General features: G+C 45.9%; 2 protein-coding genes and 1 long non-coding RNA gene across 4 annotated transcripts; 1 reads left to right on the top strand and 2 right to left on the bottom strand.

Annotated features, from left to right (window-relative positions):
• Positions 1-25488: 25488 nt before the first annotated feature.
• Positions 25489-107983, bottom strand: stpg4 (sperm-tail PG-rich repeat containing 4). Its single transcript, XM_085980378.1, has 7 exons — positions 102217-107983; positions 102029-102094; positions 86814-87068; positions 70118-70179; positions 57076-57163; positions 29316-29423; positions 25489-27618 (listed from the first exon to the last, which is right to left on the bottom strand). The coding sequence occupies exons 1-7, from the start codon at positions 102343-102345 to the stop codon at positions 27535-27537; spliced, it is 792 nt and encodes a 263-aa protein (XP_085836504.1). The 5' UTR covers positions 102346-107983; the 3' UTR covers positions 25489-27534.
• A 98-nt stretch (positions 107984-108081) lies between these two features.
• On the bottom strand, positions 108082-115576 carry calm2b (calmodulin 2b, (phosphorylase kinase, delta)). 2 transcript variants are annotated; one of them, XM_085980375.1, is made up of 6 exons: positions 115453-115576; positions 113316-113346; positions 112002-112145; positions 111813-111919; positions 110802-110937; positions 108082-108760 (listed from the first exon to the last, which is right to left on the bottom strand). In XM_085980375.1, exons 1-6 carry the CDS (start codon positions 115453-115455, stop codon positions 108732-108734), a joined length of 450 nt encoding a protein of 149 aa, XP_085836501.1. In that variant the 5' UTR covers positions 115456-115576; the 3' UTR covers positions 108082-108731. The 2 variants fall into 2 exon arrangements, with proteins under 2 accessions (XP_085836501.1, XP_085836502.1); XM_085980376.1 differs by lacking the exon at positions 115453-115576 and adding an exon at positions 114458-114482.
• On the top strand, positions 114658-119716 carry LOC147121048 (uncharacterized). Its single transcript, XR_015076241.1, has 3 exons — positions 114658-114991; positions 116869-117001; positions 119548-119716. It is a non-coding gene; the product is annotated as an uncharacterized LOC147121048 (long non-coding RNA).
• The last annotated feature ends 24463 nt before the right edge of the window (positions 119717-144179 follow it).

Genomic DNA, 144179 nt, shown 5'->3' with positions numbered 1-144179 from the left:
TTGGACACCAATAAGGGAGTATTGGACACCAATAAGGGAGTATTGGACACCAATAAGGGAGTATTGGACATCAATAAGGGAGTATTGGACACCAATAAGGGAGTATTGGACACCAATAAGGGAGTATTGGACACCAATAAGGGAGTATTGGATACCAATAAAGGAGTATTGGACACCAATAAGGGAGTATTGGACACCAATAAGGGAGTATTGGACACCAATAAGGGAGTATTGGACATCAATAAGGGAGCATTGGACACCAATAAGGGAGCATTGGACACCAATAAGGGAGCATTGGACACCAATAAGGGAGTATTGGACACCAATAAGGGAGCATTGGACACCAATAAGGGAGTACTGGACACCAATAAGGGAGTATTGAACACCAATAAGGGAGCATTGGACACCAATAAGGGAGCATTGGACACCAATAATGGAGTATTGGACACCAATAAGGGAGCATTGGATACCAATAAGGGAGTATTGGACACCAATAAGGGAGTATTGGACACCAATAAGGGAGTATTGGACACCAATAAGGGAGCATTGGACACCAATAAGGGAGCATTGGACACCAATAAGGGAGCATTGGACACCAATAAGGGAGCATTGGACACCAATAAGGGAGCATTGGACACCAATAAGGGAGCACGCCCGATTTTCCATCCAGCATGGCTGGGAGTTTGGGTGAACTGCCTTATCAGTGCGCAATCCTCCCAGCCCGATTTTCCTCATCATGCTGTGCCAATGCAATCCAACATTCTCATAGACAGTCAACAGAGGCATACTGTTGCTGCAGTAATCCAAACTGATAGCTTTGGGTGGTGGGGTGGGGGTGAGAATACATTTATCAAAGATCAACTGATTACCCAGTGTCCACATTTGACATCTCATTATTTCAGCTAAGACTCAAACTCAAATGAAGAACTGTAGCTCAGTACACAAGTAAACATGATTAAAAATATCTGAATCTCATAGGCTGATGGTGGGATGCCACTGAGCTAAGGAAAGGAAAAAAATCAGCCAGAATTCCTGCTTATGATCACTATCCAATGGGTCACGCTTGTCACTCTTTGCATACTACACCTTCGGTTTTAAAAAAGGTTAGCACTTTAAAGGTCTGAGGCAACTGACAACCTGCAGTATGACTTTTATTTCTGGATAATCTTGTTTTAAACAATCTCCATAATATGCCTGGCACATGTCTTGCAGCGACTGTCTTCACATTCCATTTCATTAACTACACCTGTTTCAGGCACGAGGTGCCATACTCAGAGAATTGCCCATGGAATAAAAGGGATAGTGGTAGCATGGATACGAAATTGGCTAAGTGACAGGAAACAGAGAGTAGTGGTGAATGGTTGTTTTTCGGACTGGAGGAAGGTATACATTGATGTTCTCCAGGGGTTGGTTCTAGGACCACTGCTTTTCTTGATATATATTGATGACTTGGACTTGGGTGTACAGGGCACAATTTCAAAATTTGCAGATGACACAAAACTTGGAAGTATAGTGAACAGTGAGGAGGATAGTGATAGACTTCAAGAGGACATAGGCTGGTGGAATGGGCGGACACGTGGCTGATGAAATTTAACGCAGAAAAATGCGAAGTGATACATTTTGGTAAGAATAACGAGGACAGGCAATATAAACTGAAGGGTACAATTCTAAAGGGGGGTACATGAACAGGGAGACCTGGGGGTTATGTGCAAAAATCGTTGAAGGTGGCAGGGCAGGTTGGGAAAGCGGTTAAAAAAGCATACAGGATCCTGGGCTTCATAAACAGGTATAGAGTACAAAAGCAAGGAAGTTATGATGAACCTTCATAAAACACTGGTCCGGCCTCAACTGGAGTATTGTGTTCAATTCTGAGCACCGCACTTTAGGAAGGATGTGAAAGCCTTAGAGAGGGTGCAGAAAAGATTTACAAGAATGGCTCCAGGAATGAGGGACTTCAGTTATGTGGATAGACTGGAGAAGCTGGGGTTGTTCTCCTTAGAGCAGAGAAGGTTGAGAGGAGAGTTGATAGAGGTGTTCAAAATTGTGAGGGGTCCAGACAGAGTATATTGAGAGAAACTGTTCCCATTGGCGGAAGGGTCGAGAACCAGAGGACACAGATTTAAGGTGATTGGCAAAAGAACCAAAGGTGACATGAGGGAAAATGTTTTTACGCAGCGAGTGGTTAGGATCTGGAATGCACTGCCTGAGAGGGTGGTGGAGGCAGATTCAATCGTGGCTTTCAAAAGGGAATTGGATAAGTACCTGAAGGAAAAACATTTGCAGGGCTATGGGGAAAGGGCAGGGGAGTGGGACTAGCTGAAGTGCTCTTGCAGAGAGCTGGCACGGGCTCGACGGGTCGAATGGCCTCCTTCTGAGCTGTAACGATTCTATGATTCTACTCTGAATGCAATGTGGTGTGGAGCTACCCAAGGTTGTGCTTCAATGTGATGTGCCAGGGAATTGTTTGATGGGAAGGGGGGATGGCAGGGGGAGTGGGTGGGATGCAGGCCCATGACTCTCTGTACATTGTGTTCTTGGTCCCAAAACCAGTTTTCTAGCCTGTATGGGTGTGCTCCATCCCTAGTGACCAGAAAACATGCCTCTTGCTATCGATGGAGGTGCTGCCTCCACAGGTGCCCACAAAAATACCTCTTTGGGTAGGTTTTCAATGCTCTGGAGGCTGTCTCAAGATCTTTAGTTGGTCTGTTGTCTGCAGAAGTGCTGTGAAGTCTATGAAATGGTACTTTTTTGGGCACTTACAGGTCTATGGAGCAAAGGCAGGAAAATGGAGTTGCGGTCCAGGTCAGCTACGATGTAATTGAATGGCAGAGCAGGCGCAAAGGCCTGAATGACCTGCTCCTGTTTCTAATATCCCTATGTTCCTATGTCTATTGGGATGAATCTACACCCTTTTAATGGTGCTGTACCTAGTTAAAATGAAAGATTGAATGAAAGGAGCACATTGTTCATCACAGGTGTTCCTTTAAAAGGTTTTAATTGTGTTCCAATTTTATTGGTTTCCAGTATGTGCCGTACATTACACCCCACTGGAGAGGCGTTATCAGCAAAGTCAAGCAGTTGGGAAACAAAGTCCAGCACATAATTGTCAGACTGTTCTTCCATAAAGGCTCATATGGATCTCAGGTGCCGTCAGCAGAAAGACAGACATGTATTCAAGATGTATTGAGTTAATTAAGATGCCTTGTCTGCCCATGTGCTACAAAGATATCCTCAAACAGATGAAAACCATGAAGTAGTTAATATATTATTTAGAGATTTTTTTGTTCTACTTCAATTTTAACAGCCAGGGGCCACTTTTGGAAGATAACACATTTCCCTCAGAACCCTAATAAACCTTTTCTGTCTCTGAAGCTAACAACAACAGCAACAACAACTTATATTTATACAGCGCCTTTAATGTAGTAAAACGTCCCAAGGCGCTTCACGGGAGCGTTATCAAATGAAATTTTGACACTGAGGCACATAAGGAGATATTAGAGCAGATGAGAGGTAGATTTTAAGGAGTGTCTTTAAGGAGGAAAGGGAGGTAGCGAGGCGGCGAGATTTAGGGAGGGAATTCTAGAGCTTAGGACTTAGGCAGCCAAAGGCACAGCTGCCAATGGTGGTGCGCAGGGGTGATGCGTCCCCAAGCTCATTTCTAACCATGTCCATTCCCAATCCACCAGAAAAATGGCAGGACGGAGCAGGGAAGCTTAGTCTGTTAGTCTTATCTGCCCTAACTGAAAGCAATTATGCATTATCTTTGTGAATGTGCAGTATTCAAAATCATACAATGATGCATCTTTTATTCAGCTAGGCTGGAAAAAACATTACCCCAGAAATTCGGGTCGGGGGCTTCCCGCGGGTGCAAGCCCCCGACCTGCACTTACTTTGCGCGCCGGCCGTTGAGCTGTGGGCCCCCGTGGAATTCCGATCCGGGGCCTGGTCCAGCTGCCGGCGTGCAGTGCTTGCGTATCCCAGGGGCGCAGTTAGTTCGATGCGTCCCCTGGGATCATGTGGGCCATGGGGAGCCAATTGGAGCAGGGAATGCTCCATTCATAAGATTGACAGGAAGACCTGTCAAAAGTTATAAATACTACGGCCCCAAAACAGCACTAAATCTTCAAATAATTTTTTTTTTAAATCACATTTTTTAAGTAAACTATAAATTACATGAAATAACTATTTTAAACAATAATTTAAATTTTTGAAAAAACTAATTTTATTTTCTAACGGGGCTAAAAATAAACTTACCTTGCTTTAAAGTATTTAAAAATAATAAACCTGTGGAAAAAATGTTTTAATTTTAATTAATTCACCACTTACCTTGTAAAAAGCAGGCCTTACGCCTGCTTTTTAAATGTGTAACTTCTGGAGACTTACCCTCCCGGGAAAACCGGCATAAAAAACCGAAGTTCGATGCGCACACGCAGCCTCTCCTGCGCATGCGTTTGACCTCTGAACCTCTTCGTTCAGGGGAACGGAAGTGCCGGTTTCCTGCGCATGCGCAGTGCATAAAATCATAGAAACATAGAAGATAGGAGCAGGAGTAGGCCATTCGGCCCCTCGAGCCTGCTCCGCCATTCAATGAGATCATGGCTGATCATCCAATTTCAGTACCCTGTTCCTGCTTTCTCTCCATATCCCTTGATCCCTTTAGCCTTAAGAAATATATCCAACTCCTTCTTGAATATATTTAATGAATTGGCCTCTACTGCCTTCTTTGGCAGAGAATTCCACAGGTTCACCACTCTCTGGGTGAAGAATTTCCTCCTCATCTCTGTCCTAAATGGCTTACCCCTTATCCTTAGACTGTGACCCCTGGTTCTGGAATCCCCGACCATCGGGAACATCCTTCCAGCATCTAGTCTGTCTAGTCCTGTTAGAATTTTATACGTTTCGATGAGATCCCCTCTCATTCTTCTAAACTCCAGCGAGTACAAGCCCAATCGACCCAATCTCTCCTCATACGTCATTCCTGCCATCCCAGGTATCAGCCTGGTGAATCTTCGCTGCACTCCTTCCATGGCAAGAACATCCTTCCTCAGATAAGGCAACCAAAACTATACACAATACTCAAGATGTGGCCTCACCAAGGCCCTGTACAACTGCAGCAAGACATCCTTGTTCCTGTACTCAAACCCTCTCGCTACGAAGGCCAGCATACCATTTGCCTTCTTAACTGCCTGCTGCACCTGCATGCTTACTTTCAGCGACTGGTGCACAAGGACGCCCAGGTTTCGTTGCACTTCCCCTTCTCCCAATCTATTGCCATTCAGATAATAATCTGCCTTCCTGTTTATGCCACCAAAGTGGATAACCTTGCATTTATCCACGTTATATTGCATCTGCCATGCTTCTGCCCAATCACCCATGCAGGAAACCGACACTTCCATTGGGCTTACGGGTGAGTACCCCGTGCGTACTCACCCGTGGAGACCCGAATTTCTGGGCCAATATTCACAGATTTGGAGTTTGAATCAATGGCTGTGCACTTTGTTAGGCAGCCATAGATTGGAAAATATCACATTAAACTCCCAGGATCATGCACTCTAATATTCAACCTATTACAATAGGCCTCGATTTTTACTGGTTCGGGATGGGCGGGAGGGAAATCCCCATAGTAGCTTAGCATGAAGGCCTGGGCCATTATAACTCCCGGGCCTCATTTAAATAATGAAGGACTGTCTCTCTCCTGAAACTGGCAGGACTAGCGTCAAGGCTGGCGGGCGGAGGCGGAAATTGGGTCAGGAGCCCGAGGATCTAAGGGAACAGGCCCTGGCATAACGTAAGCACTGAGCCATGGCTTTGGCAGCTGATACCAGCGCACAGAGGGAGAGGGAAGGCCAGGGCAAGGGAGGCCCAATGATTCCTTCCGGGCCCAGGGGAGCATTCCTGCTCCTCCTGGCGCACAGGGATTTCACGGAATTGTAATTTTTACTTACCATGGCTTCTTCTGGCCAGTCGGCGCATACATAGAAACATAGAAGATAGGGGCAGGAGTAGGCCATTTGGACCCTTGAGCTTGCTCCGCCATTCAATGAGATCATGGCTGATCATCCAAATTCAGTACCCTGTCCCTGCCTTCTCCCCATATCCCTTGATCCCTTTAGCCTTAAGAAATATATCCAACTCCTTCTTGAATATATTTAATGAATTGGCCTCCACTGCCTTCTGTGGTAGAGAATTCCACAGGTTCACCACTCTCTGGGTGAAGAAATTCCTCCTCATCTCTGTCCTAAATGGCTTACCCCTTATCCTTAGACTGTGACCCCTGGTTCTGGACTCCCCGGCCATTGGGAACATCCTTCCTGCATCCAGTCTGTCCAGTCCTGTTAGAATTTTATAAGTTTCAATGAGATACTCTCTCATTCTTCTAAACTCCAGCGAGTACAAGCCCAATCGACCCAATCTCTCCTCATACGTCATTCCTGCCATCCCAGGTAACAGCCTGGTGAATCTTCGCTGCACTCCCTCCATGGCAAGAACATCTTTCCTCAGATAAGGCGACCAAAACTGCACACAATACTCAAGGTGTGGTCTCACCAAGGCCCTGTACAACTGCAGCAAGACATCCTTGTTCTTGTACTCGAACCCTCTCGCTACGAAGGCCAACATACCATTTGCCTTCTTAACTGCCTGCTGCACCTGCATGCTTACCTTCAGCGACTGGTGCACAAGGACACCCAGGTCTCGTTGCACTTCCCCTTTTCCCAATCTATTGCCGTTCAGATAATAATCGGTCTTCCTGTTTTTGCCACAAAACCTCGCATTTATCCACATTATACTGCATCTGCCATGCTTCTGCCCAATCACCCAACCTGTCCAAATCATACTGGAGTTTCTCGGCCTCCTCCTCACAGCACACACGCCCACCCAGCTTTGTGTCGTCTGCAAACTTGGAGGTATTACATCCAATTCCCTCGTCTAGATCATTAATATATATTGTGAATAGCTTGGCTCCTAGGACCGATCCCTGCGGTACCCCACTAGTCACTGCCTGCCACTCGGAAAAAGAGCTGTTTATTCCAACTGTTTGCTTCCTGTCTGCCAACCAGTTCTTTATCCAAGTCAGTACCTTGCCCCCAATCCTATGTGCCTTAACTTTACACGCTAATCTCTTATGCGGGACCTTATTGAAAGCCTTCTGAAAGTCCAAATACACCACATCCACTGGTTCTCCCTTATCTATTTTACCAGTTACATCCTCAAAAAATTCCAGTAGATTAGTCAAGCACAATTTACATTTTGTAAATCCATGTTGACTTTGTCCGATCCTGTCACTGTTTTCCAAGTGCTCTGCTATTACATCTTTTATAATGGACTCCAGCATTTTCCCCACTACCGATGTCAGGCTTCCCTGTTTTCTCTCTACCACCTTTTTTGAATAGTGGGGTAACATTAGCTACCCTCCAATCCATGGGAACTGTTCCAGAGTCTGTCGAATTTTGGAAGATGACCAGCAATGCATCTACTATTTCTAGGGCCACTTCCTTAAGTACCCTAGGATGTAGATTATCAGGCCCTGGGGATTTATCAGCCTTCAATCCCGTCAATTTCCCTAACACCATTTCCCTACAAATACTGATTTCTTTCAGTTCCTCCCTCTCATTAGACCCTATGTTCCCCGACATCTCTGGGAGGTTATTTGTGTCCTCCTTTGTGAAGACAGAACCAAAGTATGTATTTAATTGGTCAGCCATTTCTTTGTTCCCCATTATAAATTCCCCTGATTCTGACTGCAAGGGACCTACGCTTGACTTCACCAATCTTTTTCTCTTCACATATCTATAGAAGCTTTAACAGTCAGTTTTTATGTTCCCTGCAAGCTTACTCTCATACTCTATTTTCCCCCTCTTAATTAATCCCTTTGTCCTCCTTTGCTCAATCCTAAACTGCTCCCAATCCTCAGGTTTACTGCTTTTTCTGGCCAATTTATATGTCTTCTCCTTGGATCTTATGCTATCCCTAATTTCCCTTGTTAGCTACGGTTGAGTCACTTTTTTGTTTTATTTTTATGCCAAACAGGGATGAACAAATTCTGTAGTTCATCCATGCGATCTTTGAATGTTTGCCATTGCTTATCCACCGTCAACCCTTTGAGTAACATTCCGCAATCAATCCTACCCAACTCGCGCCTCATACCATCATAGTTTCCTTTATTTAAATTCAGGACCCTAGTCTCTGAGTCAACTACTTCACTCTCCATCTTAATGAAGAATTCTATCATATTATGATCACTCCTCCCCAAGGGGCATCGCGCAACAAGATTGCTAATTAATCCTTTCTCATTTGGTGCCTCCCGCCAAACCTGGTGGTTATGGCACCCTGGGCTGGCCTCCCCATGACTCCTTGTGAAAATCACGTTGTGACACCGGGCTGCAACTTTAACGTTTAATTTAGGCCCTCGTTTGCCTGTAGTAGGAGCCTCAGCCGACTTCAAAATCGGTGAAGGTAAGATGTCAGCAGGCGGCAACGGCGTGGCCTCAGGCCGGTAACTGGACTCGGCCTGATCTTAACCCCTCCCACGCACTATTCTCGCTGGGCGAGGGGGGTAAACATTGAGGGCATGAGTCTGAGAGAAGAGATATGTCACAGTGCTGTAACGGAGGCCGGATTGCAACTGAGTCACACCTCTATATTCAAGATACACAATTTGTACAATGTCCTGGGGCTTTTGCACTTTATGACATGATTATTGTGTCAGAACATTCAACTCATATAATGATGTAGCCAAGTACTCAATGGGCTAATGTTCCCAGTGAAGGATTGATTGAAGTAATCAAGTTCCAGTACTTTACAATGGAAATATACAGTAAAGCAGGGAGGTTAATCATGAACTTGAGTTACAGACACTTCCCAAATGGTTTGGTTGGGAGATGCATTTTCCAATGTAGAACTGAGCCTTACAAACTAGAAACGTTGCAAGCTCAATCCCTGGTCTGTTATCTGACCTCACCTGGGTTGATGCTACATTTGGCCTCAGCACCCATGGGCTAGGGAAGGGGATTATTTTTTTTTATTCGTTCCTGGGATATGGGCATTGCTGGCAAGGCCAGCATTTATTGCCCGTCCGTAGTTGCCATTGCGAAGGTGGCGGTGAGCTGCCTTCTTGAACCGCTGCAGTCCGTGTGGTGAAGGTACTCCCACAGTACTGTTAGGTAGGGAGTTCCAGGATTTTGGCCCAGTGACGATGAAGGAACAGCGATATACTTCTAAGTCAGGATGGTGTGAGACTTGGAGGGGAATGTGGAGGTGGTGGTGTTCCCATGCACCTGCTGCCCTTGTCCTTCTAGGTGGTAGAGGTCGCGGGTTTGGGAGGTGCTGCCGAAGAAGCCTTGGCGAGTTGCTGCAGTGCATCTTGTAGATGGTACACACTGCAGCCACGGTATGCTGGTGGTGGAGGGAGTGAATGTTTAAGATGGAGGATGGGGTACCAATCAAGCAGGCTGCTTTGTCCTGGATGGTGTCGAGCTTCTTGAGTGTTGTTGGAGCTGCACTCATCCAGGCAAGTGGCGAGTATTCCATCACACTCCTTATTTGTGCTTTGTAGATGGTGGAAAGGCTTTGGGGAGTCAGGAGGTGAGACACTTGCTGCAGAATACCCAGCCTCTGACCTGCTCTTGTTGCCACAGTATTTATGTGGCTGGTCCAGTTAAGTTTCTGGTCAATGGTGACCCCCAGGATATTGATGGTGGGGGATTCGGCGATAGTAATGTCGTTGAATGTGAAGGGGCGGTGTTTAGATGCTCGCTTGTTGGAGATAGTCATTGCCTTTCACTTGTGTGGCACGAATGTTACCAGCCACTTATCAGCCCAAGCCTAAATGTCGTCCAGGTCTTGTTGCATGTGGGCATGGACTGCTTCATTATCTGCGGAGTTGCGAATGGCAATGAACAGTGTGCAGTCATCAGCAAGCATCCCCATTTCTGACCTTATGTTGGAGAGAAGGTCATTGATGAAGCAGCTGAAGATGGTTGGGCCTAGGACACTGCCCTGAGGAACTCCTGCAGCGATGTCCTGGGGCTGTGATAATTGACCTTCAACCACCACAACCATCTTCCTTTGTGCTAGGTATGTCTCCAGCCAGTGGAGAGTTTTCCCCCTGATTCCCATTTACTTCAGTTTTACTAGGGCTCCTTGATGCCACACTCGGTCAAATGCTGCCTTGATGTCAAGGGCAGTAACTCTCACCTCACCTCTGGAATTCAGTTCTTTTGTCCATGTTTGGACCAAGGCTGTAATGAGGTCTGGAGCCGAGTGGTCCTGGCGGAACCCAAACTGGGCATCAGTGAGCAGGTTATTGGTGAGTAAGTGCCGCTTGATAGCACTGTCAACGACACCTTCCATCACTCTGCTGATGATTGAGAGTAGACTGATTCAGGGGGGGGTAATTGGCTGGATTGGATTTGGCCTGCTTTTTGTGGACAGGACATACCTGGGCAGTTTTTCACATTGTCGGATAGATGCCAGTGTTGCAGCTGTACTGGAACAGCTTGACTAGAGGCTTGGCTAGTTCTGGAATACAAGTCTTCAGCACGACAGCCGGGATGTTGTCGGGGCCCTATAGCCTTTGCTGTATCCGCTGCGCTCAGCCATTTCTTGATATCACATGGAGTAAATCGAATTGGCTGAAGAGTGGCTTCTGTGATGGTAGGGACCTCAGGAGTAGGCCGATATGGATCATCCACTCAGCATTTCTGGCTGAAGATAGTTGCAAATGCTTCAGCTTTGTCTTTTGCACTCACGTGCTGGGCTCCACCATCATTGAGGATGAAGATATACATGGAGCCTCCTCCTTCAGTTAGTTGTTTAATGTGCCCACCACCATTTATGACTGGATGTGGCTGGGCTGCAGAGCTTTGATCTGATCGGTTGATTGTGGGATCACTTAGCTCTATCTATAGCATGTTGCTTCCACTTTTTAGCATGCATGTAGCCTTGCGTTTCAGCTCCCCCAGGTTGGCACCGCATTTTTAGGTATGCCTGGTGCTGCTCCTGGCATGCTCTTTTACACTCCTTATTGAACCAGGGTTGATCCCCTGGCTTGATGGTAATGGTAAAGTGAGGGATATACTGGGCCATGAGGTTACAGATTGTGGTGGAATACAATTCTGCTGCTGCTGATGGCCCACAGCGCCTCATGGATGCCCAGTTTTGAGCTGCTAGATCTATTCTGAATCTATCCCATTTAGCACGGTGGTAGTGCCACACAACACGATGGAGGGTGTCTTCAGTGTGAAGATGGGACTTCATCTCCATAATGACTGTGCGGTGGTCACTGCTGCCAATGCTGTCATGGAAAGATGCATCTGCGATCGGTAGATTGGTGAGGACGAGGTCAAGTAGGTTTTTCCCTCGTGTTGGTTCTCTCACCACCTGTCGCAGGCCCAGACTGGTAGCTATGTTCTTCAGGACTCGGTCAGTCGTGGTGCTACCGAGTCACTCTTTCTGATGGACATTGAAGTCCTCCACCCAGACTACATTCTGTGCCCTTGCTACTCTCAGTGCTTCTTCCAAGTGGTGTTCAGGATGGAGGAGTACTGATTCATCAGCTGAGGGAGGGCGGTAGGTGGTAATCAGCGGGAGGTTTCCTTGTCTATGCTTGACCTGAAGCCATGAGACTTTCAGCCACAGTTCCAACAGATCATATCATTATCCAATGACTTCTCTGGAAAATGCATGTTTGTGGGTGTCAGGTGAGAATAGGATTGTGCTCAGGTATAGAGAGGGCTGCAATTGACGTCAGCAATCCTGGGCTAGTGAGCACTTCTGCTCTCGATCACTATCCAATGACCACCACCGGAAAGGGCACATGCTTGGGACACCAAGTCAGGACAAGGTAGTGGCAGTTGTTATGCCCCAGATCCCGTCAACTAGATTTTCAATAATCACTTACACACAAACAATGGTGAGATACCAAAAGAAGAACAGATCCTGGTAGAATTGTAGCTAGGAGGAGGGACTTCAGTTATGTGGATAGACTGGAGAAGCTGGGGTTGTTTTCCTTAGAGTAATGTCTTCAAGAGAGTAGACAGGCTATTCAACTGTGGTGTGAATCATCAACATGCTCACATGGTGCCCAAGCACATACACTTTCCAGTATAGATTACTAGATAACAGGAACTAGATTTCCCCCCTGTCCTTAGCCCAGGGGTGCCAAAACCAGTTTAGTGCCTCAACCATTGCCCCACTGAGGACAGCTAACAGACTGGGGATTAAAGTTGGGATCTAAATGGCTTTGTGCTACACTTAGCTCTGTGTTTACCATTAGTTGGAGCTACTGCTAGGAGGTAAACTAATATATATGCATATATAGTTGTAATTATACCTTATTTAGAGAGTAATGATTCCTGAGAGTGATTAACAGGCAATACTTTCATCAAATGGTTTGGGTGATATTAAAAGCAAAGGTGTTTTTTAATAATTACTCTGGAGTTAGCATAGGTCATTTTACTTTGTTTTCATTCCCATTCTTTGCTGGGGGCTGGTGTACCTCTGAACTGTACCAATTTTAGAGGCTTATTTCCAACTTTAAAAAAAAAATGCTGCTGTTTTCTTCAGCTGCTCCATCCCATTCCTGCCTTCTGCGCTCTCTCTCTCTTTTGCCTCCAGTAGTTCTCTCCTGACTCACACTTCCCTCTCCTTCCCAACCCAGCAGTTCCGTTTCTAATATGGTCCTGGATTCCAATCCCGGAGGCATCAAGAACTAAAAACAAACCTACTATTACAAACAGTACAAAAGTGACTATACTTCAAAAGTACTTCATTGGCTGTAAAGCGCTTTGAGACGTCCAGTGGTCGTGAAAGGCGCTATATAAATGCAAGTCTTTCTTTTACTAAGTGTGATGTCCATGGCCTTATTGCCAGCTCTGTTGTCTTGTTTAAATCTAGGCTAAATTCTCACTGTGCTGGTCCATTGATTGTAATGAACCACGAGTGTTCTAGAGGGTCCAATTTAGACTTTTTGTAAACTAAATGTTTTCAAGACTTTTTTTTACTTTTATAAAGTTTTCTTTCACCAGTATCACAGCCAGTTTATAGCTCGTGCTGGTTCAGGAGGCGTATGTTAAATCTGAGGAGTAACCACATTGGTAAAACCTCGGTAAAGATGGCTAGAATGCTTCCTGTGCATTACAGTGTGACAAAACCCAGAGCTGCTGTTTGTTTTTCAACAACACAGAAGCAGTACAACCTCAGTGTATTTTCAGTGTGATCCTTCTCGAAAGCTCACAGCAGAAATGATTTTAATAGCTGTTTGAATGCATGGATGATAAATTTTGTCAAACACCTAGGTTATTTTCTCTCAGCTATATTTTTATCAGTAACTATCATTAGAAGCATCGACTTGTTTTAAATTTGATTATTGATCGATAAGCTACTTACATAAAAGGTTTCAGGGTGCAGTTTACTGTCACTCTTGCGTTGACACAACATAGTTTTGGATACGCAACAATACAAAAGTAGCAATATAGGTTAGAGACTACCCAGTGCACTAAAGTCCCGAGGTATGACCCACCCCCAGGCTGACTATCTGATGCTGCTCTGAGCTTGTAGAGATTGCAGTATAACTCCAGAACTTTAACTATCATTTTTGAGGGGACAGGAGAGGGGCAGGGGGAGGGAGAGTTAGGTTAGGAGGTCTGGTTAGTTGTCAATTACAGGACACAAAACCATTACCTCAGACCCATCAAGTCCCACATAGTCCTAACCTGCACTGCATCCACTCTACCATGAGTTTACACTCACTGAAGAACTGACTGTTGTGATGAATTGAAAGTTTATCTAGTGATAATCTATTGTTTATTACTAGAAATTAACAGTTCATGTACATTATAAATTATTCAGCCACAGGCAGTTAGCAGTAGAATTTTAATAATGATGTTACTGTTAACGCAGCTGACTGAAGAATGAAGGATGTATAACAAAAGACAGAGAAACAAAGTGGGAAGAGAGAAACGGAAAGAAACAGAGGGACAGACACACACAGAGAGGAGGGATAGACAAGGAATGGAGAGAGACTGAGGCAGAGAGAAACAGAGGAATTGAGGGAGAGACACATACAGAAAGGGAAAGGGATTGACAGAGATTCACAGACAGGAGGAAAGAGAGAAACAGAGAGACACACACATACAAAAACAGAGGAGAGAAACAGACAGAAGAAAATAGAGAAAGGCACATTTATATAGCGCATTTCACAACATCACAAATTGCTTTACAGCCAATAAAGTACTTTTGAAGTGTAGCCGTTGTTGGAATGTAAGAAAACGCAGCAGCCAATTTACATTCGGCAAGATCCCATAAACAGCAACAAAATAAATGACCAGATAATCTGTATTTTAGTGATGTTTGTTGAGGGATAAATATTGGCCACAACAGCAGGAGAACTCTGCTGCTTTTTACTTCCACCTGGGAGAGCAGATGGGGCCGAGGTTTACCTTATCTGAAAGACAGCACCTCTGACAGTGCAGCATTCCCTCGGTATTGCACTAAAGTGTCAGTTTAGATTATGTGCTCTAGTCTCTGGAGCAGGGCTTCAACCCACAGCCTTTGGACTCAGTGGCAAAAGTGCTACCACTGAGCCAAGCCTGACACCTAGGAAAAATAAAATAGAGACAAAGAGATACAAGGAGTTGGAAAGGGAGAAAGACAAAGAGAGGACGAGGGCAGAGATTGTAAAGTATTTTAAGTGCCTGATTCCAAAATGCTTTCAAAACACCATGTATTACACGCGTAAAGAAAACACTGCCAAACCCAGGCAGTTATCTGAGATAGTTAAAGCATGTTATGATTTATCGAGTACAAACAAGCTCTTCCTTCTGGAGCAAGATGTTTGTATGATGACAACCTATTTCAGTGCTGCCATGTGACCTTACTTGGAACGTTGGCAGCGATACAAGCACTACAGCTGGTAATCTGGATACAGTTCTGCCACCCTATTAGCACTGCATCGTTCAATTAATATAAGATTTCATCTTCACAGATATAAATGATCTCTTGGTGAGAAATAACCACAGGGATAGACTTACACATGCACCCTGCTTTCCCACAGTTATTTCCTGTTAAGTGCAGGAACTAAGCTGCAATTGAAGCTGCCTGGAGTGCCACAGAAATGACAGGTGACAGCTTGATCCTACAGTCAGCCGTGCTGAACGTGGAGTCTGCACTGAGCTGCCTCCTTGATACTGTAACAAATTGATCACAAACCTGATCCAAATGTCAGAGGCCAGGAATAATTCTCTGGAGCCAAAAGCGGAGTTATGAAGTTTGATTTATTCTGAGTGGTAAGAACAAGGATTTAATTTGTGACTTTGTTCAGGGCGTTTGTGTTGTGGCAGGGTCGGAAACCTGATTGGAAAGTTTCGAGCATGAAATTGTGGGAACGGTATGCACAGATTTGGAAGGCAACAACACATTCAAGGAATTCGGAGAGGAAAGGGAGGTTGGAGATAAAGCAATAGTTTGCAAGGCCAAGGGGTCAAGGGTGAGGTTTTTTTAAGAGGGGTGATGGTAGCAGTTTTGAGAAGGGGGACAGTACCTGAGGAAAGGGAACCATTTACAATGTCAGCTAGTGTGGTCTAGGAAGGGAAGTTGAGCAGCTTAATGGGCATAGGGTCGAGAGAACAGAAGGCTCATGGACAAGGTGAGGTCGGAGAAGGCACAATGGGAGATAGGAGAGACACTAGAGAAGGACGTGGGTTCAGAGCTAGGGCAGGGGGAACCTTGGTGGAAATGTGTCTTAGTGGGCACGGGGAAGGGGGAATGTGACAAAGGCAGCTGAATGGATAGTCTCAATCTTAATGACAAAGAAATCCATGAGCTCCTTGTTGTTTGGATGATCCTGGAACAGTAAGCAGTTTGGTAGAGGTGAGCAGGCCCTGATGATGCTTGATGTGGTCCAGCCAGATTTGGGGATGAATAACTAAACCAGTTATGTGCCAGATACTGTCTGCATGCATTGGACTTGAGGGAGTGCAGATGAGGTATTTACCATGGGGAACGTCCAGGATGGGAGAGAGTAAGGGTTTTGCTGGGACAAGGTTATGAAGGCAAAGGTGAGAACAGAAGAACATAAGAAATAGGAGCAGGAGTAGGCCATTCGGACCCTCGAGCCTGCCCCGCCATTCAATAGGATCATGGCTGATCTGATCTTGGCCTAAACGCCACTTTCCCGCCTGTTCCCCATAACCCGCGACTCCCCTGTAGTTCAAATGTCTGTCTATCTCCGCCTTGAATATATTCAATGACTCTGCCTCCACAGCTCTCTGAGGTAGAGAATTCCAAAGATTCACGACCCTCTGAGAGAAGAAATTCCTCTTCATCTCCGTTTTAAATGGGCGACCCCTTATCCTGAAACTGTGTCCCCTAGTTCTAGATTCCCCCACGAGGGGAAACATCCTCCCTGCATCTACCCTGTCAAGCCCCCTCAGAATCTTACATGTTTCAATAAGATCACTTCTCATTCTTCTAAACTCCAATGAGTATAGGCCCAACCTGCTCAACCTTTCTTCATAAGACAACCCCTCCATCCCAGGAATTAACCAAGTGAACCTTCTCTGAACTGCCTCCAATGCAAGTATATCCCTCCTTAAATAAGATCATCAAAACTGTACGCAGTACTCCAGGTGTGGTCTCGCCTATGCCCTGTACAGTTGTAGCAAGACTTCCTCTACTTTTATACTCAATTCCCTTTGCAATAAGGGCCAACATTCCATTTGCCTTCCTAATTACTTGCTGTACCGGCATGCTAACTTTTTGTGTTTCATGTACGAGGACCCCCAGATCCCTCTGTACGGCAGTATTATGTAGTTTCTCTCCATTTAAATAATAATTTGCTTTTTTATTTTTCCTACCAAAGTGGATAACCTCACATTTTCCCGCATTATACTCCATCTGCCCACTCACTTAACCTATCTATATCCCTTTGCAGACTCTCTGGGCTGGATTTTCTGAATGGAGACGTGTTGGAAGCGGGACTGCTGCTTGCCGGCTTTCAATCCCGCCTCCATCAGCTTCTGGCCAACCAGCGGGATTTTCCCCTGATTGACCTTGTTAAGCCTGCCCAGCGGACTCAGCAGGCCAATTAGAGGGAAGTCAGTGACAGAGCACGTCAATGTATGACGTGTCATCTGTCAAGAACTTTTGAAAGAAGTAATGTCATCGTCAAACACTGACATTCTGTGTAGTTTGATGAGACCTTGTGTTCAGGACTCATCAAACCTTTCTACTTTGCAGAAATCAGCTGGCTGTTGGGTCAGAGGATCCAACAGCCAGTCTGTGATCTCTACGATAGAGATGTCGGGGACTACGGCTCCACAGCAGCTGAAGGCTGTAGGTAGAAACAAAGGTAAGTTAACATTTTCTAACACTTTACACTCACCTCACATATTACCACTCCACACTTGCACCCATCACTCACCTCTACATCGCACTTTCAGACCCCTCCAACCCCCACAAACTCCTCTTCGCCTCCTACACCCTGGCGTGGTTCCCCCAGGTCGGGAAGCCCACACTTCAGCGCCAAAAATGGGGATAATCCTATTTTATGCCTGTTAACAGGCAGTTTATAGGCTTTAATCCCTTCCCACCTCCAAGGAGATGGGACCCGGTCCCGGGCGGCTTCCCGCTTCCTGGCAAGAGGGCATGGAGGCGGGATTGAGCTGAGTTTGCTATCCGCCCCATAATTCTGCAACTTTCCCAGCAGTCCTGCCTCCATACCCACCTCCTCGGGGCTGAGAAAATCCAGCCCTTTGTGTCCTCCTCACAACTTGCTTCCCCACCTATCTTTGTATCATCAGCAAATTTGGCTACAGTACACACGGTTCCCTTCATCCAAGTCATTAATATAGATTGTAAATAGTTGAGGCCCCGGCACTGATCCTTGTGGCACCCCACTAGTTACAGTTTGCCAATCAGAAAATTACCCATTTATTCCGACACTCTGTTTTCTGTTAGTTAGCCAATCCTCTATCCATACTAATATATTACCCCCAACCCTGTGAGCTCTTATCTTGTGCAGTAACCTTTTATGTGGCACCTTATCGAATGCCTTCTGGAAATCCAAATACACTACATCTACTGGTTCCCCTTTATCCACCCTGCTCGTTACATCCTCAAAGAACTCTAGTAAATTTGTCAAACACGATTTCCCTTTCATAAAACCATGTTGACTCTGCTTGATTGTATTATGATTTTCTAAATGTCCTACTATTACTTCCTTAAGAATGGATTCCTGCATTTTCCCAATGACAGATGTTAGGCTAACTGGTCTATAGTTTCCTGCTTTTTGCCTCCCTCCTTTCTTTAATAAGGGCGTTACATTTACGGTTTTCCAATCCGCTTGGACCTCTCCAGAATCCAGGGAATTTTGGTAGATTACAACCAACGCATCCACTATTTCTGCAGCCACTTCTTTTAAGACCCTAGGATGTAGGCCATCAGGTCCAGGGGACTTGTCAGCCTTTAGTCCCATTAATTTGCCTCATACTTTTTCTCTAGTGATAGTCATTGTTTTAAGTTCCCTATAGCCCCTTAATTATCAATTATTATTGGGATGCTTTTAGTGTATTTTACCGTGAAGACCAATACAAAATATTTGTTCAAAGTCTCTGCCATTTCCCTGTTTCCCATTATTAATTCCCCAGTCCCATCCACTAAGGGACCAACGTTTACTTTAGCTACTCTCTTCCCTTGTATATACATGTAGAAGCTCTTACTGCCTGTTTTTATATTTTTTGCTAGTTTACTTTCGTAATCTATCTTATCCCTCTTTATTATTTTTTTAGTCATCCTTTGCTGATTTCTAAAAATTTCCCAATCCTCTGGCCTACCACTAATCTTCGCAACATTGTATGCCTTTTCTTTCAATTTGATACCATCCTTAACTTCCTTAGTTAGCCACGGATGAGGGAGTGATTGAGTGGATCAACAGCTGCAGAAGTATTGCAACAAATGGAGGGTAAAGGATAGACAGATGGGAGTTTGAAGGTGCAGTTGTAAGTGACTTGGGGAGAGTTTTTTTTCTAGGGAACGCAGAAGGAAGTGGGCTTGAAAGGGGGAAGGCGATGTGAGTGGTGAGGAATACAAGGAAGTGATCAGAGTTGGCCTGGCCTGTGGTTGAGACGATGGGAATAGAGAAGCCACGTGAGATGGCAAGGGTAATGGAGTGGCCATGAATATGGGTAGGAGAATTTATATAGAGGGAGAGATTAAGGGAGGACAGGAGGGCAGTGAACTCAGAGTAAAGAGAGCAAGGCGAGTTGAGATGGAGATTGAAATCATTGAGGGTGAGGAGGCACTCAGTACAGAGGCTGAATGAGGAATGGAGTGAGAGTATTTGGTGAAAAACTGAGCATGGAGCAGGAGGGGGGCGTAGTGAAGAAGGATTTTAAAGGACAGAGGCGAAAGGGGTGGAACAAGGTGATGTGCTTGAAGGTACTAGAGGTGTAGGGTGAGAGAAATAACAACAGAAAATTCTGGAAAAACTCAGCAGGTCAGGCAACATCCGTGGAGAGAAATTAGAGTCAACGTTTCGGGTCAAAACCCTTTATCAAGACTAAAGAGGCACAGGGAACGAAATAGATTAAGAGGCCGGGCTGGGAGAGAACAAAAGAGAAGAGACATTAAGAGGTATTCAAAACGAGACGAGATGGTGATAGGACTAGTGGAGACAAAAGACGGCTCTAGATTAGGTGTGAAATGTACTGGCAGAATGGGAGACAGCTGCCATGTGGGAGAGAGAAAAAAAAGGAAAGGGGGAGGGGAAACCAAAACAAAGCAGCGGATAAAAAATATAAGTAAAAATGTAATAGGGGCCGAGGTTATGATCTGAAATTGTTGAACTCGATATTGAGTCCGGAAGGCTGTAAAGTGCCTAATCGGAAGATGAGGTGCTGTTCCTCGAGCTTACGCTGAGCTTCCGTGGAACAATGCAAGAGGCCAAGGACGGTGAGGTCCGAGTGGGAATGGGGCAGTGAATTAAAATGACAGGCAACCGGAAGCTCGGGGTCACTCTTACGGACTGAACGGAGGTGTTCCGCAAAGCAGTCACCCAATCTGCGTTTGGTCTCCCCAATGTAGAGGAGACCGCATCGTGAGCAGCGAATACAGTATACTAGATTGCAAGAAGTACAAGTAAATCGCTGTTTCACCTGGAAGGGGTGTTTGGGGCCCTGGACAGTGGGAAGGGGGGAGGTATAAGGGCAGGTGTTACATCTCCTGCGCTTGCACGGGAAGGTGCTGGGTGAAGGGGAAGGGGTGCTGGGGTGATAGAGGAGTGGACTAGGGTGTCTCGGCGGGAGCGGTCCCTACGGAATGCTGAAAGGGGAGGGGAAGATGCGTTTGGTGGTGGGATCACTTTGGAGGTGGCGGAAATGGCGGAGGATGATCCGTTGAATGTGGAGGCTGGTGGGGTGAAAGGTGAGGACAAGGGGAACCCTATCGTGGTTCCGGGAGGGAGGGGCAGGGGCGAGGGCAGAAGTGCGGGAGATAGAACGGACACGGTCGAGGGCCGTGTCAACCACGGTAGAGGGGAATCCTCGGTTGAGGAAAAAGGAAGACATGTCGGAAGCATTGGTGTGGAAGGTGGCATCGTCAGAGCAGATGCGGCGGAGATGGAGAAACTGGGAGAATGGAATAGAGTCCTTACAGGAGGCGGGGTGGGAGGAAGTGTAGTCCAGGTAGCTGTGGGAGTCAGTGGGCTTGTAGTGAATATTGGTCAATAACCTATCCCCAGAGATGGAGATGGAGAAGTCAAGGAAGGGAAGGGAAGAGTCAGAGATGGACCATGTGAAGGTGAGGGAAGGTTGGAAATTGGAGGCAAAGTGAATGAAATTGTCTAGTTCAGGGCGAGAGCAGGAAACGGCACCGATACAGTCATCAATGTATCGGAAGAAGAGGTGAGGGAGGGGACCCGAGTAGGACTGGAACAAAGAGTGTTCCACATATCCCACGAAAAGGCAGGCATAGCTAGGACCCATGCGGGTACCCATAGCAACACCTTTGATTTGGAGGAAATGAATGGAGTTAAAGGAGAAGTTATTCAATGTGAGAACAAGTTCAGCAAGGCGGAGGACGGTGTTGGTGGATGTGGACTGGTTGGGCCTCTGTTCAAGGAAGAAGTGGAGCGCCCTCAGGCCATCCTGGTGGGGGATGGAGGTGTAGAGGGATTGTACGTCCATGGTGAAAAGGAAGCGGTTGGGGCCAGGAAACTGGAAACTGTTAAAGTGGCGGAGGGTGTCCGAAGAGTCGCGGATGTAGGTGGGAAAAGACTGGACAAGGGGAGAAAAGATAGAGTCCAGATAGGAAGAGATAAGTTCCGTGGGGCAAGAACAGGCTGAAACGATGGGTCTACCTGTTCTTGCCCCACGGAACTTACCTCGACTTCTCCGTCTCCATCTCTGGGGATAGGTTATTGACCAATATTCACTACAAGCCCACTGACTCCCATAGCTACCTGGACTACACTTCCTCCCACCCTGCCTGCTGTAAGGACTCTATTCCATTCTCCCAGTTTCTCCGTCTCCGCCGCATCTGCTCCGACGATGCCACCTTCCACACCAGTGCTTCTGACATGTCTTCCTTTTTCCTCAACCGAGGATTCTCCTCTACCGTGGTTGACACGGCCCTCGACCGTGTCCGTTCTATCTCCCGCACTTCTGCCCTCACCCCTGCCCCTCCCTCCCGGAACCACGATAGGGTTCCCCTTGTCCTCACCTTTCACCCCACCAGCCTCCACATTCAACGGATCATCCTCCGCCATTTCCGCCACCTCCAAAGTGATCCCACCACCAAACGTATCTTCCCCTCCCCTCCCCTTTCAGCATTCCGTAGGGGCCGCTCCCTCCGAGACACCCTAGTCCACTCCTCTATCACCCCAGCACCCCTTCCCCTTCGCCCGGCACCTTCCCGTGCAAGCGCAGGAGATGTAACACCTGCCCTTATACCTCCCCCCTTCCCACTGTCCAGGGCCCCAAACACCCCTTCCAGGTGAAACAGCGATTTACTTGTACTTCTTGCAATCTAGTATACTGTATTCGCTGCTCACGATGCGGTCTCCTCCACATTGGGGAAACCAAATGCAGATTGGGTGACCGCTTTGTGGAACACCTCCGTTCAGTCCGTAAGGGTGACCCCGAGCTTCCGGTCGCCTGTCATTTTAATTCACCGCCCCATTCCCACTCGGACCTCACCATCCTTGGCCTCTTGCATTGTTCCACGGAAGCTCAATGTAAACTCGAGGAACAGCACCTCATCTTCCGATTAGGCACTTTACAGCCTTCTGGACTCAATATCGAGTTGAACAATTTCAGATCATAACCTCGGCCCCTATTACATTTTTACTTACATTTTTTATCCACACCTTTGTTTTGGCCCTTTCCCCCCCCCTTTCCTTTTTTTTCTCTCCCACATGGCAGCTGTCTCCCATTCTGCCAGCGCATTTCACACCTAATCTAGAGCCGTCTTTTGTTTCCACTAGTCCTATCACCATCTCGTCTCATTTTGAATACCTCTTAATGTCTCTTCTCTTTTGTTCTCTCCCAGCCCGGCCTCTTAATCTATTTCGTTCCCTGTGCCTCTTTAGTCTTGATAAAGGGTTTTGACCCGAAACGTTGACTCTAATTTCTCTCCACGGATGTTGCCTGGCCTGCTGAGTTTTTCCAGCATTTTCTGTTGTTATTTCGGATTTCCAGCATCTGCAGTATTTTGCTATCGTACTAGTGTAGGGTGAGAGACCAGGGTGAGATTTGGTGATGTGGACCACACCACCACCATGGCAGTTTGCATGGATCTGGAGGTTGAAAGTATAGCCAGGCGGGGAGGCCTCAATAAGAGAGTCTACAGTTAAAGTAAGAGATCCCGTGGCGGGATGAAGTTGACTTGTAACCAGGGTGGAGTCAGTTTGGAGCATCAATGTCCAGGTTTGGAGCAGGTAGGGGGGGCTATTTCAGGGACGGTGAATCAGTGGGTGCATTGCTGGAGGCTTTCCCATGGAAAAATGGAGAGTCGAGGAGTCGACCCTAAGCCAGCAGAGGTGGATCCAGGGGTCCCTGTGGGGGTGAGTAGTTGCCTCGCTGATTAATAAAGCACACACGCAGATCCACATATACCAGTGGAGGAATGAACGTAGGACCAGCAAAAGAGACCAAGGTCCATCTAATTTGTCTTTTACCATCCTGGAAGTTGCATGATACAAAGATAATGGAGCTGTTGACTAATCATGGTAATCAATCTTTTCCAATTAGTCTACAGCAGATGCAGTTACAAGACAACAGGGCTGGATTTCCCATTTATCTAGCATTCGCACAATAGAGAAATTGTGCAGAACTTTCACAGGAAATTAAATTATGTGATTAGGGTTCGGAAGAGGGAGAATTGTAAACGGTCTGGGTTTCAGGTGGGCGGAATGTGGAGCAATTACAAAAGGCACTTGCTGGCCTGTGTTTGAGTTCCGGGGCATTTTAGCTTCCGGACCTAATCTGCATACTGCTGGTCAGTTGCCTGCCCGAAACGGCAGAAAGTGGCAGCTGGCTGGCGGCTGCGAGAAGTTGTTCAAGCAGCCGGAGTCCGCTGGCTGGCACCAAGGGAAGGCTCGGCTGCAAGCAGGTAAGTTGTGGGGCGGGTTTCAGGAGGGTGTCGTGTCATTTCCGCTCCTCCTGGCCCTGCAAAGGAAATTTTTCCACTTACCTTGGAGGGCCTGTTTGTCCTCTGGATGGCTGCCGACCTGCCTTCACCAGGCGGGAAATTCGCAGTGACTTCCCTGCTCATCCCATGGTTAAAATACAACCGAGGTCCCACTGGCGTAATAGGACTCCAATTCGCATTAATTTATGAGGCCCCCGCCTGCGTCCCGTGATCATCTCAGCCACCGAACTGCAGTGAGAACTTAAAATGATTGCCAGCGGGAATGAGGCAGTAAGGCTGAATGCGAGTGGTTAAAGGTTCTCCCTCCATCCAGTTCCTGCCAGGGCGAAGTGGATTAAAATCGAGCCCCCTTTGATTTTCTGTCCATTTCAATTAATGGATGGAAAATCAGGACTTCGGGCCTGTGATCTCCCGACCAGTGCTCCTTGCAAGTTCAGCTCCTTGCTAGGAGCACCTGGTCAGGTAATCGGCCTTATTGGAAATTGAGGCTGGAGCCCCCACAACTTACCATCTATTAAAATTAAAATCCGGAAACTGCACTGGAAGCGCTAAAGGTGAAAGTTGACCCTGTTGTTTTTATAACTACTAAAGCTCTGTCAACCTGATGAGAAAAGGCTTAATTATTTTCACTGTGCAGTATTAGGTCATTATTCTCCCTGGTGTCCTGACATAACTCAGAGATGTCAACAAAAAATCCAGCCCAGACGTTTCTGTAAATGAATCATGAACTTTTACGCAGTGGTGCAACATGCCGATCTGTAACACCAAATAATATAGCACTCTCAGAGCCTTGACTCCCAGAATTGCAGTGTATCGGTACGGACACTGGCACATAGCAACAAAACTGGAATTCTGCCAAGTAAAGTCTAACAAAAAGCAAGTGCAGTCAAGAATCAAACTGTTGAGAGCCAATTGTGCCATGCCCCTCTCCAAAATGATTCTCGCCATTAAACCCAAGCTGGCAGCAAATCGACCAGACCTTCCCATATATTTCATAGACCATCGCCCCAAGAGGAACAGGTTCAAACAGTCCTGCAGGCAGCTTAACTTTCTTTAGCTGCACTGCAGGATGCAGTACAATCAGCTTGTTCGGGACTATATATTATATACAAAAATACAGACCTGCACATAGATTGTGTTTAACTTATCAGTGAAAAATGATTCCCCTAAGCTTACTGGCTAAGAGTGCCATCTGTTGTAGTTAGATCTCACATCTGATTCTCAGTACATGTTGAGTTAGCAGATCTGAGTCAGGGCAGCAGTTGAGACGTGACAATTTACCTCAGCACCCCAAGGCTAAGTTTGGGGGTGGGGAACTAGCCACTCCTGATTGCTATCAAATGACTCCTCCTGGAAAGTGCATATGTGAGGACAGGATTGGACTCTGTTCTGATGCCCCCCATGGTACAATAACCTACGAACACTCATTGTCCAGGTTCACACATGAAGAATGGTCACTTAGGTGACCAACCAAAAGTTATACTCCAATAAAAATCAGCACTTTCAGGAGAGAAGGGAAGAAAATGAACAATAAAAAATGGCCAATTAGGCGAGGTACCAGAGAGGCCTACTAGTGTCTGTGGAACTATAACCAAGTATGAGGCAATGCAGTCAGAAGAGGTGGGCAGAAAAATAAGAAAAAAAAGTGACAAACGAATTGAACAATGTGACTGCTAGAATTCTAGCTTCCTGACTAAAGCTGCCATTTGTGCACCATTTCCAAACATTTTGTCACCCAGCTTCAGGCTTCCAGCTTCACCCCAACCTGTGCCACTCACCGAGACAGTGCAACACTAACAGCAATGGAGACACAGCTTTTAAAGATTGTTCTATTTATCGGAAAAAACTGTACACTTTCGATGGGGAATTCTTATTTATAATTTAATGGAATTTGCACACGTCAGGTTGGTGATTTGCGATGCAATTGCGAGGGCAGCCCGTCAAGCATATTACAATGAGGCCCAGGAGTTAAACTTGCCCAAGTCTCAATCCAATCATGTCATGGGGTCTGCTGCACACCACCCCCACCTCAATACACACACTGAGTTAAAATTTGGGCTTGAGATAGCACTAGATATGCAATTGTGTTCCAGAAAAAATAAAGCACCTTCCTAATGACAATACCCCATTCGCCCTTAAAGAGCTGGTGCAGACATCAGAAAAATAATAAATGCTGTACTCCATTGTGACAGCAGATAAGAATGATCTCCTCACCCGCATTCACTCCAGCACAAACCCTGCATTCCAAATAGGGCTTTTGATTGATAGCTGGTTACCATGCAGAAGGAAGAGAGTATGCAGACCTTAAACCAAGAGCTGTCTTTGACAATTATTTTTTCTGTGATAATTCAATTCAGCAGAACACATGAATAAACACTGAAACAGTGGAACATACCTATTAACATCCCTATTTTACTTCTGGAGTTAATTCATTAGTATTGGCATAGTTTTTACAAAAAAATAGGCACATAACCTTATTTGTATAGTGGTTACATGCACTGATATTTCAGGGACAGATTTGCATATTCCCACCATCTTTCATTCATTTATAATCTCAGTGGAAACTCATGGAATCATAGAATCTTACAGCACAGAAGGAGGCCATTTGGCCCGTCATGCCTATATCGGCTCATTGAAAGAGCTATCCGATTAATCCCACTTCTCTGCCTTCCCCATAGTCCTGCAATTTTTTTCCTCTTTAAGTATATATTCAATTCCCTTTTAAAATGTGCCACCGAATCTGCCTCCACCACCCTTTCAGGCAGTGCATTCCAGATCATAACAACTCGCTGGGTAAAAAAAATTCTCCTCATCTCCCACCGGTTCTTTTACCAGTTACCTTAAATCTGTGTCGCCTGGTTATCGGCCCTCCTGCCAGTGGAAACAGTTTCTCCTTATTTACTCTATCAAAATCCCTCATAATTTTGAACACCTCTATTAAATCGCCCCTTAACCTTCTTTGCTCTAAGGAGAACAATCCAGCTTCTCTAGTCTCGCCACATAACTGAAATCCCTCGTCCCTGGTATAATTCTGATGAATCTCCTCTGCACCTTCTCCAAAGGCTTTACATCTTTCCTATAATGTGGTGCCCAGAATTGGACACAACACTGGTTAGCTGAGGCCTTAACAAATAATTTACAAAGAAAAAGAAAGACTTTCATTTATATAGTGCCTTTCACAAACTCAGGACATCACAAAGCGCTTTACAGCCAATTAAGTACTTTTGAAGTGTAGTCACCGTTGTAATGTAGGAAATGCAGCAGCCAAATTGTGCAGAGCAAGGTCCCACAAACAGCATGACCAGATAATCTGTTGTAGCAATGATGGTTGTGGGATAAATATTGGCCAGGACACCAAGGAGAACACCCCGGTCCTTCTTTGAAATAGTGCCATGAGATATTTTACATCTACCCGAGAGGACAAATGAGGGCTCGGTTTAACGCCTCATCTAGAACACGGCACCTCTGACATTGCAGCACTCCCTCAGCACTGCACTGGTGTGTCAGCCTAGATTTTGTGCTCAAGTCTCTGGAGTGGGACTTGAACCCACAACCTTCTGACTCAGAGGCAACAGTGTTACCACTGAGCCACAACTGACACCTTTATTTAAAGATTTAGCATAAGTTCCTTGCTTTTGTACTCTAATTTTTTTCTGTAATCTCCATTGTGGTACTTTAGGTAAATGTGCAAAGGAGTTTGATACAGCCACCATTTTGTTCATCCTGGCGTCCATTATGTTCACCAGGTTTTCTTAGTTGAGCGTGCAGCCTTACCTCTGAGTTAGGGACACATTTAGGAAACTATGCAACAAAAATTACATTGTACTGAAAAGTTGTGAAGTTGAGCAAAATCTGAAGGGAGTTGAGACATTACGCAGTTTACATGTTTAATTAATAATTTAACAGACTGGAAGCAGTTCTGGTCCAGCTTGGTAGCCGTCCGATAGGCTCATACGTTCCTGGTCCTGGTGTTTTCTGTTAATGTATAAAGAATAGATTACCCACAGATAGATGAAAGAACAATCTTTTCGATGCCACCATTTCACAGCTTATTTGAAAAATGAGAAAAATCCTTTTAATATAACAAATTCTAGAATTTTGTTCCTCAAATTTTCACCCCCTCCTCTCCTGAAGGTTGTGGTATGATATTATGGGCACCAAAAGTCCTCTGGTACTATCTGCAAGTAAGTGTTGGGCAGCTATTCGCTCATGAAAATATCACAGCCGAGCCTCATCCTTTTCCCATTTAATCTCCCCTCATGCACTTTCCATCAGACATCAGTGGATAGTGATCAAGAAATCTTAGATGATATTCCTCTCCCTATCATAGGGGCACTGAGGCCACCGAGGGGTCAAACCTAGGACCTTCTGGTCTATATGGCTCAACAGCACAGCCGAGGGTCCTATATTGGACCAATTGCATTCTGTTCAGTTTTCCAACATAGTAGGCATAAATCATGTAACATTGCAAAGCAATAATTCATAAAAGAAGCTAATAGTTCTGTGTGGTGGACATACTGTCCGATTACAATAAGCAGGTAAATCGCTACTTTACAGCAGTTTAAGTCAGATCAGATAAACTTACGGCACCAAGGAGTCAGCAGGTCGTGGGTTCGAACCTCACTCCAGAGATTCGTGCACATGATCTAGGCTCACACTTTTTTCTGCCGTTCCGTGATCTAGACGAAAGCAGCTGCCTAGTTCCCAAGCTTTGTGTGTCTAATCTTCAGCGCGCCTTTAGAAGGTGAAAAAGACTGGGTGGTTCAATAGGCCAGAGCACGGACCTGGGACCTTGGACTGGTAGAATGAAAGTCTTCTCTTTCTGTTGGCTGAAAGAGTCCTACATGAGATGTGGCTGAGCACCTGAATTCAGTTCCCAGGGGTGGGGAGATGGGCCACCAGCAGATATGTTGTTGGCCCAGTGTATTGGGAGCATTACTCGGCATTTGACCCATGCTACACCCAGTCTGGGAGTGGCTAATGCTGATATTGGGTGCCTGAAATGAGAAAGTGTTCCATTTCCTAGCAATAACAACCTTCACCTCAAAGAGCCCAAAATCCACTGAAGGAGTAAGGGAATATTATGAGTTGACTCATTTCTGCACGGAGCCTTGCTCAGATGCCTGATTGAGATTGGATCTGTTTACATACACTTTTTTAAAAGGTCAGTCTTCAGATAAAACACCTCTAATTATGAAACTCTGTTTTAGAGCTCTAAAAAAAATGATCATTTAGGACTATATATTAGGACTCTTGTTCCTAGCAACCCTTTAAAAGCTGCTAACATGTAATTTCCCAACCTTTGGCAGGCACCCAGCTCACCTGAATACTTAACTAGGGCTGACCATGGAAAATCCTTTCAGATCAGTTCAGTTCAAGTTTGGCAAATAGTAGTCTCGTTACTCTATTACAACCCTACATTTTTCCCCTCATATTGGAAAATATGCCAAGAGTGTTCATAGTTTGTGAATGGCATTAATACTTCTGGGAATACGCACTGAAAAATGACGAACCCTATATAGCCTCTAGCCAACCAGCTACATGCTCCAGGAATTAGATTACAACTACTTTTGAAGTTGTGCTGCTGCATTTTGTGCTCATCTTTCCAGATATCTACAAAGAGCAATGTTTTATTTATAAAAGCCTAGAGTCTTATATCTCTTCATACTTACACTGGGACTGGGCAAGAACCGAGGCACTTTTGACTGAAAGGAGGAAGTCATGATCTGAGACAGAGTTTGATGCTTCACGTCATATTGGCCTGGCGCTGGTCCTTCTTTCTGCAGGAGGGAAGAAAAACAATCAGCATATACGCCAGCCAAATACTGACAAAGGGACAAAGGAACAATTTTCTCTTCTTCTCTCATGCAGGTGCTAACCCCTGCTGGGGTACAGTTCCACAGTTGTTAACAGCCCCATATTGTCACACTCAAGTGACCATTCTTCATGTGTAAGCCTGAGCCCAATGCTGTGTTAACCAGGTGTCCAGGCAAGCACATTACCAGCAGGACTCAGCTCAGGAATGAGTACACGCTTAGTCATTTGTGCTTTAACAAATCCATAAGTGGGATTGAAGATAACACATTTACAGATTCATTAAAACTATGGGATAGAGGAAATAGGTCATACATTGTTAGTTATTCTGTTTTGTTCGTAGAAGCCTTCCTTTTTAATCTTGGGACTGTGCATCTAAAAGAGTGAGGCGAGGAAACATGAAACAGACCAAAGTAAAAACAAGAAAATAGAAACTCAGACTGATCAAGATATTGAAAGAAGAAGCCATGCAGTCTCAATATTTAGTCAACATACTTGCAGATCTCCAGATTCCTGCCCTCGATAAATAACCATTATAGTTATAAAAATATAGCAAAACAGTTTTCAACATTTTTTAAATTTCAAAATGGAATTTTTGGCAGATCTACACGTGTGCATGGTGACAGATGAAGTCACTCGTGAAAACAGTATAACACAGTATGTGTGTTCAATATGTCACTTTAATTTTGTATTACCAAGTGGAACTAACAGAGCAAAGTAAATGGAGCCATTTAAGGGATGTGCAGCCTTGTTTTTTTCTGTAGATATTTAATCTAATACTGAGTAGAACTAGGACAGGCTCAGTGTGTGGTAGGAACGGAGAGTTAATATGGAGATATCTTGTACAATTAATTTGGTGATCGATTATTTGAAACATGTAATAAAATTTACTCTTCAAAAAAAATGTTTGTGTTTTATTTGTCTTAAAGGTATGCCCCAGTATATCATTTAGGCAAAACTGAGCACAAAAATATAATGCAAGGTTTGAATAAAAATAAATTTAGTCTAGATGCATGAGTACACATATTTTTGTCTTTTTTGTGCAATTTTTCAGGTACTTTCTTCCATTCCATTTCCTTGTTAAGTGCCATCATTTGTTAAGAGGATGGTGAGGTAAGGAGGTTGTTGGAGAGGCTGCTCTTATCCCCTGCCAGTGCTACTCTACAGATGGGATATCAGTAGGTGGAGGGCTGTGGCACAAATGTGTGCCCTGCCATTTTGTGCAGTAATGGAAGGGCTCCAATACACTGTGCCCTTGTGCCTATGCTACTGTGCCAACCAATTTTTTCAATGGTTTTTACCTTGTCCCAGCCTGGTACCCTGAGTGCTCAACCCACTGGGCAATAATGGTTCAATACTCATGTGGGCACAGTATACTAACTGGAGTCTGGGTGCTGGAGTTGCTGTTTAAAAACTGAAGCTGTGATGAGGGACAAAAATTAAACAATTGCCGTGGTCATGACACCACCCCAGTAAAATATAAATTTAAAACCCTCGTCAAATGGCTAGAGGAAGAACAGTAAAAAAAAAATGGAGAAATGGCTTGTTAACCTGTGTATTCTCCTAAATCTTGCATTTTAAAAAAATTTGTGCAAGATTTAGTTCCATGCCGCTCTCTCAGCTGCACATGAACACGCACCTGCTGATGTCTGTCACAGATATGCTCTTCTCTCCAGTACACTATTGAAAAAATCATTACTAATTGTTATGTCTCTTAGTCAGAAGGTTGTGGGTTCAAGTCCAACTTCAAAGATTTGAGCACATAACCTAGGCTGACACTCCAGTGCAGTACTGAGGGAGTGCTGCACTGTCGGAGGTGCCATCTTTTTCGGATGGGAAATTAAATCAAGGCCTCGTTTACTTTCTCAGATGAATGTAAAAGATCCCATGGCATTATTTCAAAGAGCAGGGGAGTTCTCCCCGGTGTCCTGGCCAATATGTACACCTTAACCAACATCACTAAAACAGAGGGGGGAATGTTGCCAGCTCTGGGGAGGCGAGTATGGAGGTGGGACTGCCGGGAAAATGGCAGAAACTGGGAGCAGGTACCGAACCCGACTCGCACAGGGACCCGTCTCGAGGCGAGAAGAGGATTACAGCCACTTAACTGCCTGTTAACAAGTAGTTAACAGGCAGTTAAGAGGCTTATCCCCATTTTACCCACACAAGTGCGGGCTTCCTGACAGCTGCGAACCTCGCCAGGGTCAGCGAGGCGAGCAGTGGATCTGTGGGGGTGAGAGGGGTCGAAAAGTGCACTGTGGAGGTGAGTGATGGGTGCAAGTGTGGAGAGGTAAGTATGAGAGATGAGTGCAAAGTGTTAGAAAAAGTTTACTTACCTTTGCTTCTTTCTGCAGGCTTCAATCCTTGGGGGTTCAGAGGCTCCTCATCTCAATGGCAGAGATGACAGAATGGTTGCTGCATTCTCTGATGCAGCAGCCATCTGATTTCTGTGGCGGAAATAGGTTTTGGTGAGGCTTCAGTAAGGGATCACCATAAAACAGAGATTGTCAGTGTTTGACAGCTTCTCTAGCTTCTCTAAGCTGTTAAACGCTGATAATTCATCTGTCAAAAATTTTTGACAGATGAAACGTCATACGCTGACGTCCTCTGTCACTGGCTTTCCCTTAATTGTCCGGCTAAGCCCGCAGGGCGGGCTTAACAAGGTCAATCAAGGGAAAATAGCGTGGGTTGGCTGGACGTCGTTGGGGCCGGGACTAAAACCCGAAAACCAGCAGTCCCGCCCCTAACGTGCTCCCATTGATAAAATCCAGCCCAGATTATCTGGTCATTATCATATTGCTGTTTGTGGGAGCTTGCAAATTGGCTGCCGCGTTTCCTACGTAACAGTGACTACACTTCAAAAAGTACTAAATTGGCTGTAAAGTGCTTTGTGATGCCCTGAGGTGCACTATAAATGCAAGTTCTTTCTTTTACCTGAGCAAAATAAACAAATAGACCTGAAGAAAGTAGTTAAAATGGTGCATAAAGAGAAGAAACAAGTGAATAATTGTGTTAAGAATTTTACTGAGTTCATTGCAACCCATATATTTTCTTCCTGATTTTCATCCAGTAGTAACATTTATATCCCCCCTCTTATCTCCATTGACTTTCACCTGGATTTAAAGACTGAAAAATTACTAGAATTTTAAAAAAAATAAAAGTTTAAAATGAAGAACTCTAATCATGGGAAGCGACTCTGGGAGCAGTCACCTTTTGGTGACTGAATACATGCCTGAGGGCTTTTAGATCTTATCTAGCTACACTGGTACAATGCAAGTCGATGTCATCTGGGTAATGAATCTTCTGAGCTCTCACATGACAGGAGACTTACATATTACATTAATAAATCTACTCAAATGTCAGGAGTAACTTTCCTTGAAGTAACATTGCTGCAAAATTAACCCTAAACTACAACATGAACAGTTCAAACACGGTGGCATAGTGGTTAGCATTGTTGCCTCACAGCGCCAGTGACCCGGGTTCGAATCCAGCCTCGGGCGACTGTCTGTGTGGAGTTTGCACATTCTCCCCGTGTTTGCGTGGGTTTCCTCCGGGTGCTCCGGTTTCCTCCCACAGTCCAAAGATGTGCGGGTTAGGTTGATTGGCTATGATAAATTGACCCTTAGTGTTAGGGGGATTAAATACGTGGGGTTACGGGGATAGGGTGGGATATGTGTTGGTGTAGGGGTTACGGGGATCGGGTGGGATATGTGTCGGTGCAGGCTCGATGGGCCGAAATGGCCTCTATCTGCACTGTGAGGTTTCTGTGATTCTGTGATTCTGTGAAATTCAAATAATAAAGTTAAAGATTACAGGCCCCGATTTTCCACTGTGCCTGGGGGGGGGGGCGCAGACTGCTGGCGAGGACAGGCGATGAATGCTGGGAATTTCCTAATTAAAGTTCATCCATAGCTTCGCCGGAAGACCGGCGGGATCTCCAGATAAACCGCACAAAGGAGGTTTCTGCTGATCTTCCGCTGAAGTTACGGCGACCAATAGGGAGAACCCACGAGGAAATTTCCAGTAGTGTATTTTTAAATTTGTTCTTGGGATGTAAGCGACACTGGAAAGGCAGTATTTATTGCACAACAGTCCAGTCCAGTAATATCGGGAACGGGAGCATAGTGGTTATGTTACTGGACTAGTAATCCAGCAGGCCTGAACTAATGACCTGGAAATGTGAGTTCAAATCCCACCATGGCAGCTGGGGAATTTAAATTCAGTTAATTAAATAAAATCTGGAATAAAAAGCTATTATCAGTAATGGTGACCATGGCCGAAATTTTCCGTGAGGTCGGGCGGGAAATTTGATTTTTTTGACAGCGGGTCAACCTGCCGCAACGCGCCTTTCCCAATGTCGGGTCTGTCAGCGCTGAGCAGACCCGACAGGCAGCAGCGGGCGACCCAATTAAACTCATTATCATCTAGTTGACAGATCATTAACAGGCTTTTTTTAACTTACATTTGCACTTTAACTTCATGGCCATGGGAACCACGCTGTTCAGGGACCACGGCTGTCAACCTGAGGCAGGAGTTCAGTGGCCATTGCTCCAGCTGATTACTTGACAGCTTCAAATGTACAGTAAAAGCTCCCACCTGACAGATCATCACTTTCCTCAGCCACAAGCTGTTTCTCAGTCCGTTTCCAGCACAGATGCTGCAGGCTTTCCACTTACTCTTACCTCATTGGAAGAACTCTCTCACCATTGACAGAATCTCTACTTCACCTGCCATCTATTCCCGGTTAGACCACACTTGGAGAACTGTGTGCAATTCTGGTTGCCATATTATAAAAAGGATGCGGAGGCACTGGAGAGGGTGCAGAGAAGATTTACAAGGATGATACCAGAAATGCAAGGGTACACCTATCAGGAAAGGATGAACAGGCTGGGTCTCTTTTCTCTTGAAAAGAGAAGGCTGAGACGTGACCTAATAGAGGTCTTTAAAATCATGAAAGATTTTGATAGAGTAGCTACAGAGAGAATGTTTCCACTTGTGGGGAAGGGCAAAGCTAGCGGCCATCAATATAAGATAGTCACCAAGAAATCAAATAGGGAATTCAGAAGAAACTTCTTTACCCAGAGAGTGGTAAGAATGTGGAACGCGCTATCACAGGGAGTGGTTGAAGCAAATAGTATAGATGCAATTAAGGGGCGGTTAGATAAGTGTAATACCCACTGGAAATGTTATGTATGCTAAGTATGGTTATCAATCTTTAACTTAGACACTGTATTATCATTGTTATAAATCCCTGGGTTAAAGTTGCCCATGTGAAGGTACGGCAAGAACTTTTAAGGACACAATGTGACTAAGAGCAGACTTTCCATAATTCTGCACCAGTATCAACTGCTGCAGACAGTGAGGCTGCGCAGTCTCCAGGCAGAAACCCCAGGAGGAAGGGGTGGAGTCGGGTTTTTCGAGCGGGAAAACAGGAGCGACTGGAAGAGAAGAGGGCAGGAGCTCTAAAAAGAGGGCTCAGGAGGCAAATGGCTGCCGCATCCCGTCCCGGGCTTCCAAACTCGGCCGCCACCCTTCGTATTAGTAGCTCTGCATCCAGAACTCAAAGTGGGATTCAGTGATCGTGAAGAGAATTCAACGAAGGGGTTCGGAGTCGTAAGTCTTGCAGACATTATACATACCATGAGCTCCAACTTAAGCGCGCCAACGAAAGAGTGCACTCAAATTTGGACACAGGGACAGATTCTCCTTTGAATCCATATAAATGGAGAATGTATGTTTATTATGCCTAGATTCATTCTAATGTATGCAAATGTCTAATTTAGGTCATTGACCCATAATCTTCTTATACTGTCTGACGTTAAAACTATAAAGTAAGATAATTAGAATTAAGCCATTGTAGTAGTGATCTCCTTACTGGACTATAGAATATTGTCTACAACAGAGACCACATCTCACATATATCTAGAGAACCGTGAAGGGGTTACATAAGCATATGAGGGAGAAGGGAATAGAGGGTTATGCTGGTAGATTTAGATGAGGAAAGACGGGAGGAGGCTCAAGTGGAGCATAAACACCGGCATGGACTGGTTGGGCCGAATGGCCTGTTTCTGTGCCGTATATCCTATGTAATATGTAATCCATCAACATGGATGTCCTTTATACTGTCTCACCTTGGTCCTCAAAGTCCGACCACGATCAGCCCCAACACCAGCAGCACCAACAACACCAACCTTCTCCGCAATCACCTGATGCTGCATAGAACAGAGGGCATCAGCACCCAAGCACATTGCTGCCCGGGACGCCAGGGATGGCCTCACCATGGCCAGATTTACTTCACTTGATGCTGTACACCCTGGCTGCCACATGATGCGCCAGGCTGGCACCACCCCACACCAACACCATAAAGCATCCCTACAATGTCCAAGTAATTCCTTTCACACTCACCACTATTGCGGGGGCTACAGTTATGTCTCATCATTCACTGCAACTCACTAAGCCTCTTCCAAAGGTGCATATAAATATGTCCAAGAATGCAGTGTTGAAAATAGAGTTTTCAATGTTTGACAGCACATTAACAGAAACTTTACATGAACATTGGTTAAAACACCCAAGTGGCTACCCTTGTGTGTTGTTAGTTGGTATGATTGCACTAGGATGAGGGTGAGTGTGAGGGGTGGCTAGTGAGATGTGATAATGTAGATAGAGAGAGATGGGTGGTGGTGCAAGATAAGTTTGTGTAAGGATGTGCAGGAGTAGGGTAGGGAAGGCAAAGTGATGGGGATGTGATGAGGCACAGCAGGATGAAGGTGAGTGTGGCTTTGTACTAACGTTTCGTGATCTAATGAGATCATTAAAAGGTTTGCGCCACTGCACCCAGGTCCTCCTGACGACATTCCTGCTTGTGCCCTCCTGTGCAATGTGCAGTCAGGCTGTGTTGGTCTCCTGGGGAGGTCTCTAACGCCCATCAGAAGGAAAGAGGACCTCACTGCGTGCTGTGACTCCTTCCATAAGCATATGGAGGGAGTCATGGGAGAACCTGGGTGCAGCCCTGCACCTCTGTGCAGTGATTGTCAGTGTTTGCAGCACTTCAATGCTGTAGAACACTGACAGCACAAATGTCAGGAGAAAATTGGTCATGGTCCCTTTAAGGAAACCGGCTGATGATGCATCATCAAATGATGTCACCAGACCCGCTTCCTCTAATTGGCCAGCAAACACGCCGGGCGGGCTTAACAAGCCCCATCAACGTAAATTCATTTTCCAGAGCAGGATGTAGCCAGCAGTGGGGTTGGGACTCGGCACCGATGCTGCCCGTCCCGGACCCACCGAGGTAAGGAAAATCCAGCCCCATGTAATGACTGGATTGTTGTAAAAACCCATCTGGATCACTAATGTCCTTTAGGGAAGAAAACCTGCCGTCCTTACCCAGTCTGGCCTATATGTGACTCCAGAGCCACAGCAATGTGGTTGACTCTTATTTGCCCTCTGAAATGGCCTAGCAAGCCACTCAGTTAAGGGTAATTAGGGATGGGCAATAAATGCTGGTCTTGCCAGTGATGCCCACATCCTGTGAATGAATTTTTAAAAATTGCAGTCGCATTGAACGCATTAAGAGTGTGGAACTGGAATCGCCATAAAAACCCAACTATAAAAACCAGTTGGGTTTTTATGATAATCTGTCAGTTATCGTGGCTATGTTTTTTTTCATTAAAAAGCTATTTCAAAACTTGCCATGGTGGGATTTGAACTCGCAGACCTAGAAATACAGGTGCAACCAATTTTAGGCATGTGGGGGGCGCAGTGTACAATCCCTGCGCCTGAATGGTGAGGCCCGAGGCGCCTGTGCTATTCGGTCTTGGGCCTCATTTCAGTGGAGATGGCGAGCTGAGCAGAGCTACTGGCAAACCGTGACTGATGACCGGGACGCCGCTGGCAAGTAAGTGAGAAAGGATATGGGCAATCGGAACACGGGCCGGAGGGCAATGAGTGGCTGGGGGAAGGCGCAGAACCCTAATTTGAATAAATCATTCTGCACTTAAAATGTTCCCGATGTTGCTGCTGCCAGTGCACCTACCTTATCAAATATGGCCGTTCATCCGGCAAGAAATGGTGCGCAAATCCTACCCGCCATATTGGGTGCCTAGTAGGTGGTTTAGTGCCAGCTGTGCCGCTGAATTTATAGGCCACAATCGCTGGTTGCCAGTCCAGTATCATAACAATTAGGCGACCATTTGCAAGTCTTCACCCTGAAGATAAGGCTGTGGAATTTCCTCTGGGGCTGGATGGTAATCGTGTCCACCTCCTAGCCGCCTGACCTATTAAAAAGAGGTGAGACCGTCAGGATGGAGTCGTCCGCTGACATTCCCGCTTGTCTCGCCACCTGAGCACCCAACGTACTGTACGCTGGCAAGATGCAGTTATGAGTATAATTGTACGGCTAAAGTGAGGCCCATTAGAGTGTTCTAAGCTAGGTTCGTGGTGTGGAACACTCCAAGAAAGACGTTTTGGCTCCTGTGAAGTCGTCCCTCTTGTAAAGGGGGCACCTTTCATCTCAGTGCAGCTGTTTATAGTGGGACCTACGGGATGCACAAACAGCCAGCAAGCACTGCATTTGCTGCCCCCTCCCCCAAATATGTCAATATTAGTGTGGCTAAGCGGGAAATCTGTTGGGGGTCAGACATTTGGGACACCAGGGGTTGTAACTCCCACTCTGCCATAGTTACAGTGGCACAGCGGGATTGTGGATCTTCAAGTCCATTGCCATTTAAATTCTCTCTGCCCTGTCATTCCATTTCCTCTAATCTCTCTTCTCCATTTTCTCTCTGACCTTTTTTAACTTTAATACTGCTTATTACTGAGCCTAATTAATCTACTCTACCACTTCTGTAACTTTGGAAGTAACTTCAAAAACTTTGATTTATTCTCTTTACTTTTACATCCTGGCTCAAGCCAACCATTTTGGTGGTGGGAGCAGCTTCCAACAACTGGATTTTCACTGGTGAAGAGTTTCTTGTTTAAGCCAATTGACAACCTTAGATCTTGGGATTGACGTGTTCACATCATAGACACATTGACCGTGAAAATCTACAGTGTTTCCGGTGGACTCCCACTGTAATCTTGACAGGAGTCTGCTGTAACGACTAGAAAATAGACTAGGACACACTTAGACAGGGTGCTGGCCTAGTGCCAAAGTGCACAGGATGGCCTTGTGGGGGTGGAGCCTCCAGCCACCAGTTACAAGGTGATTGAATTAAGGACGGGACCAAATATTAGAGTTCCTGTGCCCCAAGCCTTCTTTGGGACAAAAGAAGTAAGACTAGATGCATTGGCCAACTCACTGACAGATGTTGGGCCACTTGGGAGTCCAGGCCAGGATCCAGAACTAAAATTTACATTTTTTTAAAAAACATTTTTAAAGTGATCCCCTTTTATAAAAAGGCTGCAAGGGCACCTAAAGGGAGCCAGCACCCTCAGGCTCAACACTCTTCAGGCAGACTTTCTAATCTCTGTGGCGTGTTGCAGGCACCCGGGCTGTGCCCCTATCCTGTCAAAGGTATGCAGGTGACTCAAAAGACTTGGCAGGGTCAGTGGCAGAGATCGTGGCGGATGTAAGATGCTAAGATGTGCTGCCCCCTATGAATATTTGGGGTTGACCAGTTTAATCTATGATCATTAAGAAATCAATCAAACAAGAAGTGGCTCTGCCATACAAGTAAACTGATCAGCAGTCCCTAAAGCCTATTCAAACTAAAGCTCCCTCTGCTCTACCATCAGCGACTGTTCATTCACCTACCTTAGTCTCGGTGTTTGGAAATCCCTCCCTCAGCATCTCTACCTTGATATGTCGTGCATTGCCTTCAAAAACCTCCTTAAAACTCTCCTCATCTGATGGATTTTTATACCCTCCTGGCCCTCTCTCTCTTTTCTCCTCCTTTTTGCTCGCTGTCCACTTGCTATACATTTTTGCAAATGAATGAATTAAATTTGAAAAGTTGTAGAGCTCTTCTTGGGGGCCTGCAGTGTCCAGTGCTGAAGAGGGGTACCCATGTCACCCCCACCCCATCCTCTCCCGCACATTTCAAGTAGGTGCTATTAAATCACAGGGCCGCTGTCATTCACTCCGATCCTTCCAAACATTGGGTGCGATTTTAACTGTCCGCAAGCCCGGGTTTTGCTGTACAGGTAGGATTAAAATTGCCCAAGTTACGTACCTGCCCTGGAGCCGCCGGGACCTGTCAGGTTCCGATTTTCACCTGCTCTCCTAAGCAAGGGGCAGGGACACCTGCCCAAAGCAGAGTGTCCTTTTTAACATATGTATGACATCATTGGGACCCGATTGCAATTTTTACTAGGCGGCCTGAGCGGGAAGTGGAAGTGAGTTTCCCGTTAGGTCAACCCAGCAAGGAAGTGGAGTGGGGCCAAAAAGAGGCCCCAAAAAAAGGCAGGAGTGCTGCTCCGGGCCCCACAAGGACATTGTAGGTCTCCATTGCCGTGAATTTCTCTCTCCCCACCCCCCCGATTACGGAACCCCAGCCGATACCGCCACTTACCCACTGTTGCCAAGCAGCCTCTGGGCTGCATCATTTTCCGACGTCCTATCTGGAATGGGTGGGAAGTCATTTGGCAGGATTTAAATGAGGCCCAGCCGTTAAAATCAGCCGGGTCTCATTCTGCCACGGGCGGCCAGGAAATTAACTTGCTGGCCCAGTTTCCTCCCGGAAACCCACCAGCAGTTAAAACCCGAGCCATTAGAAACTTCTGACATTCACATTTATGAAATCACAAAGCCCGTCTCCTAAGCTGCTGCAGATCTTTAAATTCTGTAGCAGTGTGAGATTTCCCACCCACTAGTGAGCAAGCTCCCAATTACAGGTGTTTCCTAGACCTGGAGCTAGCATTTAAAAATTTAAATCAAGTTGACCGTGAAGATTTATGTCAGGTTGGATGGCCGTGTTTCATGCATCACTCCACATCCAGTTGAGCTTATGCTCGATCGGGAAATCTACAATTTGAAATCACTAAATAAATACTGACATTATTTGCCTTTTTAAATTTTATTCCCCTGCTTTTACCAATCTCTGGATGACGGGGGAGGGAAGGGTAAAAGAGGAGAATGGGACCACTCTCCAATACCTGGGGCGATATCAGGACCTGTACTCTGCACTTTAACAATTCCCAGGTGATTCTGCAAAAGTACAAATGTTAATTGGCTTCTTATCACAATTTGCACTATTTTAGATTTACTTAGTAACAGAACTGTGCCCTTGAACTATTTGTTTCTATGAGCCAGAGGCCTGAACTGTGTGTGATCTTTTAATGATTGGTGGATATTTTTGGCTTCTACCAGTGGTGACATCACTGCCCTAATGTACATGGCTTCTAACAAACCATGTGCAGATGAGGTTGTGTTTGTGCTATCCCTGTCCTTTAATAAAGCAGCACTCTGTGTACAAAACAAATTAATTCCAAGAAGCTGCAGACACCGTGGACTCCTGGGCCCAGCTTCAGCAGAAGACACAATTAGCTTACCAGGTGATTACCTCACCTGTGTTTAGGGCAGTGGGTTATAGGATTCATCTGGAGTAGCTGTCGAGTTATTTTTACTTTAAACGATCCCTTCTGGGGCTCTCCCTCGGTGGCTCAGATGGTAAATACAATACCCAGGGTGGAACTGAGATTTAGACAAGAAGGTCCCAGATGCAACCTGCCTGAAAGGGTGCTGGAAGCAAATCGAATAGTAACTTTCAAAAGGGATTTGGATATATACTTGAAAAGGAAAAATCTGCAGGGCTATGGGGAAAGAGCAGGGGAGTGGGACTAAATGGATAGATCTTTCAAAGAGCTGGAACAGGCATGATGGGCCAAATGGCCTCCTTCTGTGCTGCAAAATTCTATGATAGTCTGTGGTGAGATAGTTAATTTGAACTGTGGCAGTAGTTGGGGTGCTACAATTGACTTCAGTGCATATGAGGTAGGGAGGGAGAAAACCAGTTCCTGCTCATTACCTAGTCACTCTTGCAAGAAAGGGCATGGGTGAGGGTCTCAGGTGAGGACTAGATCAGACTCAACTGTGATACCTCCAATGGTTGAATAAGCTGCCAACATTCACCACCTATGCTCAATCATGAAAAACAGCCACTTGGTTAAGATACTGCAAAGCTGTTGCCACCTGTGGAACTGTACCCCAGCAAGAGCAACTGTTCTCTGGAGAGAAAAGGCGAGGTAACTAGGGAAAACAATTTTTTTAATAGGCTGTACAGCTGCAGGTTGAAGATGTTTTGTGTAGTATGTGTGAATGAAGGCATTTTGGATGGTAGTGTTCATTTCCATGCCCTTCACATTACTTTTTCGGGCGATGTATAGAGAATGCATGATCAACAGCTAAATGATTCTTTGTGTGTGGCTAGACAGTGAGAGTCAGCAGGTTATTCAACCGTGATTCACAACTGAGCCTCATCTTCACTGCACATGACCCCACTTTTCAGCAGGGATCACTGGGTAGCGATCACGAGTGGGGAACCTAGCCCCAGGGCACTGAAGCCAATTACAGCACTTCAAATGCAGGCTTGGCTGAAAGCAGAAAACTCAGCACTTACAAGGAATTGAACCTGGGACCTTCTGATCTATAAGGTTAGTACTGCATTAGTGGGCCGTCGGGGAGGTTAAGGATTAAAATTACAAATATAGGCATGCACAATCTTTAAAATTGTGGAGTTTATCCCTGCAGACATCACTTTTGAAAAAAAATTTCTTACCATGTCATTTGTTCTCAGTGATGACATCATCTTCTTAAAAAAAAAGCTCATGGAGATGTCATCACATGTGTTATAAATGATAAAAACCTAAGAAAAGAAACATAGGAAGAGGAAAAAGGCATATGGCCATTCAAATGTGCCACCTTGCGCATATAGTGTACAACACACTCCAGTATGGATTATACCTCATCTATTTAAACAAATATCTTCCTTGGTCTCAAAAGTAAAAGACCAGACTATTTATCTACTTATCTTGTACATGCGTTTCCGTTCTGCAATCCTAGCCTCCTGCCTTCACAGCCAACAGTTTCCCTTTACCTCCCCCCGGCATTGCTTCAGTAACACGAGTATCGGACTGGATTTTCCTACTGTTGTGGTCTTGACCCAAAATTCAATTTTCCACCTCTCTCCCCAAAAGTCAATTTTCCACCTCTCTCCCCACCCAACCCCCACCAGGATGCCCGTTGCTAGCCCCTTCCCTGCCTGTCGCATGTAACTGCAGACAAGCAGGAAGAACCCGGTAAGCCACCAGGTTTTCCTTCTCATCATCGCTATGCCCACCAACCCCAGGGATCGGCAGAGGAAGGGTGGCAAGAATCCCTGAGTTAGCACCGCTAATTCACTGAATGGAAGGGAGAGCCCCTAGTAGTCTTCTCCTTCCATACAGATCTCAATCATTAACCCATTTCCTGGATGGCCCAACAAGGCCATTGATATAAGGGGGCTGGACTTAGCCTGGAGTTCCTGCTCCTAAGCTCCTAGTTGAGACCTGGCGTAGCATTGGTGCAGGCATACTTGGTCTCACCAGGCATACCTGGTTGATTGAGGAAGAAGTGTGACCCCTATGTTGAGATGAGGTAGGCTGTAAGTCTATCTAGGAAGGTAGAGAGTCTGGGATTCTAGAAGAAATTCAAGTCCTAATAATAATAAAACCATATACAAAAAGAGCAGCAACAACTTGCATTTATATAGCACTTACAAAAAGAAAATTTCCCGAAGTGCTTCACAGAAACGCAATCATAAAAAATTCGAAGCATAGCCAAAGAAGGATATTAGGAAGGGGTGCCTAAAAGCTTGGTCAAAGAGGTGGGTTTTGAGGAGGGTTTTAAAAGGAAAGATGGAGATGTAGAGGCAGAGGGGTTATGGGAAGGAATTCCAGAGTGAAGGGTCTAGATGGCTGAAGGTGTGCCTGCCAATGGTGGGACGAAGGGAGTGAGGGATAAACAAGAGGCCAGATCTAGAGGAGCTAATAGTTCTTGGAGGGTTGTAGGGCTGGAGGAGGCTACAGAGATGGGAACGAGTGAGGCCATGAAAGAAATTTAAATACGAGGATAAGAATTTTAAATTTGAGGTATTGAAGCCAATGTAGGTCAGTGAGCATGTGGGAGATGGGCAAGCAGGACTACAGAGGGGGAAAATTCAGTACCTTAGTGCCTCCCGTTAGCACCAGCAGATGGCGGTAACAGGGCGCTGATGCAGTAGCACCAGGGTGAGGCGAATCCAGCTACGCACGGCAAATCCGCCCTCCCCCCCAACTGTGGCAATGATGAGTTGCGATAAGACTACACCCGATATTGGTCCATCCTTTAAGTGTAACGCTAATGAGCTCGGCCTTTAAGATTTGAATTGGCGCTCCAATCATTTCTTTGAGCAGTGAGAATGAATTTTGCGTGCAGTCTAAAGCATTAGCGCCTGCCGCTAATTCTTACTTTTCTAATGATACCGCCCATTCCTGGGCTATAATGAATTTCCAGCCCAGAGTTTTTATATGTACTATAAAAAGATTGCTAGGGAGTGTCTTTGTTTGGTACATCTATTGTGTAAATGACTAGAGCTTCAATTACAACAACAACAACTTGTATTTATATAGCACCTTTAACGTAGTAAAACGTCCCAAGGCGCTGTACAGGAGTATTTTAAGCCAAACAATTTGACACCGATCCACACAAGGATAAATTAGGGCAGGTGACCAAAAGCTTGGTCAAAGAGGTAGGATTTAAGGAGCGTCTTAAAGGAGGAAAGAGAGGTAGCGAGGCGGACAGTTTTGGCAGGAAATTCCAGAGCTTAGGGCCTAGGCAACAGAAGGCACGGCCACCAAAGGTTACATGGTTTTATAACACTAAACCCCTCAAATGTGTCACACAAATAATTCAGACCCAGCCATTATTTCTTCTTCAGGTAATATATGGTTTATCATTCATGTCTGTCAATTTTAAAATACAGGCAAAAAAGATTCCTCAGTGTATCACTTTATTCCAATCACACCCTGCTTTCGGAATGATTATCAGAGATAATTTTATTCTAAGCATGGTACAAAGGACAGCATATTGTGCATGCTTATTACACTACGTCCTTGAAATAAAGACCATTAGCAGTCTTCAAAACTGATCCTATGACAGGTTTTCACTTTTCAAGAAAAGGCTGAATAAAAATTAAGTGGTCTAAAAAAGCACCAAGTCTCACACACTATGACTTATTCATTTTATTTTAATTCTAGTATTTTTCCTTGTACTTTTAGTTGAGGTATAAGAAAAAGCTTGTTTTCTGATAAGCAATCTTTCTCTCACTTCTGGACTCCAACCTCTCTCTATCACAACTTTTCTTATCTCTATTTTATATTATGGTCATGGCTGCTTTGAACTTTCCTCTCTTGCTCTTCCTAAGCTGCAAATATATCATTATCTGCACACTCTTCCTCCTTCCATCCTCAAGGTGAAATCAAAACTTACAATACTGTCTCCTCAACTAATTCATGCTGTCCTAGGATTTGAAAACTGTGGAATTCCTCATCTTCCTCAGTTTTCCTTCCTCTTACACAATGTACAGATATTTAAGATCAATGCTTTGCAATCCACGTCGCAGCTTCTTGATTTAGCTTGTGTCACAAACTCGAGGTAAATGTTAATTAAGAAAAGGACTTTGAAAAGGACTTGAACTGGGTTGCCATGTTCTATAGTTTAGAGCATGCCGTTGTACCATTGTTGACTGCCTTGAATCTAATTAACACCACTGTCCTTTAAAAGAATGAGGGGGAAAAATTCGGTATCGCCCCATTTGGGGCGCAATTATTGGCGGTGCGCAAAGTTTAGCGCCTGGCGCTAATTATCGCCGCCGACAGCAAACTTGGCTTTTATCGCCCCTGGAGGTGATTGGAGCGCTAAATCAGGCGCTACACACCTTTCTTAAGGCGCTTAAGGCCGAGGAGCGAGGCGCTACCTCAGAGGGCGGGCGAAGCTCATGTGATGTCAGTCAGCAACGGAACACAGACACAATGGCACCGGCCAGTTCTTAAAGGGGTGGGTTGATCTAGCTCTCCATCCACATTCCTGCTCATTGCAGCCTTGAAAGACTTGTACATCAAATCTGCTGGAAAGAACAGTGGAGAGACCCAGGGAAAGAGCTCACAGTGCAGCCCCCACAGTCTCTTCTAAATCGATACAAGGAAGGGCAAATCAAAATGAACCTGCAAAGTGCTGCTCAGTACCCAAAACTCCTTCACACAGCGTTGAATCTCTCCAGAAGTCTCTCTCCCTCAGAATGCGTGGTGCAAAAATGTCACCAACAAAAAAAGGTAGGAAGTGGTCGCCTTTAAATAGCGCTCCCCCAGTCCCTTTCTGACTGCAGAACGCTCCCCTCAACCTGTTGTTGCTAGCGGCAGGCGGTAAGGCAGGGGGCGCCACTCAATATCCGGTCCGGGGCGCTACCCGGGCGTTGCGCACTCGACTGACGTCACGATCTGCCGGCGCAGGAGATCGTGGCGGTAGTGTTTAGCGCCGCCGCAAAATGTCCAGTTAATTTCGCGAGAGGCGCAGATATCGCCGTGCCCGGGCGCTAGTTGCTTTGCGCCCCACTTGACACCCTCTTAAGGCGCTAACGGGAGGCGCAACCAACTGAATTTTTCCCCCAGAATGTTTGAGTAACAATGTGAACATTTATATTGTATGCCACTATTGTTAAGGTGGCATCGGTGAATTTTAAAATGTTCCCAGCATTTAGGATTTTAAAAAAGTATTCTAAAAATGTTTATTTTTTAAGATTTTGTGCTATTAGTACAGTGTAATATGTCAACTATGTTAATTATTGCACGTAAATATTCAAAATGAATTTTATTTCTGATCATTCAACATTATTGTTAACTTTATGCTTTAAAAAATGTTCTTCTGTTAGAAAGACTTGCATTTATATAGCGTCAGGATGTCACAATTAGCGCTTTACAGCCAATTCTGTACTTTTGAAGTGTAATCGCTGTTGTGATGTAGGAAACACGGCATCCAATTTGCACACAGCATGGTCGCACAAACAGCAATGTGATGATGACCAGGTCATCTGTTTTGGTGAAATAACAGAAAACGCTGGAAAAACTCAGCAGGCCAGGCAACATCCGTGGAGAGAGAAACAGAGTTAACGTTTCAGGTCGAAGACCCTTCGTCAGAACTGAGAAAAAAGCAGGAAATGAAACGGATGAAAAAGCAAGTTTGGGGGCTGGGAAATGGGGGAGGGGATGACAAAACAAAAGGGAAGGTCTGTGAGAGGTGAAGAGACATTAAGAGATATTCAAGGCGAGGCGAGATGGTAATAGGACAGGTAAAGAAACAATGGATGGCTCTAAATGAAGTGTGAAATGCGCTGGCAGAATGAAAGACAGCTGCCATGTGGAAGAGAAAAAAAAAGGAAAAGGCACAAACCAAAAGGTGTGGATAAAAAATATATAAAAATATGATAGGGGCCGAGGTTAATCTGAAATTGTTGAACTCGATATTGAGTCTGGAAGGCTGTAAAGTGCCTAATCGGAAGATGACGTGCTGTTCCTCGAGCTTGCTTTTTAATCCGTTTCATTTCCTGCTTTTTTCTCAGTTCTGACGAAGGGTCTTCGACCTGAAACGTTAACTCTGTTTCTCTCTCCACAGATGTTGCCTGGCCTGCTGAGTTTATCCAGCCTTTTCTGTTATTTCGGATTTCCAACATCCACAGTATTTTGCTATCGTATCTGTTTTGGTGATGTTGGCTGAGGAATAAATATTGGCCAGGACACCGGGGATAACTCCCCTGCTCTTCTTCGAAAAAACGTCTTGGGATCTTTTACGTTTACCTGAGAGTGCAGACGGGGCCTCGGTTTAATGTCTCATCGAATGACGGCACCTCTAACAGTGCAGCAATTCCTCAGTACTGCACTGAAGTGTCAGCCTAGATTAGGTGTTTAAAATCACTGGAGTGGGACTTGAGCCCACAACCTTCTGAGTTAGAGGCGAAGGTGCTCCCACTGAGCCATGGCTGACACCTTCAATTAATCTAATTTCACTGCACGTGTGAAAATCAAAGAAGACATATGGGGAGTGAAATTCATCCTGGGTGATAGCGCAAAACAAGCGATAGTGGCTCAGCAGCTTGTTTTACACTTCGCTCAATTTTCTGTTCCATGGGGAAGGGTTTCGACCCGAAACGTCAACTCAAATTTCTCTCCACGGATGTTGCCTGACCGGCTGAGTTTTTCCAGCATTTTCTGTTGTTATTTCGGATTTCCAGCATCTGCAGTATTTTGCTATCGTACTAGTGTTTGGTTCGCTGCCACACCTCTTCTAGGAATGCCTACCTTGAAGAAGTTCTGCTCTTCTCTTCGACGGGATCTCCGTTTGACTCTTCAACCTTGTTATTGTCTCTTTTTCTTCTTTTGTTCGATCGCAGTCTTGCCTTCGATCTATTTTCTTTTCTTTCCAGTTTTGAAGAAGGGTTTCGACCCGAAACGTCAACTCAAATTTCTCTCCACGGATGTTGCCTGACCTGCTGAGTTTTTCCAGCATTTTCTGTTGTTATTTCGGATTTCCAGCATCTGCAGTATTTTGCTATCATACTAATTTCAGCTTCGTGGCTTCTAAACGGGAAGAATCTGTTGTTAGAGAAAAATCACCTGGAAGATCTTGTTGGATCCTGAAAGAGGATAGCTTCCAAATATCCAGAAAGCTAGTGTTTGATGCAATGTTCCTGTTTTAAACCTACAAAGGCAGAGAATCATAGAAATTACAGCACAGAAAGAAGCTGTTGGGCCCTGGCTCAGTGGTAGCTGGGTCTTCGAGTCAGAAGGTCATGGGTTCATACCATACTCCTGGAATTGAGCGCATAATCCGGGGTGACACTTCGGTTTAATACTGAGGGAGTGCTGCACAGTCGGAGGTGCTGTCTTTTGGATGAACCGAGGTCCAGTCTGCCCCCTCAGGTGGATGTAAAAGATCCCAAGGCACTAGTGGAAGAAGAACAGGGGAGTTCTCTCCATGTCCTGGCCAATATTTATCCCTCAACCAACATAACTTAAACAAATTATCTGGACATTTATCTCATTTGCTGTTTGTGGAACCTTGCTGTGGGTAAATTAGCTGCTGTGTTTCGCTAAATTACTACAGTGACTACACTTCAAAAAGTACTTAATTGGCTGTGAAGCACTGTGGTTGTGAAAGGCGCTATATAAATGCAAGTTCTTTCTTTCTTCATCATGCCTGTGCAGGTGCTAATTCTTCAACTGTATTTATCTACTCTAGGACTGGCAAATGATTAAAAAAAATAATTGCAATTAATCTCGATTAAAAATGTTAATCTCAGTTAATCTTGGTTTTAATTGCATATTATTTGATACAATTACTGCTTCCATCTCATTCAAGTTTGTTTCATTACTGATGTTACAGTATTATTACACAGAATTATATAGAAAACCTCGAAAAATGAACTATTTATTGTGAAGAGTACTTCTGTGATACTGGAATTCAGTTTGACAGTAGATACATGTAACCGTTATTCTATCCAATAAACCATCAGAAGGTTTTTTAAAAGTAAATTTACCATTCACAAGTCCTTCATTTTTAGTGCTTTGCTCCATGATGGTTTAGGTTATTTCTTTTGTTTTCTCAATTGCTTTCTGTTGAATATTGGGCCCAAGTTAACCACAATTATGTTTTTATTCACTTGAAAGCTCTATTTTCTACTTTTATTTTTTTGCTCTCTTCCCTTTTTTTAAGGATGGCTCTCTGCCCTGCTCTGCCACGTCCATTGGGCTTGCACTGTTTACAAATCCATGCTTACTGCCCCTAAATAGCCTACGGCTTTCAAACTGGTTCCTAATTTCATCCTGTATTATGGACTCTAAAGTTTGCCCACAGCTTAGGTAAGACTGTCATATAGTTTGCTGGCATATCCTTTTCCCTTTCTTATCTCGGGGTGTAACACTTGCTACCCTCCAGACCTTTAGCATATTTTCCCTTTACAAAGATTTTGGAAAATGATGGTTCGTGCCTCAGCTATCTACTCCCCAATCACTTTCCAAATTCTGGCCTGCATACAAACTGGCTCTGGTGCCTTTTCTGCTTCATTAACTTTTTCAGTACAATTTCCTTCTGAATGTTTATCTCCAGACTTTATCCCAAGTTCCATGAACTAACTCCTTGCAATCTCCGGAAAGGATATTTGTGATTGATCATCGTACTTTGTCGTATCTGACTAATCTGAGTTCTGATTCCTAACCTTTTTGCACACATAAAGTTATATTTAATTACTGTAGTTAATGTTTGGGCTGTAAAGATTTGGATCTATGTGAGGATATTCACTTTACCAGGGAGGCAAAAAATTTAGGATGAGCTTTACGAATGCCTGTACACAATTTATTGCAAAAGAAAAATACTGCGGATGCTGGAAACCTGAAATAAAAACATAAAATGCTGGGAATACTCAGCAGGTCAGGCAGCATCTGTGGAGAAAGAAACAAAGTTAACGTTTTAGGTCAATGACCCTTTGTCAGAATTTAGTGGATTCATGGTTAGATCTGGGGATTTAATGGCACACATAACATATAGCATCCATCCTCATGGTATGAAACTGTTGAAAGTGAAAAACGTGCTGTAAAAAAATACCTGAATTATAACAGCCTGGCTTCTTTCCTGGTCTATTCAATCTTGTTGGTCTCCTGCATCACAAACCTTGGCTCTTTTCCTAAATTTACACACCAGGTAAGTGTGGAATTGTGGTGGTACCACCGGTTGTACCTTACATAAAGACACATAATTCCCTTTAACTTACCTTTTGGGGCCGTTGCCCTTTTAACTTACCTGTTGGGGCCATTGCCCCTTTAAGACGCGCCCTAGCGCGCTGACGTCATGTCACGTACGACGTGATGTGCATGCGCCGGCACAGCCCGGCCCAGCGTCTTCGGCCTCAACGGCCAGCCGACGGGAGCGACGTGATCTTCCACTCCCGCGGCAAGCACCGGCACAGCCCGGCCTCGCGACCTCAGCCAGCGACACAACGACGCGCATCACGTGACGCCCTAAGCGCGGGAAACGCGAACAACGTGATGACGTCACAACACAAACGCGATGACGTCATCACGCTCCCCACAGGACTGCGAACTCAGTCCTCGTGGAGTCCCCGCTGGGACAAGACCTATACCACGGTGCTCCTACAGTCAGCCATCTTACCTGCCATCTTACCTGATGTAATTAGTCTGTTCCTGTAAATAAACAACTTGTTAATAGTTCGTCGAAGTCAAACTCTCTTATTTAGTGGCGATCTACACGAACTGCTACAGAATCCTGTTTTTATTTTGTGTGTGGAAAAAGTCATAAGTTACTCACAAGTGATAATCCTTTGTTGTGACTTGGATAAAAATAGGATTCTAGGGCCTAGAAATTCAGTTGGTTGCGCCAGCCGTTAGCGCCTTAGGAGGAGTAGCTGTCGGGCACTAGGCGGGTAGCGCCCGGGCGCAGCGAGAACTGCGCCTCGCCCCAACTTCACTCGAGATTTAGCGGCGGCGCAAAGTCTTTGCGCGCGCTCAGCTGCGCGCGCAGATCATGACGTCATTTCCTCATGCAACGCCCTTTGTGCGCCCCCAACCGGAACTTCAGTGGCAACGCCCCATTGTGCGCCTGGCGCCCCTAGCGACTGTTAAGTGGAACGGTGCTCAGCCGATGCGGGGCGCGGGGGGTGCAAATTAAAGGGCACTCCTCCTGCAATATAAAAGGCTGCCATTTTGCAGCACTCCCTCTTGCGAAACGGATCTTTGGAGAGAGACCAAGGTAGATAGCTTTCTGCTTTGGCCCAACACTCGGACAGGTACTTCTGGCTTCAGGCCACAGATTTCCACTAGTCTTTGCCTTCATTGACATCTCATTGTTTGCCAGCATATTATGGGGGCTGCAATGGGTGTCAACGCAGGCTTTCTCAATTACATCCAAAGGGCTCACAGACGCCGTGAGAGAGTGGCAGCCCTGGCTAGACGGAGAGGGGGCAACAGGCGTCGGCAAAGGAGGCCTTACCCACCCAGGGTATACCGCCAGCAGTTCTCCTATCTCAACATGTCTGAGGAGCAGTGTGTTCGGAGGCTGCGATTCAGAAGGGACGTGGTCACAGAGATCTGCCAGCTGCTTGGCGGTGATCTGCAGCCACAGCTGAGGAGCAGGACGTCTCTGTCGGTGGCAGTGAAGGTGACGGTGGCTCTCAACTTCTATGCCACCGGCTCCTTCCAAGCCGCTACTGGGGACATTGCCAACATCTCCCAGTTCGCCGTGCATTGCTGCATCCGCCAGGTGACCAATGCCCTTTTCCAAAGGAGACGTCAGTTCATCTCCTTCTCCATGGCCCTTGACAAGCAGCAACAGCGTGCAATGGGCTTTGCAGCATTCGCGGGCTTCCCCATGGTGCAGGGCGCCATTGACTGCACGCATGTGGCTTTGCGGGCACCTCTGGAGAATGCCGAGGATTACCGCAACCGGAAGGGCTACCATTCGCTGAACGTACAGCTGGTGTGTGACCACAGGCAGCTCATCCTAGCTGTCAATGCCCGCTTTCCAGGCAGCAGCCACGATGCCTTCATCCTGCGACAGACTTCTGTGGCAGACATGTTCCAGGCCCAGCCTCACCCACGCGGATGGCTTATCGGGGACAAAGGCTATCCTTTGTGTACCTGGCTGATGATCCCGCTCTGTGCGCCCAGCACCCCTGCTGAAGAGAGATACAACGAGAGCCATCAAGCGACCAGGAACATCATCGAACAAACAATCGGCGTCCTGAAGCAACGGTTCCGCTGTCTGGATCGTTCTGGTAGAGCCCTACAGTATTCGCCGGAGCGAGTCTCCCATTTCGTGATCGTTTGCTGCATGCTGCACAACCTGGCTATCCGCAGGACTCAGCCACTGCCACCACAGATTGGAGGACCACCTGAGGAGGAGGAGGAGGAGGAGGAGGACCAGCACAGGAGGGAGGCACAAAGTGCAAGGGCCGCCCGTCGCCGGCTTATTGAACGTCGGTTCTAGGCCCCCTCTCAGGGACTGGCTTGTGCCAATGTCAGCAGATGAATGTAGCCGCTCCACAAGCCCTCAGCCGAGCAGGGCAACCAGGACTTAACCAAAAAACCATGCACACTGCAATTTAACAACAATAATTTATTGAAAACCTCTGCCCTTCCCACATTACATGCTCATGTGGAGAAGCCCCCTCCAAAAACACAAAACTACCAGTCTCGGCCTTACAACAAGAAATAAAGACACCAGTCTCGGCCTTACATAACGAAATAAAGACACCAGTCTCGGCCTTACAAAAAGAAACAAAGACACCACTCTCGGCCTTACACAAAAACAACTGCACCAGTGTCGGCCTTACAACAAGCACCAGGCATTTGTGCATACCTCTACTTTTTGCCCTGCGAGGGCGATGCCTTGCGCATCCTTGCCTGGCCCCTGCCCGCCCTGCTGCTCCTCCTCAATGGGAGCCCAGTGGCTGCAGCAAGGCTGGGGGAAGGCTGCTGAGGGGCAGATGGCGAGACGGCAGATGCCCTTGGGGGTTGGCCTGCACCAGCTCTGGCCTTGGAGTGGCCGGCTGCTGACTGCTCCAACTCTGGCTGGGCGGCAGCAGTCTGTCCAGCAGCTCGTGGCAGCTGCAATGGCGGAGTGGCAGTGTCGGCTGCAGGAATGGTGGCAACCTGGCAGATCGCAGGTGCTCGCTGGTCGCCTGACACATTGGCACTCGCACGGGCCAGCACTGCAGCATGCGCAGCAAACAGCTGAAGGACAGACTGCTGGGCTGCTGCTGCGCGGCGAGTGCCCTGGTGATGCCTGGCTGATCCAGCGAGGGTGGCAGCAGTTAGTGCCCGTGTGGCCCTGGTCTGTGTCCGCATGACACCAGCCAGTGAATGGACGGCACGACTGAGCACTTGGCTCGAAGCCGACTGTGCTGCCGCAAAGTCCTGCTGACTCCTGGCCTGTGCTGCCGCGATGTCCTGCAGACTCCTGGCCTGTGCTGCATTGAATTGTTCCAGACTCCTGGCCTGTGCTGCACTGAATTGTTGCAGACTCCTGGCCTGTGCTGCCCCGAATTCCTGCACACTCCTTGCCAGTGACTCTATGGAGTCAGGCATCCTTGCCACTGCAGCCATGAGCTCAGTGTGCCTGCGCTCAGCCTGGACGGCCATTTCCTCTAGGAGGCGCATCTCCTCTGCGCTGACCGTCGCAGGACTGGAGGCCGCACTCACCCTCTGGGGAGAAGTCCGCCGAGCTTCCCCACCCCTCCCGCGTTGCTGCAGGCCGCTGGGCCCCGGAGCTTCACTCTCCTCCGACCCTTCCCCCCGGCTCCCCTCCAGGGAAGACGTGTCCCCTACATCGCCATGGGCTGGCGCGACTGAGGGTGGCACTGATGGGCTGGCTTCCTCTTCCTCCCCCTCGTCTTCCAAAGGGCTGACAGTGGCAGCTTGAGGGGCCGCCTCCTCACCTGGCGATTCACCATCTGAAAGCAGGAAGGCACAAGAGTAGCTTTAGAGTGAGGACAGGGCGGCAGCGAGGGAGGCATGAGTGGTGCCATTCACCGCATTGGTCGGACAGTGGCAAAGGATGCTGATCTGATGCGCAAGTGGAACGAGAGAGGTCCAAAAGGTGATGCCCTTACCATTGGTGCCCAGAACAGGGTCGGCATCTCCACTGGCGACGGGGCCAATCAGCCGGCCTCCCATAATGCGCTCCACACGCTGGTCGAGGTCGGAGAGCTCTTTGAGGTCAGGATGGCCTCCGCCGGTGTCAGTTCGGTTGCGCCAGTTGTGCGCAACCTTGGCCTGCAAGAGAAAGGACGGCCTCTAAGTACAGTGTGTAGCCCTGATCTTGTCTGCACTGCCTCCCATGGTCGAATAGCTTGGACAGTGTGTAGCCCTGATCTTGTCTGCAATGCCTCACATGGTCGATTAGCTTGGGCAGTGTGTAGCCCTGATCTTGTCTGCACTGCCTCCCATGGTCGATTAGCTTGGACAGTGTGTAGCCCTGATCTTGTCTGCACTGCCTCCATGGTCGATTAGCTTGGACAGTGTGTAGCCCTGATCTTGTCTGCACTGCCTCCATGGTCGATTAGCTTGGACAGTGTGTAGCCCTGATCTTGTCTGCAATGCCTCCCATGGTTGAATAGCTTGGACAGTGTGTAAAGTGCTGAATGTGCAATTGATTTTCATACCAGTCCCATAGCTGCTGGATGAGGGCTGGCCATTAGGGCTTTCAGGTCCCTTTGCCCATAATGTGAGGTGCACATGCAAGGATGAGGAGGACACTGGAAAGGGTACTCACCCTGACAACCCGAGTGAGGTCGTTGAACTTCTTCCGGCATTGCACAGGAGTCCTGGCAACCACGCTGTTGGAAGACACCCTGTTGGACACCTCCCTCCAGGCTTTCTGGTAGGCGCTGGGCAGCGGCCTCTTGCCACCTTCTGGGAACAAAACATGGCGCCTGCGCTCCACTCCGCCAACCAGCACCCTCAGGTCTCCGTCGCTGAAGCGCTGCGCTCTCTCCCTGGCCTTCTCCATAGTCCTGGGCGTTGTACAGGTGAAGCTGAGGTGGTCAGGCCTAGGTTGAGGGCTGCAGTGTGCAGGGCGTGGCAGGCAAACAAATCCACCCTCCCCCGTTAAGAGATGACCGGCGCCAGAGTGTCTGCCGTCAATCAAGAACTCGCCGCACCTGCGCTGCGCCCGGCCTCGGGGGTATCGCTCAGCACCGCCGGCTTAGCGCCTAAAGATAGTCGTGCATCGCCTGTTTTAGCGCAGCAGCAACCTCTTGGGGCGTTGCGACTGAATATCGGCGAAGGGGGCGCGACTTTGCGCCGGGCGCAAAATTTAGCGGCCGCCCGACTTTACCGCCCCAAAAGTGGCTATACTGAATTTCTAGGCCTAGATGTTTTTATTTATTCAATGTGTACTGATCATGGTCCTGCAGCCGCCAAACAAAGACTGTGGAACTACAGCTAAACGTCGCCATGAGGACGGTGTCAGGGACGCTCAAGTCCACTCCAACTGAGTGGCTCCCAGTGCCGCCCCACATTGCCCCGCCTGCCACTCGGCGCAATGCCACCGTGCTCCGTGAGATGGAAAACGTCATGAGCAACAGCAACCTTCCCATTCAAACGACTTGAAAAACCCACCACGAAAGCGCTTAAAATCGCGCCAGCCTTTCTGGGAAACAGCAGTCAATATTCACGCAGCTGGTTATTGACCCACTATCCAAATGGATGGAATCATGGGATGCATGCAACATAAAGAATCAACACCTCATCACTGACCCAACAGCTGAGGTGCCTGGCTTCACCCTCCCTCGGGGACAGTGGACAACCGAATCCACACAGGACATGGACGATGTGCCCACCTGCTCCACAAGTGGAAGATGAGGGACGACCCGAAGTGCGACTGTGGCCATGACTCCCAGACCATGGAACACATCGCATCAACCTGCCCACTGAGATCTGTAGCAAGGGGCACCTCATTTCTCCACTTGACATCTCAGGAGGCCATCGAATGGATAGCCAAACTAGACATCCCATTATAAGCTTTCCTGTCATATGAAACAACAACAACGTATACTCCTGAGAATGGGTTTGGTTCCCAAACTAACTACTGCTATATTGATAACGTAAGTCAAAATGTATTTATATTTTTGGACAATTGGTTTAAAGTGGTATGGTTTTCACTAATCATGCCAAAGAACCTTCATATTGTTGGATAAAGCATACCTTGGCGTGATGACAAGATAGCAATCTAATCAAGGGGTCCAGATGGCATCATAAACATTTAAAATTTATGACTGTCATCTACACCCTAAAGTCAGTTTAGAGGCTTGAAATAATTTCCTGGTATTTGCTATTGTTCATGATGCTGTTTCAATGTTATTTATATTTGTGTATGTATTGGTGGGTTGTTCTGTTTTTAGCCAGTTTTCAACCAGCACTGACTAGTAGTACCCATCGTCAGGTGCTCTGCATCATTGATGTGTGACAATGTCATACAACAGGATCAACAACTGCAATGTTATTAATACAGGTTTATCTAAAAAAAAATCTATGTATGTATGTACTGTATCTCACAGTTTCATTTTAGTCTCTCGTCATTTTGTTTCTATTCTGAATGAACTGTAAAGGCTGTTTCTGTGCAAGAACTTTGGCGCTTGATACTAGTAGTTTGTTTGTATTTGTAGAGCTCTTCCAGATGTTTCATGTACCTAGCTGTTGGGAGAGGGGACACTCTATTGTAATTAACTTTTGGTGAATATGAAAGCATACTGGAGTATAATACTAAGGTATTGTTCCCTAGCTTTTTGTAATTTAATATGTTTAACCCTTATATTCACTTACTACATCCTTTCTCTCAGCCAGCAGGGTAGTGCAGTCTGCTGCGAACCACAGGAAGCACACTGTACGAGTGATAAATGTGTTTGTGATCATTCTCATGCAACTGGATTTTAACCGTTCCTGTCTAAGATATTAAATCATGGTTACAACTGTACTTATAGACTGATCAAATAGAGGGATATACACACTGCAATCTGTACTCATAATAAAAAACAACTTTAGTCCAACTTTAGACCGATTATTATTATGAGCAACAGTTTGTGACTACTTGGTACTTACAGGAACAAAGTAAATGGTTGGAAACCGCTTCACAGAAGATCGAAAGATTCCCTGGCTAGATAGTGAAAGAAAATTAACTTTACCAAACCTGCAAGAAATGCACAGAATAATGAATGCACTGGAGGATGTCACGTGGATATCATTCAGATAGGGAATCCTGACGACCCAAACCACAATAGTGAAGGCCAAATTGACTTTGAACATCAGCATAATTCCATGACTGAACAAAACAACTTACATCCCAAATACATTTTAAAGTTTTTTAAAAAAGGGTAAGACCTACTTTTATAACAGTTGCAGTGACAGATAGAGACAGTGTTAGTGACAGGTGCAATGACCTCCATAAAGTAACTGATTGTGACATCCCATTATCTGCAGAATAATATCACATGATTCACTGGTGAATTGAATTTATAATTTTTGATTTGGTATATCTTTCAATGGATTATATATTATAAAGAGTTGCTATGACTACAAATATAGCCTATAAAATACTGCTGGTGATGTTAACCCATTCTTTGTTACCTACAGACACATACATAAAATTTCAGGCCATCTGGGGAGGGTCCCAAATTGGCCGGCAGCTCTTGCTCCGCTAGGCCCCCCTCAAAACAACTGAAAGTTTCCTGGGCTGTTTTTTAAGCGGCCTCCAGCAGTCCCTTGAAGGAGCGCTGGTTAGGCCACTTAATGCCTGGTACAAATGGGGACAGCGTGCATGGCACAGGCACCGCCCATTTCTATCTTAAAATTGCAATTGGGGTCCTACAACCGGTGAAGGACCCGGATTTGGATATTTAAACAGCTTCCCATCTGTTTCAGGCCGACAGGCTGCTCACCCATTTACAGGCCGAATGAAAATTGCATCATGCAGGCCTTGGCCGTTAATGGGGTGGCCGAGGTGGCAACCCCTTTTTCAGTTGCTGACCACCCATTTTACAAATGAGAAACAAGCGGCTGGCAGTTGAAAATAACTTGCTTTTAATGTAAAACACACACACTGAGGAAAATGATTGCAGATTTTCATACAGATCTTAATATTGATATGACTAGTCATACTTTTAGTTGGAATCAGATAAGATAAGATAAATAGGACAGTGTTGAGGGGGTGAATGCCAGTGGGTCTTTTTGTCCTTGGACACCACACTACAAAAAGAATACATATGCATTGGAGAAAGTGCAGAGAAGAGGAACAAGAATGATTCCAAGTAATGGGGATGAGCTATGAGGAAAGATTAGAGCTTCCAAAGTATTTAAATAATTACATCTTTCTCCCTCACAAAACAATTCATAAGTCTCAGAAACATATAAAACACTGATTTCCGTGCCTTGATCAGCTCCAAAATATGTAAATGATAAAATCTGTCTCCCTCAAATGTTTAAAACTAAGGAAAATGTTCATAAAATGGCACCTGGCAAATTAAAAGTCTCCTGTGCTTGACTTAGCTCCAGTTGTACTGAAATTAAATCTTTTCCCCTCAAATGTTCAAGGCCAAAGAAATAGAAAACTCCACCTCATATTCCTGGGATGTTTAAATGTGGACACACTACTTGGCAACACTGGGTAAAAAGATACTAATATACAAATGTTTAAAAATAACAGTAATTAATATTACAAAATACAAATTAAATGAAATCTTTACTTCACAAAGTGCTTGGTGTCTCTGCGCTGAGCAGCAGTTACATTTTTGATGAAGCCAAAAAGATACAGATTATTAGTTAATAGTCACTGCCAACCTTCTGCCAGACTAGACACTGGTAAGAAAAACTGTCTTGTATTTGCAAGCAGCCAATAATATTTCCAGAAAGTGATACAATCAGAGCAGCCATGTAATTACTGTTGATCAACAAGATTATAGAAAAATAGAAACACAGAAAAATAGGAGCAGGAGTAGGCCATTCGGCCCTTCGAGCCTGCTCCGCCATTCAATATGATCATGGCTGATCCTCTATCTCAATTATGTAAAACAAGATTATGTCATTAACATTTAAAAGGCACATGGTCACTACTGGTGAACGACACATCTTAAAAATTACACTAAGAAATGGAAAGGTCACATTGGCTAAAAAGATGATCAAATAGGACACGCCGATTTTCTATTCTATGGATCAATGGTAGGACTACAATTGGCCTTATTGTCCCCATACTAAATTGTCTCATAATCTCTTAATCTTAAAATGGGAAATATCTGTACACTTATTTGTCTCTCAGTTGCTCCTTGTTACTGTGTTGAACTGCTGGTTAGAGGCAGTCTGGCACCAGAGCATTCAGTATTGAATTCTTTCCATGTGACATTATAAAGCTTTGCTCCAGTGCCATTGTGAAACTCTGCTCCAATGACATCATGAGAGTCTGTCCCAGTGACATTCTGAAGTTCCACCCCAGTGGTATTGTAAAGTTCTAATCCAGTGACACTAGTAAATTATGCTCTAATGATTTACTGCCTAACCACGATGTCACTGGAATGAAAGGGAATTCATTACAAAGTTAGCACACTTGGTAGCCTAGTAATTATGCTTCTGGACTTTATTTATTTGTGAAACTATGAGATACAGGGGAAACAAATGTATTTATGTATCTGTGATAGATAAGAAAAACATTTTATTTACTTATTTTTCACTGTTACTGCACTGATCTTTTAGAAGATGTCTTACAAACTTACTACAATTGTACAGGGTTTTGGTGAGACCACACCTGGAGTACTGTGTACAGTTTTGGTCTCCTTATCTGAGAAAGGACATACATGCTTTAGAGGCGGTGCAATGAAGGTTCGCTAGATTGATCCCTGGGATGAAAGGGCTGTCCTATGAGGAGCAATTGAGTAGATTTGGCCTATGCTCTCTGGAGTTTAGAAGAATGAGGTGATCTCATTGAAACATATAGGCCTAGAAATTCAGTATCGCCACGTTTGGGGCGTTATAGTCGAGCGTGCGTGAAATTTAGCGACCGGCGCAAATTATTGCCACCTTCAGCGAAATTGACCTGCTTCGCCCCAAGAGGTGCTTGGAGCACTAAAGCAGGCGCTGCACGACTGTCCTAAGGTGCTAAGCCGGAGAAGCGAGGCGCTACCACCGAGGGCGGGCGCAGCGCAGGTGCGGCCAGTTAGCGATTGCAGGCAGACACGCTGGCGCTGGTCAGCTTTTAAAGGGGGAGGGTCGATTTGGATTGCAGCCACGCCCTGCACATTGGAGCCCTGATTCTCGGCCTGGACAGACCTGCTGCCACATTCTAACGCCTAGGACCATGGAGGGGGCCAGGGAGCGAGCGCAGCAGTTCAGTGAGGGGGCCCTGCAGGTTCTGGTGGCGCAGTGGAGCGCAGGCGATCTATCCTGTTTCCGGACAGTGGCAGGAGGCTGCTGCCCACCGACTACCGCAAAGCTTGGAGGGAGGTGGCTCACAGAGTGACCTCCAGCAGCATGGTACCTAGGACCCCTGTGCAATGCAGGAAGAAGTCCAACGACCTCATTCGGGTTGTCAAGGTGAGTACCCTTTTCAGTATCCTCTTCATCCCTGCATGTGCACCTCACTTTATGGCCAAAGGGTCCTGAAAGCCCCAATGGCCAGCCTCATCCAACACCTATGGGGCTTTCATGAAACTCACATGCACATTCACCACTTTACACACTGTAAGGGCTATTCGACCATGGGAGGCAGTGCAGCCAAGATCAGGGCTTCACACTGTAAGGGCTATTCCACCATGGGAGGCAGTGCAACCAAGATCAGGGCTTCACACTGTAAGGGCTATTCCACCATGGGAGGCAGTGCAGCCAAGATCAGGGCTTCACACTGTACTCAGAGCCCATCGTTTCTCTTGCAGGGCAAGCTGGCCCACAATAGGAGGCAGCAGCAACGGACCGGGGGAGGCCGACCTCACCTTAAAGACCTCAGCGATCTGGAGCAGCGAGTCCAGCGCATTATGGCAGGTCGGCTGATTGGCCCCGTCGCCACTGGAGATGCCGACCCCGTTCTGGACAGCAATGGTAAGGTTATCACCTTTTCACCTCTCTCCTTCCACTTGTGCCTCACACCAGCATCCTTTGCCACTATCGAACCAATACAGTGCATTGCAGCACTCATGCCTCCCTTGCTGCCGCCCTGTCCTCACGCTAAAGCAACTCTTGTACCTCCCTGCTTTCAGATGGTGAATCGTCAGGTGAGGAGGCGGGCCCTCAAACTGCCACTGTGAGTGATTCTGAAGGCGAGGAGGAAGAGGAAGCCGGACCATCAGTGCCACCCTCAGCCGAGGCAGCCCATGGCCATAATGGGGATGATGCGCTATCAATAACTCAAAAGACTGAGATTAAGCGAGTAATTAACAGGCTTTTATTAACAAGAGAATGAAGGTGTGCCTCGAGTGGTCGACCGGTCCAGAATACAAAGGGGCTGTGGAGCAGTCACCTTTATACCTGGATTCGTGGGAGGAGTCAGCCGAGGCATGTACAGGCATGTACACAGTGGAATACAAACAGTGGTTTACCACATTCACCCCTTGTTTAAAATTGAGTCCGGCGGGGTGAAGTGTATTAAAAGTTAGTGTATTGGAGTCTCTCCGGAGGTCTTGTCTGCCGCTGTGATCGACGTGGCGACGGCAGGGGTAGTGAAGCTTCCGGCGTCGAGTCCCGCGTAGGCTGGGGCACTGGCGTGTAGTCCTCGTAGATGTCGAGCGGGTCACGGGGCCCAGGCCTGCCGTCTGCTGGGGCTGGATATCGGATCGTGGGGGGGGGGTGGTAGTGGGTAGTGGGTTACTGCGGCCCCCGAGGGTGCGGGGTCTCTTATGGAGACTGTGTCCTCCCGCCCGTCCGGGTACGCAATGTAAGCATACTGGGGGTTGGCGTGGAGGAGGTCGACCCTCTTGACCAGGGGGTCCATTTTATGGGTCCTCACGTGTCTTCTCAGTAGGACCGGCCCTGGGGACGTCAGCCATGGCGGTAGCGATGTCCCCGATGTGGACTTCCTTGGGAAGACAAACATTTTCTCATGAGGGGTGGCGTTAGTGGCAGTGCAGAGCAGTGACCGAATAGAGTGGAGCGCATCGGGGAGCACATCCTGCCAGTGGGAGGTCGGAAGGCCCCTAGACTTCAAGGCTAGCAGGGCGGCCTTCCAAACTGTCGCATTCTCTCTTTCCACCTGTCCGTTCCCCCGGGGGTTGTAACTGGTGGTCCTGCTTGTGGCAATACTCCTAGCTAGCAAGTACTGACGGAGTTCGGCGCTCATAAACGATGAGCCCCGGTCGCTATGGATATAGCTGGGGAAACCGAACAGGGTGAAGAGGTCGTTCAGACATTTAATGACCATGGCACTGGTCATGTCCGGGCAGGGGATGGCGAACGGGAAACGGGAGTATTCATCAATAATATTGAGGAAGTACACATTGCGGTCGGAGGAGGGGAAAGGCCCTTTAAAATCAACGCTCAGGCGCTCGAAGGGGCGAGTGGCTTTTATCAGGTGAGCCCTGTCTGGTCTATAAAAGTGCGGTTTGCACTCAGCGCAGACTTGGCAGTTCCTGGTCATGGTCCTGACCTTCTCAATGGAGTAAGGCAGGTTGCGGGCCTTGATGAAGTGGAAGAACCTGGTGACCCCCGGGTGGCAGAGGTCATTGTGGAGGGCCCGCAGTCTATCGATCTGCGCGCTGGCGCAGGTGCCACGCGATAGAGCATCCGGGGGTTCATTGAGCTTCCCGGGCCGGTACAAGATCTCGTAATTGTAGGTGGAAAGTTCGATTCTCCACCTCAAGATCTTGTCGTTTTTGATTTTGCCCCTCTGCTTGTTGTTAAACATGAAAGCAACTGAACGCTGGTCAGTGAGCAGGGTAAATCGTATTCCGGCCAGGTAGTGCCTCCAATGACGCACAGCCTCCACAATAGCCTGGGCCTCCTTCTCAACAGCGGAGTGTCTGGTCTCCGGGCCCTGGAGGATTCGTGAAAAGAAGGTCACGGGTCTCCCCGCCTGATAGCGGCCAGGGCAAAGTCGGACGCGTCGCTTTCCACCTGGAAGGGGATGGATTCGTCCACTGCGTGCATGGTGGCTTTGGCAATGTCTTCCTTGATACGGTGGAAGGCTAAGCGGGCCTCTGCCGTCACGGGAAAAGAGGTGGACTTGATCAGCGGACGGGCCTTGTCCACATAGTAGGGGACCCACTGGGCGTAATAAGAGAAAAACCCTAGGCACCTCTTCAGGGCCTTGAGGCAGTGGGAGTTCCATCAGGGGACGCATCCGGTCGGGGTCGGGGCCGATGACTCCGTGTTCCACAACACAGCCAAGGATGGCGAGGCGGGTTGTGCGGAATATGCACTTCTCCTTGTTATACGTCAGGTTGAGGAGTTTGGCGGTGCAGAGGAATTTTTCGAGGTTTGCGTCATGGTCCTGCAAGTCATGGCCGCAGATGGTCACATTGTCCAGATATGGGAAAGTGGCCTGCAACGCATTTTGATCGACCATCCGGTCCATCTCCCTTTGGAAGACGGAGACCCCATTGGTGACGCCAAAGGGAACCCTAAGGAAGTGATAGAGGCGGCCGTTTGCCTCAAAGGCAGTATACTGGCGGTCCTCAGGGCGGATAGGGAGCTGGTGTTACGCTGATTTCAGGTCAATGGTCGAGAAGACGCGGTACTGCGCGATCTGGTTGACCATATCAGCTATGCGGGGGAGTGGGTAAGCGTCCAGCAGGGTGTAGCGATTTATTGTCTGGCTGTAGTCGATGACCAGGCGCTGCTTCTCGCCGGTCTTAACGACCTCAACCTGGGCTCGCCAGGGGCTGGTGCTGCCCTCAATAATCCCTTCCTTCAGGAGCCGCTCCACTTCGGTTTTAATGAAAACCCTGTCCCCGGCACTGTATCGCCTGCTCTTTGTGGCGATGGGCTTACAGTCGGGGGTGAGGTTAGCAAACAGTGGGGGGGGGGGGGGTGACTCTGAGTGTGGAGAGGTTGCACCTGGTGCGCGGCGGGCAATTTGGAAGCTGCTGGCTGCGGACTGTGAGTGGGGGGAGGGGTCCACCGTACGCCATCGTAACACTTTTAAGGTGGCACTGAAAATCTAACCCCAGTAGAACGGCAGCGCAGAGGTCGGGCAGGACCAGAAGTTTAAAATTATCGTACACAGTCCCGTCTACTACGAGTGTCACCACGCAGTAGCCGCCAATGTCCGCCGACTGGGACTCGGAGGCCATAGAAATCCGCTGGTGCGCAGGCAGGACTGGGAGAGAGCAACGCCACACCGTGTCGGGGTGGATGAAGCTCTCCGTGCTCCCAGAGTCAAAAAGGCAGATTGTTTCGTGACCATTTACCTTAATGTCCATTGTGGAACTGGCCAGCTGGTGCGGTCTCGCTTGGTCCAGTGTAACGGAGGCCAGCGTAGGGGTCGGTGTGTCGCTGCGGGTATCAGATGAGGTGGTGTTGGGGGCCTGCTGCGTCCCGGCTGTCATCCAAGATGGCGGCGTCCATGATCCCCATGTGGCTGGAGGCGTCCAAAATGGCTGCTGTTCCGGTGGTTCGCACATGGCTGGGGAGGCCCAAGATGGCGGCCCGCACGGCCCACACGCGGCGCTGCTGGGGTTCGGGGTGGCTTTGGCCCTGCAGACGCTGGCTTAGTGTCCCTTTTTCCCGCAGCCCGAGCAGATCGCATTTTTCGCCGGGCAGCGCGCTCTGGGGTGTTTGGCCTGGCCACAGAAGTAGCATTTCTGGCCTTGGGGCACTGCTGTCTGGCCTTGGGACACTGCTGCGGTAGTTGGGCCGTTGCTGGGATGTGTCTGGGGTGGCACGGCGCTATGAGATGGTCCTACCGTGTCCCAGGCTGTCGTTCCCCGCGGCGTCCACGGTGCAGAGGAGTAGGCATCCATGCCCCGGTAGGCTGCGTCCAATGATAGTGCGAGTTCAGAGGCCTTGTTGAGGTCGAGGTCACTCTGCTCCAACAGTCGCTGTCGGGTGTAATTGGACCTGTGGCCCGTTACAAAAGCGTCCCGGATAAGTTCCTCTGTGTACACGGCGGCCTTTACATCCTTACAACCACAGGCCCGGCCAAGCACAGACAGTGCCTGAAGGTATTCCTCGGTCGATTCCCCAGGTTGTTGTTTACGACTCCACAGAAGGTGCCTGGCGTACACTTCGTTCACTGGGCGCGTGTACTGGTCCTTGAGGAGCTTGATAGCATCCGCGTACGAGGTCGCGTCTTGGATGACCGAGTACACTCGGTGGTTCACTTTGGAGGTCAGGACATCCAGTTTGTCCTCGTCCGATTTGATTGCAGCGGAGGCGGTCAGGAATTTTTCGAAACACCTAAGCCAGTGAGTAAACTTGGTGGATGAGTCCGCCTCCCGATGATCTAAGTCCAGGCATGCTGGTGTGAGGATCTTCTCCATTATAAAAATCTTGTTAATAAAATTGATGCGCTATCAATAACTCAAAAGACTGAGGTTAAGCGAGTAATTAACAGGCTTTTATTAACAAGAGAATGAAGGTGTGCCTCGAGTGGTCGACCGGTCCAGAATACAAAGGGGCTGTGGAGCAGTCACTTTTATACCTGGATTCGTGGGAGGAGTCAGCTGAGGCATGTACAGGCATGTACACAGTGGAATACAAACAGTGGTTTACCACAGGGGACACGTCTTCCCTGGAGGGGAGCAGGGGGGAAGGGTCTGAGGAGGGTGAAGCTCCGGGGTCCAGCGGGCTGCAGCAACGCGGGGGGGTTAGGGAAGCTCGGCGGCCTTCTCCCCGGAGAGTCTGGCCTCCAGTCCTGCTACAGTAAGCGCAGAAGAGGTGCGGCTCCTCGCTGAAATGGGCACCCAGGCAGAGCAGAGGCACACTGAGCTCATGGCTGCAGTGGCAAGGATGCCCGACTCCATTGAGTCACTGGCAAGCAGTGTCCAGGACTTCGGTGCAGCTTTGGCAAGGAGTCTGCAGGACTTCGGTGCAGCACAGGCGGCTTCCACGCAAGTGCTTATTCGTGCCATGCAGTCAGTGGCTGGTCTGATGCAGACACAGATTGAGGCCACATGAGCACTGACTGCTGCCACCCTCGCTGCATCGGGCATGAATCGCCGGGGCCCTCGCCGTGCCGCAGAAGGCCAGCAGGCTGTGCTTCAGCAGATTGCTCCGCATGCTGCAGTGCTGCCCCGTGGGAGTGCCAGTGTGTCGTCCGACCAGGGAGTGCCTGTCCTCTGTCAGGATGGCAGCATTCCTGCTGCCCACACTGTCACTCCGCCACTGCAGTTGCCACCACCCGTAGGACAGACTGCTGCCGCCCATGCAGAGTTGGAGCAGTCAGCAGCCGGGCCCTCCAGGCCCAGAGCTGGTCCAGGCCGTCCCACAAGGGCATCTGCTGACTCAGTTTCTGACACTCAGCAGCCTTCCCCCAGCCTTGCTGCAGCCACTGGGGTCCCATTGCGGAGGAGCTGCAGGGTGGGAAGGGGCCAATCTCGCAAGCGAAGCAGATCACCCTCGAAGGGCAAAAAGTAGGAGGTGTGGCAAAATGCTGTAAATTTTTTTAGTGAAGGCCGAGGATCGTGGTCATTTTTTGTTAGCTCTTTTGTTCATTGTCTCCAGGTTGTGAGAGCCAGTTATGTGTCTGACTGCTTTTTTTGGGGTTTCTCTGTACAGGTAGACTACCCTTTATCCGGACTTCCGAAAACCGAAACCCTCTAAAAACCGAAGGTTTTTTCGGTCAGCGTAAGTCCAGCGTAAGTCGTGCGCACGACCCCCCGCGGACCCCCGCCGGCCCGACCCCCGCCGACCCCCCCGCCGGCCCCGACCCCCCCCGCGGACCCCCGCCGACCCCGACCCCCGCCGACTTACGCTGAGCGTCAGCGTAAGTCGTGCGCACGACCCCCCGCCGGCCCCGACCCCCGCCGACCCCCCTGCGGACCCCCGCCGGCCCCGACCCCCCCGCGGACCCCCGCCGACCCCGACCCCCGCCGACTTACGCTGAGCGTCAGCGTAAGTCGTGCGCACGACCCCCCGCCGACCCCCCCGCGGACCCCCGCCGGCCCCGACCCCCGCCGACCCCGACCGTAAGTCGGCGGGGGTCGGGGTCGGCGGGGGTCCGCGGGGGGATCGGCGCCGGCGGGGGTCCGCGGGGGGGTCGGCGGGGGGGGTCGGGGCCGGCGGGGGTCCGCGGGCCGGCGGGGGTCTGGCGGGGGGGTCGGGGCCGGCGGGGGTCCGCGGGGGGGTCGGTGGGGGGTCGTGCACACGACTTACGCTGCGCGTCAGCGTAAGTCGTGCGCACGACCCCCCGCCGACCCCCCCGCGGACCCCTGCCGACCCACCTTCCGAAATCTGAAATTCTCCGAAAACCGAAACACGGCTGGTCCCGAGGTTTTCGGATAAAGGATAGTCTACCTGTATTACTTTGTCATGCGGGAAGGGCACACAGTTTGTTAAATAAATAATTGTCTTTATTCAGATTGTGCATGATTGCTCTTTCAACTATTTGTTGCCTTGACCGGCTCAGGGTTTGCGGAACCGTTCCATTCATGTTCTTTCAATGGCACAAGCCATTCCCTCAGAGGGGGCCTAGAACCGACTTGCAATAAGCCGCTGACGGACGGCTCTTGCACTTTGTGCCTCCCTCCCGTCTTGGTGCTCCTCCTCCTCCTCCTCTTCCTCCTCCTCTGCTGGTGCTCCAATGTCTGCTGGCAGTGGCTGAGTCCTGAGGATAGCCAGGTTATGCAGCACACTACAACGAAATGGAGACTCGCTCAGGCGAGTACTGAAGGGCTCCCCCGGAATTGTCCAGACAGCGGAACCGTTGCTTTAACACGCCGATTGTGTGCTCAATGATGTTCCTGGTCACTTGATGGCTGTCATTGTATCGTTCTTCAGCAGGGGTGCTGGCCGCACAGAGCGGGGTCATCAGCCAGGTGCACAGAGGATAGCCCTTGTCCCCAAGATGCCAGCCTCCTGGGTGAGCCGGGGCTTCGAAAAAGTCTGCCACAGAAGTCTGGCGCAGGATGAAGGCGCCGTAGCTGCTGCCTGGAAAGCGAGCATTGACAGCTAGTATCAGCTGTCTGTGGTCACACACCAACTGCACGTTCAACGAATGGAACCCCTTCCGGTTGCGGTAATCCTCGGCATTCTCTTGAGGCGCCCGCAAAGCCACATGCATGCAGTCAATGGCACCCTGGACCATGGGGAAGCCCGCTATTCTTGCAATCCCTTTGCGTGCTCTTGCTGCTTGTCCAGGGTCATGGGGAAGGAAATGTACTGACGTCTCCTTTTGAAGAGGGCATTCGTGACTTGGCGGATGCAGCAATGCACCGCAAATTGGGAGACATTGGCAATGTCCCCAGTAGCGGATTGGAAGGAGCCGGTGGCATAGACGTTGAGAGCCACTGTCACCTTCACTGCCACCGATAGAGACGTCCTGCTCCTCAGCTGAGGCTGCAGATCTGTCTGAAGCAGGTGGCAGAGCTCAGTGACCACCTCCCTGCTGAATCGAAGCCTCCGAATACACTGCTCCTCAGACATGTTGAGGTAGGAGAACTGCTGGCGGAATACCCTGGGAGGGTAAGGTCTCCTGTGCCGACGCCTGTTGGTCCTCCTCCGTCTGGCCATGATTGGCACTCTCTCTCGGCGTCTCTGAGCCCTCTCAATGCAATGGAGAAACCCAACGTTTCCACCCATTGCAGCCCCCATAATATGTGGCCACTCAAGGCTATGGCACTGAAAAATCAATCCAACTGCAAAGTTCTGGGCTGAAGCCAGAAGTACCTGAGCGAGCGCTGACTCAATGCAGAAAGCTCTCTCCCTTTGTCTGCAAATCTCTCTCTCTCACAGAAGGAATGGTCCAAAATGGCTACCACTAAGAAGCCAGGAAGAGCCCCCTTTAAATAGCGCCCCCCCAGCCCCACAGTGACTGGGAACCGTTCCAGTCAACCAGTCGCTGGGAGCGCCAGGCGGAAAGAAGGGGGGTGCCACTGAAGTTCCGGTTTGGGGCGCCCCAAGGGCGTTGCACCATGAAATGACGTCAGGATCTGCGCGCGCAGCTGAGCGGGCGTTGCAGTTTTGCGCCGCCGCTAAATGTCCGCTCAATTTCGCGAGAGGCACAGGTCTCGCTGCGCCCGGGCGCTAGCCGCTTCGTGCCCCACTTATCGCCCTCTTAAGGCGCTAACTGCTGGCGCTAACAACTGAATTTCTCCCCCATAAGATTCTGAGGGGGACTGACAGGGTAGAGGCTGAGAGGTTGTTTCCCCTGGCTGGAGAGTCTAGAACTAGGGGGCATCGTCTCAGGATAAGGGGTCAGTCATTTAAGACTGAGATGAGGAGGAATTTCTTCACTCAGCAGGTTGTGAATCTTTGGCATTCTCTACCCCAAAGGACTGTGGATGCTGAGTCATTGAGCATTTTCAAGGCGGAGATAGACAGATTTTTGGATTCTAGGGGTATCAAGGAATATGGGGATCGGGCGGGAAAATGGAGTTGAGGTCGAAGATCATCTATGATCTTATTGAATGGCGGAGCAGGCTCGAAGGGCCGTATGGCCTACTCCTGCTCCTAATTCTTATGTTCTTATGTTTAAATCTTTTTTCAAATCCTTTAAATGGCGATGTGAACCCTTCTCCCATTAAGAGACCCCAGCACTCTACCCTTGCAACAATATAACCTCTTAAACCTGGTAGGCAATGCCATGAGAGATCTATCACTTCAAATATATTATATATATATATATAAACAGCTGGACATGACCCAAACATGTATTATAGTTGTTGGATGTACAGGTGTTTTGTTACCAATTGCATTTAGGTAGCAATTATGAAAGTGAGCAGTGGTGTTATGGAAGAGCAGCAGTGGTGTTATGGAGAGGGTCTTGGGAACAGACTCATCAGCACTAGTGAAGGAAACAAAGGTGGCGTTAATGAGGAATGTATCTTGAGAGATGGCAACATCAAGGAAGGATGTAGTGGTCTGCTGAAAGTATCAGCATCTTCTAGGAGAAAAGAGCAGTGGAACTGAGAATGTACTGGAAGCTTGATCTGACTAAAATCAGCTGACAGCTGTATTTTGTTTGTTTGAGTGAGTTATCTCTGTACCTCTCGGAGAGTGCAGTCCCACTTACCTGGCTGGTGACCTTTCAACCACAGGAGTTCTTAAGTTGTAAGATGCTACAGAAAGGGTGCCCTGCAAGAGATCATTGATAAAATAAATCTTTACACAATGGAAGATGCTGATCATTATGATGTATTTAGTATCATAGAATTTCTTATTAATTTCTCTCGTCTATATATTAGCTATTATCTATCTTATTTTTTTAAGTTTTATGTATAACATGTACTATCACACACTTCCTGTGACACTTTTGTGTAACACTTCTTGCAACGTTTCTGTTTTATTCTTAATCGTAGGCAAATTTACTTTAACCTATGCAAATTTACTAGTTAACTTTATTCTACCATTCCCCCCGCATGATTGATTCTGAACACAACCCTGCCTTCCGTTTTCTCAAAAGCGGCAGCAGACCAAAATAAACTAAAAACAATTATATTGCTTCAAGCTAGGTGCAGATGTAGGAAAGTTTAAAGTTGTTAAACAATAGTACTTATAACTGGAATAATTTACCTCCTGCACTCTTACAAATGCAAAGCAATCTTGACATGCTGTGCTTTTCAGTTCCCTCTTAACAGGGACATACAGGGCACAGTGTCTCCACTTGTTAATTGACATGTTAATCAAACAAACGAGGGATTCTCATCTGCAACCTGACTTGTAAGTGAACCTAACATTCATTTCAAGAATGCCGAGCAATTACACTTTCTAGACTTAAAAGGAAACACACCAACATTCTATTTTACATGGTGTAAAGCTCCTGTCTTTATAAAACTCTGAATCTTCTGACTTACTGTGAAAGGCACCACAGGAGATTCACCAGTAATATATTGGGCTAGAAATTGCAGTCAGAGGCGTACCTCCAGAGTATGCCACCGACCCGCGAGGCCTTTACGAACCTACCTCCAGGCGCCCAGGCTGCGAAGAGTTCTGGTCTCGGGCCTCCAGCGTAAAGGCCCACGGATCCCAGAAACGCAGGCGGTTCGGAAGTGTCCCTGGGATCACGTGGGCCCGGTCCTCCAATCACAAAGGAGGATTCCATTGCAATCATTTACAAAGGGAATCTCCTAAAGATATGCAATGGAATCCCCAAATAATTATACAATGTACATAATTCTAATAAATACAAAGGTACAGAATTGCAATTTTATTCATAAGTCCCTTCATTGCACCAACCTCAATAAACATTTAATTTTTTGATAAATAATTTTAAACATCTTAATCTGGGCCAATATTTGCATAAACTCATTTAAAGTGTATGTGCATAATTTTTGATTTTTACATGTTTAATTTAAGGCCTACTTTTACCAGCTGTAAGAGTTTCGTGGGTAATTGCTGGGCAAATAGTCCAACTCTGCACCAGCAATACTGAGGGGGCGATTTTCCCAGCCCTGGGGAGGCGGGTATGGAGGCAGGACTGCCCGGAAAATGGCAGAATCTGGGAATGGGTACCCATCCCGCCCCCAACCTGCCTCCGTGTGATCGTCCCAGGAGGCGGTTACCCGTCTCCTCGAGGCGGGAAGGGGATTAATGCCAATTAACTGCCTGTTAACAGGTAGTTAACAGGCAGTTTTTTGGCTAATCCCTACTTTGAGCCCGAAAGTGTGGGCTTCCCGACGGCTCCGAACCTCGCCAAGGTCAGCGAGGCGAGCCGTGGGTCTGCGGGGCCGAAATGTCCGGTGTGCTGGTGAGTGATGAGTGCAAGTGTGGAGGGGGAAGTGTGTGAGGTGAGTGTAAAGTGTTTTAATAAGATTACTTACCTTTGCTTCTTCCTGCAGGCTTCATCACTTTAGGCTGCGGAGCTGCCTCATCTCCACGGCAGAGATGACAGAATGACTGCTGCATTTTCCGATGCAACAGCCATCTGATTTCTGTTCAGGAAAGAGGTTTGGTGAGTCTTGAGTACAAGGACTCACCAAAGAACAGAGATTGTCAGTGTTTGACAGCTTCACAGAGCTGTCAAACGATGACAATGAAACGTCATACGCTGACGTTCTCTGTCACCGGCTTTCCCTTAATTGGCCTGCTAAGCCCGCTGGGCGGGCTTAACAAGGTCAATCAAGGGAAAATAGCATGGGTTGGCCGGACTAAAACCCAACGAGCAGCAGTCCCGCCTCCATCACGTCCCCATTGAAAAAATCACCCCGAGTTTCCATGCGGTTCAGATAATCTGTCAAGGCCTACCTCGACAGATTGCAAGTTCCGGATTTCGCGCAAGTGCATGCGGAAGCCCAGAAGTTGTGGGACCTTTATAACAGCATACTCGAGAGTACGCCATCAGGGAGACCGCAATTTCAGGCCCATTAAAAATGGTGCATTAAGTCATCACCCTTTCTGTGTTGCTCTTCCCAGTCACACCGTGGCAATTTTTCTTATACGCATTTTTTTAATATCCAAGTTTCTTGCAGCTGATTGGCTTATAAGCAAATTTCATCCAACTCAATGAAAACTTGACTGGCTGATATTCATGCTGTGATTTTAGTTCATTAATTGTGATTTACATTTATTAAACATGATTCACTCATATGCACATTTCTTAGCAAGGGGAAGATGAGCCATTTAGCTTAATCAAAATACTTTTAGAAAATGTTTTGGTCCTCCATTTCCCCCCCTCACTGTCAACTTGGTTTGCAACATAATAAAACATATGTCTAAATAATATGATCAAACTTACCTATAAAATGATCTTTTATGTCTTTGAGGCTTCATTAAGGTTTTTACTTGAAGGCTTCAGCATCTCTCAAAAGCTCTGGCTTACAGTTGATATTTTTTCCTCGAGCTATCCTGCAATTCCCTGGATGCCTCAGTCTAAGCATGTGCAGTATTTCCCAGCATGTGTCAATATGATTCTCTAACTCCAGCTCACTGTGTGTGTGTGTGTGTGCCCTTGAGATAACATCTCTCGACTTTCAAAAGGCATTGGATAAAGTACCACGTAATAAACTTCTTAGCAAAATTGAAGCCCATGATATTAAAGGGCAGTGGCTGCACAGATACGAAACTGGCTAAGGGTCAGAAAGCAGAGAGTAGTGGTGAATGGTTGTTTTTCAGACTGCGGGAAATGTACCCCAGGGGTTTGGTGTTAAGACCACTGCTATTGTTGATATATATTAATAACCTGGACTTGGGTACACAGGGCATCATTTCAAAATTTGCAATAACACAGAACTCAAATGTAGTAAACAGTGAGGAGGATAGTAACAGACGTCAGGAGGACACAGACAGACTGGTGAAATGGGCAGACACAATTTTAAAAGAGGTGCAGGAACAGAGAGACCTGAGGGTGTATGTACAAAAGTCTTTGAAGGTGGAATGGCAAGTTGAGAAGGCTGTTAAAAGGGCATGAGGGATCCTTGGCTTTATAAATAGAGGCATAGAGTACAATAGCAAGGAAATTATGCTAAACCTTTATAAAACACTGGTCTGGCCTCAGCTGGAGTATTGTGTTCAATTCTGGGCACCACACTTTAAGAAAGATGTCAAGGCCTTAGAGAGAGTGCAGAAAAGATTTACTAAATGGTACCAGGGATGAAAGGCTTTAGTTGCATGGAGAGACTAGAGCAGAGAAGGTTAAGGGGAGATTTGTTAGAAGTGTCCAAAATCTTGAAGGGTTTTGATAGAGTAAGTAAGGAGAAACTGTTTCCAGTGGCAGATTTAAGGTAATTGGCAAAAGAACCAGAGGCGACATGAGGGAAAAAAAATATGCACTGCCTGAAAGGGTGGTGAAAGCAGATTCAATAATACATTTTAAAAAGGGAATTGAATAAATACTTGAAAAAATTTGTTTTTAGGGCTATGGGGGAAGAGCAGGGAAGTGGGACAAATAAAACATAAGAAATAGGAGCAGGAGTAGGCCAATCAGCCCCTCGAGCCTGCTCTGCCATTCAATAAGATCATGGCTGATCTGATCCTAACCTCCAATCTACTTTCACTCTCCATCCCACCCGAACCCATGTGATCTCCCGGGAGAGGCGAAAAACCAGATAAAAAACCCAATGTGCCAATTTGGGAGAAAAAGTCTGGGAAATTCCTCTCCGAGATATGGATAGCTCTTTCAAAGAGCTGGCACAGGCACGATGGGCCGAATGCGCAGTATCATTCTATGATTCTATGAAATGATTTCCGAGTTAATATGTTTTTCCAAATAATTTGAAAGCCAGCTATAGAATGCATTTTAGAAAGTTTCAGATGTAAGCTATTAGGTGTTTCATTTTTACTTCAGAGTGAAAGAGCCTAGCTGACAGACACACACACATGGGCAGACAAAGATAGACAGTTCATCACCTGAGTTTCTTTTGTTTACATATCTTGGGCCCCATCCAAATGCAATCAAACTCCAGAATCATGCACTCAGTGCTATCAAACCCTAGCACCCCCAACCCAGAGGATCCCCACTGCAGTGCTGCCAAACTCCAAGGTCACCCCCTTCGGTACTAGCAAAAATCTCAGAATACCACGTAACAAGAACACAATTTGACTTATTCAGTCCCCTAAATCAGAGGCCCCGATGATTGTACTTCACATGGTATAGCAGACCTGTTGTTATAAAACAGCAATTCCTGGGGAGGCCTTTTGGGAGTAGACCCCCCTCCCCCCTACTTCCTGTGGTGTTAACAAATGCTACAAAGTCTCAATACCTCACCACAGTGCTGCCAAACTCTAAAATCACCACCGTAGCCCTCCCCCCAACCCCCCTCCTGTGCTACCAGAGCTTAGGACCGCCCTCCCAGTGCTGCTAAAGTCCATGCACACTCTCCACGGTGCTGCTAAACACCTCCTAGGGGAATCAAGGGATATGGTGATTGGGCAGAAAAGTGGAGTTGAGGCCGATGATCAGCCATGATCTTATTGAATGGTGGAGCAGGCTCGAGGGGCCTTATGGCCTACTACTGCTCCTATTTCTTATGTTCAACCCTAGTATGTTCATGCCTACCACCTCGCTACGGCTTTAACAAAGGTACGATATAAAAAAATGAGCCCATAAATAATGGAACAAAAATAATAATCAAGGCCACTGTTATAGTTTTCACAGAAAAATTGAAAGAATTGGGGAATTCACTAGTAAAAATTACAGTACACAATTTGACTTGGGCAGAACAGAACTTACAGCTGCATAAATGGGTACATGGTCCATTGGGAAGTGTTAAAATTGTCCAGCATCTGGCAGTTTTGGTGATGTAATCGATTGCTCTGCAATCGTCTGCACTGCCAAAAGTGATTTTTTAATTTAGTAACATTGGATGCCAGGAATGTACAGGCATCTCTTGAGTTCAGCATTGCTGGGGTGCAAGTGATGATGCATGTCACTCATTTGCATATCATAATACATCCATATGTAGGGGGGCATATTACAGGAAACTTTGGTTTATCCGGAGGTTAACTGTCCGGAATGCTCGATCCACCGGCAAAATTCAGGAGTCGGTTCAGTAAGTTTTTTTTCTTTTCATTGCTTTTTTTTCACCAGTCAGGCTCTGCAAGGTCTAGCTAAAGCTGTTGCTTAGCTACAGAGACGCTTGCAAGCTACGGCCGACTATTTAGAAGCTGTTGCAACAGGGTTTGTTGCTAGATACGGAGCTCAAAAGCTCCGTATGTTTTAACATTAGCGCTGGTTTGTCCGGCAGTTTTGATGGGACGGCAACAGCTTGGTCCCGTCGGTGCCGGGTATCACAAAGTTTCCTGTATGTGACCACCTCCACTTCTGGCAGAATTTTTATGGGCAGCGAAAGAGGCAAGGACCTGGTTATGCCTCAAATTCCATCCCGGTCTGCTCAGTTTGTGCCACTACACTCCCCTAGGGCTAGTGTGTCTAGCATGCATTTTGTCTCTCACATTTTGACTATCACACTTGCACCTGATTGTCTCAAATTTCATATTCATAAAATTGCAACAAATCACAGCTAAACAGACAGGGTGTGTATCAATCAGCAAGAGGAAGCAGGACTGACAACCCTAATCTTGAAGGTTAAAAAAGCTATGAATCAAAAATGGGCACTGGGCAACAGCTATCAACATAAAAAGGTGAACCAATCAAATCATTTATTTTTGGCCACCATCTTGGATTTCCACTAAGCTAAGCACTTATGACTGAAAAAAGGTTTGTAGCATACTAAAACAGTAACAAAAGTTACAACAAGACTATTACACTTACTGATACAGTGTCATTTTCTGTGTTAGAAATACCTCTGTAACAATATTATTTGTTGGAGGCCAGTGCCTATATGAAAAGCCTGAGCTTTAATTTCAAGCAGGTTCCCAGACCCATCACTGTTAGTTAAGGAGACTTATGTTATAACTCCCAGCATACACCTGTGCTTACAACCTCTAGAAATATTTATGAATGATAGCAAGACTGGTCATTCATAGAATATGTTAGGAAATGCTATTGTAAGGCCTGCCTTTCCAATAGAAAATTAGTAAGCTTGAAAACTCCCATGGAAACCATTTTTAGGATTAACTGGAGTTTTTTTTTATATAAGATCTTACAATTCTTAACCTGCTACAATGTCAGTAGCTCCCACTAAAAAAATATACAATACTTAATCCCCAAGTTGTAAACTTAACTGTTTTCCTCAAATCTGACTGACTCACCAGCCATTTTGGAGCTGGGGCCCACATGATTAAAACTGATCTCTGATTGGCTGGAAACCAGTTCCCAGGGCTGCTTTTTTCTTCCAGCCAATCGGGCCAGAACTCTGTTATTTGATTTGACCATAATTAGAGGGTCCAGGCTAAATTTTTGATGTCTTGCCAGGCTAACTTAGGAAGCTACTTAATAAGATAACCTAACAGACATACCAAATGTACCAAAATCCTATTGATGGTGGCCAGAGGGTTAATATTTTGAGAACTAAATTGATCATAAGTTAGCCACCCACGTTGTTGAGCCGATTCAGCTATTGCCTGAGATATGGGAAATCTTCCCCAGTTGCCTTCTCAAACATTTGGAAATGTTGCTTCATGCTGCCAATGCCTTTGATGATTGATCAGGAGAGACAGAATGATTTCGAAGTCATGGTATAGCCCGCTTAATGCCATCTTAAAACACAACTGATCTGAATTAAACATGTAAACACACACCTACATCTTTTCACACCTAGCCTGAAAGAATAAATTGCCTCCTATCATTAGCCTCCTGAATTTAGTTGCGTGATTAATCCTTCCATACCCAATTTGCCAGCTTGAGTTATGACACGTGAGTTCAATCCATTCTGTAACATTCTGTGTTTCTCTTCAGCATTTTCCCACAAATGTAATTTGAGTTACAGAAAGAGTATGTCTGGAATAGTGCCAAAATCTGGCTCAAAAAGCATCTGCAAGCAATTCATCAGATCTCCAGTTGGGCAGATTCTGAGTATTAAACAGAATTAAGTACCTGTAATTGATAATAGTACAGAGTTTTCATTTTAGTAAACTGAACAAAATAGTTGTTTTAATTAAAGATGGAAACCAGTCCTACCAGAGGTCAGCAATGAAGAGCTGGAATTTTATTTTATCCAGCCCTACCAGCTACCAGGTTCAGTTCCTAGCATGAATGTTTAAGGTTACTCTAAGGACATTGCAAGATATCAGAAACACAAAATCAACATGGTATTCTGTCTTGGTCAAGGTGCGAGTGAAGGGTTTCCCCACACTACAGTGCACCATTGCTCTCTGCCCATGGGTGACTAAATTTGACAGACGGTTAGTGCAATTAAACACATAGCAGACAAGTCCACTGTGGGACATCTGGCAGTGCATCTAGTCTTTAATGAGGAAGTGAGTCACCTTGTGAATTAGCTCAGCACCTCCCTAAGCAATATGCTAACCATAATTCGCCCCAAACTACAGTACTGTATTATTAGGAATGAGCCTAACCAAACCATCCACTTTCCTGCAATGCTTGTCCATTTCAAATTTGTGTGAACAAAATATAGTTGACTAGTATTGGTGAGTAATATCTGGAACGGTGATTATTCACTTGGCTATACAACTACGTCAATTGAATGAAAAGGGCTAATTTCTCTGGCCCAGTACTGGGCAGACACCGTGCACCCAATGAGCACAGCGCCTGCCCAAGCTGAGCTGCAACTAATTTTGGTATTTCAGGATATTTAACATGGTCAGGATGCAATATCCACCCCTCTGGAGAGGCCTTGCGCTGGTGAACCAGGGAGAAAAAAAAACAATAAAAGACTGGCTACAGGCCTCAGAACTTTCTAGCTGCTGCAGAAGACCATTAGCCAGAAAGCCACAAGTCCCAAAGATCTAGTGGGTGCTGTAAAAAAAAAAAGCACTTACCTAGGGAGTTGGGAGTCATCTTCAGTTTTCTGCCTGGCCCCATCAGACCCTCCAATCTGAGGGGAGGGTCTAGGACAAGGCCCAATGCCAGTTTCTTGGGGTGTCCCTGTGTCTGGGCACCCCTGGTCTGCAAAGAGAAGATATTGCGGTGGGAGGCCAAGAATACCGTCTTGCACCTTATAAACATCCGAGTGCTTGACCTGTGACCACGGCCTACACAGGTCCTACGATGGATTCTTGTGTCCCACAGGTGGGGCTCTTTAACCTTGGTTGCAGTCCACCTAGGAGAAGGTACACCAAAGATAAAAAAACGCAAGGAAGGCAATGGGAAACTGTTTGACATCCTAGAGAGTTATATGTTGGACATCTTGTTAATAGGTTAATAATCAAACTTCTTTCATGGAGCAACAGACTTGCCAAGATAAGCAGGAAGGTTTTGAAATGTCGTGAGAAGTCTTATGCTGTTAGAGTCTGTGTGTTATATACAAAAAGTGCTTGTGCAAGGAAATACGTGACAGGAATGATGTCAGCCATGGGTAATTAAAGTATAACTTTGGTGGCAAGGGTCATAAACATAGTTAGAGGGATCCATTAACTATAGTATAGAAAGCTAACGGTTAATAAAGCCTGTTCTTCAAAGAGGTTAAGAACAGTTACGTCAGGAAATCTTGTTTCAGGGAAATAGCTTTGCAGTAAACAATCACAACTGAACTGTCTTCAAAAGGATTTGGGAATACATACGTCACGAGGTCTTATCTGTGACATGTACCTTTGATGTAGGCAAAAATATGGGGGGAGAAATTCGGTTGGTTGTGCCACCCATTAGCGCCTAAAGAGGCCGAGAAGTGGGGCGCTAACCAACTGGCGCCCGGGCGCAGCGAACCCTGCGCCTCTTCCCATATTGAGCGGACATTTTGCGCCGGCGCTAAACCTTAGCGCCCGCTCACGGGCGCAGGCAGATCATGACATAATTTCAGTGTGCAACGCCTTTTGGGCGCCCCGGACCGGAAATTCAGTGGCGCCCCCCTCCGTTCCGCCTGGCGCTAACAAGGACAGGTTGAGGGGACCGTTATGCTGTCTGAAAGGGACTAGGGGAGCGCTATTTAAAGGGGAACACCTCCTGCCTTTTTTGAAGGTGACATTTTTGCACCACACATTGTGAGAGAGTGAGACAGACTTCTGGAGAGACTCCACGCTGTGTGAAGGAGATTTGCAGGTTGGTTTTGATTTGCCCTTCCTTGTATCGAATTAGAAGAGACTGTGGGGTCTGCACTCTGAGCTCTTTCCCTGGTTCTCTCCATTGTTCTTTCCAGCAGATTTGATGTACAGGTCTCTCCAGGCTGAGATTCAGGCCGAGATTCAAGGCTGCAATGAGCAGGATGTGGATGGAGAGCAAGGCAAAATCAACCCTCCCCTTTAAGAAAAAATCAGAAAATGCAGGAGAAACTCAGCAGGTCAAGCAGCATCTTTGAAGAGAGAAACAGATTTAACGTTTCAGGTCGATGACCATTCGTCAGAACTCCCCTTTAAGAATTGGATGGTGCCAGTGTGTCTGTGTTCCATTGCTGACTGAAATCACATGAGCTTTGCCAGCACTGTGAGGTAGCGCCTCGCTCTGCCGGGTTAGCGCCTTAAGACTGTCGTGCAGCGCCTGATTTAGCGCCGCAATCACCTTCAGGGGCGCTGCAACCCAATATCGCTCGAGGTGGCGATAAATTGCGCCTGGCGCTAAATTTTGTGCACCGCCAATACTAGCGCCCCAAACGGGGCGATACCGAATTTCTCCCCCATGGTGTATAAAAGGAGCATGGTTTTGAATAGTTCTTCAGAGAGCTCGAAAGATACAAAAGCCAAAAAGCTGCTCTCTCTGTATACAGTTAGGCCTATCACTGTGTGGTACATCAATAAAGTCTGCTGCACCATCAAATGCCTCGTGTTTACTCGAAACGTGTTTTTGTGAACCAGAGTAGCAGCACGGTGGCATAGTGGTTAGCACTGTTGCCTCACAGCGCCAGGGACCCGGGTTCGAATCCGGCCTCGGGCGACTGTCTGTGTGGAGTTTGCACATTCTCCCTGTGTTTGCGTGGGTTTACTCCGGGTGCTCCGGTTTCCTCCCACAGTCCAAAGATGTGCAGGTTAGGTTGATTGGCTATGATAAATTGACCCTTAGTGTTAGGGGGATTAAATACGTGGGGTTACAGGGATAGGGTGGGATATGTGTTGGTGTAGGGGTTACGGGGATCGGGTGGGATATGTGTCGGTGCAGGCTCGATGGGCCGAAATGGCCTCTATCTGCACTGTGGGGTTTCTGTGAATCTGTGATTCTGTGAAGGAGGTTGCATGCTGGCAGAAACCACCTCAGTTACTCTTCCCTAGTATGTGGCTCAAAGATTCCATGTGTGAGGCGCGAGTTATGACCTGCAGAGTACAATGGACAACAGACACAACATCCTCCCTCTCTGCATCCTCAGTGTTTAATTCATGCTTTCCTAGGACCTCAAAACTATGGAACTCCTTGCCTCCTTCAGCCTTCCCTTCCACTTAGAATCGACAGGGTTTTAAAACCCAAGTGTGTTGTCACCTAATCACTGCGTTTCTCTTAATCTTTTCAACCTTAGGGGTTGCAGCATGCATCGTGGGCCTTGATCCTTCTCTGCTGAGTTGGCTGATATCACCAGAGTAGCAATGGAAACGCCGTAATTGATTTCCACATTCCCAATCCAAAGAGTGAAAAAGATCGACCCCTGATTGCTATCTAGTGATCTTTGCTGGAAAGTTCATATGTGATATTGGATGAGAGTAGCATTGTGCTCTGCTGTGATTCTCTCCTTCCCCTTTTCAGAATGCTGAGAAGCCTGCTCATGTTAAGGGGGAGAAATTGGGCACCTTAGCGCCTCCCGTTAGGTCCTCTGGGGGTCACTAACGAGGCGCGGCAACACTACCGACGTCAGTGAAATTGAAGTGGAGGTTTGCAGCGCAGTAACCACTAGCGCCACGCTCTCCTGTGGCCAGAGATCGTGATGTCATTCGGGTGCGCAGCGCCACGGCAGCACCCCGGCTCAGAAATTCACTCTCGCCCCCCTGCCTGAGCGCTTGCCATTAGCAACGACTGGTAGAGGAGGCGGAATGCAGTCGGATGAGCGCTATATAAAGGCGTTAACTTACGGGTTTTTTTTAGTCGGCAAAGAATGCTGCCTTGTCAGTTTGACAAACGCAAACAGGCGTTTTGAGCGTTCTCAATTTGAAGGAGTATTCTGGCTGAGAAAAATGTATCACTTTCATTTGGGTTATATTTGATAGTGCAACATTTCCATCATTTAATGAGGGCTCTACTGGCACTGGACCTCGCCCTCCAGCATCACCGTCGGAGGCAGTGGAGGCAGAGAGAAAGATTGCAAAATGTGGCCAGAGGGAGGAGGGCCGACAGGGCTCTCAACAGGAGGCCTTCACCCTCCCAGGTATTCCAGCAACATTTCTCCTACATCAATCTCACTGAGGAGCAGTGTCTTAGAAGGCTCTGCTTCACCAAGGACAGGGTCACAGAGCTCTGCCACCTCCTGCAGCCAGACCTCAAGCCTCACAGCAGGAGCACCACATCTCGCTCAGTGGCAGTCAAGGTCACCGTCGCCCTCAATTTCAACACCAGCGGATCCGTTCAGTGTGCAACAGGAGATATATCTAACATCTCGCAGTTCACCGTCCATTGCTGCATCCACGAGGTCACAGATGCTCTCTACCAAAGGAGAAGGGACTACATTTCCTTCCCCATGACCAGAGAGAAGCAGCACGAGAGTGCATGAGGCTTTGCCAGGATAGCAGGCTTCCCCATGGTGCAGGGCCCCATTGACTGCACCCATGTGGTTTTGCGGGCACCTCATAACAATCCTGAGGTATTCCGTAACTGCAAAGGCTACCACTCACTCAATGTGCAGTTGGTGTGCGACCACACACAGGACATCCTCACCGTCAATGCCCGCTGTCCTGGCAGCAGCCACGATGCCTTCATCCTGCAGCAGACCGGTATGCCAGCACTCTTCCAGCCACCACATCAAGCTAGCGGATGGCTGCTGGGAGACAAGGGGCTATCCGCTCTCCACCTGGTTAATCATTCCCCTCCACAACCCCAGCACTCGTGCCCAACACTCATACAATGAACAATGAGAGCCATGTTGCCACCAGGAACGTCATTGAGCAGCCCATCGGAGTGCTCAAGCAACGGTTCCGCTGCCTTGACCATTCGGGAGGAGTCCTCCAGTACTCGGCTGAGCGGGTGTCCCTTTTCGTCATTGTCTGCTGCATGCTGCACAACTTGGCCATCATGAGTGTGCAGCCATTGCCACCAGGCATAGCTGCACCACCTCAGAAGAAGAGGAGGAGGAGGAACAGGAGCACGAACATCAGCGACGGAGGAGGCCGCCACTCAATCGGCCTGTGACCGCCTCATCAGACTTCGGTTCCAATGAATTTGAGGCAACTTCCTGGTTGCTCAACCCGTCCCCATCATTCCATCAATTCCTCATTCCATACCACACCCCAAAGCTGAAATGAGACACAGCCCCAAATGTGCAACATTCCAATAATAAATTTATCCAAATTCAGCAACCACATATATACAATATAAACTGATCACCCTTGTGCAAACCCTTACTTCCCCTCTTTACAGTGCCTTTCCCATATCTAGTCTTCTTCTTAGGCAGTCCCTCGGAACCGAGGATGACTTGCTTCCAAATTAAAAATGAGTTCTCAGGTGACTGATGAGTCCAATGCGGGAGCTACAGTCTCTGTCACAGGTGGGGCAGATGGTGGTTGAAGGGGCGGGTGGGTGGGGTGCTTGGGTTGAGTTGTGCTCCTTGCGCTTGGCTTCCGCTTGCTCCCATCGAAGAGACTCGAGGTGTTCGGCGCCTTCCCGGATACTTCTCCTCCACTTTGTGCGGTCTTGGGCCAGGGATTCCCAGGTGTTGGTGGGGATGTTGCACTTTTTCAAGGAGGCTATGAGGGTATCCTTGAAGCGTTTCCTCTGCCCACCTGGGGCTCTCTTGCCGTGACGGAGCTCCGAGTAGAGTGCTTGTTTTGGGAGTCTCGTATCGGGCATGTGAACAATGTGACCCATCCATCGGAGCTGATTGAGCGTGGTCAAAGCTTCCATGCTGGGGGTGTTGGCCTGAGCGAGAACACGGACGTTGGTGCGCCTATCCTGCCAATGGATTTGCAGGATCTTGTGGAGGCAGCGTTGGTGGTACCTCTCCAATGCTTTGAGGTGCCTGCTGTACATGGTCCATGTCTCTGAGGCATACAGCAGGGCGGGTATCACTGCTGCTCTGTAGACCATGAGCTTAGTGCCGGGTTTGAGGTCCTGGTCTTCAAACTCTCTCTTCCTCAGGCGACCGAAGGCTGCACTGGCACACTGAAGGCAGTGTTGGACTTCGTCATCGATGTCTGCCCTTGTTGACAGTAGGCTCCCGAGGTATGGAAAGTGGTCCACGTTGTCCAAGGCCTTGTCGTGGATTTTGATAATCGGAGGGCAGTACCGTGTGGCGGGGGCAGGTTGGTAGAGGACCTTTGTCTTACGGGTGTTTAGTGTAAGGCCCATGCTCTCGTACGCTTCGGTGAAGGTGTTGACGATGGTTTGGAGTTCGACCTCCGAGTGAGCGCAGACGCAAGCATTGTCTGCATACTATAATTCAACGACAGAGGATGGGACGACCTTGGATCTGGGCTGGAGGCGACGGAGGTTGAACAGTTTCCCGTTAGTTCTGTAAATTAGCTCCACTCCAGTGGGGAGCTTATTGAGGGTGAGATGGAGCATTGCAGCAAGGAAATATCTAGTGCTCCTACGTAGTGTCTCCCCAGTGGCTGCAGCAGGGCTGGTGGAAGCCTATTGAGTGTCAATGGCAGAGGCTACAGATGGCCTTGCAGGACCCTCAACCAGCTCTGGGCCTGGAAAGCCCGGCTGTAGACTGCGCCACCTCAGGCTGGGCGGTGGCAGTCTGGGTCTGGACAGGCAGAGACAAGTGCAATGGTGGAGTGGCAGTGGTGGGATTAGGAATGCTGTCATCCTGAGAGAGAACAGCAGGTTCCTGCTCCACTGACCCACTGCCACTCCCCCAGGGCAGCACCTCAGCATTCCTACTAATCTGCTGGAGCACAGATTGGTGGGCTGCTGGGACACCGTGAGATCCCCGGTGGGCTGTGGTGGATCCAGCAACGATGGTAGCAGTCACAGCTTGCATGGCATCAAGCTGAGACTGCATGAGAGCAGTCTGAGACTCAATGCCACCAACCATTGCCTGCATTACAGCACTAAGATGATGCGTCACTTCCACCTGTGCTGCAATGGAAGTTGCCACATCACCCATGACACGCAGCATCAGGTCTGAGTCACCACGGTCTCTCTGGGAGTCCACCATCCTCTGCAGAGTGGAAATGATGGGCTCCATGGTGCGCGCAGAGCTCTGTGCAATGTTGGAGGCAGACTCCTCCACGCTCCTTACCATTGCCAAGAGGTTCTTGGCCACCCTTGCCATTGCACCTATCATCTCAGAGTGCATGGCCATCACCCTTCTTGTGAACGCCTCCCCATCGAGGTCCTCATCTGAGTCCTGTCCAGAACTTGCGCGCGAACTCGCCCTGCGGGGGGGAGCTGACTCCCGAGCTACCGTTTCCCTCTGACCTTGCTGCAGCCCGCTTGTCCCCGGTGCATCACCCAGTGCAGATCCTGCTACTAAACCTGCCTCTAAAGATCATGTAGTGCCAGTATCGGAGGTGGTGCCTGCAGGTGAGATATGTTGTGATGCGGTGCTTTGCTCCTCCTCCTCCTCTCCTTCCTCACTCTCAGTGGGAGGCTCAGGGACAGGCTGGTCATCTGGTTGCTGATTCTCTGAAAGCATAAAGGCACAAGACTCAGGTTCAGGTGAGCCCAGGGGGGCAGGAAGGAAGCAAGGAATGCAGACAGTATCAGGAGCTGGAAAGTGGGAAAGGCTTGTGGTGTGAGGGGGAAGTAGGATGAGAGGAGAGGGGATGAACATACCGTTCTGATGAAGGGTCACAGATATGAAATGTGAACTCTGTTTCTCTCTCCACAGATGCTACCTGGCCTACTGAGTGTTTCCAGTACTTTCTGTTGTTATTTCAGATTTCCAGCATCCGCAGTATTTAGCTATTGAAGATACCGTTGTTGCCCCAAGGGGGTCAATGTTGCCGATGGCCATGCCACCCGCCACCCGCTGCTGAATGAGTTGCAGCACTCGCTCCGCCAGGTCTGAAAGCTGCTGGAGCTGCGCATCACCCTCGCTTGTTCTGTGCTGCTCCCTCCTATTGTGGACCATCTTGGCCTGCAAGAGAAACGAATGTGTGTGAGTCAGAGTCCAGCTGTGTGTTTGGGAGATATGCCAGCCATAGTTGAATAGCTGTGATTGTAGGCAAGGTGTGAGATGTGGATGTGAGTTTGAGTAGGTGCAGATGTTTGGTGGGCGAGTGGTGGGGGTGTGGTGGTTTTGTGCAGTGTGTACAAACTGAGGTTGAGATGCTGGTCTTAGGACCTGTTGAAGCATGTACTCACCTTGACCACCCGAGTAAGGTTGTTGAATTTCTTCCGGCATTGTGTCAGGCTGCGCACGACCACACTGCTGGCCGAGACCTCCTGGGCCACTTCCCTCCACATTGCTCTGAATACCTGGGGCAAGGGCCTCCTTCCAGTGGCCGGGAACAGCACTGCACTCCTTCGCTCCACTCCCGCGACCACTGCCTCCAATGCCTCGTCCGTGAAACGATGAGCTCTCTCCCTGGGAGTGGGATCAGCCATCACGATCAGGGGATTGAGTTCCTTGCAGGTCGCCTTCACAGCCAGCAATGCTGATAATGAGGATCTGCACAATGATGCAACCTCACCTTTAAGAGCTGGAAGGGGCCAGTGTGAAGGATCATTCCCGATTGTATAGCACCTGAAATTCATCATCGCTCTGCTGGTAGCGCCCTGTAGCGCCCTGCTTAGGTCATTAACGCTTGATTTAGCGCTCCAACACTTTCCAAGTGCGCTAAAAGCCAATTTAGGGAAACCTCAAACTCATTACTAATTTTACACGATTTCAAAATTAAATCAGGGGCTGCTGGTGAAGGGTTGGCTAGTACTTATAGAATCATACTCTACTTTAAGGAAAAGAGAAAACTGGGGGTGGAAAAGAATTATTCTTTGCCAAATTCTTCATGGCTAATTAATGGAGGCCAAGGTAACAAGTGACTAATTGTAAACTGGCTACAAACGGTCAATTTACATAACTGCGCTGCATTAGATAATATTCCTGTACTTATCAATTGCACACTATTTGCTTAAGTTAATTAATGGCCACTTTTTCTTGAGGTTTGAAGAGAAGAACATAAAGCTGATTGATTAATAAATTCATAAGTGCATATTTCAATAAAGTAAATGACATCACCTTTTGAAATACAGGGTGTACAATTTTCTTTTTGGTAGCGTTTCTGAGAACTTGCAAGGATGATGTTGTCTTCCCCACCTCAGTTAAGGCTACTGGACTCGGACCAATTTTTGCTAGCTGTTCACCCGACTGTGATTCTGATGTGATAGTGCGGCTCCTGCCTTTCCCTTTAAAATTATATGTTCGTTTCACTGGATTTAGAAGCCCCTCTTGGATAAAATCTTTTATGACATATTTTCCAGGGATTGGTGTATCCTGTAAATAAATAACATGAGCTAAATTGAAGTTCCCAATACAATAACTTCTGCTGTAGGTCTACGCTAGATCTTAAGAGATAAACAAAAACCATGTATGCAGAAAATTTGAAATAAAAACAGGAAGTGCTGCAAATACACTGTGGGTTATTCGGAGAAAGGCAATTAACATTTCAGGTGGAATGTTACGTCAGAGCTGAATCTTACAAACTAGACCTTGCAAAGTTCTCTGAAATCCATACTGGTATATATATATTTGAATGAATAATTTTCAATAAAATAGTTTTGACGCAAAACTTCCTGTGTCTCTGTGCTGATCATTTCGGTAGGAAAAACAGAAAGGCAGAGTATTATTTAAATGGTGACAGATTGGGAAATGTTGATGTACAAAGGGACCTGGGTGTCCTTGTACACCAGTCACTGAAAGCAAACATGCAGGTGCAGCAAGCAGTTAGGAAGGCAAATGGTATGTTGGCCTTCATTGCAAGAGGATTTGAGTACAGGAGCAAGGATGTCTTACTACAGTTATACAGGACCTTGGTGAGACCACACCTGGAGTACTGTGTGCAGTTTTGGTCTCCTTACCTAAGAAAGGATATATTTGCCACAGAGGGAAGGTTCACCAGACTGATTCCTGGGATGGCAGGACTGTCGTATGAGGAGAGATTAGGTCGACTAGGCCTGTATTCACTAGAGTTTAGAAAAATACGAGGGGATCTCATTGAAACGTATGAAATTCTGACAGGGCTAGACAGACTGGATGCAGGGAGGATGTTTCCCCTGGCTGGGGGGTCTAGAACGAGGGGTCACACTCAGGATACGGGGTAGGACATTTAGGACTGAGATGAGGAGAAATGTCTTCACTCAGAGGGTGGTGAACCTGTGGAATTCTCTACCACAGAAGCCTGTGAAGGCCAAGTCACTGAATATATTTAAGAAGGAGATAGATAGATTTCTAGACGCAAAAGGCATCAAGGGGTATGGAGAGAGAGCGGGAATATGGTATTGAGATAGAGGATCAGTCATGATCATATTGAATAGCGGAGCAGGCTCGAAGGGCCGAATGGCCTACTCCTGCTCCTATTTTTCTATGTTGTATGTTTCTCTCAGCCTCCTGGGTCCTACCCTCTGGAATTACTTCCTCTGCCTCTCCTCCTTTAAAATCCTCCTCAAAACTCATCTTTTGGTCACCTCTCCAAATGTCTGCTTCTTGACTAGATGTGATTCCCAGATACTTACCTGTGAAATGCCTTGGGATGTTCTTTATGTTAAAGCTGCTATATAAATTCTAGTTGTTGTTGTAATGCAAACTAGTTATCGTGTGATGCAGTTCTGCCGAAGGATTATTGACCCGAAACTAAGGCCTAAAATTTGCGGTCGGTGGCATAGTTACGGAGTACGCTGCCGCCCTCCGAAAAGAATACAAACTTACCTTGTGTGAGGCCCCACACGTCGACTTGCTGTTCAGCGCTGCAGAGTTGTGCCCAGCGTATTACATCACAAAGGCCAGGAGCGCAGCATGCAGCCTATGTGTGAGGGTAGACACGCCCATAAAATCTGTCAAAACTAATCCACGCCCACAGAAACTTCTTTCAGCCTCTGCCATTGAAATTATATTTTAAAAACTTTTAATTAAACTGGCATAGAGTCTTACTTCATATATCATCGTTTTGTTAAACTGATGAACCCATTTGTATTGAACATCACACAGTGAGTCTGAAAGTATTGTTAACTGTTCTGGTACCACTTCACAATAAAATGCAGGTACCTAGTGGCAACATTTAGAAGCATTAAAAATATAAAATATAACAATTTTTAATATTTAAAATGATCAATGTTTTCTGCACTCCAATCGTATGATCAAGAACTGGGCATTTGGCACAGATCATTTATACTTCCTCCAAATGTATGAAATAAAACCATTTTGCTATTTAATTACGTTATTTAATACATCTAAAGCTGCCCCACAGCTGGTGTGCTACGTGCCTGGTGTATAGTAATTCGAAAGGATCATTACTAACACCTTTCAATGATGTAAACTTACTTCATATATCATCATTTTGTTAAACTGATGTAACAAAATACCAACAATAATTTGGAATCTGTTTTGAAGGTTAAAAAAGATAATTTGAGGTCAATGGAAAGATTCTCGTCCTTTGACCATTTACTAAAGCGAAATAAATCGTTTAGCTGTTCAACCTTCTATTGCGGTTAAAAGTTTCTATCACTTGAGAAGTGTATTAACGTTACATTATTTATATTGTATGCTAAGATACATGGTCCTTTTCTTATTTGCACTAAGTAGGGCATTGTAGAGTGTTTTGCTAGCCCAAAGAATTACTTGCGCTGTACTTCAAACATCCCGGCTTTTTAAATTAAAGATGTGTTCGTTGCATTGTGTGTAAATCAGGTAAGTTTTTTATTCTTTTAAGGCTAGCACTTAATATCCTGTCAAAGCTCCATTAATGAGAAAAGATAAACTGTACGACGGATTACAATTCAACAGCACTGAAAGGCGTTAGTAATGATCCTTTCGAATTACTATACGCCAGGCACGTAGCACACCAGCTGTGGGGCAGCTTTAAATGTATTAAATAAAGTAATTAAATAGCAAAATGGTTTTATTTCATACATTTGGAGGAAGTATAAATGATCTGTGCCAAATGCCCAGTTCTTGATCATACGATTGTGTTGTATCCGTGTGTTAATGGAGACACGGAATGCAGGAGTTGGTTTAACAGGTGTTTACTGAACAAAGCCTGGAGGTGAACTAACAGATACAAGACGCTATACAGGCTTATATACCCGAGTGGTCACTATCGGTATTACAGTACACGGGGGCTCTTAAAGGTACATACACTACAGATTGGAGTGCAGAAAACATTGATAATTTTAAATATAAAAAATTGTTATATTTTATATTTTTAATGCTTCTAAATGTTGCCACTAGGTACCTGCATTTTATTGTGAAGTAGTACCAGAACGGTTAACAATACTTTCAGACTCACTGTGAGATGTTCAATACAAATGGGTTCATTTCACAGTGCGCTTGCTTTCACTAACAGTAAAATTTTCGGACTTAATTGCAGGCAGTTGGTGGGCAATTAGCTCATCTCTGCGCCAGTAATGAGTATTTCCCCATCGGTGCGGATCATCCGTCAAGGCGTACCGTGACAAATCGCAAGTTCAATTTCAAAGGTGGTACGACGGCCTACTCTCAGAGAACGTCGTCATACCCACCGCAAAATCTGCCCCACTAACCCTATGTTTCGCGCTCCACGGTTGCTACGTTTTCAGCATTTTCTGTTTGTAGTTTGGATTTCCAGGACCAATGTTCCCTTTAAGCTGTACTGCCGCGTGGCCACGCAGCGCTCCAGGGATCCTGCGCAACCGGTGAGCCGGCATTTCCATTGAAAAAAAAACGCGCCTGCGTGGACTTTTAAATGGGCCACGCAGCCCATTAAAGGGGCCTCGCAGCCTGAAAAAAAATTACGGGGAACATTGTCCAGGACCTGCAGTATTTTGTTCTTTGCTTTACTGATTGTCTCAAATGTTTTTCTGTGAAACTCAGCAGATGTAAGATTTTTGAGATTAGGTTCTGAAAGTTAAAGTACATACAAAGAAGTTCTCTTGATCATAAAGAGCTCTTAAAGTCTGTTATTAAGTCACACAGACCCAGAAAAGTAACTGGGATTTCCACTCCTGATTTCCATCATTTACCCCTACTGGAGAGTAGAAGGGGAATTTTAGCTCCTGGGCAGGAAGCCGACGGAACCCCCTACCTGAGAATCTCTGTGGGATGCCTGACCGATTAATTGCGATGCTTCATTTGCATCCTGCCAGCCAACTACCTGCCGAAATGGGCATAAATGGGTAGCTGGCTGGTTGCCAGCAGGTTAAGATCGGGTGGCCACCAGATGGTTTCACCAGCGTCTTCCGGGTGGGAAGGGAGGAGCCTGGGCCAGCAGAGGACCAGACTTTCCTCATAAGGCCTTGAGGAGCACTCCTGCTCCTCCTGGCCCCACAAAGGTAAGTTTAAAACTTACCGTTAGGACCTTCGTTTCTTCCCAGGCGGATTTTACTGAGCAGGGCGATGGTCGCAGTTAAAATGCCATCGGATGTCCTGTGTATGTCAGATGACCCCAATTACCATATATTAATAAGGTTGTCGCCTGAGTCAGGCGGGCACCTCAGCTGCTGGTAGAAACAGTAAGGTTAAACCTACTGCAGGGCGACACTGGAGCGGCAAATAGAGCCATTATATTTGAACTCCCATTCCACCAGGCAGAGACAGTTAAAATTATCCCTTCGGGTCTGTAGAGAGCAGCTGAAGGCAGGTTTATGCTTGGCTATGATGCCCCCACAGTTGTACAACCTTATTTTTTGATTTTTAAAAAAAGTTTATTCTATAGTTACTTTAAGAATTTTTCTCCATCACTCTCCTCTATCAGCTGAGGCACACTGCTCGTAGTGCAAAGTCAAAAACTCAGCTCTTAAACCTTCTGCCAATGCTGTTCAGTTGGCCACAAGGAGGTATGTGGCAGTAAATTGTAAGCTGCTAGAGGGGTTTGGGAGAAATAGTTTTCCGACATTACTCTGTCATCTTTTCAAACACTGTCAAAGACCTCATTAGAAGGGTATTGTCATTGTGAAAATGTGTTTGGCAAACCTTTTGGGGAGATAAAAGAGGCAGAAGAACAGTCGCTGCTTAAAAATCTGTTCCATTTCCTGCTTTTTTCCAGTTCTGACGAAAGGTCATCGTCCTGAAACGTTAACTCTGTTTCTCTCTTCACAGATACTGCCTGACCTGCTGAGTATCTCCAGCATTTTCTGTTTTTATTTCAGATTTCCAGCATCTGCAGTATTTTCTTTTTGGAGAAGAACAGTCCTAGCTGGAGACACTTATGAATCCTTTGGTTCCAGGAGAGACCCAATTTGAGAGGGAGTCCCCGGTGGAGAACGACATAAATTTAAAGCAGCTCGGATTAATCTTCAATCTTGCTAAATGTCCACTGATCAGCTATTGAAGGGCCCAGAGAGCAGAGTACTGAGTCTTGTATAATATTGCACCTTAATGGGACTGGGGAGTTGCGAGAGTTTACTGGCGAAAAAGGCAACAGTTGGAGAGTCTGCAGATCACACGAGTAACAGGGATAGACTCCAGAAGTAGTTGGAGAATAAGTGGGAGAAAAGGAGACAGTAACCGAGATATAGAAAGCATTACAGAAAAAGAGAGAGATAAACAGAGACACAGGAAGAGAATAACAGAGAGACTTCCTTTGACATCATAAAGAAACGGTATGAGGAAGTATCCCATCCAAACCTGGGCAAAGCTGATGAGTAAAATAAGTAGACCTTGTCTAAATATTACTGAAAACCCCTGTGCCCAAGAACAAAATAAACTCACTCACAATAAACAGTGAATGCACCAGGCAGATGCACCTAAATTTCTCATTACAGGTTGACAAATGCCCCAGACAGCCCTCAGTTCAGGGGCAAGGGGAGCACAATCAACACATCCACAAAGCAGTTTTTATAGGAGGCCCCCCAAACCCCATGAGACAGCTCCAGCCATCTGTCAACCACAGTAATGTGTTTCGATATGACTTGCAATATCAAGTGCACGTGTTTGCAAACAAAGGCTCGTCAGGTCTTTTTTGTGCGGTCTGTGCCATGTCCAGCATGCCCGTCGAGTTTCAGTAGGTCTTAATGGTTGTCTTTTATATGGGTATTGTTAGTTCTCAACAGGGGTCCTAGGGTAATGTTACACTGTAACTAGCAATCTCACAAAGTAATTTTGCAGCAACTTATTTTTTTTTAATTGGCTGTCAATCTCAATGCCAGGAAGAGACGTTGGCCTAGAAATTTGTTTGCCCCCGAAAACGGGCGCAGGGATCGCAATGCGCTAGCAACCCGCGCCCGTTCGGAGGACTGCAGGCAGCAGATGAACTTCATGCTGCCTGCTCATTTCAATGATTGTGGCGTTCAGCCCATCGCTGAACGCGCTGCTGAGTGGCTGAACGCTCAGCAGGGGGGCCCAAGTTTGTGAGGCTAGCACCAATTAAAGCTAGCATGCACTACTTAAAGGCAGTCTGCACCTCAAAGAGGAGGTGCATTCTGCCTGCAGCAAATCATTGTACGGGCTGGGGAAGACAGTGGAAAGGAACTATTAATGATGGCACAACAGGGGTGACAGCATGCACCAAGGTTCTCTGATGCAGCACTAGAGGCCTTGGTGCAGAAGGTCAATAGGAGGAGAAAGGTCCTCTTTCCACAGAGGGCCAGGAGGCCCTCCAGGCAACAGAGCAAAGTGTAATGGAGCAGATAGTCACTGTGGTGAATGCCAGGAGTGTAGCCCCGAGGACCTGGACTCAGTGCAGGAAGAAGTTTAATGACCTCACATGAGTGGTCAAGGTCAGTGAATACATCTTCAAATGCCATATCCCACCATCTGCACCACTAGCCTCATACACTGCTCAATTCACCATCACTCACCTACCAACAATCTCTATCAATCACGACTCATACATCACATTCACAATCTCACACATTTACCACTGTTGCAAGCCTCACACCCACTTCTCACAGCTTTCACACACTGTCAGTTATTCAACCTTGGCAGGCACATCACCCAAACACATTGCACCACACTCACTGACACACTTCCCTTTCTCTTTCAGAAAAAGGTGGCACATAACCGGCACTAGCAGAACCTCACCAGTGGAGGACAAGCTCACCTGCATCACTTCACCCCCATGGAGGAGACGGTGCTGGCTATTCTTGGGAGGGGCATAGCTGAGCCCATGGCCAGCGGCGGGGCTGAAAGAGCACAAGATGCTGGTATCCTCATACGTTATCCTCCTTCTCACATCCCACTTCCCCCTCATCCCACAATCTCTTCTGATTTCCAAGCTGCACATGGTGTAAGCATGCACCTCTTGCTTTCCCCCTTCCCCATCACCACAATCCTACCCTTGTGCCTTTCTCATTTCAGAGACCCAAGAAATCTAACCTGCCCAGCCAGAGGTTCAAGAAGAGGGAGAGGAGAGTGATGAAGAAGAAACACCATCACTCGATCTGACAGTCGCAGCCACCAGCTCAGATACTGGCACTGTGTGGAGTTTAGAGGGTAGCTTAGAGGTGGGATCTGCACGTGTTGAGTTACTGGGCACAAGTGGGCTTCAGCCAGAGCAGGGGAAAAGGCTAGCGCAGGTGCCAGCTCGCCGGAGGGAGAGGTAGCACACGTGTCCTGCTGCAGAGGACTCAGATGAGGATTTCGATGGAGCGGCCTACAGAAGAACGCCGATTGGTATACACAACAAAATGCTTGGTGCATTGGCAGGCCTGCCAGAAAGCCAGAGTGCAATGTCAAGGGGCATGGAAGAGTCTGGCATCAATCTTGCACAGGGCTTTGCGCAGAACTTGGAGCCCATCCTTTCCACCATGGAAGGGGTGGGCAGATCCATTGGCACACTTGTGGACACAACCATCTTGCAGCGTCTTATTGCAGCACAAGCACAAGCCACCCTATGTCTGAGTGCTGCAGTGCAAGCTCAGACTTCTGCCACACAAGCTCAGACTGCTGCCATTGTGGCTGTGTTTACCAGTGTGGAAAGGGGCTTGCAGGGTGTCACAGCAGTCCAGCAATCTGTCCTCCAACAGATGGCTAGGAATGCTGAGGTGCCGTCCCAGGGGAGTGGCAGTGGGTCAGTGGAACAAGAACCTGCTGTCCTCTCTCAGGATGGCAGCATTTGTCCTCCCACCACTGCCACTCTGCCAGTGCCCTTGCTGTTGCCTGTCAGCCAGCCAGTCCAGACTGCCGCCGCCCATGCCAAGGTGGTGCAGTCTGCAGCTGGGCCTTCTAGAGGTGCTCGAGGTCATCCTGCAAGGCCATCTGCAGTCACCCCCACTGAAAGTCATACTGCAGCCACTGGGGTAGCACTTCGTAGGAGCACGAGGACAGGCAAAGACACACTGAAGACAAGCACTAAGGAAATGCACAAGGGTGATTAGTTGACTTTGCTATGTTATATTGGATGGATTTATGGATAAAGTTGGATTGGAATGTTTCTTTTGTGGTGGCTTTTATTTCAGCATAGTGCCCAAGAGGACGCTGTGATCGTCAGTAACAAAGGGAAGGTAAGGTGTGGGACTATTGTTGAATGGGGAATTGGGGTTATGTTCACTGGTACCGCAGTCAGATGAGTTGATCACGGACAGCCCAGACAGTCTGGGTTGACTCCTCACTTTTGCTTCCTCCTCCTCACATTTTGATATATATAAATGACCTGGATATTGGAATACAGAGTAGAATTTCTAAATTTGCCAATGACATCAAACTTGGGGGTGTGGCAAACAGTGAAGATGATACCAATCGACTGCAACAGGACATAGTAAGGCTAGCAGAATGGGCAGACAGGTGGCAGATGGAATTTAATACAGAGAAGTGTGAGGGAAAATAGATTAAGGTGTAAGACGGTACATGAGCAGTGGTGTACATTCAAGGAGATATTTCACAACTTTCAAGAAAAATATATTCCACTGAGGAAAAAGGGGCGTAAAAAAGACAGCCATCCGTGGCTAAGTAAAGTAATAAAGGATAGTATCCGACTGAAAACAAGGGCATATAAAGTAGCCAAATCTAGTGGGAGGATAGAAGGTTGGGAAGCATTTAAAAGCCAGCAAAGAATAACTAAAAATTAATTAAGAAAGGGAGGATAGATTATGAAAGTAAACTAGCAAAAAATATAAAAACAGATAGCAAGAGTTTCTACAGTTATATAAAAAGAAAAAGGGTGGCTAAAGCAAATGTTGGTCCCTTAGAGGACGAGACCGGGAAATTGGTGGTGGGGAACATGGAGATGGCAGAAACGCTGAACAAACAGGGGGCTGGGGGGGGGGGGAGGAGCTAAACATGATTAAAATCACTAAGGAGATGGTACTCGGTAAGATAATGGGACTTAAGGCAGATAAATCCCCTGGACCTGATGGCTTACATCCTAGGGTCTTGAGAGAAGTAGCGGTAGGGATTGCGGATGTATTGGTGGTAATTTTCCAAAACTCCCTGGATTCAGGAAAGGTCCCAGCAGATTGGAAAACTGCTAATGTAACGCCCTTATTTAAAAAGGGAGGTAGACAAAAGGCTGGAAACTATAGACCAGTTAGCCTAACATCTGTGGTTGGTAAAATGTTGGAGTCCATTATTAAGGAAGCAGTAACAGGACATTTGGATAAGCATAATTTAATCGGACAGAGTCAGTATGGTTTTATGAAGGGGAAGTCACGTTTGACAAATTTGCTCGAATTTTTTGAGGATGTAACAAACAGGGTGGATAAAGGGGAGCCAGTGGATGTGGTGTATTTGGACTTCCAAAAGGCATTTGACAAGGTGCCACACAAAAGATTACTGCACAAGATAAAAAATCACAGGATTGGGGGTAATATACTGGCATGGGTGGAAGATTGGCTAGCTAACAGAAAACAGAGAGTTGGGATAAATGGTTCATTCTCAGGTTGGCAATCAGTAACTAGTGGTGTTCCGCAGGGGTCAGTGTTGGGACCCCAACTCTTTACAATCTATATTAACGATTTGGAGGGGACCAAGTGCAACATATCCAAGTTTGCCGACGATACAAAGATGGGAGGGAAAGCAGTGAGTGAGGAGGACATAAAAAACCTGCAAAAGGACATAGACAGGCTAAGTGAGTGGGCAGAAATTTGGCAGATGGAATATAATGTTGGAAAGTGTGAGGTTATGCACTTTGGCAGAAAAAATCAAAGAGCAAGTTATTATCTAAATGGAGAGAAACTGCAAAGTGCTAAAAAGGGATCTGGGGGTCCTGGTGCATGAAACACAGAAGGTTAGTATGCAGGTACAGCAGGTGATCAGGAAGGCCAATGGAATCTTGGCTTTTATTGCTAGGGGGATGGAGTATAAAAGCAGGGAAGTCTTGCTTCAGTTATACAGGGTACTGGTGAGGCCACACCTGGAATATTGCATACAGTTTTGGTTTCCATATTTAAGAAAAGATATACTTGCTCTCGAGGCAGTTCAGAGAAGGTTAACTCGGTTGATTCCGGAGATGAGGGGGTTGACTTATGAGGAAAGGTTGAGTAGGTTGGGCCTCTACTCATTGGAATTCAGAAGAATGAGAGGCGATCTTATCGAAACATATAAGATTGTGAGGGGGCTTGATCGGGTGGATGCGGGGAGGATGTTTCCACTGATGGGTGAGACTAGAACTAGGGGGCATAATCTTAGAATAAGGGGCTGCCGTTTCAAAACTGAGATGAGGAGAAACTTCTTCACTCAGAGGGTAGTAAATCTATGGAATTGAGAGCTGTGGAAGCTGCAACATTAAATAAATTTAAAACGGATATAGACAGTTTCCTAGCTGATAAGGGAATTAGGGGTTACGGGGAGCGGGCAGGGAAGTGGACGTGAGTCTAGGTTCGGATCAGCCATGATCCTATTGAATGGCGGAGCAGGTCCGAGGGGCCGTATGGCCTACTCCTGCTCCTACTTCTTATGTTCTTATTTATGTTCTTATGTGATGCATTTTGGCAGAAGGAACAAGGAGATGCAATATACACTTAATGGCACAGTTTTAAAGAGTGTGCAGGGACAGAGGAGCCTGGGAGTTAATGTGCATAGGTCCCTGAAGGTGGTGGGACATATTGAGAGTGGTTAGCAAAGCATATGAGATCTTGGGCTTCATAGAGGTATTGAGTACAAAAGCAGGGAAGTTATGCTGAACCTTTATAGAGCGCTGGTTAGGCCACAACTGGAGTATTGCGTCCAGTTCTGGTCACCACACTTTAGGAAGGATGTGAAGGCTCTTGAGAGGGTGCAGAGGAGATTTACCAGAATGGTTCCGGGGATGGGAGATCTTACCTACAAGGACAGGTTGGAGAAGCTGGATTTGTTTTCATTAGAGCAAAGGAGGTTGAGGGGTGATTTGATAAGAGGTGTACAAGATTATGATGGGTTCAGGTAAGCTAGACAGAGAAAGGCTGTTCCCACTAGTTGATGGTACAAAGACTAGGGGACACAGATTTAAGTTTTGGGCAAGAGATACAGGGGGAGATGTGAGGAAAAACCTTTTAAGCAGCGAGTGGTGATGACCTGGAACTCGCTGCCGACGGAAGTGGTGGAAGCGGAGACAATCAATGTTTTCCAGGGGAGACTGGATAGGCACTTGAGGGAAATAAGCTTGCAGGGCTATGGGGATGGAGCGAGGGAGTGGGATTGACTGGATTGCTCTGCAGTGAGCCAAGCGTGGACTCGATGGGCCGAATGGCCTCCTTCTGTGCCGTTATGACTCTATGACTTCTCAACTGGTCACTGTATACCTGGTGGCGATGGCTAGGCCTTCATGACGGCAAGGTTGTGGAGCATGCAGTAGACCATGATGAATCTTGAGACACGTTCTGTTGAGTACAGCAGGGAAGCATTGTTTAAGGACACCAATGGTCTGCTCTATCAGATTCCGTGTGGCAGCATGGCTCTCATTGTACGCATGCTGCCCACGTGTGGTTGGATTGCGGAGCGGAATCATGAGCCAGGTGGTCAGCGGACTGTCACCCAGTAGCCACCCTCTGGCTTGTCTTGGTGGCTCAAAGACTGAGGGAATGGCAGACTGGCGCAGAATAAAAGCATCATGACTGCTGCCAGGATACCGGGCATTCACCATCATGATGTGCTGAGTATGGTCGCACACCAACTGCACATTCAGCAAGTAATAACCTTTGCGGTTGCGGTACAACTCAGCATTTAGATGCAGTGCCCGCAAAGTCACGTGCGTGCAGTCGATGGCGCCCTGCACCCTGGGGAAGCCCGCTATCCTGGCAAAGCAATGTGCGTGCTCCACCTACTTCTCTCTGGTCAACTTCTCTCTGGTCAGAGAAAAGACACTGAAGTCCCCTCTCCTGGCATAAAGAGTAAGCTGTCACCTCTCTTATGCAGCAGTGGATGGCGAACGGGGAGATGTTACAGACGTCGCCTGCTCCAGCCTGGAAGGATCCTGACGTGACTAAATTCAGGGCCATGGTCACCTTCACAGCCACTGGCAGCATTGTCCTTGCTTTGATGTGAGGTTGCAGGTTTGGCGGCAGAGTTCTGTGAGCACCTCCTTCGTAAAGTGCAGATGCCTCACACACTGCTCCTGGCTCAGGTTGAGGTAAGGGAATTGCTCTTGGAAGACCCTGGGTAGGTAAGGCCTCCTGCTGAGAGCCCTTCTCTCTCTCCCTCTTCTTTGCTGCCTCTGCTCCATCTCCCTGTCATGCTGCAGGCCAAGGGGGATGACAACTAGAGCACCCATGACCGGGAGCAAGTGGTCTGACCAGAACCCTTGAAGTCAGAATCAAGGCCTATTCCACTTGCAGCACAACTCCCTGTTACGTCACCAACTTTAAACAACCCTGGAAAGCACCACTTCTACAAACTTACACAGAGCCAGTAGAAATTAATCAGCAACTCACCTGAGAGTGGTTGATGACCCCTTTAAATAGCGCTGGTAGGGGATCCTTGCAGCTGAAAAACGCATGTTCAGCTGTGCGAGGTTAACACAGGGCGTTAGCTCCAGCGTTGAGGACGAACATGGCAGCGCTGGCGTCAAATCAGTGATGCATGCTGATTGACGTCATGACCTGCCTATTCTACATACAAAGTTTTTTCCAGTTCTGACGATAGGTCGTTGACCTGAAACGTTAACTCAGTTTCTCTCTCCACAGACCTGCTGAGTATTTCCAGCATTTTCTGTTTTTATCGTAAGATGCTTAGACTGCTTACAGGAGGAATTAGAACATCAAAGCCAAGACCCAAACTTGTAACAGTGCCCATTAGGTGCATCAAAACCCCAAGCAGTTAAGCTTGACTGACACCACACTGGAGGTTATACTTCATGCAGTGTCAAACCCAAGTGATGGAGTGGATCCTGGAGAGGATCCTCTCACTGCTGAAAAGATGGAAAATTATGGGAACTGAGTGCCCAAATTCCTAGTATGAGCTTCTGGTGGGCTAAGCTCCCCTTTGGCGTACAATTTTGTAAATGTATGCTATTACTTTTGCCTCATTGATGAAAGGGTGGAACTGAAAGAAATCAGTATTTGTAGGGAAATGGTGTTAGGAAAATTGATGGGACTGAAGGCCGATAAATCCCCAGGGCCTGATAATCTACATCCCAGGGTACTTAAGGAAGTGGCCTTAGAAATAGTAGATGCATTGCTGGTTATCTTCCAGAACTCGATAGACTCTGGAACAGTACCCATGGATTGGAGGGTAGCTAATGTTACCCCACTATTCAAAAAAGGTGGTCGAGAAAAAGCGGGGAATTATAGACCGGTAAGCCTGACATCGGTAGTGGGAAAAATGCTAGAATCTATTATAAAAGATGTAATAGCAGAGCACTTGGTAATCAGTGACAGGATCGGACAAAGTCAACATGGATTTACAAAAGGTAAATCATGCTTGACTAATCTACTGGAATTTTTTGAGGATGTAACTGGTAAAATAGATAAGGGAGAACCAGTGGCTGCGGTGTATTTGGACTTTCAGAAGGCTTTCGATAAGGTCCCACATAAGAGATTAGCGTGCAAAATTAAGGCACATGGGATTGGGGGCAAGGTATTGACTTGGATAGAGAACTGGTTGGCGGACAGAAAGCAAAGAGTTGGAATAAACGGGTCGTTTTCCGAGTGGCAGGCAGTGACTAGTGGGGTACCGCAAGGACCGGTCCTAGGACCCCAGCTGTTCACAATATATATTAATGATCTGGACGAGGGAATTGGATGTAATATCTCCAAATTTGCAGACGACACAAAGCTGGGTGGGAGGGTAAGCTGTGAGGATGTCGTGAAACTCCAGTACGATTTGGACAGATTGGGTGATTGGGCAGAAACATGGCAAATGCACTATAATGTGGATAAATGTGAGGTTATCCACTTTGGTGGCAAAAACAGGAAGGCAGATTATTATTTGAATGGCAATAGAAGGGGAAATGCAAAGAGACCTGGGTGTTCTTGTGCACCAGTCGCTGAAGGTAAGCATGCAGGTGCAGCAGACGGTTAAGAAGGCAAATGGTATGTTGGCCTTCGTAGCAAGAGGGTTCGAGTACAGGAACAAGAATGTCTTGCTACAGTTGTACAGGGCCTTGGTGAGACCGCACCTTGAGTATTGTGTGCAGTTTTGGTCGCCTTACTTGAGGAAGGACGTTCTTGCCATGGAAGGAGTGCAGCGAAGATTCACCAGGCTGATACCTGGGATGGCAGGAATGACGTATGAGGAGAGATTGTGTCGATTGGGATTATACTCACTGGAGTTTAGAAGATTGAGAGGGGATCTCATCGAAACCTATAAAATTCTGTCAGGCCTGGACAGACTAGATGCAGGAAGGATGTTTATGATGGCCGGGGAGTCCAGAATTAGGCGTCATAGTCTAAGGATAAGGGGTAGGCCATTTAGGACTGAAATGAGGAGGAACTTCTTCACCCAGAGAGTGGTGAACCTGTGGAATTCTCTGCCACAGAGGGCAGTGGAGGCCAATTCATTAAATATATTCAAAAAAGAGTTGGATATATTTCTTAAGGCTAAAGGGATCAAGGGATATGGGGAGAAGGCAGGGACCGGGTACTGAATTTGGATGATCAGCCATGATCTCATTGAATGGCGGAGCAGGCTCGAAGGGCCGAATGGCCTACTCCTGCTCCTATCTTCTGTGTTTTTATGAGCCACTTTGCAGTGAAACAGAAATGCCAGTACAGCTGCACCTTTAATTTTGTCCAATTCTAGCCATGTTAAAAAAACGCAGTGAAAATGTCTTCATCTAGTTTAAAATAAACAAATGATCATCGATTTTCAACATATTTATTATGTATAAACGACAATCTTACTAGCTTGCAGATGTAATCACAACCCACTGCTACATTTCCTAGATGTATTTCTAATGTCTATACTACACTTACTTTGACATTTTGTTGCCACCACCCTCCTCTAGTTGATTCCTGTTCTGCTAGCGAATTAGTTTTTTGCTGGAACAGTCAGTGAAAAAATAATTTGACGGTTAGTTAACTTATCAAATGCAGTGTGGCATTACATCAATGAGAAACGCTAATTTTTTTTAAAAACAGTAGAAGAGCCAGAATCTCACTACCTTGCGATTACGATTGTTTTTAGGGTGGCTGATTTCCGTGACTTTGGGTTTTGCTTTCGATTTGTTGGTTAAACTGGGTTTTTTCCTCACTATTTTCTCAGTAGGAGGGCTGGGAGCGGCGGTGGCCATGGTCACACCATTACCGAGATCCTATTTACAAGCACAGCCCGATTGGTTAGAATTTCCCTGTTCGAAGACCAAGAATCCTCACTGCCAGTTTTGGAACATTTTGTTGCTGTTAACCACCTCCCCTTTTCATGCAAAAACTATCGCAGGGGGAATACTCGGATCAAAAGTAGTCAATTACGCTCGGTGAGAATGAGTGTACGGCCCTTCTGTATGATGGTCGGTTAAAAATAGTGATTGAAGTGAAGTAACGCCTTGAAAAAAAGCCCAAGAAAACCCACTGCGCTAAGTGATAAACCACTGTGACGTGCACATGTACAGTTTTTTCGACACAATTATTTCAGCTCGCAGTCTTTTGCCCCCGCCGTGAACCAAATAAGCCCCTATCCTTGTGGCGATTGGAGACTATCCGCCATTGCTGCGCTTGTATTTCCTGCTTTATCGCCAAGTTTAGTTACAAGTGTCTTTCTCAAAACCCCTCTCCAATATTATACATCTGCTCAACAGATTTAGATATGCCATTGGATGTCGCGATAATCTTTAAGATTCGACGCCTTGCGCTGTGTTTAAACTCGTTTCCTCAATGGCTTCGCACGGAACAGACAAACCGCTAAATTGACGACTGGCGCAAAACGACGGCTTCGAGAATTCGGGCGCAGAGGTCAGAGGCCGCATAGGATTTCCGGTCTCCATTTATTGTGAACGTGTTGAGGTAAAAGCATGCATTCACAAAATGCACTCTCTGATCTCGCCGCAAGCAGTGTGCAACTGAGCCATTTAGACTAGGAAAGCCCCAGGTTGGATTTTTAGTCTGTTATCTAATATCAACTCACGTGGCAATAACTGGGCTCAGTGCTGTACCCCTGCCGTAGGAAGGGGAGGGGGGGCGTGGTGATGTTTGCTGGAGTTAAAGCATTTATGCAGCCAGGCTATTGTCATCACTTCAGAGTGTAAAGCAAAACTATACTTCCGATTTTAGCACGCCACACAGTAATACTAATTCGGAAAAAAATTAGGCGGACTAAACATTATTTCAACTAAAAGAGGGTGGGTGCACTGCTGATTCCTTTCCCGTATAGCCCCCTGTAAGCCAACAAAATAGCACATTCCCAGAGCTGGTTTTATAGCGGTGCCGTCTCTTGCGTCAGATGGTTGGGCCTCCAGAGACTTGAGCAGATAATCTAGGCTGACACTCCAGTACAATGAGGGAGTGCTGCACTGTCCAAGGTGCCATCTTTCAGATGAGACATTAAATCAAGTCCCCATCTGCATTCTCAGGTGGAGGTAGAGTTCGCAGCACTATTTGAAGAGCAGGGGAGTTCTCGCAGGTGTCCTGGCCAGTATTTATCCATCAACTAACACCTAGAAAATATCTGGTCATTTATTTCATTGCTGTTTTGGGGAGCTGCTTTTCCTACATTACAACAGTGACTACACTTCAAAAGTACTTAATTGCCTGTAAAGTGCTTTGGGACGTCCTGAAATTCACTGTATAAATGCAAGTCTTTTCTCTAGTGCAGGTTTCAGGCAACCCAATAAGGTTCCTGAGCTTGCCAGAAATGACTTGTTCTAAGAATTTAATTAAAAAAGTATAGTTTTAAGGAAAGATTTTCCTCTTTGTAGTAAATATCAAATACTAGTAGAAAGATCATATTTACACTTATGCCACAAATAGTGGGGTAATTAACAATGCATAGATAGTGTGATGTTGGCTTAAAGAATGCTGGATCACAAGGTTGTCGGAAGCAAGTTCACACATCAGTTCCCACAAACTAAGTTTCAGGAGGAGGAAATGCCATTTCAACTCCAGCGGTGTTCACAAACGTCAACATTTAGGCACCAAGTAGCACGGAAACTAGGTAACACTTGCAAAAAGGGAAAAACTGGATAAATACAGCAGAAAATGTTGGAACACTCAGGTCAGGCAGCATTTGTGGAGAGGAGTATGATCAATGTGTCAGGTCTATGGTGCACTGCCTGACCTGCTGAGTGTTTCAATCATTTTATGTTTTCACAAGATTTCCAGTATCTACAGTCCCTCAGAATTAACTGTTGCTTTAAAACAAAGCTATATATTTCTTTAAAGTATTGCATCAAGTACAATAGCTACTCTGGATGCACTCAGATGAGAAATTAGTGTCATCAGGTCAGCCTACTTGTCCCCATACTGCATAATCTACATTATGTTGGAGAGAAATTTGTCATATCTAACTTCAGCACAAATTATTTTCACCCATTTCCTACATCAGTAGCACACATCCCAAAATAAAACCAAATTCCAATACAACCCAAAATACAGAGCATTATTTAAGTATATTCAGTCACCAAAATTATTGAACATCTAAACATTAGCTGAATTGAGGCCAATACTGGTCATCCTGTAGAGGTTGCAGAAAATAAATACTGTACCTATTGGTATACCAGTGAATTGTGAAATCTTAAAAAAGGTCAGTCATCCCAGTTAGTGGTGACAAGGAGACTTGCAATTTCCATTATGCAAAATGAATAGGGGATGTGCTTCCTAAGACTTGCATTCTCATTCAAGTCACGAGAACAGAACTTGGTCACAAGGGAAATATTTCTACTGCGAGATCCTAGAGTGGCTATAATTAAGCTTTAAAACTAGCACACTGCGATTCCCAGTGAGTGGCTCCTGGGAGATCAGGCACTTTCCTCAAGCAGAAAGGTAAAAATTGGAAGCGTACCAAAAATTGAATACACAATTCAAATAAGGCAGACAAACTTAGCCAGTGAATTATGTAGGACCTGCACCTGTAGATAAATGCTGCATTTAACTTAATCATTTGTTTAAATTTAAGAAAATGAACCATTGAAAGCAGGCCTTTTATTCCAAAAGATTTAGCTACCATTTTCAATTTTCTGCAGAGAACAAAGTTAAATTAGGTTCTCAAATGTTGTATTTTAGTTTATGGGGTTGTGTACTGCAAATTTTATGAAAACATGTACATATACAGGGCACTGCACTTTAGGAAGGATGTGAAGGCCTGAGGGTGCAGAAAAGATGTGTGTGATTCCAGGGATGAGGGACTTCAGTTACATGGATAGACTGGAGAAGTGGGGTTGTTCTTGGAGCAGAAGGTGGTTGAGGAGATTTGATAGAGGTATTCAAAATCATAAGGGATCTAGACAGAGAGGAAACAGTTCCCATTGGCAAAGGGTCAAGAACCTGAGGACAGAGATTTAAGGTGATTGGCAGAAGAACCAAAGGCAACCGGAGGAACTCCGCAAGTAATTAAGGTGTGGAATGCATGGCCTGAAAGGGTGGTGGAAGCAGATTCAATTGTGGCTTTCAAAAGTGAATTGGGTAAGTACCCAAGGAAAAAAATTTGCAGGGCTATGGGGAAAGGGCAGGGGAGTGGGACTAACTGAAGTGCTCTTGTAGAGTGCTGGCCTCCTTCTGTGCTATAATTATGTGCCTCAGGGGTCCTCATTAGGACCACTGCTCTTATTTTAGGGGGCATCATTTTAAAGTTTGCAGATAACAGCTTGGAAATAGTAAAGTGAAGAGGATAACACTGGTGAAATGGGCAAAAATATGGCAGATGAAGCTTAATGCAGAAGTGTGTGACGTGATGGAAGGAAAATGAAGCAATATAAATTTGGTACAATTTTAAAGGGGGTGCAGGGTTCACATATCTTTGAAGGTAGCAGGACAAGTTGAAAAAGCAGATGGAATCCATGGCTTGAGGGGCTTGGAGTACAAAAGCAAGGAAGTTATGGTAAGCCTTTATAAATCACTGCTTAGCCCTCAGCTAGAGTATAGCGGCCAATTTTGGGCACCATACATTAGGAAGGATGTCAAGGCCTTTGAGCTGGTGCAGAGATTTACCAGGTATGGTACCAGGGATGAGACTTCAGTTATATGGCAATTAGAGAAGCCAGGATTGTTCCTAAAGCAAAAGAATATTGGAGAGATTTAATAGAAGTGTTCAAAATTGAGAGTTTTGCTAGAGCAGATAAGGAGAAACGGTTTCCACTGGCAAGAGGGTCAGTAACCAGCGAATAGATTTAAGATAATTGGCAATAAGAATTTACACAGCAAGTGGTTACGATCTGGAATACACTACCCGAGGGTGGTGGAAGCAGATTAAATAGTAACTTTCAAAAGGGAATTTTATAAATACTTGGGGGAAAAAAAAGAGAAAATTGCAAGGCTATGGGGAAAGAGCAAGGGAGTGGCCAATTGGATAGCTCTGACAAAGCCTGCAGACATGGGCCAAATGGGCTCCTTCTCAGCTTTATGATTCTAGGACATTACCAGCTTTCAGAATCAAGTACATGCTTAGAGATTCAGCAGGCGAGGTCAGTTAGTTAATGAACTAGAAAATGTTAAGTATCCAAATTAATCTACCTTTTGGATCTTTACAGTAGATACAATAAAGCAAAGCTAGTTGAAAGGCAGTTCTTGCAGCTACAACTATGTGGGAATTTGATCATTTAAGTACAGCGGTTTCAAAACAGTTGAGGCAGATGTCTAGTACCAGCTGGATTCAAACTATCTTGTTTACCTTAAGGGAGCTTTCCAAGCCAGGAGGTTGAAGAATGTTTGTTGCCTAGTTTCTCAAATACATTTGTTGCCTACAAGCACCACCCATGAAAACCCTCTACATGCACCAGCAGTACCAACTAAGCACAATTAAAAATCCTTAAAATCTTCAATTACCATGTAAATATAAAATCAGTTTTGTTGCCTTACATTACAACTGGTAGACATTCTTCAATATTACATTTAATCTTCCTATGTTTGGGCAGATACACAAGACATGCCCAAATACAAAGTATAGAGACCACAAATCCAGAAAGTGAACACAGGAAAAATCTAAAGTATACTATCTACATTTCATCATTGGGTAGCTGTTCTATTCCATATTCTTGCCCAAGAGGAAATTATTTATTCAAAAAGCATTTACTTCTAACCTAATGCAGACAGACCAGCTTTAAAGTTCTGTAAAGTGCTACCATCACTAAATTTCTAGACTCAATCAATTATATTTGCACATAAAGAACCTACTTCAAAAAACAATTGGTGAATTAAATATTTTAGCTATAGAATGGATTTCAGTTGTTGGCAAAACCAAGTGAGTTAGCCTTTTCCAGTTTTAACCATAATTTGGAAACATACTTTGTATCTCTACTTTATGGAATGTAGACTCTGTATTGTTTTATGTGCACCATACAATGAGCAAATAGGCAAGCAACCAGCATCAGACTCTGCATTATCCAGTTTCCCATTCAACCAAGATATAAACACTGGAATGTTGAGCATTAGAATAGGACTAGACAAATGCTCAGACTAAAGCTAGCTAACAGTTAATAGAACCGTTTGATAAGTTTAATTAATTTCCTAACTAAGCAATTGTTTTGACATCTAGGAACAGAACCCATTTGGTGGAAGATTTAATACAAACTTGTAGGACCAGCATTGGCTTTAAACCTACTTTCCCCATCAGATTTTAGGTTGAAATGGGAAATAGAAAATTCTGAAGCATCCATTTCACCAATGTGGGCCTCTTAATATACAAGGATCAGGAACAAAAGATCTGCCCACTATTAGAAAAGTGCATGATACTGAAGCTGCAACAGTAACTGACTATTTTATATGCAGTCAAAGACTGATTTTGGTTTGCAAAAGACCAATACTAGTCAATGCAGATCTCTAAATGAACTGCTTCTACTGTCACCATAGGAACAAACATTAACTACAAGAGAACAGACCAGTTTTTTTGGGTAAATTGTAGTTTTATTGGAAAAAAATATACAACTTGGAATGGATTTCAGGCATGTCTGTGCCAAAGCAGATTTCAGAAAGAACTAAGTGGCTAAACAAAATGTTGAAAGAGCACAGTAAGAAAACAAGAATGCTTCCTTATATGGAACAGCAAATACAAAAAGGTTTAGTGTACGAGTACCTGGATGATACACCCGTTTTGCTATAGTGCAATGCTGAGAAATTTTAAGCTTTCTGTCCTTACTTCATGCAGAGCGATAACTCTGCATTTAAACAGCAATGCAATACATGCTGATACTGTCAGCCATTTCCTCACAGCAGCATACCCAGATGATCCCTCGTTAAACCGCAAGTCCATATGTAGCTTTGAATGTGTAGAAGAGCTTGGATGCACTTCAAGATAAAGCCACATGCAACTTTTGTTACACCAATAGTCTTCTCAAATGCAAAAGAAAACACAATGACAAGAAGATACTGAAGGAAAGTAACATGGACTGTAACTCTACCCACTATACATGCATATGTTTTAGACAGTTGGGGCAGGGAGAGAAACATTATACAGAAATTACAAACAAAGGAAAGGCAAATAAACAATGTTTTTTTTTTACAAGAAAATTAAAATGTTTTCTGTACAAGATCTTCACTTCGCAGTCATCATTTGTACAAACTCTGTAAAGGAAGGAGGAAATGTTACTAGAGTTTCTGAAGGACCAAAACATAACTGATCTTAAATCATCTGGCACTTCTGCCTGTCCACTCCCACCTCAAAAAAGCTACTTGTAACCAGTTTCTCTGACACTGCAGTGCCTTAATGGAGACCAAAATTCTCTAGACAGATGATGATTTCTAGAATTCATGCTTACCAGATTGTTGTTTTTTTTTTTTTTTAAAAACCACAGTAAATGATCAATAGACCTGTACAGCTTTTGAATACCATAGAAAAAAATTGATTTAAATATTCCTATTTAGTGTTCAGATGGGCACCAAAAAAAACTTTGCAAACTTTATCCAAGCCAATGAGCTGAAAGACTAACTAGGTGTGAAGAAATGTAGTATCTAAATATAGTTCAGCATTTGAGCTTTGAATTAATTTGAGTTACACAACCAGATGCCAAAGCAGTTGCATCCCAGGCTTAGAAATCAAGTAATCTAATCCTGCTCATAACCAAATAAAGTATGCTCAGGCAGCTGAACAAATCCAGGGGTTTGAGCAAGTTTAAGTGTATTTAGTGTAAAACAGTGAATCAGAAATTCACAAATTTTCCATGAAAGGCAAAAACTTAGGTTTATCTCTGCATTGATCATGGCTGTTTCTCCAAAATCACCAGCTTCATATTACAAATTAATTGGAGGAACTTCTAGACATGAGAAAGCCATTTAGCTTTGTGTTATTACCTTAAGTTTTAGAATTGAGCTAAATTACCCAGGATAATCTTTGATCAAGCTTGAATAGCAAGACTGTTACTTGAAAATTCACAAAGTAAATCCAGCAGAGTTAAAACTAAAACAACTTGTTCATGTTAATAGTTACATGTGACATCCATTAATGAAGTCTGAAAATCAAGTATGAATTTCCAACTTCCAGACTTGCCTTACTAGTGATTAACTTGTTTCCTATGACTAGATTACTTAATTTTTAGATAATAGGAACAAGCCAGAGCACCCAGTATAACAGACTGCAAAATGAAGGTGCATTGATCCCATCACATCAAAGCAGGTCTAGGCTTGTACAGCAGATTAGTAATTTTTATCTTAGTTATTTAACAACCTTTCCCATACTTTTAGTCAGAACTAGAAAATATTAGAGGGAAATTTGTAATTTATCACTGCTGGCTAAAGAGAGAGTGTTAAAAGATCTGGTTCAAGATTCTTAGCTTCTTGAAAAAGTCACTTGCTGGCAGTGCATTTTTATGACCATGGGGCTAGGGGTGAAAAGCAATACAAGCATTGGTCACCATCAAAAACTACAAACACAAAGATGACCATTTGTAAACAAAATTCAAAACTTAAGATTCTTCATATCACTTGTACAGTTAAGTTCATACACAGCAAGCATTAAATTTGGATGTCAATTAATGCATGTTCAAGCCATAGAAATGAGTATTAGTATCATTTCTTGAGGACTGACTAGCAATTTATAAAGTTCCCCCTCTACTTTGGACACCAGAGTGATTAGTATATAGATACCTTGCCACCACACTCCCTAGTTGAACAAGTGATATTTCAGGTTTACTTGAAAGTTAGCCATTTAATTGTATGGTTACCTTCCTTAGGTATCAGATGTTAATGGTATTGTTGTTCCAAGTATTGCACTGCTGGTCTTATACAATTACCACAGACACTGCACACTAATGCTACAGCATCTCTGGTTACTCAAATATGTATTTAATGACCATATCATGTACAATACCTGGTAGTATTCAGAAAAATGCAAGCATATCATACATATTTCTGATGGGTCATTGAATTACTCAAGTATCTGTTACAAGCAAGCAGTTTGCCTCCAAATGTTAGCATTCTCCCACTTTAGCATTCTCTGAAAGGGGAGAAAATAAGCACATTTGGCAGCCTTGCTGGTCAAAGTTTGAGATGTCCAAATTTATCCCATGTTATATAGTTGGGCATGAAATGCAAGATGCTGAAACAAAAACCAGTGCATGCATAGGGAAATTAAGAGATGGTAACTGTTGTCTGCTACAAGCAAACTTACCTTCATAGTTCACTTGACCATCACCATCAATATCTGCTTCTCTGATCATTTCATCAACTTCTTCATCTGTCAATTTTTCTCCAAGGTTTGTCATTACATGACGAAGTTCTGCAGCACTGATATAACCATTACCATCCTAAAAGCCAAAAGAAATGTCACGTACTAAGATTTTGTTCCAAGCTCAGTTTAAGTTACATATTGGTATCAGAGTCTGGAGATGGAACTGGGTGGCACAATAGGTTAGATAAGCTCAATCTTGGTTCAGTGGTCGCACTCTTGCCCAAGTCAGAAGGTTGTGAGTTCAAGGCCCACTCCAGACTAGTGCATAATTTAGGCTGGCGTTTAGTGCAGCACTGAAGGAACATTGCACTTTGAGGTGCAATCTTTAGGCAGAAGTCCCATCTGCCCTCAGATGGATGTAAAAGATCCCATGGCACTATTTTGAGCAGGGAGTTTGCCCTAGTGTCATAGCCAATACTCATCCCTCAAACAGACTTTCTAGTCATCTCATTGCTGTGCGCAAATTGGCTGCTGCATTTCACATTACAACAGTGACTATGCTTAAACGGCTACAAGTGCTTTGTTATGTCCGGAGGCTGTGAAAGACACTATAAATGCAAGTTCTTCACCCAAGGGCCTGGATTTAAATCCAACCTATACTGATGGAAGTCTATGTCTACTAGCTTCTCTGATGCAAAGCAATTTGTGCAGTCTCAAATCAGTTTAGAGAGGCCAAAGGCTCACAGTGCAAAACTGTTCCCAACTTGGTACTATAAGGATGGTTGGTGTGGGAAATGAGGATTGCTACACCAATACAGATCATGGTCAAGGTGGAGTCATTGTTGAGGCAGTGGAATGCTGGCCTTGCCAGCAACATCCATATCCCAAGGAAAAAAATTGCATTGTGCTTAACCTGGTAGTGCATGATATGGATTAGTCACCCAGTATAGCAAGTATTCAATTCCTAGCAATAAGTTACTATTTATTCAATGACATGCATTTGCTCCATACCTTATCAAACACTCGGAATGCTTCTCGGATTTCTTCCTCGCTATCTGTATCTTTCATTTTTCTTGCCATCATTGTCAGAAATTCTGGAAAGTCGATCGTTCCATTTCCTGTCAAAAAATGGAAGTTAGTGAAAACAGATGCACCATAAATGTACATTAATTGTGTGAGGTTCTTGTTCCTGCTGCTCACCATCAGCATCAACCTCATTGATCATATCCTGTAGTTCTGCCTCAGTTGGGTTCTGGCCTAGTGACCTCATAACTGTCCCAAGCTCCTTTGTTGTTATGGTGCCATCTCCATCTTTGTCAAAGAGTGAAAAGGCCTCTTTGAATTCTGCAATGGGAAAAAAATAATGTAAAGAGATACACTAGTGCAATAAGCACTGAATGCATTTGTGATTTCACTGCATCTGTACTAGTATATTTAATATTTTAAGCCATTTAATGAAGTAACAGACATTATTGCTAAATCTGCAAAGTTCTCAACTGTCATACTGAATCATGTCCTTGTGCTATTTGTTAACGGAGAAGCAGGACTACTGGATTATACCAGTTAAAAAGTATTGCAAATCTTAAGGCCACTGATTTTTAGTGGACCCAGCTAAAGCATAGGTAAAGATCTGACCACCAAGAATTAGTACTTCAAAATCTAAACTCCACTGTGCCAATAGTACAGATTTTTGACTAAATATTACACCAACTCAGCTGCAGGGAACTAACCTGATCATTTAGATACTCACATGAGCCACTTACTACAGAATGAACACCAAGAGAGCTTTCCACACGAACAATGGTAATGCAAGTCCATTGTTCACATGTCACTTCTTGTTTCTCCCCCCCCCACCCCAGCATGCAAAGAGAAAAAATTATTCAAGGATTTTTTTCAAATAGCCAAATACACAAAACTAGACAAAGGTCAGGCAATCAAATGGCAAGTGATGCCAATGTACTCCTTGCATCAGGCTTCTGATAATTGAATATGCAAGATACTGTAACTTCAAAAAAGCTCTGTACAACCAGGAAATGTAAAGCATACATTGAGGAATTTCACCTGGACAATTCATGGGAGTAAGGAGCCACTCAATGTGATAGTAAGGAGCCAAAGTTCAAGGATGGGCAATACAAAAGCAATGAAATTGGACCCATTTGTTATTGTATGCAAACTTTACTTGGAGGGGGCCACAGGCACTGCCTTCCAGCAATTGGTGCATGAACAATCTAGCTGTACCAATTTAACTCAGAGCTAATCTAACTCCATAACTACACTAACTTCAAAAAGTATTACACTTGCCTTTAACTAGAAACTAGACAAAAGACTTCTTGCACAAGGTCATTTATAGACCACAAAATTGTCAAGACATTTACAAATTCCTGTAGTGTTAAAACTGTTAAGCTGTCACCCAAGTACTTAGTCACACTTCCCTCCAAGAGAAAACAGACTTTTAAGCAACATTAAGCTGCCCACAATTATTCCAAGTTAGGGCAGCTTTTTCACTATACTTACCAGCAATTTGCTCTTCTGTTAGTTGATCAGCCTGAAAAGAGACAATGAAAGATTATGCACTATTCTTGCATCAGGCTACATGATTTAATGAGAAGGGGGAGTCATAATAACTGGTACAATAATTCAATCTCATGGCAGAACTATAAATTTTATGCATCTTTCCTAAAAAAAAAAAAATCCCTCACTACATTAGTTTGCAAAAAATGACATGTCCAAGATACCATTTTTGAACATATCTGCTCCCAACTCTTAGAGATTGAAGATTTACACTGCCACTAAAGCAACTTCAGAAGTTTCACATGTCAAGATAGCACATTTGAATATTTTATGCACAAATAGCAATATTTTACCAGCAACATTGATAGACTGCAGACAAAAATTTCCAGGAGACCAAGTCAAGTGGTCCCCTGGAATTAGGACTCATTCAACAGCCAGGTAATATATAGCAAGATACAGGTGGTCAGAAGTGAAACTACCAAGTTCAAATAAAACCCATTTCTCAGTCTCACCTAGTAGATTAACACAACTAGTTCCAAAGAGGGTGTTTCACTATGGAATAAAAGTCTTAATGGCTACAATAGGCAAAGACAACTTAGCATTTTACAAGTGAATTGACTCAAGTTCAGCCTACAGTAAAAGGAAACACTGGACCCAATTTAAAACTTCAATTTCTTGATGCATGCCACCTAATTCAGTAGAGCTTTGAATGAAAGCAGCTCATTTATTGCTTATATCTATGTAGGTCAAAATGAAGTCCAACAGGAAAGTACAAATAGCCAATAACCAATGCAATCATAAAGAAGAAAAGCTACAAACCAAGATCCAGCAGTAGCCAGCAAGGGAGGGGTCCAAATTCCACAAAGCCAACAGTCATTCCTCAACAGCAGTGACTCCACAGTAACCGTTTTAAGCCTCCCCTTCCAACCCAACAAAAAAAAGCTAAACCTAAGAAAATCAAGTTGGGAGGGAAGTCGTCACCAGGGCATTAATTCAACCCCACAGAGGAAGAGAAAAAAGGAACAATATTCCAAGTTACAAAAAAAATTAAGAGCATTCAAAAGAACTTTACCGGGTGTATTTACGTCAAAATGAGCGTTTTAGAAGACACACTGGCAAAATGCAATTTTTTAAACCCTACTTGCCAACAAAGCCTCATTCCTTCATGAGGGAGGGAGACCCTCCCATTCTGGACCCTCAGCCGTGCAGTTTCCCTCCTCTCGCTTTCTTCTGCATTGCGCGTCTGCAGCCGGAAGTGCTGATAATTTAAAAAAAATCAGCCATCTCCCAAGGTAGGAGCATCCCTCCACCCTTTTACCATTAAAAGAAATGTTACTGCTTTAGATTGGGAAAAAAACCCACACAAAAAACACCCCCCATTATATGAAAACCACTGCATTGTAAACGGTGCATTGCAGTGGAGGGAGCGGGCGGGCCGGCTCGAGCCCAGCTCTCGGCGGCGGCCGCCGTTCCCGCCGTGTCCTCGCGCCGCTCTAACGGTCCGGTCCGACCCGAGCCGCCGCGCTTTGAATCCCGTCAGAGAGCGCGCGAGGAGCGGCCGTGGCACAATAGCACCGAGCGCCCACCCGCCGACTACTCGCGGCGCCCGGGACCCCCCCAGCACCCGCAACAAGTGCATAGGAGGGTCGGGTCGAGCAGGAAGGACAGCGCGGCATCAGGTAAGGTCACTACCACCACTCCAGACAAAGAAACAGGAAAAATAGTCAACCCACTCCCCCAAAGCAACTTCATTCGGCGGAGAAGGGGAAGATACTGAGGCGGAAGGGACCGCCGCCGATCTATAGCGAGATGAATTACTTCTCCTCCCCCACCAACTCATCGCCCGTCCTCACAACGATCACTGGAGCATAGCAAAAAAGGGTGGGGGTGGACTAGTAAATAGGGATCCACCACGGGCCACAGAGGCTCATACAACAGCCCTTTGGGTCGCGCCCTCTTTCCTGCTGCACCGACCCATCCCACCGTGCCCGCTCGCTCCAGAGAAATACAATCCCGCACAAAAGTACACCAAACAGCAGGAGGAAAAAAAAAAATCATCCGATTTCTTCCACGGCGGTGGGGAAAGAAAAGAGAGAGGGGGGAAAAAAAACTAAACGCACTGAGGTGGCGAAAGACTCACCATTTTTGCAACCTTTACTTGTCACCGGTTCCCCAGTCACGGCTTAACTCCTCAACCCTTCGCCACCACTGACTATAAACACCCCGCTCACAGCGGCTGCTTAACTCCCCTCTGCTCCCGTATCCTTCCGCGCAGCCCCGCCTCCCGCGCACTCCGCCGATCGGCCTCCTCCCCGCCCCCCTCGGCATCGCTGCTGTTACAGAGCTCCTTTGCCGCAAAATAGTAGCGCCATGCCCGAAACTGGTTTTCTATCTCCTTTCTACTCTTGGCCAAAATAAAGTACCTATTTCCTCCCCGCCCGATCGACCGCCTTGGGATTATTATTTCTCACCCCCCCCCGCGCGGAGGCAGAAGTAGCCCGCGTGGCGGTGGCGCGGCCGTAGCTTCGGCCCCTCTGCAGCCGCTGATTGGTCGGGCCGTACCTGCAATGCGTCAGCGCAAGATCGCGTCGCTGGTGCTGCTTGGCGTCCGTCCGCTTTGGTCCGTTATTCAGCGCCGCGCTGTCGGCGTGCACAGGGAAAAAAAGGGATGGTTGCTTAGCGCAGCACGGCGTGGCTTGGTGTGGTTCGGCGCAGTGCAGCGCCTGGTATAATAAGACGAAAAGGAAGAAAACACGGATGGGGATAGATAGCTGATCTCAAATCACACTGCAGTATAAGCACATTAAACAGACGCTCAACTTGTTTGCTGCAGCTTCTTGCTGCAAACTTCTCAACATTCATTGTAGTAATATCAAACGTTTTATTTTCCTCCTTGTTATCTTTGTAATTTTATGCCGTAATAGATATGACTCTTGTTTGTTGTACATTTGTAGCTATGGCTGTTGAATGCAGAATCTTGTGGAAATGTTTTTTTTTCTTGTGACAAAAGTTTCGAGTTATCTCTGTTGTTGGTTGTGTTCGCTGTTCACGCAAAGATGCACATGTGCACTCGCTGCTGTTGGTGTACCCCAATCGAACAGCTAATTTTTAAAATAATAAACTGCTATTGTCAGATGTTTTTGTAATCTTTGTGATGGCAGTTTTATATTGGATTGTAACTTTATGCTGTTTTGGTGCACGCGTACTTGCTGCTGAATAATTTACTGTTGACAATGGCTATAGATTAGTTTTGTTACTCGCAAACTTAAACGCCCTATCTTTTTTTTATATTAAGATCTTATTGCTTTAACTTTTGTTTGCTGTTTGACGTACTTTACTGCTCAGCGTCCAACGAAAGTAAATTTTTAAAATCGCAAACTTCACAGCAAGTTTCTGAATAATTCGATTTTTTTTAAATTGCAAAACTACAGTTATATATTACTTGAAAGTAATAAATGATCTAAAACTTCAAAATTGTTGTGATTTAACGTTTATAACATCTAAGGCGCCATTCAGTCTTGTAATTCTGCACTGTATATTTCTCAACATGTTTTAGGATACTTGGATATGTGTTCTATATTCTGGAACATTGCACAGTACTACAAGACTTGGGGTCTGTGAGAGACGTGTAGCTGCTGACAACAGTAACTTTTTAAATGGCTAAACCATTTCAGATTTGGGGCCCTAAGGTACAGTGTACAGAATTATTTCTGGGCTGCAGACATGGTACCTAAATATGTTTGGGGTTATTGAAAATACACATACACCATGTACATAATTATTTCCTTTCTCCTTCCTCTGTATTTTGCTATTTTATCAGATTAGTGTACAAAAACATCAAGTTATTAAAAAGGGAGAGGAAGGAGGAAATGTTTTTGGGTATCATCCTGCTTCCTATAACAGCAATGTTGTCATTAGGCTTAATTAGCTATTGATACTAGTATAAGAAAAAAATCACCCTTGAGGCAATGGTATTGTGTGATACTCTTAATTCATCGCTCAAATAACTCCCATTACCACCAGTAACCGACTGATAACTACCAGTTGGTAGTCCTATTATATAGTTCAAAATGCTCTCCACTCATAACACAAGTTTGGAAGGATAATATCGCAAACACATTTGTACAGCTTGTGTTTGTCACAATAGCAGTGGATAGGGTATCAGAATTTACTGAAATCCAAATGCAAAAAAACTCGTGTGGTTGTATGAAACTTTCACATGCTCACCATTAAGCTTTATTAAAATCTAGTGCCAGCACGAGACAGCGTTTCAAATTTTAAGCCATCTTATGTAGAGATATGTCATGAATGTTTTCAAGTTAGACTGTAGTTATAGTGCAAATGCCAGTCTGGGATAAACATCTATAAATGGCAGACCTGAGTTATACTGCCAACAGTGACTTATCTTAAGCTCAGTGACAATGGAACTCTGCGCATGCATCCTTGAACACCTGTCCGAAGCTCTACTTTCTGAGAAGCCAATTTTTAATGTTATGAGGGCAAGAGCTCCAGTGGATCATCAGAATTTTTAAAATGTGGTTTTACGCCAGGATGGAGTCATAATACATACAGTTCGAAGTCCAAGCAGTATGAGACATTGCACATCATCTCTAATTTCTTGTGCTTGGAAGTCTGGTCACTAAAGTGAGTTATATAGCCACTTTCACATCAATCTTCAACCAATTCAAAAAGAGGCAAGGGTAAGCTTATATGGCATTAGACTTTAACATCAATAATATCAAGGTAGTTGGCATGCCACAAGTAGTCCTGCATAAGTACTACCACATTAAAGGCAGATAGCCATCTTTACCTGATGTGAAAACCCAAAGGTTTGGGATGACAGCTGCTGGAATGGATTGCCTGGAGACTGGGTATATGAATATGTGCTCATGTATTCAGAGTTTAGTGCCTATCTTGATTGGGTTGTAGAATAGTAAGCAGTTGCTGCTGAAGCTCTTTACCACAAACTACTCAACCCTCGTTCAATTGGGTATGATGTATGTCAATGCTGTAGTTAAGAGAATTATGGCAATGTACTCAAATTTCATGGTAAGTTGTGCTGCTCATTCTGCCGCTTGGGAGGAGTTCCTGGTACTTATTCCTGCTTAGCGAGAGGGTAAACCTGCGTTTGTCAGTTGTCTAATGGCCGACTTGTTATTATCCATCTTCGGGGGAAGGAAGTAACCAGGGTCCCTCTGGAGTTGAGCAGGTGGTAAGACTACAGGCCTAACAGTAGAAGATTGGTGACCAGTCAATCCTCTGTAGCACACTTAATAATCCAATACCTAAGCTAGGCAGATCTGCAGCACTCCAGGGGCCTATTGATGATTGACCAGACAGTCTGGCCTATTGACAGGACCTGAAGGGGTGCACCTGTCACTTGGGGCTGGGATTGTTTCTGCTGATCTGCAAGTAACTCAATAACTCGTGGTTATTTTACTGGCAGAGCAAACCTGAGGTCATAAGTACATGGCAAGTTCTGAAATTGCATTCAATCTGGTAATTTGTGGCCTAGTAAATGACCATGAAAGCTGCTGTTTTGTGTAAAAACCCAACTAGTTTGGTAATATCCTTCAAGAAAGAGAAGCTGGGCTGGCTTAAGTGACTCCAATCCCACACTGTGGCAATACATATTTTCTTGCCAGTGTTGACCGCATCCCAAGAGAAAATATTTTAAAAAGGCAATAATGTGCAGGGTGATTCTAGCTGGACAAGCAGCAGGAAGCATACAATGCTGATCAGTTAGTGAATCTTACCTGGGTAAACTCCAGCACTACCCCAAAGTACACCTGGGAGCCCATTAGTCTCAACTGCTGCCAACCTACACCAACATTTTCTGGATTTAGGTACATGGGTGTGTTCTATAAGGGGTGAGTATATATTTCATATCAGACAAGCAAAAACTCAATTTATGTGGATTTTTTGGGTAGTTTGGAGATTCTTAAGCATAGTAATAGGTTTAATTGTGTGTCAGACACCTGGCTAGTTAACCAAACAAAAAATACTGTTTGTCTCAAAAAAGTTGCTCCTTGAGGGTCACAGGTTTATATGATCAATTATTTTATTCTCACTTTCAATAATCTGAAGTATAGTACATTTATGAATATTTCAAACAAATGAGAACTGCACGTTTGCCATAGGTTATTTGAGGTGACCGGCCATTCAGGTTAGTTTTTTGACTGATTCATCTTGCAGAACAATTCTGATTGATCGACTTTTTTTCTCCTTTCTGCAGAGGCAGACATTGAGTGGTTCAAAGTCCTGTACCACAAAACTACAATGGAACAGATTTGCTGAAATGACAATATTGGGTTACATTGCATGCAGTCAATGTCAAACCAAATTAAGTCTTAACTCCAAACATTTTGTGTATACCCTTCTGATTCACAAATAAAGTTGGATGATTAATACTATTTACAAATATCATTATTAACTTGCAAAGTTGCTATGAAGCAGATATTTATTTAAGTGACTGATTGCTATCTTTTTTTGTAATTGCCTACTTGGGGTATTTACAGTTAGTTTATCTCCTAAACGGATATGTTGCTTTTCAAAGCGACTGCGTGCAGGGATGGGGTGGCTTCGAATACACACAGACACTTGACATCATTTAAGATGGATTGTTGTATTATTTTAAGTTTCATTTTAAATAATTTTGAGCACGTTTAGATAAAATAGTGCAATGATGCAAAATATTTAAACGAAAATCCAGCTTAATGATACGCTTACTACTTTTTGTTGAAAGTAAAGTGCTGATAAATTAATCAGCTTTTCAAATTCTAATATCATGCAACAGTGACTGTAAACCCTGTAAGTGAAATTCTTCCGGCAAGTGACGACGAAAGGCTAACAATGACACCAAAATATGTTACTGAGCTATTTATTATTTATCTGCTTGCTTTACAATATGTTATTGAACTAGAGACGAACTTGCTCACATCTGTGTTGAGGTGCTGGGTGATGTTTGTTACCGTGAGTCAGTGGTGCAATGCAGTAACTAGGGTGGAAACGTCACGCATGCGCAAGGGCAGTGGAAAGTGTCTGCCGTGTAAACAGTGAGGAGTTTCGCGGATCAGGATTTCCAGCGAGAGGGAAGTAGAGAGAGCACCATTAGCAGATAGGGAGGGAAGCCGAAGACTCACATTCCTGCAGCACGCATATACAGGCAACTCAGGACATCACATACTGTCTTCTTCTGTACCGGGGAGAATGGACTCACGATGTGTGTCTGCACCAGGGAGAGAAACTAGGGCAGCAGACAACAAGGTTAAGATTCTAACCAGGCGGCAGACAAGACAGCATTTGTACAGAAAGACACTGCCACAGACAGAAAGGGATCCACTGAGGCAAGCCAATATTTAAAAGAGTATCCCAAAAAAAAAGCAAAATTCAAAAAGGGATACCAGTAAACAGTAAAAACGAAAAGGAAACGCCAAACATGATGAGGCAAAACTAAAAGAGGGCAAACAGAAGAAACAAGGCTAAAAGGGCAGCAGCTGACAGAAGTAAAAATTAAAATGGAGGCTACCAGGTGTGTTTGTTGTGGACTGTTTACAAACCAGATAGAGTAAAAAGTTGACCAGATGCAAAAACTGTCTGTAGATCAGTAAGCTTGAAGGAAAAGGTATGCCCTTAGAGAGCAAGGTTCAGGAACTTACTGGGGCAGACAGAAGTGAGGTATTCTTGAGGGTGGGTGAATAGTACAGTATTAGACTCTGTAAGTGAGTATGGTTTAAATACAGAGGATTGAAATGATCAAAATAGTGCCTGCATTGGCTCACTTCTGAGTCAGAGGTTGTGGTTTAAGTCTCACTCCAGATACTGGAACACATGTCAAGTCAATTGACATGTCACATCCTACAATGCAAGCTAGCACATTGAAGTCTCATCCTAGGTCCTTGCTCCCTTCCATCTACCATTGGTCCATTAGTACCATCTGTTCCACTAAACCTGGCAGATTATGACTGCAGGATCTAGAGACTGCAGCAGCCAATTAACACTATGTATTCCGTCTGCAGGTGAAGACAGCAAAGAATGGCTAGGGAACACCAGACCAGTGGGGGAGTAAGTGCACAAATCTAACATTCAACACATGAAGAGGAAGCACTGATAATCATTGGCTTCAATTCAGGGCAATAAACATTAAATAAGGAAAGAGACATTCTCAAAAACCCACTGAAGGTACAGTGACTCTTACATCTCCATCTACAACTTTTGGGCCTCAGTTAATCAGTCACAAGTGATAATCCTTCATTGAGTAAACAGTTACATTTTATGAGACACATGGATTGCATGGAATAACAGCATTGTGGGTTATAACTAATCAGAATATTCTATAAGTGAAATAAGTGATTTTTTAAAACCTGGATAGAAGTTAATATATGCCACAACTTGAAGTATATTGACTATCATAATATACACTATCGATCTGGCAGATGTCACTCTAAGGGGCCTGCAGTAGCAAGATTGACTCCTTGTCTTGGGGCCTTCAAATTGCTGTTAGAGAACATCAGCCGCAAGTCCTCCCGGCCTGAGATCATAGGGAGAAGGTAGTACTTACCTTTCTGACCTTCCCTTTCTTTGCTGCCTGACCTCTTCAAGCCCTTCAAACTGAAGAGGTTCCAAGCGCAAATCCCACTACCATTTTCTTCGATGCCCCAATGTCTGGGTGCCATTCTGTTGAGGGAGCATGAAAATAAGGCAGGTGGGCTGGGAAAATAATGCAGGAGGGAACATACCTTCCTGCTTAATTTCCATATTTTCTCATTCCTGTGCGTCCTATTTGACCCTGAGTTGAGCTTCCGACTCCATAGCCTCTCCATCACAAACAGTGCTTACTTCCACCTCTGCAATGTCACTCATCTCCTTCCCTGCCTCAGCCCATCTGCTGCTGAAATCCTCATTCATGCCTTTGTTACCTCCACCCTTGACTATTCCAATGCACTCCTGGCCAGCCTCTTATCATCCACCCTCCATAAATTTCAGCTCATCCAAAACTCTGCTGCTCATATCCTAACTTGCACCAAGACCTGTTCACCCATCCACCTGTGCTCACTGACCTACATTGGCTCCCGGCCCAGCAACACCTCGATTTCAAAATTCTCATCCCCATGTTCAAACCCATCCATGGCCTCGCCCTCCCTATCTCTGCGACCTTCTCCAGTCCTACAACCCTCCGACGACTCTGCATTCCTCCAACCCCCACCTCTTGTGCATCCCCACTTCTTTTGCCCCACCATTGTATTCGTGCTTTCAGTCATCAAGACCCTAAGTTCTGGAATTCCCTCCCTAAACTCCTGCCTCTCTGCACCTCTCCTCCTTTAAGACACTTCTTTAAAAAAAAACGATCTCTTTGGCAAGCTTTTAGTCACACATCATAATATCTCCTTCTTTGGCTCGGCGTCAATTTTTGTCTGATTACACTCCTGTAAAGCACTGTGGGACGCTTTACTATGTTAAAGGCACTACATAAATGCAAGTTATTGTAGTTGAATGCTTTACTTGCCCCTATTGCAGGTGTACGCCGAGGTTCACCCCTTTGGGACAGTCCTGGTAATCCTGAGTCAATGGAAGGAGGGTAGAGACCTGATGTACCTAGTCTCTGCCTCTTTTTCCTCTCCATAGTACCTGGGAATTGAAGGCTACATAGATGAATATTGGGACTCGTATGTTGGCATGGGTTCTATCAGTGAGGTTTAGCATGTTTGGGAAGCCATTCACTCTGAAAAAGTGGAGAATCATTTCCTGTTATCCTTAAGGAAAGTGACAAAGTCTTTAGGGCTGTGGAAAACAATGCTCCACTGACTTGATGTATGCAGTTGTGGATTGCTCTGGCAAATGTTATCAATGGCAACCTGGAAGGAGCCAATAGTATAGAAGTTCAAGGCTGTACAGAATTTAACTGCCACTGGCAGTGTCATCCCAGTCATAGAGAAGGTTTGGCGGCCAGGTTGCAAATGATGGCAAAGTTCCACAACTATTTTCCTGGTGAAGTGTAAGTTGCAAAGACACAGCTCCCCTGACTGCTGTGGTGGTCTCTGCACACATCTCCTTGGCTCGGCTCCACTGAGGCTTCCTCTAATGCAGGTGGACTTGCCTCTGCTTATGGTTATTGAACTTCTTCTCCAGCTCCTTGAAGGCAAAAGGAATTCCCAAAGGAATGTCCATCTTATGCAGATTGCGGTAACTGACAACAGCAAAAGTCACTCAAAAGGGTAAAATGGCGGGGGGTGGGGGGGGGGGGTGGGGGGGATGGGAAAACAGAGAAAAGGATAGCTTAAAATGGAATGCAAAAAAAAATTACACCTAACATAATGCAACCCAAGTCACTCCAAAATAGCCCAAAAAAAGGTCTGAAAATAATCTTAAGAAGTCAAGCAGTGCCACTTTAAGAAGCACAGCAAATGGCTTCTCTTGGTTGCGCCCTGCTGTGGGGTGCTCACACTGTTGCTGCGAAAGACCTGCCCACAAATACATAAAACAATGATACATAATAATGTAATGAGGATTGCACCAAGGAGCAATGTGAGCCTCCTAATACCCTAGTGCTACTCCAGAGCCCAGTGCAGGCATTTCAAGCATTCTATCCTCTCTGGCCCCAGCAATTTCGGGGTCTATGATTCTATGGTTCTAAAAGCAGTCCTACATAATCAAATAGTGTTGCTCAGATTTCCTTCTTATTCTTTTCTTGATAGATGCTTGTCACAAGTTTTACAGCAGATTTCCAGATCTTATTAAATATAACGAAGCAATGGTGCTGCGCACATTGGCCAAAATTTTTCAGATATTTAAATGCCCACCAGATCCTGTTGCTAATCAAGCATTTTCTTGCTCATACTTTAGCTGTCAGATTACCTGCTTTTCAGCAACAGAGTTTCTCCATCTTTAAAGAAGTCGATTCCTAATGTGGAGTCTATTCCAGCAAGATTTTAAAATTGGACTTTCAAGTTAAGTTTAAGCCTATTCTGGCTTGTACTTATTGTTTTGTTTCTATTTGAAGAATTTTTGAAAGTCCTTGACAGTTGAGTTTTCCATGTATTGAAATTTAGTCATTTTCCAATACTTGGACTTGTGAGGTGTTTTGTGTGGCCATCAAATTGTTGTTCAATGCACAGCTTTGGCTTCCATCCCCAGCTATCAGTAATGTATAATTATATCTTGTTCAGATTTACATAGAATTTCATAGAATGTACAGCACAGAAACGGGCCATTCAGCCCAACTGGTCTATGTCGGTGTTCATGCTCCACACGAGCCTCCTCCCACCCTACTTCACCTCACCCTATCAGCAGAACCTTCTATTCCTTTCTTCCTCATGTGTTTATCTAGCTTCTCCTTAAATGCATCTTAAAATATAATCATTCTCGTTATCATATGACAGTGGCTGTTTCTTCTTTCTTGGTCTCTGGCAAGCTGTCGGCAACTATTTCTGCTACAGTGCAGGTATTATTTCCTAAAATTGCAGTCTAACAGGCCATCCTTCCTTCTAAATTATAAAAACTCCTCAATTAGGGTATGCCTGCATACATTTGTTATTAAACACTACTGCTTGAACAAGTGTGAAACAAATGGTAGACTGTAGTGATAATTAAAAACATAAGAAATAGCAGCAGGAGTAGGCAATAGGGCCCCTTGAACCTGCTCTGCCATTCAATAAGATAATGGCTGATCTTCTACCTCAACTCCACTTTCCTGCCCTATACCCATATCCTTTGATTTCATTAGTGCCCAAAAATCTATTGATCTCAGTCTTGATTATGCTCAACGACTGAGCATCTACAGCCCTCCGGGATGGAGAATTCCAAAGATTCACAACCCTTTGCGTGAAGAAATGTTTTTTTTCTAATTCAGTCATGGGATGTGGGCGTCGCTGGCCGGGCCAGCATTTATTGCCCATTCCTAATTGCCCTTAAGAAGATGGTGGTGAGCCGCCTTCTTGAACAGCAACAGTTAGTGTGGTGAAGGTACTCCCACAGTGCTGTTAGGGAGGGAGTTCCAGGATTTTAATCCTGCAAGGATAAAGGAATGGCGATATATTTCCAAGTTAGGATGGTGTGTAACTTGGAAGGGAACTTGCAGGTAGTAGTGTTCCCAGGCGCCCGCTGTCCTTGCCCTTCTAGGTGGTAGAGGTCGCAGGTTTAGGAGGTGCTGTCAAAGAAGCCTTGGCAAGTTGCTGCTGTGCATCTTGTAGATGGTACACACTGCAGCCACGGTGCACCAGTGGTGGAGAGAGTGAATGTTTAAGATGGTGGATGGGGTGCCAATCAAGCGGGCTGCTATGTCCTAGATGCTGTCAAGTTTCTTGAGTGTTGTTGGCGCTGCACTCATCCAGGCAAGTGGAGAGTATTCCATCACACTCCTGACTTGTGCCTTGTATATGATGGAAAGGCTTTGGGGAGTCAGGAGATGAGTCACTTGCCACAGAATACCCAGCCTCTGACCTGCTCTTGTAGCTACTGTATTTATGTGGCTAGTCCAGTTAAGTTTCTGGTCAATGGTGACCCCTAGGATGTTGATAGTGGGGGATTCGGCAATGGTAATATCATTGAATGTCAAGTGGAGGTGGCTAGACTTTCTATTGTTGTAGATGGTCATTGCCTGGCATTTATGTGACGCAAATGTTACTTGCTACTTATCAGCCCAAGCCTGACTGTTGTCCGGGTCTTGCTGCCTGTGGGCACGGATTCTTCATTATCTGAGGAGTTGTGAATGGAACTGAACACTGTGCAATCATTAGCGAACATCCCCACTTCTGACCTTATGATGGAGGGAACATCATTGATGAAGCAGCTGGAGGTGGATGGCCCTAGGACACTGCCATGAGGAACTCCTTCAGCAATGTCCTGGGGCTGAGATGATTGTCCTCCAACAACCACAATCATCTTCCCTTGTGCTAGGTATGATTCTAGACAGTGGAAAGTTTTCCGCCTGATTCCCATTGACTTCAATTTTACTAGGGCTCACCTCACCTCTAGAATTCAGCTCTTTTGTCCATGTTTGGACCAAGGCTGTAATGGGAACATAAGAACATAAGAATTAGGAGCAGGAGTAGGCCATACGGCCCTTCGAGCCTGCTCCGCTGTTCAATAAGATCATAGATGATCTTCGACCTCAACTCCACTTTCCCACCCGATCCCCATATCCCTTGATTCGCCTAGAGTCCAAAAATCTATTGATCTCAGCCTTGAATATACTCAACGACTTAGCATCCACAGCTCTTTCAGGTAGAGAATTCCAAATATTCACAACCCTCTGAGTGAAGAAATTCCTCACCCCAGTCTTAAATGGCTGACCTCTTAACCTGAGACTTTGCCCCTTAGTTCTAGACTCTCCAGCCAGGGGAAACAACCTCTCAGAATCTACCCTGTCAATCCCCCTCAGAATGTTATATGTTTTAATGAAATCACCTTTCATTCTTCTAAACTTCAGAGAGTATAGGCCCAATCTACTCAATCTCTCCTCATAGGACCACCCTCTCATCCCAGGGATCAATGTAGTGAACCTTTGTTGCATTTCCTCTATGGCATATGTCCTTTCTCAGATAAGGAGACCAAAACTGTGCACAGTACTCCAGGTGTGGTCTCACCAAAACCCTGAACAATTGTAGTAAGACTTCCTCACTCTTGTACTCCAACCCCCTTGCAATAAAGGCCAACACGCCATTTGCATTCCTAATTGCTTGCATACCTGCATGTTAAGTTTCTTTGTTTCTTGTACGAGGGCACCTAAATCTCTGAACACCAAAATTTAATAGTTCCTCTCCATTTGAAAAATATTCTGTTTTTCTATTATCCTACCAAAGTGAATAACCTCACATTTCCCCAATTCCCTGGTCTGGAGCCGAGTGGTCCTGGTGGAACCCAAACTGAGCATTAGTGGGCAGATTATTGGTGAGTAAGTGCCGCTTAATAGCACTGTTGATGACACCTCCCATCACTTTGCTGATGATTGAGAGTAGTCCGATGGGGCGGTAATTGGCTGGATTGGATTTGTCCTGCTTTTTGTGGACAGGACATACCTGGGCAATTTTCCACATTGTCAGGTAGATGAGTGTTGTAGCTATACTGCAACAGCTTGGCTAGAGGCGCGTCTAGTTCTGGAATACAAGTCTTCAGCACGACAGCCGGGATGTTGTTGGGCCCATAGCCTTTGCTCTATCCAATGTGCTCAGCCATTTCTTGATATCACGTGGAGTGAATCGAATTGGCTGAAGACTGGCTTCTGTGATGATGGCGACCTCAGGAGGTGCCCGAAATGGATCATCCACTCGCACTTCTGGCTGAAGGTGGTTGCAAACGATTCAGCCTTGTCTTTTGCACTCACATGCTGGGCTCTGCCAACATTGCGGATGGGGATGTTCATGGAGCTTCTTCCTCCCATTAGTTGTTTAATTGTCCACCACTATACACGACTGAATGTGGCAGGACTGCAGAGCTTTGATCTGATCCATTGGTTGTGGGATTGCTTAGCTCTGTCTATTGGATGTCAGCTGTGGCTCAGTGGGTAGCACTCTTGTCTTCTGAATCAGAAGGTTGTGGGTTCAAGTCCCACTCCAGAGACTTGAGCACAAAAATCTAGGCTGACACTCCAGTGCAGTGCTGCGGGAGTCCTGCACTGTTGGAGATGCTGTCTTTCAGATGAGATGTTAAACCAAGGCCCTGTCTGCCCTCTCAGGTGGATGTAAAAGATCCCATGGCACTATTTTGAAGAGTAGGGGAGTTATCCCTGGTGTCCTGGCCAATATTTATCCCTCAATCAGCATCACTAAAACAGATTATCTGGCCATTATCACATTGCTGTTTGTGGGAGCTTGCTGTGTGCAAATTGGCTGCCACGTTTCCTACATTACAATCGTGACTGTAAAGCGCTTTGGGACATCTGGTGGTTGTGAAAGGCGCTATATAAATGCTTTCTTTCTTTCCGCTGTTTGGCATGCATGTAGTCCTGTGTTGTTCACCAGTTTGACACCTAATTTTTAGGTACACCTGGTGCTGCTCCTCTACACTCCTCATTGAACCAGGGTTAGTCCCCTGGCTTGATGGTAATGGCAGAGTGAGGGATATGCTGGGCCAAGAAGATGCCCAGTTTTGAGCTGCTATATCTGTTCTGAATCTATCCCATTTAGCACGACGTTAGTGCCACACAACACGATGGAGTGTGAAAATGGGACTTCGTCTCCACAAGGACTGTGTGTTGGTCACTCCTACCAGTACTGTCATGGACAGATACATCTGTGACAGGTAGATTGGTGAGGACGAGGTCGCATCATCTCAGCTCAGTTCTAAATGGCCGACCCCTTATCCTGAGACTAGTTCTAGACTCTCCAGCCAGGGAAAAGAGCCTCTCAGTACCTACCCTGTCAAGCCCTCTAAGAATATATGTTTCAATGAGGTCATCTCTCATTCCTCTAAACTTCAGAGAATATAGACCCTTTCTACTCAATCTCTCCTCATAGGACAACCCTCTCATCCCAGGAATCAATCTAGTGAACTTTTGTTGCACCGCCTCTAAGGCAAGTGTATCCTTCCTTAGGTAGAAGACCAAAACTGTGCACAGTACTCCAGGTGTGGTCCTACCAAAGCCCTATATAATTGCAGCAAGACTTCCTTACTCTCATACTCTAACCTTCTTGCAATAAAGGCTAACATACCATTTGCTTTCCTAACTTCTTGCTGTACCTGCATGTTAACTTTCTGTGATTCGTGTACAAAGACAGTCTGAAAACCAACATTTACTAATTGTCAAGAGCTCTTTTTTGGCAATATAGTATTGTTACACTAACTTTATTAAGGCTGTCTCTCTCCCTATTGCATATTCTTCTTCTTAGGCTGTCCCTCGGAACCGAGGATGACTTGCTTCCACATTAAAAATGAGTTCACAGGTGACTGATGAGTCCAATGCGGGACTTACAGTCTCTGTCACAGGTGGGGCAGACAGTGGTTGAAGGGGCGGGTGGGTGGGGTGCTTGTGTTGACGTGCGCTCCTTCCGCTGTTTGCGCTTGGCTTCCGCTTGCTCCTGGCGAAGAGACTCGAGGTGTTCGGTGCCTTCCCGGATGCTTCTCCTCCACTTTGTGCGGTCTTGGGCCAGGGATTCCCAGGTGTCGATGGGGATGTTACACTTTTTCAAGGAGGCTTTGAGGGTGTCCTTGAAGCGTTTCCTGTGCCCACCTGGGGCTCTCTTGCCGTACCTCGGGAGCCTTACATATTACTTAGCAATCAGACAGCTTATTTACAGGCTGGTGTCAAATTAAATTTGCAACTCATCTCCATCAGTTGATGGAGATTGGATATTACAGCAGTGAAACTCTTTATGAATTGTTGATAATATGAACATAATCACAGAACGCTTCTTCTGTCAGTAGCTCTCTTAAATGTTGGCCCGTCTCCCGCAGCGGCAGTTTTTGTCGGATCAGTTTCCACTGTGGTAAACCTAGTCTGAGGAAATTGACTTGCTTAAGAAACAGGTGACATTTTTCATCAGTAGCCTAAATCCATGGTACAAATAACTGTCAGAGCCTAACAACTGCACTTCTGAACTTCTTGGCATAAACACTGATAAATAGTGATGTAATCTAAATATATTAAGCATATTTGCCAAGACAAACCTTTCAACACTTGTTTCACTAAACACTCAAGTGTTGCTCGTGCTTTACAGAGTCCAAATGCCATGATAGTAAAATGATAAAGGCCACTTATAGAAGTGAAATTAATTTTTGGTGGACCTCCTCAACAACTTTGATTTTCTCATATCCAGCGGCTAAATTTGATGCTGAAAAACTAGCAAATGGGTTCAGAATCATCAATCAATTTGTGAAAGTAATAGGTGTCCTTGAATATGTCATTTTTTCCATATGCAAGAAACCTGTTTAGTGTTTGTTTTGCGATCAATAAGTTCGGACTCCACCAATTGGTAGTAACAGTTTATTTTGAGAAGTAAAACAACGATCGATACATGTAAATAGATATGCAGTAATTAACAAAAGGGAGCAAGAAGTTATATTACCTGGTCCGATTTGGGTAGGGGTGCTAACTATGGATGCCTGTTGCTTGTTCCTGTTCACGATTGTTTGGTGCTTGCCTCTACGACAACAAAAGTCCAATTTCCCTATATTATCTGTAAAAAGCGGAACTGTGACAATATACAGCCAATCAGGTATTTCCCCCAGTACTCCCCCAATTCTTTCCAATCATAATGGAGACATGTACTCGTCCAGATACAGTTAGCATCTCGTGGTCGTACTCTAACACTTTGGGCCCAATTTTGTGGCTTGTGTGGGAAATGGTCAGATTCCCCCGAATGTGGGGTTCTGACACACAAAAAAATGTCAGCCAGCTCCACGCAATTTTCCCTCAAGTGGCCAATTAATTTCCAGCATGTGGGCAGCCTTGCTAATTGTCCACTTCTAGTCAGAAAGCCCCACAGTATGATGTCATCATTCGTGGTGCTTTCAAGGTCCATAGCAAGCACTGAATCCTCTGAAGGCTTCCAAATGAACCATACAGGATGGCAGAGGAGCCTGCAGCAGCTGTGGCCAGTGCCAGACCCCGAGCTGCTTCCAAATTCGATGAAGCTTCACTGCAGGCATTATTGGATGGGGTTAGGGCCCACAGGGAGGTCCTCTTCCCTAGGTCAGGCAGGAAGAGGCCTCCCACTGAGACCAAGGCTGCATGGATGCAGGTGTCAGCAGATGTCAACTCGAATGTGCATGAAAGCTTGGCATCACATCTCTAACTCCTTCCTCTACTCCCCCACAGGACCATCCAGAGCCCCCGTCCCCACTGTGGAGGAGGAAGAGGCTGTGCAGCCAGACTCCTCAGAGGAAGCTCCAACCTCTGAGGGCGCAGCGTCAGCAGAAGTAAGCGCACCCAGCACCAGCGCAGACACTCACACCTCGGGGGGACCTTCAGAACATAGAGTAGTGTTGTCACCTGGTGCTTCACAGCTCACAAGTGAGCCTCAGCAGATTCTGGAGACAGGGACAGCAGTGGAGAGTCCTCGTCGGAGGGCGCAGGACTCTGCCAGCTCAGCTCAGCTGCGTTGCATGTCGACCCTCTGCCTCTGGGTCTATCCGCAAGAGAAGAGGTGATGGATCTCCATGCACAGATGCAGGAGTCTCTGGCAGGTTTTGTCTCCAGGGTCGCTGCAAGTGTGGAGCGAATGGAGGAATCCATAGCCACCATGAGCAGAGCCTTTGTGGAGTCATTGGCGCATGAACGCATCACCATGGAAAGGTTGGCAACCTCCATGGAGGAGATAACTCGCCAGGGTACGGAAAACATGGTGAGTGCTCATAAGAGAATGACATCTCTTGAGCAGCGTTGGCCATCTATTGAACAGAGAAACCAGACCTTCATGGAAGTCCTTCTGAGTAAGACTGCCAGTGCAGAAACGGGTCCACATGACCCCCTAAAGTGCAACAAGGTGCTCTCAAGCCACTTCCAAGCGCTGGCCCCTTCTGGCCTGTGCAGCTTCAGGTGAGTGAGCAGCAGCCTGGTGCTCCTGGTGCTCATCCTGCTGTTCCTGGTTCTGCTGCTGCTGCCTCTGCTGCTGGAGATCCTCTAATGGCAAGAAGGGAAGGAAAAAAAGTTGTCCCATGCTTCTCGTAGATGCCTCCGCTGAGGAAGCGCTGAGTGAGGGTGGCGAGAGGGGCTTCCCAGGAGATCGCATTGGAGAAGTGTGTGAGGCTGCAACCTTCCACAGCTGTGCCTAAGCCTTGAAGAAGTAGCCCCAAGCCTGCAGCAACAAGGTCCTTCACCAAACAAATACTGTCCCTTTAAATCGCAGCTTTCCCGAATGACCTGCAGCTGACAGCAAGCAAGCCGGCAAGCTTCACGCCAGGTTTCATCAGCGGGGTTCCCCGCAGGTGTGTTTAGCGTGGGGAACCCCACAAAATCGCAACGGCCTCTGAAAATCAGCTTAAACATGGAAGTAAGTGGTAATTAGTGTTCCGACGGCCAGTCCCACCAGCGGCGGGTGGGACTTAATCGGGTCGCGGAGAAACGGCGGTCCGAAAGTCGGACGGGGCGGGGAATCAGGCGGAGGGGGGGGGGTCGCGACCCACTTTTTCGGCGATTTTCGGCCCCCGGCCGCATGAAAAGCTGCCCGGCGGCTGCCAGAAAATCGGGGCCTTTGTCTCAATTCTTACCCCAACACAATTGGGTTTCAGTTCTTGCGGTTAAGGACTCTCTATCTGGACCTTGAAGATAGCAACAGTTCTCAGGCGCCTAGATTCAACATCAATTTATCATTCCCTTAACCTTTACACATAATCAACACAAAATCATGTTGATCACTTAGCCTCTTTGCCAAACCAATGAGCAATGTCTAAGACCTTATTGATTGTTCAATATTTTGTGATTATAATGTCCTGAGAGAGTATTTTCTCTACCTCTTCCTGTCGCTGGTGAGGTAGCCTCCTTAAATATTTGGTGAACTGGTGCCAATAATGAGTGTCCACATTTCCATCAATCAAAGATTATCAGATTACCTAGAAAAAGCGTCTGAAATTCTCATTATAGATCTGTCAGCTCTGTCAGATATCTGATTGGACTGTTATATTGTAAATACCCCAGTAGAAGAGTCTCCTAAATGCTTATCTCCTCAATCACTCTAATGGAGAAAGCAGTTTTCAGTGAAACAGGTGGTCAGGGAAATCACTTAGTGTATGGGGTTACTTATTGTGACTACAATTTGTATGTTGCAATAATCATTGGCTCATCTAAAATATGTGGTACTTGAATGGGTAAATTCTCCTAAATAGTGTCAATCATATACGAGCGTCCTTCTGGTTCCAAAGGGGCTCGTGGTACTCACACAGCAGGGATTTAATCAACCAGCAACATTAGCTTCACTTGTTTTGTAGTAAAGGAAGGGAAGCAACAAAGCTTTGTTTTGTTCAGTGGAATTCAATATAATGGAATGTGCCCTCTTGCAGTTACAATCCACCTATCAAGAATAAGCTGTGTCTAGGAGACATCAAATTTGACTCAATGCTACTGAAATCCAACCTAAATATTTTGTCCAGCATGTGAAAGCTTTTCAAATTCTGGGACGAATTTTCACCCCCTCCTCCATGTGGGAATGTGGGTGGTAGCTTGATGAAAGTAGCAGTGCAGTACTTACCACCCTGTTCCCACCAGTTGGTGGGGGCCTTGGAATGGGCAGCTCAGGCACTCATGAGAAACATTAATACCTCATTCAAATCGGAGTCTGCTGATGTCAATAGGACCCCAATGCAATTTTGGCACAGGGAGCCGCAGGGGGCACCATCTACAAATTTCCGGGGAGGATTACCCGGAACAACTCTTCTGGGCGGACCAGAGTCAGCGATATAGCTCAGCGGCAGATGCAATCCTAGCATAACTGCTGGGATTGTGCCCCTGCAGATTTTTCAGAGCCATAGTTATAAACTGATAAAAGGCAAGTTTAAGATAGATGTCAGAAAGCATTTCTTCATTCCAAGAATGAATAATATCTGGAATAGTCTTCAAGGCAGGGCAGTGGAAACCAAATCTCTGAAGTCAAGAGACATTTCAATTCTATCATGGGGGGAACCACAGGTTTCTTTAGGAGATGAGCTAGATGGGCAAAATGGTCTACCTCACTGCACTTTTGTTTGTGACCTCTTATTATTCATAATTCAAGAGCAAAAGCAATGATTGATAGTGAATTATTATTAAAAAACATTTATATGTCGCCTTCCAAAAATAACTTATTTCTTGACAATTTTAATTATATTCTCTAATTTGTACAATCCTTTTCAGGAAAGTCTTTGGGGGAAAAATTCGGTACCTTAGCACCTCCTGTTAGCGCCAGCAGATGGCGCTAACAGAGCATTAGAGCATTATCACTAGGGTGAGGCGAATCCAATGCTGCACACCAAATCCCGCCCCCCTGCAGCGCCGCCGCTAACAGTTATCAGTGGGAGCCTCAACGCCAGGTGGATCGCGACATCAGTGAGTGCGCAACGCTAACTGACTGCCCAATCTGCAAGATTGATTATCGCCACCTACCTTAGTGCCTGGAGGAAACAGCGACAGGGAGAGCTGGTGTGAAGCAACAGGAAGCCGGCTCCAGAGATGTTATTTAAAGGGATCATCAGTAATGAGTCATAGCTGTAGGTTAATGGAGTTTCAGTGCTTTCTTGTCAGTTTCACATATTGCAACAGTCTCATTCCGTGATTTCAGGTTATTTAGTATCAGGAGTGTTGTGGCAACTAAAAAGTAGCTCTGTCGAAACCTGGGTCTGTACATTGTCAATGGTAGGTTCATAGGAGACCTCCTAGGAAGATCGACCTATTGCTCACCTCTTGGCTGCAGCACAGTAGACTATATGATTACAGACTTAGACCCATCCTCTTTCAGAGCATTCACAGTCAAACCACAAACAACACTGTCAGATCACAATCAAATTACTATGTATCTCAAAAAGACAGAAACAAACAACATAGAAACACAACCCAGTAAACTGTACAACACCAAAAAATCGTACAGATGGGCCAAAAACGACACGGAAAAATACCAGAAATCAATTAGCAATGCATCAACTCAAGCTCTCTTAGACACCTTTCTGGATAACATATACACTCACAATAAAGAAGGCGTAAACCGGGCAGTTATTAACCTAAACAATATTTTTGATAATGTGGCAACAAGTGCAAACTTGAAAGCTCGCAAGAACAAACCCAAAACAAAAAACTATGAAAAATGGTTTGACCGAGATTGCCATAACATGAGGAAAAAACTTAGAAAAATATCAAACCAAAAACACAGACATCCAGAAAACGAGGAATTACGCCTTACTTATTGTCAGACACTAACACAATACAGAAACACACTCAGAACCAAAAAAGAGCAATATATTAAGAATACGCTCAGCTCCATGGAGGAATCCATTGATTCCAATTGTTTCTGGGAAAACTTGAAAACACTACACAAAAAACAACACGACGATTTGGCCATTCAAAATGGGGACACATGGGTAAACCACTTTGAAAAATTATACCAGAAAAACACACTAAGACCAGAGCAACACCAAATATGCAAAAAACTGGAAAAGCTAGAAATGGCCATAAAAGATAACCAAAACCCACTAGACGCCACAATAACAGAAAAAGAACTTCTTGAAAAACTCAAGGACCTGCGACCAGGAAAAGCTTGCGGGACAGACGGCATACTAAACGAGATGATTAAACACACAGACGACAAAATGAAACTGGCTATCCTAAAACTCTTCAACTTGGTTCTGAGTGTCGGTTATTTCCCTGATATCTGGAACAAAGGACTCATAACGCCCATATACAAAAGTGGGGACAAAATCGACCCAAACTATCGAGGCATCTGTGTAAACAGTAACCTGGGGAAGGTATTCTGTAGCATCATAAACAAAAGACTTATAAACTTCCTTGAGGAGCACAATGTCTTGAGTAAAAGCCAAATTGGATTCCTGCCAAACTATAGAACTTCCGATCATATCTTCACCCTACAGACCCTAATTGACAAACACGTTCACCATAACAAAAGCAAAATCTACGCATGCTTTGTAGATTTCCAGAAGGCTTTCGACTCCATCTGGCATGACGGTTTATTCCTGAAACTTATCGAAAGCGGGGTAGGAGGGAAAACATATGATGTAATTAAATCAATGTATACAAACAACAAATGTGCAGTTAAAATTGGAGACAAACAAACAAAATACTTCCCACAGGGGCGGGGGGTGACGCAGGGCTCGCCAATCTCACCGACACTCTTTAATATTTACATAAATGGATTGGCAAAACTACTTGAACAATCTACAGCACCCGGCCTCACCCTATATGAATCCAAGGTTAAATTCCTCCTCTATGCAGACGACCTGGTTCTGCTGTTGCCAACTAAAGAGGGTCTACAGCAGAACCTGGACCTGCTGGAGTCGTACTGCCAGACTTGGGCCCTGACAATAAATCCCCAAAAAACCAAAGTCCTTGTGTTCCAGCAAAGATCCAAACATCAGGGACCCAAAATAAATTTCACAGTAGGAACAACCAAAATTGAACAAACCACTAACTACACATACTTGGGCTTAAAAATCAGTTCTATGGGAAACTTCAAACTGGCTGTGAATGAACTGAAAGAGAAAGCAAGAAGGGCTTTCTATGCCATCAAAAAATCAATCCAAATAGAAATCCCAATTAGCATTTGGCTCAAAATTTTCAAATCAGTAATTGAACCAATTGCACTCTATGGCAGTGAGGTATGGGGACCGCTAACTCAACAAGAATTTGCAAAATGGGACAAACACCCAATTGAGATCCTACATGCAGAATTCTGTAAAAGTATCCTCCGGACTCAAAGGAAAACAGTAAACAATGCATGCAGGGTGGAACTAGGCCAATATCCATTAATAATCACTATCCAAAAAAGAGCCACCAAATTTTGGAATCACCTACAAATGAGCAACCCCCAATGCTATCACTACGACGCCTTGAAATGCCAAGAGCTGACCATAAAGAAGAATACCCTCAGTCAACTAGTCCTGGGACTCAGTGAAGTAACTACTAACAATACTAACAATAACCAGCCCCAGGACAGTGACAGGGTAACACAAAGAATTCGACCCAACACAATCGTCGCTAAGCAAAAGGAAAAATATCTGAAATATTGGGCAGAAACAACAAAAACCCAAAGCAAACTCAATTGCTACTTGGCCCTAAACAGACAATACAACATAGCTGATTACCTGACCATGGTAAAGGATAACAAACTGAGAAGAACCTTGACAAGGTACAGACTCAGCGAACATAGCCTAGCGATCGAAAAAGGCAGACACAGGCAGACCAGGCTGCCAAGAGAAGACAGGATATGCTCTCACTGCAGTCAGGGAGTAGTGGAGACAGAGATGCACTTCCTCACAGCCTGTGGAAAATATCAGGGCATCAGGGAGAATTTCTACCAAAAATTCTCACAAATATGCCCTGAATTCAGAAATCTGAATGACAACCAAAAACCCCCATTCCTACTGGGAGAGGAGAGAAGCTGTGTAACACTGGCGGCACACTACGTTACAGCTTGCCATGAACAGAGGGACAACCAGTAAACTAAGAAAAGAATATATATAAACAATGCGAATGTATATTTATACACTCAGGGATATACCTGTTTATACACTGTATGAATAGAACTGCGTTTATGTGCTCAACCATAAATGTATTTTGATGCTTTGGCAACATAAGATGTAACTTATCATGCCAATAAAGCGATTTGAATTGTGAATTGTGAATTGTGAGTGCGCAACGCTAACTGACTGCCCAATCTGCAAGATTGATTATCGCCACCTACCTTAGTGCCTGGAGGAAACAGCGACAGGGAGAGCTGGTGTGAAGCAACAGGAAGCCGGCTCCAGAGATGTTATTTAAAGGGATCATCAGTAATGAGTCATAGCTGTAGGTTAATGGAGTTTCAGTGCTTTCTTGTCAGTTTCACATATTGCAACAGTCTCATTCCATGATTTCAGGTTATTTAGTATCAGGAGTGTTGTGGCAACTAAAAAGTAGCTACATTTATTCTTTAAAAAAAAAACGAACTACTACACTTGGTTACATTAATGGGCACTGTGCTGGCAGTCGACCTCGCCCTCCAGGAGCTACGGTGGAGAACATAAGCACATAAGAAATAGGAGCAGGAGTAGGCCATTTAGCCCCTCGAGCCTGCTCCGCCATTCAATAAGATCATGACTGATCTTCTACCTCAACTCCACTTTCCTGCACTATCCCCATGTCCCTTGATTCCCTTAATATCCAAAAATCTATCAATCTCTGTCTTGATACACTCAATGACTGAGCCCCCACAGCCCTCTGGGGTAGAGAATTCCAAAGGTTCACCACCCTCTGAGTGAAGAAATTTCTCCCCATCTCAATCCTAAATGGCCGACCCCTTATTCTGAGACTGTGACCCCTGGTTCTAGACTCCCCAGCCAGGGGAAACATCCCCCCTGCATCTACCCTGTCAAGCCCTGTAAGAATTTTGTATGTTTCAATGAGATCATCTCTCATTCTTCTAAACTCTAGATAATATAGGCCTAGTCTACTCAATCTCTCCTCATAGGTCAATCCCCCCATCCCAGGAATCAGTCTGGTGAACATTCGTTGCACTCCTTCTATGGCAAGGATATCCTTCCATAGGTAAGGAGACCAAAACTGTACACAATACTCCAGGGCTGCGATTTTGCCGGTGCTCAGAGGGTGGTTTGACGGCGGGTCCGCTGTCAAAATCGCAATGATTGACGGCGAGTTGTGAGCCCACTGCGAACCCGCCTCCATGTAAGTTTCCAAAGTTTTGGGTCTGCGATTTCACAACAGACCTGACACCAAGTGACGGAGGAGGCATTTAGGATAGTTAACTGCTTATTAACTGCTTGTTAAATACTATTTTGCCAGCCTTTTTGTAATTTCACACATTTTCAATGGGGTTCATGTCATTCGGAGATCACGTCAGCTAAGTATGTCGGGAGTTCAATCGAGCTGAATAGTTCACAACTGCAACTGCAGTATAAAATTTAACCTTTCGCATCTGTTCAGTTTGCAATGTCAGAAGTTGCTGATTTAAAGATTGGGAATGCACATTTGATCTGTATTGAGGCTGTAAGTGTGAGGTGTAAACTCTGTATACACTGTCACCTCCTTGGAATAACCTCTCTCCCCATTGACTGATTGCTTCTAACATCTCATCCTCAACTGCCATCTATAACAGCAGAATGAGAACAATTTATACTCTCTCACCCTGGTCCGCAGAATCGGAAGATGATCATCCGCAGCAGCAGCAGAACCAGGCACATCAGCAGCACCAACAACAAGAGTGCAAACCTTCTCTTCAACCACCTGATACTGCACAGGGCAGAGGCCATCAGCGCAGGGCTGGACCGCACCGCAGGAGATAACCCCAATACAGGGTGTACAGGCAGAGGAAGAGCTTCCTCACCATGACTGAGCAGCAGTGCCAAAGGAGGCTGAGACTTTTGCGAGAGGTAGTTGCAGACATTTGCACAATGCTCGATCATGATCTGCAGCCCAGAGGAGCGAGTGGACACACCTTACCAGTGGCTGTCAAAGTCACCACTGCACTCAACTTCTTTGCGTCAGGGTCCTTCCAGGGATCAGCAGCAGACATTAGGGGCATCTCCCAGTCGGCCGTCCACAGATGCATCACGCAGGTCACCGATGCCCTCTTTGACAAGTCCGCCAATTACATCCACTTTTCCACTGCTCAGGCAAGTGTTACCAAGCGGGCGCTCAGCTTTGTCAATCTGTCTGGCTTCCCACGGGTGCAGGGTGTCATCGACTGCACACATGTGGTCATCAGGGCACCCCATCAGAACCCAACAGCATTTGTCAACCGCATGGGCTTCCACTCCCTTAACGTGCAGCTGGTGTGCAACCATAGGAAGAGCATCATGCTATGTGTGCCAAGCTCCCTGGCAGCTGCCTTGACTCTTACATCCTGCGCCAGTCCACTGTCCCTCAGCTCATCATACCGCCAAACGAACTTTCCGGCTGGCTCCTTGGAGACAAGGGCTATCCCCTGAAGACATGGTTAATGACACCATTGAGGAGACCATCAAACGAGTCTGAGGAGCGCTACAATCAAGGCCATATTTCCACCAGAAGTGTCATAGAGCAAACAATAGGGTTGCTCAAAATGCGCTTCAGAGCCTGGACAGATCTGGTGGCGCCCTTCAGTCTGCACCAGCCAGGGTCTCGAGAATCATCCTTGTCCATCGCACTGCAGCGAGGATTAGCGCTGCATGAGGAAGAAGGCGCAGAGTGGACAGCCTCTTCAGAGGAGGAGGAGGATGAGCAGAATGAGGTTCAGCAAGAGGAAGACCTGGAGGAGGCAGCTGACCCAATGCAACCAGCACACGAGCACATTGCTGCCCATGATGCCAGGAATGTCCTAATCAATGCCAGATTCACCTAACTTTATGCAGCACAGACATTTGGCTGCCACATGCAAATGAGGGTTGCCAGGACCACACAGCAACACCATAGAGCATCTCTACAATGAGCTGTTCTATCCTTGCACTGTCACCACCATTGCTGGACATTAAAGGCGCCCTTACCCTTGTCTGTGCCACTTCAATTTGTGACCACACATATGGCAATAAATTCAAACATTCAGAAAATATTACTTTATTACAACAAAATAAAAGAACAGAAACTTAACATTCATTTATAGCAAATCACCGAAGTGACTATCCTTGTGACTATTTCAGTAGGAGCTTTCTTTTACGCGTGCTTCTACGTGGTGCTCCCCTTGTGGCTTCACCAGATGTAGAGGTAGCCTGCTCACTTTCCTGCTGTGCTTGCTTAGACGCCTTTGGCGGTCGTCCTCTGGGTTTTGGAGCCTTTGAGGGCCCCGCCAAAGTCTGCTCCTTCTGCAGCTGTGCAGGGGCAGACTCGGCCATCATTGTTCGGGGAGACATCTGGGGCTCTGACCGAGGAGTTGGCAAAGGAGGGCGGGGGGGGAAGTTTGAGCGCTTGGAGAGGAGCCCCCACCATCATCCTTCTCATGGGCCACCCGCACTTCTCTGCTGCCAAGTAGCTGGAGAGCACCTTGCTGCACAGCAGTGGGGCCATGAGGACCCGTGTCTGTACTGACATTCCTCATAACAAGGACGTCCATGAACCTCTGGTTTCTTTCCTCAATAGATGCCCATCTATCCTCCATAGATGACTATCTATTTAGAAGTGTAACCATGTTCTCCTGAGTCTAGCGATTTATGTCCTCCATGGAGGTGGCCATCCTTTCCATGGCAGAACCTACAGTTGCCAGTGCGTGCGCCATGGCATTGCTCATATTTGAGATGGATTCCTCTATTCTCTGCACACTTGCAGTCACCGTGATTGCAAACCCTGTGTGAGACTCCTGAACTTGTTCCTGAACCTCCAGGATCACCCTCTTCCTGGATGGCCCCCCGAGGCTCAGCATCTGCATGCAGCTAAGCAGAGCTAGGAGACTCCTGCAGCCTCCAACGAGAAGTCTCCACTGCTGTTCCTGTCTCCACCATCTGATCTTGCTCACTTGTGACTTATGATACACCAGGTGACAACACTACTCTATCTCGCATAGGACCCACCGAGGTGTGTGCCTCTGTGCTGGTGCTAGGTGCGCTCATTTCTGCTGACGCTGCTCCCTCAGAGGCTGGAGGATCCTCTGAGGAGTGCTCCTGCTCTTCCTCCTGGACAGTGGGGGGCCGGGCTCTTGATGGTCCTGTGGGAGAGTAAAGACATGAGTTAGACATGTGTTATGTAGACTGCAGACACATCCCATTATGCACATGATGGACGTTCAATTTCTATTGACATTAGATCCCAAATGAGGCACTCATAAATGCAAAATAAGATGTCTGGAAAATAATTTTGTCACCAGGTTGTTCTAATGAGCCCCTTTCGCAGTCCCCCACTTCAGGCTGGTCAACTACTCCTGCGATGTCCAGAGCTGCCTCCTCAGCGTTGGTGAGCTCAGCCAATGATGGTGGTCCTCCTCCTGTTCTCTCCCTCTCCCTCTTATTGTGGGCGCTCTTTTCCTGCAATGAGGGAAAGAAGTGCCGTTTTAGTGAGAGTTATGGAATAAGTGTAACGAATGGATAGGATAGATGTTTAGAGGGAGACTATGATGGAGTGGGATGCCAGTACCAAGTTGACTCCTTTTGAGTTGTTAATTGTTGTCATTGCATAACGTGGAGGGTGAGTGTGAGGGGTGCATAGTAATATTTTGTACATAGGGAGAGAGGGATGGGTGATGGTGCAAGGGATGTTGGGGTGAGTTAGGATGTGCAAGAGTAGGGATGGCAATGCTGAGTGATGGGGATGTGATGACAGGCACAACAGAATGAAGGTAAGTGTGCTTTTATACTCCGTTTGCCTGAACGCAAAAGATCATTAAACCTCTTCCTACATTGCACCCATGTGCGAGCAACCACAGACCTTGCATTCACCTCCTCAGCTACTTGCAGCCAGGCTGTCTTTGTCTGGTGAGGAGGTCTTCCCCTTCCATCACCAGGGAATAGAACCTCCCTGTGTCCTCTGACTCCCTCCACAAGAACATGGAGGGAATCATCGTTAAACCGTGGCGCAGCCCTTTGTCTCTCGGCAGTCATATTTCAAACAAGCGGCACTCAGGAGTATACAATCAGAAGTGAGAGCAAATGGGGACATGGCGCCCTTAAATAGACCGGCAGCAAACGCATCATCAGAGGAGCACAACAGACCTGCAACTTGTAATTGGGCTGGGTAACGCGCATGGCGGGCTTAACAAGTCCAATCAATGCAAAATTGTTTGCACAGAGTAGCTGGAGCCGGGAGCGGGACCAGAACCCGCCAACTACCATTCCTGCTACGAACCAGCTTCTGCTAGCAAAATTCAGCCCCAGGTGTGGTTTCACCAGGGCCCTATATAATTGCAATGTCTTTACTCTTATACTCTAATCCTCTTGTACTAAAGGCCAACATACCATTTGCTTTCCTAATTGCTCGCTGTACCTGCATGTTAACTTTCAGTGATTCGTGTACAAGGACACCCAGGTCTCTCTGAACACCGACATTTCCCAATCCAGCTGCTTTTCTATTTTTCCTACCAAAGTAGATAACTTCACATTTCTCCACATTATATTCCATTTGCCATGTTCTTGTCCACTCACTTAGCTTGTCTATATCCCCTTGATGCCTCTTTGCATCCTCCTCACAACTTACATTCCTAACCACCTTTGTATCATCAGCAAACTTGGATATATTACATTTGGTCCCCTCATCCAAATCATTGATATAGATTGTGAATAGCTGAGGCCCAAGCACTGATCCTTGCGGTACCCCACTAGTTACAACCTGCCAACCCGAAAATGACCCGTTTATTCCTACTCTCTGTTTTCTGTCCGTTAACCAATCCTTAATCCATGCTAGTAGATGGCCCCCAATCCTATGAGCCCTAATTTTGTTTAATAACCTCTTGTGTGGCACCTTATCAAATGTCTTCTGAAAACTGGTTCCCCTTTATCTATTCTACTAGTTACAACCTCAAAAAACTCTTAACAGATTCGTCAAACACAATTTTCCTTTCATAAATCCGTGTTGACTCTGCCCAATCCTATTATTATTTTCTAAGTGCCCTGTTACCACGTTCTTAATAACAGATTCTAGCATTTTCCCTACTACTGATGTCAGGCTAACTGGTCTGTAGTTCCCCGTTTTCTCTCTCCCTCCTTTCTTAAATAGTGGGGTTACATTTGCTACCTTCCAATCCACGGGAACTGTTCTAGAATATATGGAATTTTGGAAAATGACAACCAATACATCCACTATCTCTATAGCCACCTCTTTCAAAACCCTAGGATGTAGGCCATCAGGTCCATGGGATTTATCGGTTTTCATCCCATTAATTTCTCCAGTACTATTTTTTTACTAATACTAATTTCTTTCAGTTCTTCATTCTCACTAGACTCTTGGTTCTCCACTATTTCCGGGAGGTTTTTTGCGCCCTCTTCCGTGAAGACAGACACAAAGGGTGGATTTTCATTGGGCCATGGAGGCGGGATTGGAGGCGTGTGGGGGGTTAAAATCCCGAAATCGGGGGGGCACAAACCCATCCTGCCCCCAACCCGCCTCCATGCCAGTTTCAAAGGAGGCGGGCACCCGACCCGCACTGGGACCCGCCTCCCCGAGGCAGGAAGGGGATTAGTGCCAATTAACTGCCTGCACGACTTACGCTGAACGAAAAAACCTTCGGTTTTTAGAGGGTTTCGGTTTTCGGAAGTCCGGATAAAGGGTAGTCTACCTGTACAAGGTTATTAATTAACCCTTTCTCGTTGCACAGTACTAGATCTAAAATAGCCTGTTCCCTC

This window comes from Somniosus microcephalus, chromosome 3 (genome assembly GCF_052327205.1).
Source record: "Somniosus microcephalus isolate GS21.2 chromosome 3, FLI_Smic_1.0, whole genome shotgun sequence".
In the NCBI taxonomy this organism is placed as follows: Eukaryota; Metazoa; Chordata; class Chondrichthyes; order Squaliformes; family Somniosidae; genus Somniosus; species Somniosus microcephalus.
This window is presented reverse-complemented; position numbering and strand designations above follow the sequence as displayed.

Coding starts and splice junctions, on each gene's coding strand:
- stpg4 (XM_085980378.1), bottom strand. CDS start 102,345: ATGGCCACCGCCGCTCCCAGCCCTCCTACTGAGAAAATAGTGAGGAAA. Junction 57,164..70,117: donor GTTGAAAGGTCACCAGCCAG/GTAAGTGGGACT, acceptor CATTTCTTGCAG/GTTTGGTAAAGTTAATTTTC. Junction 27,619..29,315: donor GGTTCTTGCCCAGTCCCAGT/GTAAGTATGAAG, acceptor ATACATTAACAG/AAAACACCAGGACCAGGAAC.
- calm2b (XM_085980375.1), bottom strand. Junction 111,920..112,001: donor CAATGAGGTTGATGCTGATG/GTGAGCAGCAGG, acceptor ATTTTTTGACAG/GAAATGGAACGATCGACTTT. Junction 110,938..111,812: donor CATTCCGAGTGTTTGATAAG/GTATGGAGCAAA, acceptor TTTGGCTTTTAG/GATGGTAATGGTTATATCAG.